Source organism: Oryx dammah, unplaced genomic scaffold (genome assembly GCF_014754425.2).
Source record: "Oryx dammah isolate SB20612 unplaced genomic scaffold, SCBI_Odam_1.1 HiC_scaffold_4, whole genome shotgun sequence".
NCBI classification, from domain to species: Eukaryota; Metazoa; Chordata; class Mammalia; order Artiodactyla; family Bovidae; genus Oryx; species Oryx dammah.
This window is the reverse complement of record NW_024070188.1, coordinates 9,568,131-9,712,309: the sequence shown is the minus strand read 5'-3', so window position 1 is coordinate 9,712,309 and position 144,179 is coordinate 9,568,131. Positions and strand designations below refer to the sequence as shown.

At 37.8% G+C, this 144,179-nt stretch overlaps 1 protein-coding gene across 3 annotated transcripts; it reads left to right on the top strand.

Moving 5' to 3' along the window:
- The first annotated feature begins 35,631 nt into the window (after positions 1–35,631).
- Positions 35,632–130,040, top strand: IBTK (inhibitor of Bruton tyrosine kinase). 3 transcript variants are annotated; one of them, XM_040239105.1, is made up of 29 exons: positions 35,633–35,819; positions 48,196–48,886; positions 55,244–55,340; positions 58,506–58,630; positions 62,575–62,685; positions 64,272–64,442; positions 66,210–66,327; positions 66,417–66,597; positions 68,686–68,809; positions 70,741–70,918; positions 73,696–73,873; positions 75,145–75,744; positions 76,698–76,784; positions 77,612–77,694; positions 77,776–77,813; positions 78,250–78,346; positions 86,763–86,864; positions 89,328–89,445; positions 92,216–92,276; positions 99,901–100,022; positions 101,633–101,745; positions 103,632–103,780; positions 105,901–106,064; positions 107,138–107,230; positions 107,784–107,927; positions 117,406–117,555; positions 127,441–127,512; positions 127,919–128,051; positions 128,770–130,040. In XM_040239105.1, exons 2-29 carry the CDS (start codon positions 48,380–48,382, stop codon positions 128,899–128,901), a joined length of 4,248 nt encoding a protein of 1,415 aa, XP_040095039.1. In that variant the 5' UTR covers positions 35,633–35,819; positions 48,196–48,379; the 3' UTR covers positions 128,902–130,040. The 3 variants fall into 3 exon arrangements, with proteins under 3 accessions (XP_040095041.1, XP_040095039.1, XP_040095040.1); XM_040239106.1 differs by having other exon boundaries at positions 73,699–73,873; positions 128,770–130,036; XM_040239107.1 differs by lacking the exon at positions 128,770–130,040 and having other exon boundaries at positions 35,632–35,819; positions 127,441–127,515; positions 127,917–128,001.
- The last annotated feature ends 14,139 nt before the right edge of the window (positions 130,041–144,179 follow it).

Genomic DNA, 144,179 nt, shown 5'->3' with positions numbered 1-144,179 from the left:
ATGTATGAGGTGGTATTTCATTGTAGTTTTGATTTGCATTTCTCTAATGATTAGTGATATTGAGCCTGTTTTATATGCTTGTTGGTCATTTGTGTATTATCTTTGTAAAAATGTCTCTTCGAGTCCTTTGCTTATTTTTAAAAAGTTATTTGTTGTTATTGTCATTGAGTTATAAGAGTTCTTTATATTAACTCCTTATTAGATGTATTATTTGCAAATATTTTCTCTCATTCCCTAGATTGCCTTTTTAACTGTATCCTTTGATGCACAGGAGTTTTAAAGTTTGATGTAGTCCCATTTGTCTGTTTTTTTTTTTTTTATTTTGTTGCTTGTGTTTTTGCTATCATATCCAAGAAATCATTGCCAAATACATTGTTAGGAAGACTTTCCCCTATGTTCCCAAATTCTTCTTGGGATTTTATAGTTTGGGGTAATACATTTATTTTTTTTTAATTTATTTGGCTGTCAGGTCTTAGTTGCAGCAGGCCAGACCTTGGTTGCATCACGCGGGATCTTTCATTACAGCACTCGGACTCTCTAGTTATGGCATGCGGGCTCAGTCGTTATAGCAGGTAGGATCTCTAGTTGTGGTACATGGGTTCAGCTGCCCTGACACATCCCTGATGTGGGATCTTAGTTCCCCGCCTAGGAATCGAACCTGCATCCCCTGTGTTGCAAGGCAGATTCTTAACCACTAGATCACCAGGGGAGTCCCCAGGGTATTACATTTAGGTCTTTAATCCATTTTGAATTTATTTTTGCATATGGTGTAAGATGATGCTTCAACACCGTTCTTTTGTATTTGGATATCCAGTTTTGCTGAAGAGACAGTTTCTCATCAAGGGTTCTTGATATCTTTGTCAAAGATCATTTGACCATATGCAAGGACTTATTCCTGCCCTGCAGTTCATTTTTTAATTCACTGAAGTGTCTATCATGATTATGTGACTTCTTTGTTCAGTTCAGTCACTCGGTCGTGTCTGACTCTCTGTGACCCCATGGACTGCAGCACACCAGGCTTCCCTGTCCATCACCAATTCCTGGAGCTTGCTCAAACTTATGTCCATTGAATCAGTGTTGCCATCCAACCATCTCATCTTCTGTCGCAGCCTTCTCCTCCTGCCTTCAATCTTGTAGACTTCTTTGTATAGAGACTAATAGATGCGTGGCCTTTTGTATCAGTCTACCCTGAGTATAAGTGCTCTACTATTTACTAAGTGTGTGATGCTAGACAATTTACCTTTCTGTGCCTCACTTCTTTATCTGTAAAATAGGGATAATGGTAGTACCTCCCTCAGGATGGGATTGTGAAAATTAAATAAAATAAAGCCTGTAAGAAAACGTCTGATACATAGAAACTACTCAATAAATCTTAGCTATTATTATCTCTTAAATTTGCTTCTCTCATAATTTTACCAGAACACATTCAACACAGTTATAGTTCCCCAAGGATCTTCAGGTCATAGCAATGCCCTCAATTCCAGATACCAATACTATTCATGCCTACTGTGCATTTTCACGATGCATCAACATCTGGGGGCTTTATTTTTTTGGCTCACTGTGTGGCATGTGGAATCTAGCTCCCCAACTGGGGATCAAACACATGCTCCCCCACAGTGGAAGTGTAGAGTCTTAACCAGTGGATAGCCAGGGAAGTCCCCTTCTTTCATTATTTTTTATTTTTTGATGTGCCACACAACATGTGGGATCTTAGTTCCCCAACCAAAGATCAAACCCACACCCCCCTGCATTGAAAGCATGGAGTCTTAACCATTGGACTACCAGGGAAGTCTCTATTTTTGTGTGTGTGTGTGTGAATTCCACAGGACCACTTTTCTTGCAGCCTTCTACCTGTCCCATACTTTCCCTGAATATAGGAAATAAAGAATGATCAATATTGGAAAAATATAAAAGAAGGTAAAGGTCTCCGTGGCTTCTTAAAGTTGGTGTTCAGTATGTATTGATCCATGTGCCTAAAATAGATCTGAAAAGGATCAGAGACTTTTCTTCCTATTCTGTGTCCACTGTGAAATGATGGAGGTGAGGTCCCAGGTGGGAGGGGTAGAGGGGAACCGAAGCCCTTTGGTACAGCTGAGCTAGAAATTGACAGGAAGCTGCCACAAAAATCTGCCTGGTTGTTGGAAAGCTGCACTGGCCACTTCCTTACCTCACTAATAACTGCAACGTGAATATGGAGGGAACACATTTAGGTTAAATGAATGTATTAACTGTGCTAGCAGCAAAACAAGTCAGAGCAAAGAGGAAAGTTGCATAAATCTAAGCAAAGGTGAGAGTTAACACTGGTTCCATCTCATGTGGTTTGGCACAGCTGGAGTTAATTGGGTCTCTCTACCTTCCGTTCTTTTCAGATTAGTTCTTTCTGTTAGAACCAATGTGCTTTCCATTATCTTTTGATCTCGTTCCCTTTCCATATTGAAGATCTCTGAAAATCCAGAGGTATAAATGTTGTTTATAAAAATTTTTCTTGTCCCAATATCAATGTAAATTAACCAGCTATGCCTTTGATATCACTGTCAGCTAATCTCAATATTACAAAACTCAGTTTTAATTAAATTGATAGCTATCTTTGATTTACATTATTTCATCCCAGAAGTCAAAGTGTCAAAAGTGGATATTAAACATTAAGAAAAAGTTTTTTTTCTTATTATACTTAATACAGTACGTATCAGTATGTTATTATCAAATATATTAGAAGGTTAATACTTTTTAAAATGGAAACGGAAATGGAAGCCCACTCCAGTATTCTTGCCTGGAAAATTCCATGGACAGGGGAGCCTGGCAGGCTACAGTCCATGGGGTTGCAAAGAGTCGGACATGACTGAGAATACAGGACAGGACTTTTTTTTACAACCTTGGAACATAATGATTGCATTGTCAGAGAAAACTTTCGTGGATATTTTAAAAGGCTCTAAATATAATTGAATATTGTTTTTGAAATGGGTAAAACTTCCAGATTATTCTAGAGACTAGCAAGGCAAGATGTTATCTTCACTTTTCAAAAGTTTTTCTTATAGTAATAAAGAACGTATATCCTTTATGAGAACTTTGAGAAAGTCATGTTGAATATCTCATCTAAAGGGAGCTTTGGAGCTGGTTGGTTCCACAAATTCTTTTTTTCTTTTTTTCAATATTTGTTTATTTATTTGGTTACACTGTGTCTTAGTTTTGGCATGCAAACTCTTAGTTGCAGTATGTGGGATCTAATTCCCTGACCAGGGATCGAACCTGTACTCACTGCCTTGGGAGTGTGGAGTCTTAGCCACTGGACCACCAGGGAAGTCCCCACAAATTCTTTTAGTCGTAATGTCTGTCCTTCTCAGCATGTCCTGTCCACCCCCATCCTTCATCACTAATATATACTGGAGGTAGTTTTTCAAACTCCTGCTTTCTTTGTCCACATCAAAAACCTCTGTCCCCAGATAAAAGCCGGTGAGATGAATGGAATATGAGACCAGCTTGGACTGTGCCTCTTGTGAACTCTGTGACTTTGGGCAATTACTTCCTCTCTCTGACCTTTCATTTCCTCCTTCATGGGATGATTCAAACTTCATGAAATTTGTTGTGAGGATTAAATAAAATAATACAGAGTGCTTACTAAGTCTGTGTTCTTATTATGAGCGTCTCCTCCTTAAATTCAGCACCTCTGATGTCTATGTCAGTCTGATGAAATGCTTGTGAATGAATTCCTCTGTATTTTCAACATTTTCTTTGGTTCCTTTATTGCTCACCTACTATGGGCCAGATACAATGATACCTTCTGGTGATCCATGGACGAATAAGAGACAGACAATTCAAGATGCCCGTAGAGCAATAAATTAGGAGTTTGGGATTAACATATATGTACTACTATGTATGAAATAGGTAAACAACAGGGATCTGTTGTACAGCACAGGGAACTATACTCAATATCTTGTAATAACCTATAATGGAAAAGAATCTGAAAAAGTATATATATATATATATACACACACACACATATACACACACACATATATATATACATATATACACATATATATACACACACACATATAACTGAATCACTTTGCTGTACACTTGAAATGAACACAAAATTATCAATTAACCGTACCTCAATTTTTAAAAAGTGCCCTGAGCCTCCCGGCTGGTGATAGCAGTAAAGAACTGCCTGCCAATGAAGGAGACATGAGATGTGTTTGATCTCTGGGTTGGGAAGATCTCTTGGAGGAGGGCATGGCAACACACTCCAGTATTCATGCCTGGAGAATCCCAGGGATAGAGGAACCTGGAGGGCTACAGTCCATAGGGTCTCAAAGAGTCAGACACGACTGAAGCAACTTAGCACACATACACACTTTCAGAGTAGTAGAGGAGACAAATAAATGCTATAAAAGCCCCAGAATGGAAAGCCAGAGGGTAAAAGAATTCATTTTAAAAGAGAAAATGCTTGAGCTGCACATAAAGGGGAGAGAATGGGCAGCTCAGGGTGTCTCCTTGGGCCTCTTCCTTATGAAGAGAGTGCTCAAGTTATCCAGGAGTTTCTGGGCTTCAGTTGAAACCCTGCCTTCTTCTGATGGCCCTTCTCTGAAAACCTTCTGTAAGGGCTTCCCTTCCAGGTGGCTCAGTGGTAAAGGGTCCGCCGGCCATGCAGAAGACCTGGGTTTGATCCCTGGGTTGGGAAGAACCCCTGGAGATGGGAATGGCAACCCACTCCAGTCTTCTTGCCTGGAGAGTCCCCTGGACAGAGGAGCCTGGTGGGCTACAGTCCATGGGGTCACAAAGAGTCAGACGTGACTGAGCATGAGCACTGCTATAGCAGGACTGCAGCACAGGAAGGATACGTTTCTCCCCTTCATGGGGAAATAAAGAAAGAAAACTGTTGTCATCTCTCCTGACATTCCTCCATTCGTTTAAGTGTGCAACAAACATCCGTGTCAGTGAAGTACTAGGCCCTGTGCTAGATGCCAGGGATTCAAAGAGACAAGAAACTCAGTCTAGAAAGTGAGGTTGTTACTCAGTCGTGTGCAGCTCTTTGCAATCCCATGGACTGTAGCTTCCCAGGCTCCTCCATCCATGGAATTTTCCAGGCAAGAGTACTGGAATGGCTTGCCATTTCCTTCTCCATGGGATCTTTCCAACCCAGGATTCGAACCTGGATCTCCCATGTTGTAGGCAGACGCTTTATCCTCTGAGCCAGAGAGAGAGATAAAATCAAAATGGTAGTCTGTTTATAAGAGCTCTATCGGAAGTTTACTCAGGGGGGTGGGGGGAGCAGTGCTGGGGTGACCAGTTTTCCTAGTTTAACTACTGTTGTCCCCATTTAGGCACTGAAACTCCTACATCCTAAGAAGCTGCTCAGGCCTGGACAAACTGGGACAACTGGTCAACCAACCTCCTAGCCACAGAATAGGGCCCCCTGATGCAGCCTGGGGTAGGGCTGGAAGCATCATCACGTTAGAATTTGATGATGAGCATAAACTTAAGGAAATACTAGATGAACGAGGACACAGGGAACATTTGTGAAGGGAATGAGTTTAGCACGTGGGAACCAGATGATGCTGAATTATGCTTAGGAAAATCCCGGCAATGTGGCCACAGTTCATGTGAAACCACCCCCAGTATGTTTATTAACCACAGAGTTTATTTTTTAAGCTGAATCTGAATAACTGATAGCAAAATCTAAGTTTCCTGATTTCTTTTTTCCTGTTGCTCCTGCCCTGTGAGTGCTAAGTCAGTTCAGTCCTATTCGACTCTTTGTGACCCCATGAACTGTAGCCATCCAGGCTTCTCTGTCCATGGGACTCTCCAAGCAAGAATACTGGAATGGTTTTCCATGCCCTCCTCCAGGGGTCTTCCTGACCCAGGGATCGAACCTTCATCTCCTACAGCTCCTGCCTCAGGCAGATGCTTCACCGCTGAGCCAGTGGGGGCAGAACTTCATAAATTCAACCCCCACTGTTTGTTCAGCCTTGTGCCTCTCTTTGCTTCCCTCATCCAATTTGTGTTCCCATAAAATGCAATGTTCACATCTCACTTCTCAGCAAAAATATGAGATGTGTTGAGTGAATTCACATTAATAATATTTTAGCTAACAACACTGCAAAGAACTCTACAGACCATTTACCAAGGAAACTAAATTATTTCAAATGCTTGTGTCAAAATAAATGAACCAAGGCTTTTCCAATGTAGCAGCCTAACATTTTATTGTGGGTATAATAAACACAGCTCCCCCCTCTCCAAAATTCAGCAATCCTTTATTAGGTTCTTTCTTCATTAGGGCGAATAAAACATGTCCTCCTATGGATTTTTCCATAACTTCTAGTGGTGGAATAGGGCATCTCTTTCCTAAAGTAATTTAGACTAACATGAAACTCTTTTCTAATAATAAAAAAGTGTCTTTAGAATAACTTAGAATTATTGCAAATGATAAGCAGAATTTATTAAGGTTATGAATCAAAGAGAAATGTTGTGTTGTTGTTGTCATTAAAGAAAAAAAAAACCTTTAGAGGTTAATCTTTTCCCCCATATTTTGGCTTAGCGATTGAGTTCGGGTTTTTTTTTTTTTTTTTTTTTTTTGTCCCCTCCTAATAAGTTCTCTTTGGTTCCAAGGTATTCCCAGCTGCTGAGAGTCACAAATTCTGCCTGAATAGCAGGGTGACCTTTTCAGAGAGCAGCCAGTGTTTGTAAGCTGAAGTACAAAGAAAACCAAGTTTACTGACTCTACGCTAGAGGAATAAGAACGCTCATTCAAACCAGCTCTCTATCACCCCCTACTCCCATCCCTACCTCTTCCTTCCTCTTCATCCTGCCTGACCTTACTGGACCAGTAGAGCGGCCAGCTCCAGGGATGCCATAATTCACTCAGGCTCTTTGATGTCTTTAAAATTCTGTCTGTTTCTTTCGGGCAAAGAAGCAGCATCTGGCACCCCCACTCTGTGGAATGCGGCTGTCTGCTCCTGGGAAGGGGGATCAAGAGGAAGCCATCCTGGATTAGGAAGGCAGGTGACCTGGGTTATGCCTGCCCACTGCCAGTCTAGTCTCCCAGGTTACTTTTGGTCTGTATCTGACCGGATGTCCTCAATTCCCCAGGCCTGAATACACTTAACCTTGCTTCTCCAAACTGCTTTGCATTCCTCACCCACCCCTAGATCCTCTCCATTCTCAGCTCCTAAAAAAAAAAAAAAAAGAAAGAAAGAAATCACAGACACTGCAGTTATCACACATCTTCTGACTGTTCATCACAGCTTTGCATGCTCCTTTCAAATTGTCTCTTCCTTTCTTCCCCTTCTTTTTAACCTCCCAGTTCTGCTTTTTGGCAAACAACCAAAGATTTCTCTGTGCGACTTAAAAGAAATATTACAAGACAAACCTTCTCTTGGTAGAGAGCAATGGAATGATTTGCATATATAATCTCTTCCTGTGTCTCCTGCTAGCTAGCATGGGCCTTTCCGTCTCCAATCCTCACGGTCTAACAAAAGAATAAATTACAGCACTACTGATGGAACATTACACTGACTGTCTTCTGAGGCACTGGGAGTTTTAATGGAAACCAAAGAGAAGTCAAGATTAGACAGTTTCTTGTAAATGTAGTTCTTTTTTCCTATATGCCCTCTCACGTATTATCAATTTTCTGACCTTCTTATTCAGTTTCCTAGCTGCCACATCTAAAGCTGCTTTTGAGCCAATCTCTCATCAATGGAACTGTACTTGCTGTTAGAGAATTAAAGTGTTGGCAAATTGGTTACAAGGTGTTTAGGCTTATAATTTAAAGATTTCGTTAAATTAATAAACGATAGCAATTTCAAGGACTGAATGGATTCCCTTAATATTTTGCTTCCTTCCGATTTCGTTGAGATGGTGGGAAAAGTGAAAATAAAGGTGTCTATGTAGTGCCATCTAGTGGCACAGATGTTTAAAAGGTCTGGAGAAGGAAATGGCAACCCACTCCAGTGTGCTTGCCTAGAGAATCCCGGGGAAGGGGGAGCCTGGTGGGCTGCCATCTATGGGGTCGCACAGAGTCGGACACTGGAGCGACTTAGCAGCAGCAGCAGCAGCCTGGAGGGCTACAGTCCACGGAGTGGCAAAGAGTCGGATACGACTGAGCAACTAACACACACTTTCATTGAGGGACTAAAAGTTTAAATGAACCTAGAAAACAATTGCTACTATTAGTATTGGGGTCTGATTTTTAGAGTCTCCAGGCTTGATTCTAGTTTTGTTTTACCTCCTTTGGGGATATCCAATCACGGGGGCCCTTTTTGGTGTCGTTGAGAAAGTTTTAATCGGCTTAGTGGAGAGCCAGAAAAACTCTGGAAATCCAGAGGAATTGGTGCTGCACTGCTGTTTTAACTTTAAACTTTCTTGCCACTCCACTTCTGATTGCAAAACAGGTTCTGCTGAGAAGAGAAAAATGTTAATAATCTTAAAAGCAGCAATGATCATCCCACTGAAAATACAAAGATGCTCTCCTCTTCCAACTCTTCTCACTTAAACCTATTGTTCTTAAATGCTAACTATGTGAATATGTACAAAGGTTTAATCAGTTATATTTATGAAAGAGATACGCTTTTACACAGACAAGACCAGAGTTTGAAAAGCTGGCCCCCACTAGCAAAGTTCAAAATCAATAAACAACCCCCCCACACACACACATATAGAAAGAAAGTAAAAATTAGAAAAAATGAAGCCAAATCAGCAACTATGATCTAATTTATTTGTGTTTCCAAGGATCTGCGTGCCCTTTTGAAGACTGATCTCGAATTTGGAATTGAGGTGGGCTTGGCTTTGTGGGCTTTGTGGGTTTCTTCCACTTCTAATTCTATCTTCTTCCAAGATAGAATTCTATCTTGACCCAAAGTACTTCTGGCTTTCTCAGAGGGCTCTCTGGTGCCTGCACTGAGAAGCTGATCAAATCTGCATGTGTCAGTCAACACGTGCTTCCTAGCTGCTGACAGGTTGGTCCCTACCATGCTGACCTCAGAGACCTCAGATGTGTTTCTCAGGCCCTCTTCCTGTTGTGCTTGCTTTCTTTCTGTCCTGACCTTATGGATAAACTGACAAGCACGAACGTAAACTGAAATATAAGACAAGCTGTGCAAGTCTAAAATGTTTTGAATAGGAGGTCCTTGAATGGATGACTCAGCCCTCATAGAATGTCTGCTGAGATACGTATCTGTTGAATCGCAGTCAAGATCCCTAATTTCCCCAAATATCCCATCATCGGGGCATTTCTTCTTAAAGAAGTTCGGTCTTCCTCTCATGGTTCCCTGACATTTACAAAAGGACATCTTTGGTCTTAATCTTTTCTTTTTTTATTAATTTATTTTTAATTGGAGGATAATTGCTTGACAATGTTGTGTTGGTTTCTGCCATACATCAACATGAATCAGCCAGAGTTTATACATAAGTCCCTTCTCTCTTGAACCTCCCTCCCACCTCCCACTTAATCTTTTCTTCATTGAGGCACTGTTAACTGTGAAAATGAATATGACGAAAATGAATGTTTCAGGATAGAGGCTTTTAGAACATGGATTTTACTATCATTTTGCCATGTTAATTAGAGGGTAACTAAATGAGGTACACCTGTCTAAAGCAGTTTTCAGTTAAAAAGGACTCAAAACCTCTGTTCTGAATTTTGGCTAAACTACTATAGAATTTGCCTTTTCAGAAACAGGATGCTGGGCTCTTGATCGCTGTGGTTTCAGAATCCCTCTACTCCCCTAATTCAAAGTTTCCCATTTTGTTGATGGCATTAGCAGCAGTCTCATAATTGCTAGTTAGAATTGACATGTGGTGAAGTTGAAGTGGTTGTTGGGCAAGTTGTTGTTAAAGAGTTTTAAATTAAATACCAGTTTGGTATCTGGTGTTCTTTGAAAGGGCCAACCTTCCACAGCAGGAATTTTAGTGGAAGAATGCCAAGCCATGCTCACTTTTTGTCTCCCTTCCAACTCCCTCCAGTGGTGCCAAGTTTATTATGGGTTAGAAACTGAGCAGGATCAAGGGCTTCATTTCTAAAATGTAATCATTTAATGTTCATATAATTTTATGAGGGCAGTTTAATTATTTCATAATTATATAACCAGAACATGGCAGGCAAAGTTGTGATGAATGCACTGTCTTACAACCCTAAATAGACCTCCCCATCCTCCGCCCCCCCCACCCCCACCTCAAATCACATACAGAGATTCAATTAAACTAATACTGATCTGTATTGGCATCTCTTTCTCTTCTCTCTGTGGGCATTAACTCAGAGTTTTCCTGGGCATATAGTAAGAAAAGCCTTCCTCCTATGTCCTTCTGGATTCTCTTAGTGCTTGAACTTTCTGGTAACCTATTAGACACTATTTTATGCTGCTCTTAAAAGTAGAATCATGAGGGACTTCCCGATGATCCAGTGGTTAAGACGCCACCTATCAATGCAGAGGGTGTGGGTTCAATCCCTGGTCAGGGAACTAGGATCTCATAGGCCGATGGGGCCAGCCCAAGGTCTGAAAAAAAAGTAAAATCATGAGACTCAGTAGTAAGATGCTCCTCTAGGAACCTCTCTCTCTCTCTGTCACCCTTCTCAAGAATATGTGACTAGAGGAGACATAGATGCTAAGCTGTGGGCTTCATGCCTTCCCTGTGAAGTAACTTTTTTCAGATCCCACTCATCATGGAAAGCTGTTTGGAACACAGTACTGGGGCTCTGATCTGTTTCTGGCACATAATTTTATTAATGAAAAAAAAAATAGCACCTAAAACAAATTCGTGCCTGCAATAGTAGAAGATATCTACTGAAGAGAGTGAGCTGGTTTAACCAGGAACTAGAGCCATTCTCATTACAATGAACTTAGGACTGGCAGCAACTGTAAGGCTGTTCCAGTTTCATAAAACTAGAAACAAGTTATGTTAGTTGCTCAGTCGTGTCTGACTGTTTGCAACCCCGTGGACTGTCGCTCACCAGGCTTCTCTGTCCATGGGATTCTCCACGCAAGAATACTTGAGTGGGTTGCCATGCCCTTCTCCAGGGGATCTTACCGACCCAGGGATCAAACCTGGATCTCCCACAAGGCAAGCAGATTCTTTACCATCTGAGCCACCAGGGATCAGTTCAGTTCAGTCACTCAGTTGTGTCTGACTCTGCAACCGCACGGAGTGCAGCATGCCAGGCCTCCCTGTCCATCACCAACTCCCAGAGTTTACTCAAACTCATGTCCGTTGAATCGATGATACCATCCAAACATCTCATCCTCTGTCACCCTCTTCTCCTCCTGCCTTCAATCTTTCCCAGCATCAGGGTCTTTTCAAATGAGTCAGTTCTTTGCATCAGGTGGCCAAAGTATTGGAGTTTCAGCTTCAGCATCAGTCCTTCCAGTGAATATTCAGGACTGATTTCCTTTAGGATGGACTGGTTGGATCTCTTTGCAGTCCCAGGACTCTCAAGAGTCTTCTCCAACACCACAGTTCAAAAGCATCAATTCTTCGGTGCTCAGCTTTCTTTATGGTCCAACTCTCACATCCATATATGACTACTGGAAAAACCATAGCTTTGATGAGATGGATCTTTGTCAGCAAAGCAATGTCTCTGCTTTTTAATACACTGTCTAGGTTGCTCATAACTTTTCTTCCAAGGAGTAAGCATCTTTTAATTTCTTAGCTGCAGTCACCATCTGCAGTGATTTTGGAGCCCAAGAAAATAAAGTCTCTCACTGTTTCCATTCCTTCCCCCATCTATTTCGCATGAAGTGCTGGGACCAGATGCCTTGATCTTAATTTTTTGAATATTGAGTTTTAAGCCAACTTTTTCACTCTCCTCTTTCACTTTCATCAAGAGGTTCTTTAGTTCTTCTTTGCTTTCTGCCATAAGGGTAGTGGCATCTGCATATCTGAGGTTATTGATATTTCTCTCCACAATATTGATTCCAGCTTGTGCTTCATCCAGCCCTGTGTTTCTCATGATGTACTCTGCATAGAAGTTAAATAATCAGGGTGACAGTATACAGCCTTGATGTACTCCTTTCCCAATTTGGAACCAGCCTGTTGTTCCATGTCCAGTTCTAACTATTGCTTCCTGACCTGCATACAGATTTCTCAGAAGGCACGTCAGGTGGTCTGGTATTCCCATCTCTTTCAGAATTTTCCACAGTTCGCTGTGATCCACACAGTCAAAGGCTTCAGCATAGTCAATAAAGCAGAAGCAGATGTTTTTCTGGGACTCTCTTGCTTTTTCGATGATCCAATGGATATTGGCAGTGATCTCTGGTTCCTCTGCCTTTTCTAAATCCAACTTGAACATCTGGAAGTTCACAGTTCATGTACTGTTGAAGCCTGGCTTGGAGAATTTTGAGCATTACTTTGCTAGCATGGTGTTTGCCTTTGGTGTTGCCTTTGCCTTTGGCATTGCCTTTCTTTGGAATTGGAATGAAAACTGACTTTTTCCAGTCCTGTGGCCACTGCTGAGTTTTCCAGATTTGCTGGCATATTGAGTGCAGCACTTTCACAGCATCATCTTTCAGGATTTGAAACAGCTCAACTGGAATTCCATCACCTCCACTAACTTTGTTTGTAGTGATGCTGCCTAAGACCCACTTGACTTCCAGGGATAGTAATGATTGACTTTTTATTTGTTCGTTTGTTTTTGGCTTTGGTGGGCCTTCATTCCTGTGCGTAGACTTTCTCTAGTTACAGTGAGCGGGGGCTACTCTAGCTGTGGCGTGAGGGCTTCCTATTATACCGGCTTCTCTTGTTGCAGAACACAGGCTCTAGAGCTCTCAGGCTCAGTAGTTGTGGTGCACGGGCTTAGCTGCCCAGCGGCACGTGGGATCTTCCTGGACCAGGAATCAAACCCATGTCCCCTGTGTTGGCTGGCAGGCAATCTTATCCAGTGGACCACCAAGGAAGTCCTATTAAGTATGTCTGTGATTCCAAAAATATATTTCTAGAATAGCTAGGTTTCTTATTAAAATTTCCTGGGTTTTACAGACATCACTCACCTAGAGCCAGACATCCTGGAATGTGAAGTGAAGTGGGCCTTAGAAAGTATCACTATGAACAAAGCTAGTGGAGGTGATGGAATTCCAGTGGAGCTATTTCAGGTCCTGAAAGATGATCATGATGTCAAAGTGCTGCCCTCAATACGCCAGTAAATCTGGAACACTCAGCAGTGGCCACAGGACTGGAAAAGGTCAGTTTTCATTCCAATCCCAAAGAAAGGCAATGCCAAAGAATGCTCAAACTGCCACACAATTGAACTCATCTCACACGCTAGTAAAGTAATGCTCAAAATTCTGCAAGCCAGGCTTCAGCAGTATGTGAACCATGATCTTCCAGATGTTTAAGTTGGATTTAGAAAAGGCAGAGGAACCAGAGATCAAATTGCCAACATCCGCTGGATAATGGAAAAAGCAAGAGAGTTCCAGAAAAACATCTATTTCTGCTTTATTGACTATGCCAAAGCCTTTGACTGTGTGAATCACAAGAAACTGTGGAAAATTCTGAAAGAGATGGGAATACCAGACCACCTGACCTGCCTCTTGAGAAACCTATATGCAGGTCAGGAAGCAACAGTTAGAACTGGACATGGAACAACAGACTGGTTCCAAATAGGAAAAGGAGTACGTCAAGGCTGTATATTGTCACCCTGCTTATTTAACTTCTATGCAGAGTACATCATGAGAAACGCTGGACTGGAAGAAGCACAGGCTGGAATCAGCATTGCCGGGAGATAGATCAATAACCTCAGATATGCAGATGACACCACCCTTACGGCAGAAAGTGAAGAAGAACTAAAAAGCCCCTTGATGAAAGTGAAAGAGGAGAGTGAAAAAGTTGGCTTAAAGCTCAACATTCAGAAAACGAAGATCATGGCATCTGGTCCCATCACTTCATGGGAAATAGATGGGGAAACAGTGGAAACAGTGTCAGACTTTATTCTTTTTGGGCTCCAAAATCACAGCAGATGGTGACTGCAGCCATGAAATTAAAGGACACTTACTCCTTGGAAGAAAAGTTATGACCAACCTAGATAGCATATTGAAAAGCAGAGACATTACTTTGCCAACAAAGGTCCGTCTAGTCAAGGCTATGGTTTTTCCTGTGGTCATGTATGGATGTGAGAGTTGGACTGCGAAGAAAGCTGAGCGCCGAAGAATTGATGCTTTTGAACTGTGGTGTTGGAGAAGACTCTTGAGAGTCCCATGGACTGCAAGGAGATCCAACCAGTCCATTCTAAAGAAGATCAGCCCTGGGTGTTCTTTGGAAGGACTGATGCTGAAGCTGAAACTCCAGTACTTTGGCCACCTCATGTGAAGAGTTGACTCATTGGAAAAGACTCTGATGCTGAGAGGGATTGGGGGCAGGAGGAAAAGGGGACGACAGAGGATGAGATGGCTGGATGGCCTCACCGACTCGATGGACGTGGGTTTGGGTGAACTCCGGGAGTTGGTGATGGACAGGGAGGCCTGGCGTGCTGAAATTCATGGGGTTGCAAAGAGTCGAATGCGACTGAGCGACTGAACTGAACTGATAGACATAATTAGGAAATAAAAAGACATTTCATCTTATGAGACAGCTTCCTACTTTGAGAGCTCTCAGGGACCCAAGACCCCATGTTATAATTCTCATCCACAGAGGGAATTTTATGCTTCAGGTCCTAAAGAGAGGGCTTCCCCGGTGGCTCATTGGTAAAGAATCCGCCTGCCAATGCAGGAGACGTGGATTTGATCCTTGCGTCAGGAAAATTCCCTGGAGAAGAAAATGGCAACTCACTCTAATATTCTTGCCTCGAAATCCTGTGAACAAAGGAACGTAGCGGGCCACAGTCCATGGGGTCGCAAAGAGACAGACGTGACTCAGCGATTAAAACTACAAGTAAAAGAAGGTGATGGATGGATAGGGCGGAACATAAACAGATATTTGTATCTTCACGGCACTAGTCTAGAACCTAGTGTCTATGGTTGTATTGTCTTAAGAGACCATTTAGCTATGTATTTTTTAAAAAGGGGGAGACAGGGTGATTCCTGTGTGTTGGGGACAGGAGTGAGGCAGATGTGTGGGCAGGAACTGAGAAGGAAGGACCGATATTATGGGCTCCACTGGGAAAGCCATCCAAGCCTGCGTTAGACATCAGTCTCTGCTGGAAGAGACCTCGGTGTGAGGCAGTATAAATGCTGCTGACAACCTGGGCCTGAGGACTTGGGCACCAGGAGTCTACATGAGGTGCCTACACTGACCCTATGTAATGCTGGGGAGTTAGACAGTCCGCAAATGGATCCACCTGTCTGGGAACAGGAGCTCTCTGAGGCCTTGCTATCTGTGTACAAATTACAGTGCTGTAAAATAGCTCATAGACACTGAAAGGCCCAGGGACCCAGTAATATGAGCCAATTCACCTAGTTTCCCATTGGTGTCACCCAGATCTTTTTGGTCCATTTCAACATCTTCCACAATTTTTTCCTACATTGGCAATCATGGAAATAGATTGTTTTCTGATGCTCCCCTGAAGCCTATTCATCCTTCAATTCGTTTACAAATAACTCAATTTAGAAGTTTATTCTGATCTTCTCAATTGATTGTAGCTCTCTCTTATATTAATAGCTCCACAATTCCCTTGTCTCTTTCTCCCTGTTTTTCTTAAATATATATATTTTTAATTTTTTTATTTGGCTACACCGGCTCTTAGCTGTGGTGCTCGGGATCTTTAGTGGCAGAATGTGAAATCTTAGTTGCGGCCTGTGGGCTCTCGTTCCCAGAGAAGGGATCAAACCCAGGACCCCCTGCATGAGTTGGGAGGTGGTGGAGTCTTAGCCACTGGACCACCAAGGAAGTCCTTCCCCTTTACGGCAATATTTCATTTTACCACCCGTAAATGAAAAAATTAAACCTTTGGAGTGTGGGCTTTATAATGATTTACATGAACAGAAGTCCTTCATGGTCATCCTTATGAGAAGATTTTACTATGATTTCCTCCAGTGAACTTAGAAGTTTAGAAAAGTTTTTCCATTAAAAAATGTGAATAAAAGTTTTTTTAAAGATTTTTAAGAATGCCTTTTATTTTTTGAAGTTCAGGTTAGATCCTAATCATCAGTTAATCATTTATGGATTGGTATTACCTCGAAATCATTTTTAGGTCATTCGGTATGTAAACAGAGTTTAAAACACTGCCTTCAAAACTAGAAACAATTGCACTGGGACCCAGAAGCAGTTGGCATCCTTGCATAAAAGACACTGGGTACCAATCATTTATTCACTAAAGGGGTCTAGAATCCCGGATTAAATTATTGACAGTTTTTATTTAATTAGCTTTTGATTCAGTACCTGTGTCTTTAATGACAAAGTTATTCCAGAAAAAGTTGAGCCCTGGAAAAGTTTTACCTAGCTGAGATTCCCCTCAAGGGAGGATGTGAGTCACACAGTACTTACACTGGCAAATAAAACCACAGTGCATGTCTGCTCCCTGCGGATTTTAATTTGCAGCAACAATAAGCTGCAAGTAATGGGCCTTAGGTTAAATGGTTGAATATAAAGTTCAAATCAGAATTAAAACATCTTGTCTTGAAAAAGATGAGGTAAATGTCAGAGGCCAAATGTTCTGAGAAGCCTTACAAAAATGACATGACCCCCCCTCGCCCCGCCCCCCGCCACCACCGCAATCTAGATAGGGGCTTCCCAGGTGGCTCAGTGGTAAGGAATTTGCCTGGCAATGCAGAAGACGCAGGTTCAATCCCCGGGTCAGTAAGATCCCCTGGAGAAGAAAATAGCAGCCCACTCCAGTATTTTTGCCTGGAAAATTCCACAGACAGAGGAGCCTGGTGGGCTACAGTCCATGGGGTTGGAAAGAGTGGGACACAACTGAGCGACTGAGCACCAGCACCTTCTAGATAACCTGGGTTTATCTCCCCCGACAGATATCTTCGTGTGAATTTTTCACTTGAATTAGTTCTTTCAATCCAGTTTGTACCTTGCACTCACAATCCCAGGGAAAAGGGACAGCAAATATGACCAGAAGAAAAAATTAAGTTGTCAAAGCATGAATTTGCCAATCGATTTCTCCCCTTGGAGGTATACTTGCATCTCCAATACAGTGCTCCCTGACTTTCTCCCTTTTAATTTATTCTTTCATGCTTATGTTGTTGTACTTATCCATTCATGTTTATTTAGTCATTCCTTCAACCAACACTCTTGCCTGGAAAATCCCATGGATGGAGGAGCCTGGGAGGCTACAGTCCATGGGGTCGCAAAGAGTTGGACAGGACTGAGCAACCTCACTTCACTTCACTTCACTTTGCTTCACTTCAACCAACAGATACCTGTTGTTGAATCTAGGTATAGAATAGAATCTAGGCTGTTTCTTAATGGAGATGCTATTGGCATTTTGGGAGAGAAAGATCTTTTTATTTATTTGGCTGCACTGGGTCTTTGTTATGGCACGCAGGATCTTTGGTCAGAGGATCTAGTTCCCTGACTAGGGATTGAACCTGGGCCCCTGCAGTAGGCACTTGGAGTCTTAACCACTGGACTGCCAGGGAAGTCCCTGGGGGAGATCTGAGATAATCCTTGTGCTGGATTGTCCCATAAACTGCAAAACATTTGTCATCTCTAGGCTCCATCCACAAAGCAGTTTGTTCTCACTCCCTGAGTATCCTAACCCCACTCCCCACTTCCATTTCCAAACATTGCAGAAGAACCTGGGTATGATGTCTCATGGGAGGGTATCAGGATGAATAAGACAAGGTCATGGTCCTCGAGAAATTGGCAACCTCATAGAAAAACAGATGAGTAAATACAGTACAGCATGACACGTGATATGAGAAAAGTAAACACAAACCAATGACTCCCAGAGGGATTCAAGAAGGCTTCTTAGAGGACAAAATGTTTGAGCCATGTCTTGAAACCAAAGAAAATGCTTGAGAACAAATAAAAATGAGCTAGATGAGGATTTCTAGGCATCACAAGAGGTCCAAAGATCATGCCAGAGTTCAGAAAAGTGCTTTGAAAGAGCTACAAGCAAATTCATCATGACTGGTGCATGGAATTGGAGTTGGAGAGGGCGTGACTAATAAGCTAGGAGGTGTGATTGCAAGGAGGGTGTCACAGGCTAAGCTCTAATACTTAGACTTTATCATGGAAGTGACATCATTAGATCTGAATTTCAGAAAGGTCACCCTGGAAAGGACTCTGGGATATAGATTAGAGGAAATAAGACTGGAAACAAGGAAAATCTCTGTCTTTTTTTTTGTTGTTGTTTGTTTTGAGGCTGCTGGAGTAATTCAGGAGAGAAACGAAGGGTACTTAATGGATTTCAGTGAATACATCAATGGATATAGTAAGGGCTGCCAACACCCTCCAGCCAAAGACCACCAGGTACATATGTTTAGTTGAACAAGTTGGTTTTATTACTCACTGCAAAGGAATGTGAATGCTCACCATGAGGAACCAAGGGGTGTTTGCATAAGAGCGTGTTAGAAGGAACCTATTTATTGGATTTGAGCTTTATTGGATTAATTGGGTAATTGCAGGGAGAGTGTAGGAAATGAGGGGTTTACTCACTACCAAAAAGTGAGGGCAATTCTATGCTCTGGGAATCTCAATAAATCATATCAGGAGGGCAGACTAGAGGGAAGATTGTAAGGAGGTAGCAGTCACTCTCATCAGCTGGAGGACAGTGATGATTGGTGTCTTGCGTATTGCAGGGACCTTACTTTTGTCTCAGTTTATTATGGTTTCCACTGTGTGAAGACTTCAAATGTTTGGCTGTGAAGGCAGATAAACAAGGTAATAGTTCAGTGGCATTAGCTGGGGTGAGTTTTGTTTGTTTTTTGAAGAAAGAATACTTGATCAATAAGCTGAGGAGAACTGCTCAGTAGAGAGTGAACTGTGAAGAGGGGAGAATAATGCAATAAGAATACAGCAGACATTAGAGATCACACATTTTCATTTGTGAATTACACATAATTGTTTAATTTCTTCTAGTAACATGCTTCAGGCAAGATAAAGGGCAGTGGAGGACACCTCCACTTCTTTAGTGTGTATTTCCCTCTTTCTAGTAGCTACTGATTTCTAGTTGGGATCCATGAGATTCTAGGGAAACTAATTCCCTTTCCAGCACCAATATGGGGACACAGAACAGAATTGAAGATTATCAGTTTATCTGAATTACCTGGCCAGAGTGACTGGCTCAGTAGTGGGCACACAACCTAGGACTTTTACCATGAATGCTGGGACACATATTTGTTTTTTCCCTGCTGGATACGATGGGAAAAAAAGATTATTTCAAAATTGTAGAACCTAAGGCTTCCAATGGCTTCCCAGGTGGCACAATAGTAAAGAATCTGCCTGCTGATGCAGGAGAAGCAAGAGACAGGGGTTTGATCCCTGGGCCAGGAAGATTCCCCAAGAGTAGGAAATGGCAACCCACCTCAGCATTCTTGCCAGGAGAATCCCATGGATAGAGGATCCTGGTGGGCTGCAGTTTGTGGAGTCACAAAGAATCGGACGTGACTGAACAACTGAACATGTACAAGTGGGATAAAATAGATCACATACCAAGGAGCAGGAACAAGCATGACGTCAGAATTCTCAGGAGCACTGCTGCACACCAGAAGGTGATGGAGCGGTGCCTGGCCCGAGAACAAAGCCAGCCCCAAGGAAGGCAACATGAAACGACAAAGAGAAGCTTGGTGTTGCTCACATCCCTTGAGCTCTAAGATGAAGCCACGTTGGAAGGCAGTTTTACCTGTGGTCTTCTCAGTTCAGATACCCTTCGTCATTTACACAAGTGTGTGTTCATCTTCCTGTTACTTGTTATCTTGTCTCCAGCATAACTAAGGTAAGGAGTGAAGAAGGCTGAGGTGTAGGGTGACCCAGGATTACCACTGAGTTTGACGCAGGTATGTGCCCCAAGAATTCAGGGAATTAAAAGTCATGGCAAGGGACTTCCTTGGTGGTCCATTGGTTGAGAATCTGACTTGCAATGCTGGGGATGCTGGTCGAAAGATCCCCAAGTGCTGCAGCTAAGACCCGACACAACCAAATAAATAAATACTAAAAAAAAAATTTGAGAATGAAAGAAATGGAGAACATTTTCTCAAATGAAAATAGTTAAGAAAGAATGATAAATGAATGTAGAATCCATAGGCTTAAAAATATCTGGTCTTCCTCCACTAAAATTTTCCTTTTCTCTGTCTTCTTAGGACCAAAGTCCATATTTCTCATGCTATTATCTAATTTAATTAAAGTCAAATAAAAACTATAAGTATTGCAGCATTAAATTTTGTGAGAATACAGAAGTCTACGTTCCTGTTTCTAGTCCTTGTGCTATATATAATAAGGGCGTTAACATACCCACAGGGGCTTCCCAGGTGGCCCTAGTGGTAAAGAACCCACCTGCCTCGGCAGGGGACATAAAAGGCACAGGTTCGATCCCTGGGTCAGGAGGATCTCCTGGAGGAGGTCATGGCAACCCACTCCAGTATTCTTGCCTGGGAAATCCCACAGACAGTGTAGCCTGGAAGTCTACAGTCCATGGGGTTGAAAAGAGTCAGATGTGACTGGAGCGACTAAGCAGGAAAACACACACACACACACACACACAAAACACTCCCCCATTCACTTATTCAACTCTTAAAAAGCAAGACAAGGCAAAACGCGAGAACGAGCTCAGGTGAATTTTACAGATCGTAAGTGCAATGGGATTTGAGAGGAAGTAGAAGGCAATCTGTGCAGTTCAGCTAATGTGGGGTGATTAGAGGAAATTCCCCAGGGCTCCCTTTTCTCTCACGTAATCCGTTAGCATGACAGGGGGCAGCAGGCTTAGTCTGTTTCTGATGTGATGGATGAGCAATCTTTTACTGGCTCTGTGACCTTGAGCAAGTCACTTAACCCCTTAGAGCATCATCTTTTTTTATTATAAACCTTTTGATTATAAGTCCCTACTTCTTTCTCAGGATTTATTGCTGAGAAGCAAAATCATAATCGGAGACAAAGGATGTTAAACTGGAAAACACCAAAGAAAAGTAGGCAATGATGATGATAATGAATGGAGGGCCTCAGCTGGTCTAGAGGTACCGTGACTACGATACTATTCACTATGTGTTGCTTTGTTTTTGTCTTTGGTCAAAAATCTAAGTATCTAATGGTGGCAGTTTCAGAAGACTTAAAAAGAACAAATCTGTGAAGAAGAAATTGCTATACAAGTTGTAACATGTACCTCTCTGTTATCTCCATTTGGGGGCAGGTCCACTGGGCAATGATGTAAATTTTTAGGAAGTGCTTATTCAGCTGCATTTTATCCACAAACCTAAAACTTAAACTAGGATCAGGAAACAGATGTATACTAACAATGACCTTTTCTGTTTGGGACCAAAGAAAGCTTCTATTCAAATGAAGTTGTTCACGTGGTTCTGCTCTTGTAAACTTCGTTAAGTTAATTTCTTTACGTTAAAGGCTGAGCAAATTAGGAGCAAATTGCCAACGCCAGCAAGGAGCCAAATCCACATACATATTGAAGGCAAAGCAGTCATAAGGGTTATAGGGGAAATGAGGTCCTTAAGATCCTGGCTGTCTTTCTCCTCCTTCTTTAACTTGCTGCTGCTGCTGCTAGGTTGTTTCAGTCGTGTCCAACTCTGTGCGACCCCAGAGACAGCAGCCCACCAGGCTCCCCCGTCCCTGGGATTCTCCAGGCAAGAACACTGGAGTGGGTTGCCATTTCCTTCTCCAATGCATGAAAGTGAAAAGAGAAAGTGAAGTTGCTCAGTCGTGTCCGACTTAGCGACCCCATGGACTGCAGCCTACCAGGCTCCTCCATCCATGGGATTTTCCAGGCAAGAGTACTGGAGTGGGGTGCCATTGCCTTCTCTGCCTTCTTTAACTTAGGCCAAGATAATTTCTCTGAGTCTTACTTCGTTTTTCTGAACTGTGTGTTTCAGTCTATTCTCTTGCTTTCTCCTCTAGTCCTATGCCGCTCTTCTTGTCCACTCCTGATCTGCTCACAGTAGAGGGCAATTGTGCAGCTGCCTTTAGTATCCCCCTGTCAGAGCCCTCACTTAACGTTGTGCGTAAAGGCAGTAAGGAGCTTCCCAGGTGGTGCTAGTGTTTAAGAATCCACCTGCCAATGCAACAGATGTGGGTTTGATCCCTGGGTCTGGAAGATCCCCTAGAGTAGGAAGTGGTAACCCACTCCAGTATTCTTGCCTGGAGAATCCCATGGACAGAGGAGCCTGGTGGGCTACAGTCCATGAGGTTGCAAAGAGTCAGACACAACTGAGCAGCTGAGCACAAAAGCAGGAAGTTTTCCGAGGCTTAGTCTTCCTTCCATCTGAGAACCAGGATGGGTCACTCAGGGGGTTTAGGGAGGGCCGTGCTGCATAGCGTGAGTGAGCTATAGAAGAAAAACCCACATTCTGGACATGGAAGACATGCCAGAATTCTGGTTTCTTTGGGATTTCAGAATAACAAAAAACCTCAGAAAGGGAGGGCCACCAACTATTACAAGTTCCAGTTCTCTCTGCTTCTAGAGGTAACCAAGCAGCTATACTCAAGCTCAAAACAAAGAAATTCTTGAGGGATATTGTGTAATCTTATTACATTCTAGCCTGATATCAATTTCTCAGTGGTTTCAGTGGGTAGAGATATGCTTTAGGCTTTGTTGATCACCCTTTTAAATCTCTCAGATAATTAAGATATGCAATTGAAACCCTCAGAATAAGAACCAGCCAGCATTCAAAGTGCAAACAACAGAGCCTGCATTGTCTAGTTTAAGCTTAAAAGGAATGTATTAAGATGTTGGGCAACTTATAATTTCTAAGAGAACCTTTATAATCGGGTTTATAGGCTACAGGGCCTGTAATAATTAGGCTACTGGGTTATCCAGTGAAGACTGTATCTCTCTTGCTTCTGGACAGAGGAAAGGAAGCTTGTTCTTTTGCACTGTCAACACTGAATATGCAACTCAAGTTCTAGGACCTTCACCCTAATTACCTTTGCAATCTGAATGCTTTTTCTTTTTAAACTTCATTTCCATTTCTTTACTTTTTAGAAAATATATTAATTTTTTATTTTGCAGTAATTATAGATTCCCAGGAAGCTGCAAAAATAGCTCAAGGAAGTTCCTTATACCTTTCACCCAGTCCCGCCTCCCCCCTGCAAATAATTACGTTTTATAGAACTATGCTGTGCTGTGCTTAGTCACTCAGTCATGTCTGACTCTATGACCCCATGGACTGTAGCCCACCAGGCTCCTCTGTCCATAGAGATCTCCAGGAAAGAACACTGGAGTGTGTTGCCATGCCCTCCTCCAGGGGATCTTCCTAACCCAGGGATTGAACCCATGTCTCTCTCATTGCAGGAGGATTCTTTACTAGCTGAGCTACCAGAAAAGCCCTTATATAACTATAGACCTGTGCACAGGTCTGTGCAAATGTATAGACTTTTCACCGTCTGAGCCAGCAGGGAAATCCAAGAATACTGGAGTGGGTAGCCTAACCCTTCTCCAGGGGATCTTCCTGACCCAGGAATTGAACCAGGGTCTCCTGCATTGCAGGTGGATTCTTTACTAGCTGAGCTACCAGGGAAGCCCTTATATAACTATAGCACAAACCAAATAAGGAAGCTCTCTTGGTACCATCCATGGCCCTTATTCAGATTTTATCACTTTTATGTGTGAATTCATTTATGTGTATGTGTGTGAATGTGTCTGTGTGTACCGGTCTGTGCAAATGTATAGATTTGTATAACCATCACCGGAAGCAAGGTACAAAACTGATCCATCACCATAGAAATTTTCTTTGTGCTATTCTTTCATAGTTATACCTACTTCTTCCTGTTGCTAACCCCTGGCAACTATTAATCTGTCTTCATCTCTATGTTTTCATCATTTCAAGAATGTTAAGTAGATGCAGTCATGTATGATATTTTAAGATTGACTTTTTTGCACTCTTTTCACTCAGCTTATTGCCATTCAGATCCATTTAGATTATTGTGTTAGTTAAGAATGAAAAGTTAGCTCCTTTCCATTGTTGAGTAGTATACCAAGGTATGGATATACCATAGCTTGGGATATACCATAGCTTATTGAATAATTCACCCATGGAAAGATATTGTGGTTGTTTCTGGTTTGGAACTTTTACAAATAAAGTTGCTTTGAATATTCACGTAGTTTTCCTGATCCACTTTTAAACCAAGATCTTCCTCACACTGACCCACTGACCCATTGGAGGTAGATCTGCTTGATAGAACCCAGCCCAGAGTTTGTGCCCAAGGTTCCTAACAGACATCCCTTATCATCATTAATCCCTATTGGTCATTTAGTACGATTAGTACAATTTCCAATATATACAAAGTATATGTAATTATATATATATGATTTTAACATATACAAACTAGAAACATATAGAGGTTTTAACATACACAATAATTATGTACATATACAATTTCTAACATACACAAAATAGACAGAAATGTAAAATAAATACCCATGGTCATCAATGAACTTCAACAATATCGTGATTCTGCCATGTCTTTCACTCATATCTCCACCTGCTCTCCCTACAAACACTTGATTGTTTTGAAACAAATCCCCAAGCTATAATTTTATCTGTGAATATTTCAATATGTATCTCCAAAAATGAAGAACTTTGAAAAAACATAACTGAAATGTCATTATTCCAATGTCATACTCTGGGTTCCTCCAGAAACTTGTAATATACCACAGACTTGAATGCAAATAGTCTGTTTGAGAGAAGGAGCCCCAGTAGGAAAAAGGAGGAAGTGTAATGAAAAAGGGAAGGCTGTAAGTTGAACATGGGTAGAAAGCTGCTCTGGTAAGCATTAACTCCTCAGCACCTGCAGCCAGCCAAGGGCTGGCCAAGATTTCAGCAGGCAGACAAAGCCCTCAGGGAAGAAACGCAGATGCTGACAGCAAAATTCTGGATAGCATGCACCTTACTAGTAAGGGTGAGTGACTATGGGGCCTGGGAACTTATCCTACACAGGCATAAAAACAGTTCACAAGTAACCAGCCAGCGTTCAGATTTCCCCTAGTGTCTCATCAGTTTTAGCATCTCACGTGTTCAAATTATGGTCCAAATCAAGTTCATACATTGTAATTGATTTATACAATTTGTTTGAAAATTCAAACTAACTTGTTTATTTAAAAGATTTCTTTGTTTTTGGCTGTGCCGGATCTCTGATGCTGCGTGCGGGCTTTCTCCAGTTGCAGTGAGCAGGGGCTCCTCTTCGTCGCGGTGCGTGGGCTTCTCACTGCGGGGGCTTCTCTTGCTGCAGAGGACACGCTCTCGGACACTCGGGCGTCACTGGTGCTTCCCATGGGCGCTAGAGCTCTGGCTCAGCAGTTGTGGTGCGTGAGTTTAGTTGCTCCGCAGCATGTGGGGTCTTCCCAAATCAGGATGGGACCTGTGTCCCCTGTGTTGCTAGGCAAACTCTTAACCACCTACACCACCAGGGAAGCCCCTGAGTTATACAATTTTTAAGTCAGTTTTCCTCTTTTTATTTTGAAAACTTTAAACATGCAACAAATTTGGAGGAGTTTTACTGTTAACTACAGTAAACATTTTTAATATACTTCCCTTATCACATATCATCATTCATCTTTTTCTCCAAATTATATTTCTTGATATGTAGTAAATAGCAGGCATTAATTTACACTTAAATATGTTGGCATAAAACACTGCTAAAGTTCATATTGTTTACTATTTTTTTTCCTCTTGAGGTAACTATTAAACAATGAAATGCACAAATTTTAAGTGCATATCTGTTGTCTTGACAATGCATACAGTTTTGTAATCCACACTCCTGTAAAGATACAAAATATTTTTTTTTTACCAACTTGGAAAGTTTTCTTGTACCCTTTCCCAGACAATATCTATCCCTAATTCCTCAAAGGCAGACCCCCTAACCTAAAGTTGTTTATAATGTTTTCTTATTTTTCTTTCTAATATCTGTAGGGTCTAGAATCATGACTTCACTTTCATTCCTGATACTGGTAATTGGGGTTCTTATTGAGAGACAATTACCCATGGGTCTCTGTTACCTGAAAACTAGGTTTACGTCTTGGTGGATATTGAGTCAAAAGACACAACCAAGCCAAAGAGTGGGAGAAAGAAGAATTTAGTACTTGCAGCAAGTAAGGAGAATACCAGGGATTTTCCCCAAAGCACTGTCTCCCTAAATAGCAAAATTGCCAAGGGTACATGTATATTCAATGAAGGGACTGGGATGGCATATTCATATTCCTGAAGGAGCTTGAGCAGAGGAGAATTTAGCATAGAACTGGGGCAGCAGTTAAGAGAGTCCAAGTTTGGTTGACTGAAGCAGTCAGGAGGATCAGAAAAGATCAGCCTTTGTCATTCCTTAGGTTCCAGTTGATCTGGTGGTTGAAGGCTGGAGGGAGCTTGAATTCTGCAGAGGAGCTCAAGAATGCCTCAGGCTGCTGCTGCTAAATCACTTCAGTGACTTTGCACAGTTTACAATCCCTCTACTCATTAGCCTGTGAAATTACCCAGCCTATAAAAATGTCCTGTATACTGTGCTTAGTCACTCAGTTGTGTCCAACACTTTGCAACCTCCTGTACTGTAGCCCACCAGGCTCCTCTGTTCATAGCAAGAATACTGGAGCGGATTGCCATGCCCTCTTCCAGGGGATCTTCCCAGCCCAGGGATCGAACCTGCATCTCTTATGTCTCCTGCATTGGCAGGAGGGTTCTTTACCAGCAGCGCCACCTAGGAAGCCCACCATGGTGGGCATGTCACTTAGCGTATGCTAATGTATTACAATGAGTACATATTGAGGTTCAAGGTCCATCGAGAGTCAGATCTTCCACTATCTTGGATCTAGTTGGTTCTAACTGGTTTTTACCATGTCCTGAGGCTTTGTCATTCTTTTGTTGTTGTTGTTGTTGTTGTCCTGGGTCTTCACTGCTGCCCACAGGTTTTCTCTAGTTGCAGCAAGCAGGGGCTACCGTCTAGCTGCAGTGCACAGCTTCACCTGGCTGTGGCTTCTCTTGTTGGGGAGCACAGGCTCTAGGAGCACGGGCTTCAGGAGCTGCAGCCTTGGGGCTCCAGAGATGGGCTCAGTAGTTGCGGCACACGAGCTTAGTTGCTCCGTGGCATGTGGAATCTTCTTGGACCAGGGATCAAACCCACGTCGCCTGCACTGGCAGCTGGATTCTTACCCACTGTACCGCCGGGAAGTTCACTGTCTCATTCTTTGAAAGGTTGTGCTCTGCTTCCTTCCCTCCCGTTTCAAAAGGAAGTGATGCAGACAGAAAGCTCATTCCATTTGCTGTGCCATGAACAACAAAGTCTTATCTCTGGCCCAAGAATCCCACTAAGTGTGCCAGCATCCCTGAAACTGGGATAAGCTAACTAGTTAGCTTTCCAAGGAGGGTATAATTTCAAGCCTTTGAAATTCCTGTCAGTTCTCAAATTTTACTTTTTTCTGGACAACTAACTCTAGGTAGGAGTTGGTCAATTTTGCTAATCTTTTCAAAGAGTAGTTTTCAGTTTGCTACTTTACTTTTTTCTCTGTTCAATTTAATTGAATTCTGATGTTATTATTATTTTCTTCCCTTTCCTCACTTTGAATTCATATTGCTTTTCTTTTTCTAGCTTCTAAATGTGGAACCATAGGTGACTGATTTTTTTTTTTAATTTTTAACTGGAGGATAATTGCTTTACATTGTTGTTGGGTTTTGCCATATAACGTGAATCAGCCATAAGTACACACATGTCCCCTCCCTCTTGAACCTCCGTCCCACTCCCCACCCCGTGGCACCCTATAGATTGTTAGAGAGCACCAGCTTGAGCTCCCTGGGTTCCACAGCAACTTCCCACTAGCTATCTGTTTCACACATGGAAATGCATATGTTTCAATGCTACTCTCTCAATTTGCCCCATCCTCTCCTTCCCCTGCTGTGTCCAGAAGTCTGTTCTCTAGGTGATTGATTTTTGGTTGCTCTTCTTTACTAACATAAGTATTAAAAGTTATAAATTTCTGTATATGAGCACTAGTTTAGCTGCATCATACAAATGATATGTTGTATTTTTATTTTTGTTGTTGCTGTTTAGTTACTAAGTTGTATCTGACTCTTTGCGATCCCATGGACTGTGGCCCACCAGTCTTCTCTGTCCATGGGATTCTCCAGGCAAGAATACTGGAGTGGGTTGCCATTTCCTTCTCCAGGGGATCTTTCCAACCCAGTGATCAAATCCAGGTCTCTTGCATTACAAGCAGATTCCTTTTTTATATGAGCTGAGTAATATTCTGCTCAGTATATATGTTCCACACTTCTTTATCCATTCATCTGTTGATGGACATCTAGGTTGCTTCCATGTCCTAGCTATTGTAAATAGTGCTGCTATGAACATTGCGGGTACATGTGTCTTTTTCAACTATAGTTTTCTCAGGGTATATGACCAGTAGTGGGATTTCTGGGTCATGTTGTAATTTTATAACTAGTTTTTTAAGGGATCTCCATACTGTTCCCCATGGTTGCTGTATCAATTTACATTCCTAAGAGAGTTCTCTTTTCTCCACATCCTCTTCAGTATTTATTGTTTGTAAATTTTTTGATGATGGCCATTCTGACTGGTGTGAGGTGATACCTCACTGTAGTTTTGATTTGCATTTCTCTAATAATTAGTGATATTGAGCATCTCTTTATCGCCTTATTGGCCATCTATATGTCTTCTTTGGAGAAATATCTGTTTAGGTCTTCTGCCCATTTTTTAATTGGGCTGTTTGTTTTTCTGATATTGAACCATATGAGCTACTTATATGTTTTGGAGATTAATCCTTTGTCAGTTGTTTCATTTGCAATTATTTTCTCCCATTTGGAAGAATCAATATTGTGAAAATGACTATACTACCCAAAGCAATCTATAGATTGAGCGCAATCCCTATCAAACTACCAATGGTATTTTTCATGGAATTAGAACAACAACAACAACAACAAAATCACAATTTGTATGGAAACAAACAAACAAAAAAAACCCTGAATAGCCAATGCAATCTTGACAAAGAAAACTGGAGCTGGAAGAATCAACCTTTCTGACTTAAGACTATACAACAAAGCTACAGTTATCAAGACAATATCAAGACACCAAGACACAAAAACAGAAATACAGACCAATCGAACAAGATATAAAGTCCAGCAATAAACCCAAAAACCTATGGGCACTGCATCTTTGACAAAGGAGGCAAGAATATACAATGGAGAGAAGACAGCCTCTTCAATAAGTGGTGCTGGAAAAACTGGACAGCTATGTGTAAAAGTATGAAACTAGAACACTTCCTAAGACCATACCCACTAATAAACACAAAATAGATTAAAGACTTAAATATAAGGCCCCAAACTACAAACCTCTCAGAGGAAAACATAGGCAGTACACTGTTTGACATCTATCACAGCAAGAGCTTCTTTGCCACCTCCTGGAGTAATGGAAATGAAAACAAAAATAAACAAGTGGGACCCATTGAAACTTAAAAGTTTTTGCACAGCAAAGAAAATGATAAACAAGATTGAACTGAATTTTTTTTTAACATTAAACTGATGGCCATAACTCATTCCTGAACAAAGCTGATCTAACACATGTATTTTCTGCTCAAAGCAACTTTACAGACTTCTTGGGCTTAGGAACACTTCAACACTCCATTTTGGGGGGGCACTTTAAAGAGCAGAATCATCCATAAAAAGCACAAGAATGCAAAAAACATGGCAATGTATAAAGACACCTGTTTGCATCTTGAGAGTTAAAACAGGAAGGCAGAACTTTGTCTCGTCTGATCCCATCTTGAACGTGCTGAGAACACCTGCAATAGGTGACTCAGAGTTTCCGCTGCCCTGCATCCCTGAATGTGTGTATCCCTGAATGACTGGGAAAGCTCTGAGTACTGATTTAGGGGTTACACATAAATTTTAGCTCACTGGTGCATTCACAAATACGGAATCTGTGAAAACTGAGAGTTGACTGTATTTCCTTCCTTCCTAAAATTTTGAGTTTCCGACTGGCAGCATTCCCATTGAAGATCTTTAGCATCTCTTGTGGGCCAGTTCTGATGACAGTTACTTCTCTTACTTTTTGTTTCTCTAAAAATATCTTCATTTGCCTTCATTACTGAGGGACAATGTCTGGGTTAACAGCTTTCTCTCTTCTGCTGTTTAAAGATACTGACCTACTGTCCTTTTCATAGGTGGTGCTGTGGTAAAGAAGCTGCCTGCCAATGCAGGAGACATGAGAGATGCTGGTTCGATCCCTGGGTTGGAAAGATCTCCTGGAGAAGGGAATGGTAACCCACTCCAGTATTCCTGCCTGGGAAATTCCATGGACAAAGGAGCTGGTCAGGCTACAGTCCATAGGGTCACAAAGAGTGGAACACAACTGAAGTGACTTAGGACACACACACATCATCTTCATGGTTTATGATGTGAAATCCATGGAGATTCAAGTCATTCTTCCTTTTATATAATACTACATCTTTCTCGGAGTGCTTTCTCTTCATCTTTGGTTTTCAGCTATTGGACTATGATGTTTCTGGGCATAGCTATCTTTGAATTTATTCTGCCTAGGTTCTGCTGAGCTTCTTTCGATTGTAAATGTATATTTCTCACAATGTTAGTTTTCCTTAAATATTTGATGATTCTTAGTTTTGTGCTCATCTGCGCACAAAAGAGATTAGAACAATATTGTTTGTGGAGGAGGCTATGTCTGTTGCGGGGAGGAATAGGACCTGTAGCCACACCTGAATACCTGTCTTGCTTTAGGGGTATGAGGAAGGGACGGGTCATGCTGCTGAACAGGAAGAGCTAGTAGCTAGTGTTGAGGTATAAGAGTTTCCTGATTACTCCAGGTTTCACCTTCCGCATGGCCACTGTCCTGTGTTTTAAACTGAAGGTCCTGTATTCTACCTGGAGGCAAATATCCCAGCTGTGTTCATTGAAGAGGGAGGCTAAAGAAGATTTCATTTAGCTTATCTGCTCCTGCTGTGATAGGCCAGTTAATCACTTTGTGGCTTAGTATGAATTCCTTTCTGCTCCTGACAGCCACCCTGGATGTGGAACACTTTCGGCCCTGCTGTTGTCTTTTGCAGCAGTCCTGTCTTGTTGTTTCGGGGCTGTTACTACTTTCTACTGTCCAATCCAGCCTCCTCTCCATCTTTCAGAGACTCCTCCTAAGTTCTGGACCATCAAGAGCCAATGTTCTTATTTTCCAATGCACTCATTTGTGAATTTTAAAATTCAATTTTAAAGATGCTTTTCCTGCCAGGTCTAGAGATTTGTGGCATGCAGTATGTGCCCAGCCTGACATTTTAAATCCAACCTGCTTTTCTTCTCCTCCTCCCCAATCGCCTCTCCTCTTCTTCCTCCTCCTCCCACTCCCTCTTCTTAAAGAAGCAGTTGTGATAATCTGATTTAATCACATAGTTAGGCAAAGAAGGAACACAAGCAAATCTAAGTTAGGGTGGGCTGAGAAATGAGCACTACAAATTCTCGTAGTAAAGGGGGAATAGAGTTTGTCCTGATTATAAAAGAATGCTAAGCTTGACAAATCCATTGATTTGATTTCTTACAATTTTTGTTGCCTCATGTAGGCTTTGAAATGGTCTTGAATTTCTCCAGTATTTGCCTTGAATTTTTGGGTTTATTGGTGAACTCTGCTTTCAAGCTTATATATTTCTAAAGTTATATTCAAACACTGCCATCTTGTGGGTCATTTCTTGGGTCTCCCAATCCCACCTCTCAAACTCGCTCATGCAAATATATTTATCCAGAAGATTTCAGGGATATCAAGCTTTGTTAGGCCCAGTAATGGCAGTACTGAGATATATATGAAATCATTAAACTTCATAAGGCCTTTATGAAGGAGGTACTGTTAAGCCAATCAGAGGTGAGGAAACTGAGGCCTAGAGTGGTTGTGTAATTTGCCTCAGGTCTCAAAGCTGGTAATAATAGAAGTAAATTTTTATATTCAGACAGTTTGCCTTTAGGACCTTTACTTATACTGCACCCACATGTAAAGCTAATAAATCTAAAACAACCCAGTGTGACGCAGTAATATGAATAAGCTAGAGAACGAGTAGAGAAGAGAGGATAACTGTTAGGAAAAGGCATCAGGGAAGGCATCACAGATTTGTGAGGAGGTTGCCTCCTCTAAGTGAGAATTAGAAGGATAATTTTCCCATGGGGAGGACGCAGCAGAGACCATAACCCCTGGATCTAATAGTATAGAAATGCCCTCAGTTCAGTTCAGTCGCTCCGTCATGTCCGACTGTTTGCAACCTCATGAACCGCAGCACACCAGGCCTCTCTGTCCATCACCAGCTCCCGGAGTTTACTCAAACTCATGTCCGTTGAGTCGGTGATGCCATCCAACCATCTCATCCTCTGTTGTCCCCTTCTCCTCCTGCCTTCAATCTTTCCCAGGATCAGGGTCTTTCAAATGAGTCAGCTCTTCACATCAGGTGGCCAAAGTATTGGAGTTTCAGCTTCAACATCAGTCCTTCCATTGAAGAGTTATCTAATTTTATCTGCCATTGTACCCTGTCTTCTTTTGGGAAACTAGTCATTCTGCTTCAATTATTTGTTGTTTAGTTGCTAAGTCATGTCTGGCTCTTTGCGACCCCCTGGACTGTAGCCAGCCCAGTTTTCTCTGTCCATGGAATTTCCCAGGCAGGAATACTGGAGTGTATTGTCATTTGCTTCTCCAGGGCCTCTTCCTGATTCAGGGACTGAACCCATGTCTCCTGCATTGGCAGGTGGATTCTTTACCACTGAGCCACTATAGAACTCTAATAAAGGCTGTCAGTCATGAAGCCCTTACGCTTCACCTAATCTGAGAGAATATCAGGGTACCTCAGGGGCCCTGAGTTTTTGTGCTTGAGGCAGAGGGCTCAGTGCTATCTTCCCTAGTGGCAAAGCCGAGGTGGGTGTCAGAAAGCTGCTTCGAGCCACGCGTTCTTACCTGGAAGGCAGTTTGGAGTGAAAGAAAATCAGGTCGGACAATAAAGTTCTCATCATCTGTAGGCCAGCTGCATTGCTATCTTCCAGTAGTGATAACCACTCTTGCAAAACTTGAGCAGGTCTGGGTTTTGGTTCATTGCAACCATACAAATTCTGATATTTTTTCTGTCACCAGCTGAAGTAGGGGGGAGTACTGTATTCCTTGTCTCTGTACAACTTCAATGGTAGCACAACACATTCTGATTATGAAGGATAGCACAATTAATTAACATGGGAAAAGTGGCATTTATGGAGTTTAGGGAATGGTGTGGTTCAAACATCTCTGCGATGCTCTGTCTTGGCCTAATTTCAAGCTCCATTCCTGATGCCAGGACTATTTTCCTACTTCTCTGCCTCTAAATCACTGTAATCTTCTAAAGCCATCCTTAGATTTCTTGCTTTAAGCCTAATTTTAAAAAATTGTTTGTTTTTTGGCCATACCATAAGGGTTCTGGGTTCTTAGTTCTCTCACTAGGAGTTGAAAAGCACAGAGAAAGCACAGAATCCTAACCACTGGACCACCAGGGAATTTCCTATGCCTACTTTGGAGATTCCAGTCAACTATTTTTCTAAACTTCCATTTTTTTTAACTTAATGAAGTAACTTTAATTATTGAAAATAAAAATGACAAATTCAAAATGATAGAAATTAAAAGTCACCAATAACCCACCACACAGATAATAGTTGCTACTGGTATAGCTCTCTCTCTTCTTTCTTCTCTGGGTCAGCACAAAGAGAATTTTTTTTTTAACGGCTAATTTTGATCTCTTCCTTCACTAACCTCACCTCCAATGTGTTTTTCATTTCATTTTCGTTTATTTGTACTATTTCCTAATCATTGCAGTATTCCATCCTGCAAACTACCAGTATGTCTTTGAAGACATCTAATCTTCCAGGGAAATGGGGAGCAATCTCACTTCCTTTGGCTTGCAGTGTCCTTTTTTTCCTGCTTCATCTTGTTATCATCTAGTCATTCTTCCAATCTTAGTTCAAGTGTCACTTCTTTGGAAGCTTCAATTTATCATAGTATTATTTGCAGTTTTTGTACAAGTTGCAAACAGTTCTTATGTGTGGGATTATCTGGGTCTATGTAAGTGTTTTGTTCACTAATTGGATCCCTATTGTTTACAAGTGCCTAACACTGGCTATTGTTAAAATAAATGGAATAATTGCAACAGAACTAGAATAATTCCACTGCTAAGGAAATACTTATTTATAAAAAGTAACATCTACCATTTAGGAAGGGTTATTGTGTTCCAGGCACTCTGCTAAGTGCAATATGTCTCTATATAATTACATTTTCACAATGGTAATTGCACTGTGGCTCCTATTTTACAAATGAGGAAATGGAGGCTTCCAAAAAGCCAATTAATTTGCTCAGAGACTGATAAAATATTTGATCTTTGGTCAGTGCATTTATTTACATTATTTTGCTTGCCGTTGCTAGCTTCTTTGTGCGTGAATATAAAAGTCATCAAACATAGCTTATTTTCAAAATCACTTCAATGTTTACATTATAAACTAGTATTTGTTATCTGTCAAAGAAGGGCACCTAGAACAAGGGGCAAAGAGACAAAACAGAGCTAGTTATTCTCTTCACTAACCAGCTGGGTGTCTTTAGGCTTCCACAAGGCAGGCTCCTGAATGAGTTCAGCTGAATGGACCGTCCCAAAGAAGACATTTAGTCCAACTCTGTCGTTTTACAGATGAGAGAGACTAAATGGCTTGTATAACTGACCACGTGGCGGAGCCGCACAGCTACCTCCTGACTTCGAGTGGTTTGTTCTGAGTCACCCAGCCCTCCCCGAACAAACATTGACCGGGCGCCTACAGTATTAGCCATTCCCAGGCAGGGTGTTTCTTCTTCGCTACCCTAGTGTCGATTATTGGCTGCTTGCTTTTCCTCCCTCATTTTTCACGCGACTGTTTTAAAAAACGGCCCTTCCGTGCGGAGTTAAAGGGGGGCAAAAAGGATAGAGCCAGCCTGGCGTCAGGCAGTGACTGGCGGGCGCCGGGTCGGCGGCTGGACCCGCACAGCCGTGATCTAAGTCGCTGACGCCTTCTGACCCAGAGAGTGACCCCCCCGCCCCCGGATCATCTGGGTGTGGGAGCGGCGATGCTGTCTCTCTGCTAGACCGCGCCCTGAGCTTTTCAGTGACCCCACTGGTAGGGCGTCGGGGAGGAAACTCAGGTGCCAGATGCCTACGCCTTTGGTTTCTGTTGCGTGGTGACCAAGGGATCCGTCCAGGTTCCCCAAGTTCAGTCTCTCCACCAGGGTTTATCGTGAACTGCCAAGTCTCCGGCTGTGGGGGCGAACAGGATTTCTCCTTGAGCGACAGCTGACGCGAGGCGGACATTTCCACTACCCCGCGCTGGTTTAAGAGTCCCCGACCGCGGCCTTCCCCCATCCCGCCGTCCCCCTCTGCACACCCCCACCCGCCAGCGCTGGCAGTCCCAAGGCCGGCGGGGTCAAGTTCCTTTAGGGCGCCAGGGTAAGGCCACAGTTTCGGTGCTGCCACGCGAGGCCTTCTGAGCAGACACTAGCCAATCCTCAAGAGGCATACACGAGCCCCAACCAATCAGCGCCCGTCTTATTCCTAGGTCCCGCCCGCACCGGCCTTTCCTCCGAGACCCACCTCCCACCCTGCTTCCAGGCGCCTGTAGACGCGGCTGTAGCTGCAGCCGCCTCCAGAGCTGACCCGGGCCTGGGGACCGGCCTCCACTGGCGCCCTTCGCTTTCTCCTGCTGCTTTCACTGAGGATGAGTCCCTGCGCTGCCGTGCGCCCACCCCGCGGAGACCACTGGCGTATTTTCATCTAGCGACTGGTGAGGGAGGCTTCGGCCGCGCCCGGCCGTACGGAGCCGGGCAGAGGCGACGGGACGGTGTGATCTTCCCGCAGGGTGCGGGGGACAGCGGGCAGGGGACTCCGCGGCGCCGAGGCCGCCGGGCTCCGCGCGAGGCGGCGCGAGGCCGGCGTGTGGCCCGAGTCCCAGCGGCCACCTCCCCGCCTCCTCCCCGAGCTCGTGAATGGTGTGTGCTGGCAGCGCGCTACGTTGCGGTTCTCCTGCCACGCCTTCCAGCGACGTCGCGCCGCTCGTTTCTGGTGGTTGTCTCCTGTCACTGTCCCTCGAGCGTGAATGTGAAGCCGTTCCTCGAGGCGCCCGTATCCCTCAGCCCCTTCGTCGCGTCACAGAAGTTTTGGTTCACTCTGGGGATGCTAACGGTGAAGTGCAGAGTGAATCGACTGTTCTGCGAAAGGGACCCGTTCTTTTCTTGGGGGATGGAGGAGACAGGATAGAGGCCTTCTGTTCTTGTATCATGTTGCGGATTTCTAAAAACAAAAGTAAAGTTTTAGTTCAGCAGCGAAATAAGTAACCCAGGATCTCCGTGATTCCGTATTTCCAGCGTAGGTAATAAAACGTAAAGGGTGTTCACCAGACAGGTCAGGAAGCAGAAATTGATGTGACACCTTTTTTTTTTCCCCCATGCATGGAAGGTAGGGGGTTTGAAAGTCGAAATTTATCAGAAATGATAAAAGAACCAGTGTTTCTATGCCCGTGATGTCCAAATTCATATCCTGCCATAGATCCTTGATCTTTTCACTGCCGCCCCCCCCCACCCCGCCCTTTTTTTAACTTTAAAATGTTTATTTATTTGGCTGCACTTGGTCTTAGTTGGGGCATCTGGGATCTAGCTCCCTGACCAGGGATGAAACCTGGACTCCCTGCACTGGGAGCCCAGCGTCCTAGCCCCTGGACCACCAGGGAAGTCCCTGCCCTTTCTAATTTGAATTCCTTGATTTTTATGGATTTTAGAAACTGATTCAGGGCAGAAAGAGCTGCTTTCTAAAAAGAATTATAGTATAGATCCTTGCAGAAAGTACAGATATTTAGTCAAAGCAGCTTATTTCAAGGAATTAAAAAAAATGGCTCTTCTATTATTTAAAAAATTTTTTGAAAAACTTGTGTCCACGGCTTTCAGTATGCTAATGTACATTATGCTTCAAGACCGTAAAGTTCAATAGACCATATTACATAAGGAGCTCAGTGTTACGTGGTTAATTTTTATAAATGATTTCAAAGTTAGCTTATTATTCTTTTTAATCTTTTGGTCGTGTCCTATGTCATGTGGGATCTTAGTTCCCCAACTAGGACCAGGGATAAAACCTGTACCCCTTGCAGTGGAGCACAGAATCTTAACCACTGGAGGGACCCATTATTGTCATTAATAGGTGGTAATTCTTTGCCACCTCCAGAGATGTGCTTGCCCCCTTAAACTTGGGGAATTGTTCAATTGTGAAACTGGGTTTTGTGCTAATACAATGTTGAATTTTTTCTCTTGTACCCAGAGAATAATTGAGAAAACATTAGAATGAAATACAGTATTGATAAAGGTAAATTATTTCCTAAAGTAGTAAGTCTTGATGTTTTAAAATTAGGTGAAATATTTTCAGGGCTTACAGAAGGAATTTAAAGTTTTAAATATTCTTTGATTATAAGTCACTATAATTTGTAGCTTTGTAACAGTTAACATAGATACAAGTCTTTAGGGAAGATATTTTGATTTTAGAGAGGTCTTCAAAAAAAACCTACTGGTTGAATACATATTATAATTTTGTGAGAAATATAAGTTGGTATGGCATTCCCTTCCCTCCCTTCAGGAACTTAAAATCTTTGTAGGCAAAGTCTCCACTCATAAGGCAGGTTGTTATCATTTTACAGATGAAGAAATTTGGATTAGGGAGATTAAGCTACTTGAACAGGGTTTTAGATGGTAGGAATCCAATTTTTTTTTTTTTTTCCAAGTGAAACATGTAATTATTAGGCAGAAAAGAGTTGTGCCCTCATGGTAGTTTGAATTACTTTTTAGGCCTTCCGGGTTTCATTTGGCCAGTCATTTTGATTTGCCTGCTTCTGAGTCTGTATTTAGTATAGCTTAGAAACTTCCCATGTGTGCCTGCTCATCTCTTAGCCAAGATGGATTCTAGTGCAGAGGCTTATGGGTAGTTGACATCACTTACTGTGAGGTGATGCCTTCTCCCTTTTTGACCTCTAAGGAGCCTTTCATGTGTAGACCGCAAGGTCTCCTTGACTTCAAGAATGAGGAATAAGCGGTCTTTTATTTCTTATCTGGGCAGGGCCCAGACTCTTCCATTGTCCTGCTTTTATGGAGTTTCTGTCCACAGGGGAGAAACTGTTCAGCTCAATTCAGTCTCTCAGTCGTGTCCGACTCTGCGACCCCATGAACCACAGCACGCCAGGCCTCCCTGTCCATCACCAACTCCCGGAGTTCACCCAAACCCATGTCCATTGAGTCGGTAATACCATCCAAACCATCTTATCCTTTGTTGTCCCCTTCTCCTCCTGCCCTCAATCTTTCTCAGCATCAGGGTCTTTTCAAATGAGTCAGCTCTTCGCATCAGGTGGCCAAAGTATTGGAGTTTCAGCTTCAGCATCAGTCCTTCCAAAGAACACCCAGGACTGATCTCCTTTAGGATAGACTGGTTGGATCTCCTTGCAATCCAAGGGACTCTCAAGAGTCTTCTCCAACACCAAAGTTCAAAAGCATCAATTCTTCGGCACTCAGCTTTCTTTATAGTCTAACTCTCATATCCATACATGACCACTGGAAAAACCATAGCCTTGACCAAATGGACCTTTATTGACAAGGTAATGTCTGCCCCAAAGCCCCGCTGAGAGATATGAACCCCAAGAATCTTTATTGGGAAGATGAAGGGCAAAGGTCTGTCTTCTCTAGCTTGTTTAGACTGACATGGAGCTCATACACTCTACCTAGTTGGGGTCACAGAGCTCTTGTTCTGTCTCACCAAGGAACCCAGGGTGACTACTGCTGTTATTTTGGCAGGATCTGTTCCGAGGAGTGGCTGGTATCTCTCCATCACCGTCATCTTGATATAAAACAGTTATAATTTGGAAGAGAAAAATTTAATAATCTAGATTGGAAAAGTCAGGGGCCAAATATCAATAAAAGAATATTTTGTAACCAGGGGCTCAAGCAGGAGTAAGAACCAGGTTACGTTTGGTAGCAGTTTTGATCCTGGTCTAGATAGAGTCAGAGCTTGGGTTACCCTGTCTGGAGAAATGGAGCTATTTGGCGTGGTCATACACATTTTCTTTGTCCTGTTAGCCCAGTATGATTGATGTAGGTGTCACAGACCCAGTTAGAAGTAGTTGGACAAGTGACAGTGTGAATGTTAATAGACAAAATCGGTCACATTTCTTTTCAGGAGAGTAAGTCAGAAACCCAGTCTGGCCCTGGTGCTTTGGGGAGACTTCTAGCCATTTGTCTCATTTTATCTAGGTAGGTTTTAACTCTTGATGTGGTATTAACATATGGATAACGAGTGCTATTGGTCTCTGCACATGTGTTTTCTCATCTTGTTAACATATGATTTAAAGCAAATTCATTGTCTAAAAATATAAGAGGAGGCCTTTAAAAAGTAAGGTCGTGGTCACCAGCTGCTAGCAGACATTGTTTTGAGACTGGTTGGTGGCATCCCAAGTTTGACACAGTTCAGAAAACTTAAGTTCTTACTAATACAAGGACTTGTTGAAACCACATCCTTAGTAGGAGCCCAATTCTTATGACTGCAAGTAAGGGCAATTCTTTTCTGCCACACTGTTCTAGTTCTTTGGAGAAGGCGATGGCACCCCACTCCAGTGCTCTTGCCTGGAAAATCCCACGGATGGAGGAGCCTGGTGGGCTGTAGCCCATGGGGTTGCTAAGAGTCGGACACGACTGAGCGACTTCACTTTCCCTTTTCACTTTCATGCATTGGAGAAGGAAATGGCAACCCACTCCAGTGTTCTTGCCTGGAGAATCCCAGGGACGGGGGAGCCTGGTGGGCTGCCGTCTATGGGGTTGCACAGAGTTGGACACGACTGAAGCGATTTAGCAGCAGCAGCAGCAGCATTCTAGTTCTTATTGAAGATTTCCTAACTGCATTTTGAAAGAGCAATTTGGGTAGAGAGAATAAGTAGAATTCACACTGTTTTCTATCTGTGTGATTTTACATCAATTTACATCAAGCTTTTACATCAATTTCCTCTTTGTAAAGTAAAGGTAATAATATATACAGGGCAATACAGGCTGGAAAGAGGATTAAGTTCATTTATGTAAAGCACTATGCTTGTCCATATGAAAGTTCAAAAGATGGTAGACATAACGTTTGTAAGCCATGGACAAGTTGGCAGCCTTGTAAAGGTTTGAGTAAAAACGTTCCAAGTAGAAGGGACTTTAATATAGTTACTCCATTTTCTGATCTATATATATCACTATGTTCCTTTTTCCTTCATAACATTTCTTGGGTACTTATATGTGCATGAATTGTCTCATTGATTTTTCAGAACAACTCAGGAGATAGTTATTCCCTTTTTACAGGAGAGAGTTGAAGCTTAGGCAATGGGTGATGTGCCCAGGGTAATTTATAATTTAATTAGTGGTGTATCTGAGTTACTAGCTCAGTGTTCTGAATTCACAGTCTGAACTTTATGTGCTATGTAATCGCCAAGTCTAACTGGCATCCTCTTTCTGAGGTCACAAGGCTATTAATGCATGAAATATATTGTTTCATTTTGGTCTTAAATATTTCAGAGACTAGCATGATCAGATTTGTGTTTTAGGAATATAACTGAACTTTTAACCAAGTGTATACATAGGATTATGAGCCATTGTTGAGGGCTCAACCTCTAGTGACTGGTACCGTTATAGTGAACCAGTCTTCAAGGTTAACAATTGCCTGTAGCTAGCTATACTCCTCCACTCAATTTCTCATCAACACTTCATCACATATAAAACAAATTTTCACCTTTAATTTCTGTTTGTTCTTTTTGTTTTAAGTTTGTTTCCTCTGATTTCTAAAGTATTTACCCTCTATTTTTCTTCTTGGCTGCCCAAGCCAGAAACCTAGAAGTTATCACCACGTCTAATCAACTCAGGGTCCTAAATATGTTTTTGATTGCTCACTTTCTTTATCCCTAAAGAAAGGCACGTAAGACTGTCTATAATCTAGTGCATCCAGTGTATATATATATATATATATAAGGCATTATGCATTTCTGTTTTCTGAATTTCTTGGAATTTTCAGAATGGACCAAGGTGATTTTAGTGCTTTTATATTTACTCTTACTTCTGCCTCAAATGCCCATTAAACCCAGGCCGACACGTGCTCATCTTAAGTCTTCGTTTATACATATCCTTTGGGAAATCTCTCTATCCCTCCTATTGACTCTACATTGCTATGAGTCACTTGTTATATCTTTACCATAGATTTTTAATCATGATTTTTTTTAGAACTTGCTTAAATTCATTCCCTTCTACTAAGCAGTTCATTCCCCCATACTAAACTGTGACCCGCTGATGGTAGACTGTGTACTAGATAATAAATCTTGTTCAGTCAATACAGTTGTTAAATGAGCTATATTTTCACTCAAGTATTATCGATGAATATTGAGAACAGAATATCAAGAGTAACAGTGAAAACTGTCAGTTGCTTAGTTGTGTCTAACTCTGCAATCGCAAGACTGTAGCCCTCCCTAGGCTCCTCTGTCCATGGGATTTCTTAGGCAAGAATACTGGAGTGTGTAGCCATTCCCTTCTCCAGGGGATCTTCCCAACCTAGGGATTGAACCCGGGTCTCCTGCATTGCAGGCAGATTCTTTACCATCTGAGCCACCAGGAAAGCCCTTAAGCTCTACGTATTTTTGTTTTTGCAGTATCTTGTGACCTGTAGATGCACTGAGGAGGCAGCATAGTGTTATAGAAATAGCTTGGACTTCCCTGGTGGCTCAGAGGTTAAAGCGTCTGCCTGCAGTGCGGGAGACCTGGGTTAACACTAGGCATTGGGCCAGGAGTTTAGGGGAAACATGAGGGCAGGGGACAGGTTTGAGGATTATGAGCACATAGGTTAAAGTGACAGGAAGAGATTGAAACTGTTTAAGCAGAGTATGAATTAGGAAAGGAAGACTCGGTGGAACACTGAGAGAAGCCCAGCATTTGAATGTCAGGGGAAGGGAAGATGCCTTTGGAAGAAGTGGTAGGAGAGAGAGCCTATGCGTAAATACTTCAGTGGTTCCCTGTCCTTTCAGTACTCCTTGGAGATGTGAATGTGGTGGTAATGATTCAACAGCAGGGACGTCAAGTAACATTATCCCCAAGTGATATTTGGCAATTTGTATGTCATTGGTAACCTTGGTATGTATGGTTTCCTTGGAGGAGAGTGCTCGGAAACCAGTGACAGAGATATTGCAAGACCAAACATGAGCTCTGGGATAAAAGCTGTCTTTTTGTTACTGAAGAAATGGTAGTAATAAAAACTACTATTTGTGGAATATACATTTGGTGGCAGATACCATGCTGAGCAGCTTCATTTATCATTATAGAAACTCTGTGAGGTGGGTGGCATTGTCTCTTTTCAGGTGAAGAAATGAAGGCTTGGAGAGATTATTGTACTTTGTAGTTACATAATTGGTAACAGCTGGCATTGCTATATTTGAATTCAAATATGTAGGATTGAGAGAAGTACTAGCTCTTAGTCATTTCCATATTTATGTCCATAGTACTCTGTATGTGCCTCTCGTTACATATTGTATAGTGTCACTTTTATTTAGATTTAATATTCTTTTTTCCCATTAAGTGCTTGAAGTATGTATCATAACAAATGAGGGAATTCTTTTCTCTTGTACCTTAATTATTGCATGTAGGGTTTGAGTGATTGATGTAAGTGGTTCTTTTTAGGTATTAGGAAGACACTGAAAACACAAAATTTTAGAGCCTCAAAGGAATTAAGTACTTGTGACTATTTTGCCACCTATCATGTTTTCCAGTTTAACATTTTAAACTACTTGAGGCTTTGGTACTTTGTTTTCATGTCTACTAACTGCCGAACACTGTGTTAGCTGGTTTACATGTAGTCTAGGGGAAACAGAACTGGAGCTAGAAAGAACTAGGAGTTCTCTAGTTCTGTGCTGTCATTTCCAAATGGGGAAATCATAATAGTTAGGAACCAATTAGGTTTAGAATTTCTGACTTAGTGTGGTTTGAAATGGGAGTGGAGGCGTGGAAAATATGGATTTAGAATGTTTATGTCTGCTGCACAGAAGTTTTTCCTGTACATACATGTAAACTCACTTATGTCCCTCTAAATAGTCATACAACTGTTTTTCCTCTGTCCTTCATATAAATACAGAAGTCTCTTGATATCAGTCGGGTATTGGTTCTAGGACCCCAGTGGTATACCAGAATCCACAGATGCTTAGGTCCTGTATGTAAAATGACTTAATATTTGCATACAAGTATACTTTGAATCGTCTTTTAGATTACTTCCAATATCTAAATACAATGCCAATGCTATGTAAATATGATTAAACCTTGAACAACATGGATTTGAAGTGCATACGTCGACTTATACTTGGATTTTTGTTAATAAATGTGTACTGCAGTACTACCAAGATCTGCCTTTGGTTGAAATTGCAGATATGGAACTGTGAATAGGAGGAACCTAGCATAGGGTGGCACCCCACTCCAGTACTCTTGCCTGGAAAATCCCATGGACGGAGGAGCCTGGTGGGCTGCAGTCCATGGGGTCGCTAAAGAGTTGGACATGACTGAGCGACTTCACTTTCACTTTTCACTTTCATGCATTGGAGAAGGAAATGGCAACCCACTCCAGTGTTCTTGCCTGGAGAATCCCAGGGACGGGGGAGCCTGGTGGGCTGCTATCTGTGGGGTTGCACAGAGTCGGACATGACTGAAACGACTTAGCAGCACCAGCATAGGGAAAGCTGGCTATGAGAGGGTCATTGTGTTGTTCAAGGGTCAACTGTAGTTGAAAATGCTATGTAAATATAGTTGGTCAGCGTGATGCAAAATTAAGCTTTTGTTTTTCGAACTTTGTGGAATTTTTAAATACTTTCAATCCAAGCTTGGTTCGATTAACAGATGTGAAACTTGCAGATATGAAGGGCTGACTACATATTTAAAATAAATTAAAATGAAAAAAGTATTTTTGGAACTTAATTTGATACCTTGGAAAAGGTAATTTATGTAGAATTTCTCCTATAAAAGCTTTAAAATCTAGGCATTATAGGTGGATTGACTACTCATTTAAAATCCAGAAGACAGAAATACTGAGAGGAGAAGATAATTAGGAGATGATAAATAAAAGGTGATGGAGAAATGCTTAATGTGAAGTAGTCCACTCTAGATATAAAATTTTTAGTATATTGGTGTTTAGTTTTGTAACAGTGAAGAAACTGAAGATAAGTAGTTTATCAAGTGGCTGCTGCTGCTGCTAAGTCACTTCAGTCGTGTCCGACTCTGTGCGACCCCACAGACGGCGGCCCACCAGGCTCCCCTGTCCCTGGGATTCTCCAGGGAAGAACACTGGAGTAGGTTGCCATTTCCTTCTCCATCAGGTGGTTGACAAATAATGTTTTGTTTCTCCAGATCTGAAAGGGCAAAGCAAGAAACATTAGCATATTCGAAAAAGACTAGAGGCTCATGTGTGATGGTTGAGTTTTCTTGACTTGCCTGTGGCCTCTCTAATCAACACATTAGCATTTCTGTGTGTTTTTAAGATGTATGTTTCTTTTAAAATGTGTACATGCACTTGTTAAAGCATTCAAAAGAGGTTTGTAGTAAAAAGTAAGTGTGCCTTGCATTTCTGTCTTCAGCCATGCGCTCTTCCCTGAAGCAACCACTATTAACCATTTTCTTGTATGTTCTTCTAAACATCTTTCATGTCTATTTAAGCATAAACATGTGCTTACATATACATTTTCTCATAAGTGGCATCACACATGCATCTAGTCTTAGAAGCATTTTACAATTTATCTTGCAGGCTATTTCATATTAGAAAATACGTAGCTGCCTTTTTTTTGATACATGAACAATCTTTTGCATGGACATACCATAACTATCTTAACTATGAAGATTTTTTTTCATGCATTGATGCAGTGACTGTTCTTGTACTTATGCTGTTTCACACATAGATATATTTTTACAGGATAAACTCTTAGTAAAATTGTTTGAGTCAGAAGGAATGTGCATTTTACATTTTGGCAAATATTACTGAATTGCTGTCTATAATAACTGTACTGGTGTACACTCACCAAGTACTGTTTCTCCACACTCTTGTCTATACATAGTGATATCAACCTTTTTGATCTTTGTCTTTCTGATAAAATTAGTGTCTCATTGTAGTTTTAATTTATATTTATTTTGAATGAGATGAGTTTCTTTTTAAAAATCCATTTAAATTCACCCCACCTCCCTTTTTGTGTGAGAAAGTTGGTCATATTCTTTGACTTTTATTCTGTTGGTCTCTTACTATTTTGTATAGATGATATATTAAAGGAAAAATTTTCTCCTTTTTTGTCTCTAAAGTTTTTTATGTATGTTTTAAACTGATGGAATTTATTGGAGTTTTATAACTTTTGGATTTTAAGTCACATTTAGAGAGACTTTTTGTGCTTTGAGATTATAAAAAAGAGTCTCTTTGGTTTTCATCTAGTATTTTTATGGTGTTATATCTTATGTTTGACCCATCTGGAATTTATATTGGTGTAAGGTATGAAATAAGTGTTTATAGACTTTTTCCCCCTAGACAGCTATCCAGTTGTTTTGATACTTGTTGTTTGGCATATTTTTAAAAATATTTATTTAGAACCAGCCCTGGGTTCTAGTTAGGGCACGGAGGATCTTTTTGTTGTGGCATGCAGGGTCTTTAGTTACAAGATCAAGTTTCTTGACCAGAGGTTAAACCTCAGCCCCTTGAATTGGGAGCATGGAGTTTTAGCCACTAGACCACCAGGAAAGTTCCAATACCTGATGTTTAATTAACATTTCCCTCTGTGATGAAGAACCTTCCAGGCAGAGAAAACAATGTTAGCACGGTGCCTGGCACTTAGTAAATACTAAATGGTAAGAGTGTTGGTTATTGTGGTGGTGGAGGTGCTGGTGATAATGATTATTTAATTTTTTTTTATTGGCTGCCCTGGGTCTTCATGGGTGCGCGAGGGCTTTCTCTAGTTGTGGCAAGTGGGGACTGCTCTTTAGGGCACGCGGGCCTCAATAGCTGTGGCTCCTGGACTCAGCTGTCTGCTGGAGGGCTTCGGAGTGCAGGCCCAGGAGCTGTGGCACACGGGCTTAGTTGCTTTGAGGCTTGTGGGATCTTCCTGGGGCAGGAGTTAAACCCATGTCCTGTGCGTTGGCAGGCAGGTTCTTACCCACTGGACCACCGAGGAAGCCTGATCATTCAGTTTTAAGGGGTAAAGTTTTCAAGTAGGATTCCTATAAAGACAGTAGATTTAAGTGTGTTTATAGCTTGTGGAGGTATAACTGGTTAGAGTGTAGAAATACAGGAGAGAAGTAATGAAGGTTCTGGAAGAAAAGAGTAACACACAGAAGTTAACCTTAAACGTGAGACTGGAAAAACGCTGAGAGGATGACTGATACAGATACAGAATACTACGGATGTGAAGGTGATGTCGATGCAAATAACCAGTGACCCATAGTCAGAATAAATGAGGGTTTTATTCCAACTCAACTGCAGACTGTAACCCAGGAAACAACATCTCAGTAACTTGGGAGGAGTCAGTATAAACATGATTTTTTTTTTTTTGCTGGGAAATACATACAGTCACGCGTACATGTTGGTAAAAGTACTGCTCATCACAAATGACAGATATCTCAAGTAAATGATGGTGGTGTTTTTCGCTGTGTGGGGAGGTGCGAGAATCTGGGTGTCTTACCTGTCGTGGAGCCTGTAGGTCCCCAGTGTAGAATGCCTCACCCTGTTTTTCCCAGCCTAAACTTTGCTCAGGACGTACGGTCAGTGTGTTACTGCAGTGGGTTGTGACTCAAGCTTTGTGTTACTGGATGGCGAGCCCCACTCTTCTTTAATGGTAAAAGCAGATGTCCAGTGTGTTTGACAGGCCATAAGACAGGCTGTTTTTAGTTAGCATAAATTTAAAGCCAAATCATGTATAAGCAAGAATGGCCTTTCCATATCTCAGTATGTGAAAATTTCTTCTACTAGTGAAAAGTTTTTTTTTTTACAACCTGGTTAATTTTTTTTTTTTTTTTTGGCAATCATAACAGAGCAGATAATGCAAAACTGTGGCCACCCAAAACACAATATCAAGATGACCTCAAAATTCATTTCTTTCAAAGTTACATATGAAGTAGGGACAGGTGACTGCAGTTTCACGGCTTGAAATCTCCTACAGCGCAGGAATGGCACACAGTAATGCCTCTCTCTTCCTTTCTGTCCTCTCTTCCCTTCCCTCATCTCTCTCACTCACACACACTCTCTCTCCTGTCGGATGACAAAATTTAAAAATATTGGTAACAACTTTGCCGTTCTTTATTCAAGGGAAAACAACCCATGGATTGCGGGGAGTTCAATTCTCACTAGCAGTGAGGCAGGCTTCCAGGGGATTTTGGGCAAGAGAGAGAGAATTTTGCAGAATGTTGGAAGAGGCAACTCTGAAACAGGGTGTGCTTGACTAGGAGGTTGGGGATTTCCTACTGAGGCGTGCAGGTCCTATTTTGTACTGGGAGGTGAGCGCACCAAAGCAGAGTTGGAGGATTGATTGTTGTTAGGTTTCCTGGACGGGTGTATCTGTAACTGTGGACTGACGTAGGCTTGGGTTTGTGATACATGCAGGGCCTGATTAAATGAATTAACTTCATCACTCCCCATATACATACCTACCCATAATGCCTGGATCCTGAGGTAAAGTCTGAGTGAAGTCAAAGAGTTTAGACATACCTCGGATGTGAGAGACCCTTCCAGTCATCTGTATGGTGATGTTGTAGAATCCAGGCAAACAAGCTGGAAGGTGGCTGCCAGGTGGATCCACTTCCTTTCCTCCCCAACTTTCTCAGTGGGGGTGGATGGAGCCACCTTTCAGACAGGCTTATAGTCAAGCAGAACTCACCTCCCTCATCAAAACTGGGAGAGGAGGCCGAGCTTTTGTCAGTGAAGCTCTTAACTTTGCCGCAAATTCCATATGGAGAGTATCACAGGGGAGGAGGAGCAACTAAAGTCAGAGCCTGTCATTGCTTGCTTTTGAAAGTAGGAATCAGAGGCACTACATAGGGGGATAATTGTATTGTAAAATACTTGAGTAAGAGAGAGATTCTGTATTTTTTACTTTGTTTCTCCTTCTCTTACAGGTCACCCTTGCAATTATGGATATTTAAAAGGATCACACAGTGTGGAGGGGGAGTTCCCCTCCTCACTCCCCCTTGGTGCTTGACTCCAGGAATAATTTATAAACTGTGGAAAGTTTTCTTTTTTAAAGAAAGAACTTGTATTTGATATAAACTTTATAGAGTTATTTATAATTTTTTGATTTAAATGCCAAAATACATTGTACAAATCTATATAGTTTTATACTATTGCCAGGAAGATTTAAATTATAACCCTAAGCAGGCCATTTATTCTCTATCAGTCTTTCTGAATAGCAGCTTTGTGGCCTGGCTTTTTCATTTTTTAAAATTATCTGACTATTCTGAAGAAGGAAGCTGCATAAAAACAATTAGGATGAATTCTTCCATCCCTGACTGCACATCAAAGTGTCGCTCCCTGACGCATGCTTCAGATGTCCTTTCTGTGGTAACGAAGGGGAGTGAAAACCAGATTAAGGCCTTTCTCTCCAGTCATTGTTACAACGCTGCAACCATCAAGGATGCCTTTGGCCGGAATGCCCTCCACCTGGTTGCCTCCTGTGGAAAAAAAGGAGTGTTAGATTGGCTTATTGAGAAAGGAGTGGATCCCCTGGTGAAAGACAAGGAGTCAGGATGGACAGCTTTGCATAGAAGCATTTTTTATGGACATATTGATTGTGTTTGGTCTCTACTGAAGGTAAGTGTCATCTGTTTGTTTAAAACCCTTTGGTCTGGCATGTGTTTTTCTTAATCTCCACGAAGAGATTGGTGTTCTTGTCATTGATAAGAACTTGATATCTTTTACTATTGTAACCATTTTTAGATTGTAAACTATTGGCCAATTTTGTGTTACATATTTAATATGTCTCCACTGACTTTCTCCACTCCGTGTTATTTTAAAGTAAATCCCAGACATTTTGTCACTTACACAGTACTATATATCTTTCAGTATTTTTAAGAAGTATGATTTCCTTTTCTAAAACTATATTATTAGCTGCTTTAAAAGGGTGCTAGTTATTGAAATCATATAACGACTCTGATTTGAGTAGTGTGTTCATTTCTTGTTTGGCTAGGGATTAAGTTTTTATTGTTATTTTGCTCAGTCACTGAGTTGTGTCCAACTCTTTGTGACCCCGTGGACTGCAGCACACCAGGCTTCTCTGTCCTTCAGTATCTCCTGGAGTTTGCTCAAATTCATGTCCATTGAGTCAGTGATGCTGTCTAACCATCTTGTTCCCTGCAGCCTCCTCCTCCTGCCCTCAGTCTTTCCCAGCCTCAGGGTCTTTTCCAGTGAGTTGGCTCTTCACTTGAGGTGGCCAAAGTATTGGGGCTTCAGCTTCAGGTCTTCCATTGGATAGTCAGGGTTGATTTCCTTTAGGATTGACTGGTTTGACCTCCTTGCTGTCCATAAACAGTATGAAAAGGCAAAGTTTTTATAGTTGTTTAAAAAATTAATAATCAGAATCAGTTTTGCATGCGTGCTAGGGCGCTTCAGTCATGTCCGACTCTTTGCAACCCTGTGGGCTGTAGCGTACCAGGCTCCTTTGCCCATGGAATTCTCCAGGCAAGAATACTGGAGCAGGTTGCCATTTCCTCCTCCAGGGAATCTTCCCAACCCAGGGACTGAACCCATGTCTCTGGCATCTCCTGCATTGGCAGGTAGGTTCTTTACCACTAGCACCACCTGGGAAGCCCCAAAAGTGTTAGTCGCTCAGTAGTGTCTGACTCTTTGCAATTCCATGGACTGTAGCCCACCAGGCTCCTCTGTCCGTGAGATTTCCCAGAATCAGTTTATTTTAAATTTCCCATGAAGTAGATTAAATCTAGGCTTGTTGAACTGGTTAGACAAATAATGTTTTGAGATATACCCCGGTATTGTTTCATTAATAAATGCAAGTTAAAAACTGTCAGAAATCATGAGTTTTAAATTTCACAGTTTGTTTTTGTACAGGCATTCAGTCGTGTTTGTGGAGGACCAGAGAAGAACAAAGCAGAACAAAGTTCCTGTCCTCAAGGAACTTGTGGTCACATTGTAAGACATTAAGGGGCTTATATGCTGGTTTTGACTTGACAACAGGTGTTTGCATAGTGGTCTTTCAGTCAGTTCAGTCACTCAGTAGTGTCCGACTCTTTGCGACCCCATGAATCGCAGCACGCCAGGCCTCCCTGTCCATCACCAACTCCCGGAGTTCACTGACTCACGTCCATCGAGTCCGTGATGCCATCCAGCCATCTCATCCTCTGTCGTCCCCTTCTCCTCCTGCCCCCAATCCCTCCCAGCATCAGAATCTTTTCCAATGAGTCAGCTCTTCGCATGAGGTGGCTAAAGTACTGGAGTTACAGCTTTAGCATCATTCCTTCCAAAGAAATCCCAGGGCTGATGTCCTTTAGGATGGACTGGTTGGATCTCCTTGCAGTCCAAGGGACTCTCAAGAGTCTTCTCCAACACCACAGTTCAAATGCATCAATTGTTCGGCGCTCAGCCTTCTTCACAGTCCAGCTCTCACATCCATATGTGACTACTGGAAAAACCATAGCCTTGACTAGACGGACCTTAGTCGGCAAAGTAATGTCTCTGCTTTGAATATGCTATCTAGGTTGGTCATAACTTTTCTTCCAAGGAGTAAGCGTCTTTTAATTTCATGGCTGCAGTCACCATCTGCAGTGATTTTGGAGCCCCAAAACATAAAGTCTGACACTGTTTCCACTGTTTCCCCATCTGTTTCCCATGAAGTGATGGGACCGGATGCCATGATCTTCGTTTTCTGAATGTTGAGCTTTAAGCCAACTTTTTCACTCTCCACTTTCACTTTCATCAAGAGACTTTTTAGTTCTTCTTCACTTTCTGCCATAAGGGTGGTGTCATCTGCATATCTGAGGTTATTGATATTTTTCCCGGCAATCTTGATTCTAGCTTGTGTTTCTTCCAGCCCAGAGTTTCTCATGATGTACTCTGCATATAAGTTAAATAAGCAGGTGACAATATACAGCCTTGACGTACTCCTTTTCCTATTTGGAACCAGTCTGTTGTTCCATGTCCAGTTCTAACTGTTGCTTCCTGACCTGCATACAGATTTCTCAAGAGGAAGGTCAGGTGGTCTGGTATTCCCATTTCTTGAAGAATCTTCCACAGTTCGCTGTGATCCACACAGTCAAACGCTTTGGCATAGTCAATAAAGCAGAAATAGATGTTTTTCTGGAACTCTGTTGCTTTTTCCATTATCCAGCGGATGTTGGCAATTTGATCTCTGGTTCCCCTGCCTTTTCTAAAACCAGCTTGAACATCTGGAAGTTCACAATTCACATATTGCTGAAGCCTGGCTTGGAGAATTTTGAGCATTACTATACTAGCGTGTGAGATGAGTGCAATTGTGTGGTAGTTTGAGCACTCTTTGGCATTGCCTTTCTTTGGGATTGGAATGAAAACTGACCTTTTCCAGTCCTGTGGCCACTACTGAGTTTTCCAGATTTACTGGCATATTGAGTGCAACACTTTCACAGCATCATCTTTCAGGATTTGAAACAGCTCAACTGGAATTCCATCACCTCCACTAGCTTTGTTCGTAGTGATGCTTTCTAAGGCCCACTTGACTTCACAGTCCAGGATGTCTGGCTCTGTATGAGTGATTACACCGTCGTGATTATCTGGGTCATGGTCTTTAGGTAGTAACATTTACTGATCAGAATGATTTTCAGTATATATTAATAGCAAAATATCCTTTTTGGAGCTAAACTCTCTAGGTCTGCCACTTACCAAGTCATCTTGGATTAGTTACTGAATCTTGAACCTCAGTTTCAACTATAAAAGAAAGGATAATGATAGTACCGTCCTCATTTTTTTTTCCCCAGGGAATTTCAGTGAAGAAAAACTTCGTAAGTATTAATAGTATTGTTAATTCCTGTCATATCTAAAGCCGCTGGGTATCAGTTTAATTCCCTTGTTATAACCTCTTATAGGAAGAGTTGGCTTAGTAAGTGCTACAGCATCCGTCAGCTCTGCTTTGCCCTCTCCCTGTAGTTTCTGCTGGAAACTGGGTGACCGCTGACCCTTTCAAGCCTGAGAACGTCCTTTGGCTTTCTGCTGTCCTAGGGTTTGCCATTCCGGTGTGAGGATTTGGGTCTTCAGTTTGAAATAGGTTCTGGTATGAATTTTGGACCTTCCCTCCCTTTGGCTTGCATTTACCTTTAGAAATCCTCAGTCATTCTTGCTGCCTTGGCCAGGAGAGGCCAGGACATTGTGCCTTGGGCCACCTTGCTCTTGGTTTGACTGTCTGATTTTCATCAAGCGTCCTTCTGATCAGTGATAGACATCCAACATGGATGCTTCCCACTGATAAAATATCCCATAGAAATGTCTTTCTTCCACTGAGTACTCCCATGTTGCTGTAATCCATCTGCATTTTTTAGTCCAGATTTCTTTCTTTTCCCCTTTTAACTCTTTAATTGGAAGGGCTGCAATGATAGAGGTGTTTGTTGTCAATTTCGCTTCTGCTGACAACTCTAGCATTTAAGGTGTTATGGATGACCAGGAAGAGCCTATACAGAAAAACACATTTTAAATGAATTACATTTGGTAAAAACTTTATAGTATGAAATTTTAAAATTAAGTGCTAAAATTGTACAATAAAAATACACCCATGCTGTCAGTTCCCAGTTGCCAAAGATGAAAACCCTCAGCAGAAACTTCTTATGGAAGAACTAGCTGAATCATAAGAGTGCGTGGACTAAATGATAACCTATTGGTAAAGTATTTGGAACAGAAATTTTTCTTTAGTGCCTAATGTGTATTAGGCAGTGATCTCAGTGCTAGAGATATTGTAATGAAAAAAAAAAGAATCCTTTTTTGCTTGTTTTTTTTGTTATGCTTAGATGCTATTTGGTAAGCTGGTGAATTTATCTCCTCTTTGGGGAATGTGTAAAGAGTTGATCTTTAAATAAATGAGATACACTACAAACTGGTCCTCTACCTTTAGAGTTTAAAGTGAGCATATTAAAAAGTATCAGACCACCATATATAGGGAACTCCAAAGGCAAAAAAAAGTTCCTAGTCCTTTATGCATTTGGGGCTACTTAAGAAGATGCAAATAGGGTCCAGTAAAGTTTAGGATGAATTTATAAAAATGGTAAAGTAAAATCCGCAGGGATCTAAGTTTCTGGGATCCTGTTTGTCAGATTCATAACTTGGAACACTGCCCTGGAATCAGCCCTTTTTACGCTTATAAAGGTCAAAATCAGGTCTTTCTATGTGGATTTATTATATCTAACTTAGAAAATAGGCAACACACATTTTTAAATTTATTAAGATCTTATTAAAAGACCACTTCTGAATTTTGTTTTCTTTGTCAGCTCACTACCTTGAGTAATTTTTGTTCATTGACAATCCTTGTGAAATCAGATGTTACTGTCTAGAACACAATGAAGTTAGAATTGGTATTGCTGTTTAGTTGCTAAGTCTTGTGTGTCTCTTTTGCAATGCCATGGACTGGGTTTCCCTGGTGGCTCCATGGTAAAGAATTAATTTTAGTTTATTAAAATTCATTGTTACAAGATAAGAGGAGAGTCTCTTTGTTAAGTAACCCAAAACAGTTTTCTGACATATTATGGTTAAAGTTTAAAAATTTCATGGTTCCATCTCAACCTATAACTCCAGTGTGTGAGGATAGGCAGTGATCACTCACATCAGTTAAAAAAATAGTTGTTGAGGGCTTCCCTGTGTTAAGTGGTTAAGAATCCACCTGCCAGTGCAGAGGTCATGGGTATGATCCCTGCTCTGAGAATATCCCATGTGCCACGGAGCGACTAAGCCATGCATCACTACTACTGAGCCTGCGAGCCACAACTGCTAAGGCCATGCACCTAGAGCCCCTGCTGGGCAGCAGGAGAAGCACGTGCACCGTGACAGAGAGTAGCCTCTGCTCCCTGCAGCTAGAGAAAGCCTGAGCATAGCAACGAAGCCCTAGCACAGCCAAAAATAAGTAATAAGTCTTAACAAAAAGAAACTAGATTAAAAAATAATTGTTGAATGCCTTATTAAACTGTCAACAAATACTGTTATTTTTGAAAAGGAGTACCTTTTTGTATTTAAAAAGCTGTAATGTAAAAGTAATATGAATTGAACATTGTACTTTCTCCTTTCCTCCCATTATATTTTAAAAGACAGTAAGTATGTACTAAGGATCGGGTATACTAACTGCCTTAAATAAATGGGATGCAAAATGTTCTATTTCATGTTTAATTTCTGGAGATATAAAACTATAGATTAAAATTCATTCATAAAACACACAAATGCACAGTCTCACATTTATTTATGGCCACACCACACATCTTATGGAATCTTAGTTCCCCAACCAGGGATTGAACCTGTGCCCTCAGCAGTGACTCTGAAGACACAGTCTAACTGTAAGTGATGAGACAATGCCCTGAAATTGCACGTAGAAAATTTTAAGTGGAAAGATATAAATCACACAAATAGAAATAAAAAATATGATTGTCTTCATACCAGTAGTAGATATGACAGAATTTAAGTCAAAAAGATGGAGCATAGGTGATCACATTATATACAGTAAATCTGAAAAAATAAACATACAAAAAGTAAAAACGATTGTTTGCCATTGTGTTGAAATCTTTACACCCCTTATCTGGATGTGGAATTTGCTTTTTTAAATACCAAAAAAACCCACAAAACTGTGAAGTACATACACACGCTCTCAGAGTTAGGGCCTCTAGGTAACTGACCTGCGTGGCCATGGAAAACTTTCATATCTAGTTCATTTAGACTTTTGTTTCATTTTGGTTTTAAATGTTGCTTCTTTACATTTTATGGTTCTTCTTTATTCTACCAAGAATTGGATATTTGACTTCTCTTAGTTTTCTTCTGTGTGAGAAATAAATGTTTATGAGCATAGGAGGTAATTGTTATTAGGTGTTTATTTTTAATGTTCTTTATAGTTTGATCATCTGACTTGATAAATATAAATGTTACTGATTATAGATAAGTAATTAAAAATATATGCATGTATGTCTGTATCTATACGCATATTTTTTCCTTTTTTAGCATGGTGTTAATCTGTATATTCAAGATAAAGAAGGCTTGTCAGCTTTGGATCTTGTAATGAAGGATAGACCAACTCATGTAGTATTCAAAAATACTGGTAAGAAAACTCCATAAATATATTCCATTAAAGTAAAGTTTAGAAAATTTTAAAGAAATTTTATTGTTATAAAAATACCTGAGAAAATTTGTGTGTGGATATCTGCAAAGACTTTTACTCTAATATATATAGGTTGATAACTTTGATTTTCTTTCAGAACACTTAGGTTTATTTTATACTTTTTAATTTCAATCTACATTTATGTGTATAAGAGTAAAAACACAGTCTTGAAGAAAGTAGGGAAAACCACTAGGTCATTCAGGTATCACCTAAATCAAACCCCTTATAATTACACAGTGGAAGTGACAAATAGATTCAAGGAATTAGATCTGACAGACAGAGTGCCTGAAAAACTGTAGACAGAGGTTTGTAACATTGTACAAGAGGCGGTGATCAAAAGCATTCCCAAGAAAAAGAAATGTAAAAAGGCAAAATGGCTGTCTGAGGAGGCTTTACAAATAGCTGAGAAAAGAAGAGAAGCAGAAGTCAAAGGAGAAAAGGAAAGATATACCCATCTGAATGCAGAGTTACAAGGGATAGCAAGGAGAGATAGGAAAGCCTTCCTCAGTGATCAGTGCAAGGATATAGAGGAAAACAACAGAATGGGAAAGACTAGAGATCTCTTCAAGAAAATTAGAGATACCAAGGGAACATTTCATGCAAAGATGGTCACAATAAAGGACAGAAATTGTACGGCCTTAACAGAAGCAGAAGATATTAAGAAGAGGTGGCAAGAATATGCAAATGAACTATACAAAAAGATCTTCATGACCCAGATAATCATGATGGTATGATCACTCACCTAGAGCTAGACATCTTGGAATGCAGAGTCAAGTGGGCCTTAGGAAGCATCACTACACACAAAGCCTAGTGGAGGTGATGGTATTCCAGCTGAGCTACTTCAAATTTTAAAAGATGATGCTGTTAAACTGCACTCAAGCAAATTTGGAAAACTCAGCGGTGGCCACAGGTCAGTTTTCATTGCAGTCCCAAAGAAAGGCAATGCCAAAGAATGTGCAAACTACCACACAGTTGCAGTCATCTAACATGCTAGCAAAGTCATGCTCAAAATTCTCCAAGCTAGACTTCAACAGTATGTGAACTTTCAGATGTTCAAGCTGAATTTAGAAAAGGAAGAGGAACCAGAGATCAAATTACCAACATCCATTGGATCATAGAAAAGGCAAGACAATTCCAGAAGAACATCTACTTCTGTTTCATTGACTACGCTAAATCTTTTGGCTATGTGAATGACAACAAACTGGAAAATTCTGAAAGAGATCGGAATACCAGACCATGTTACCTTCCTCCTGAGAAATCTGTATGCAGGTCAAGAAGCAACAGTAAGAGCTGTACATGGAACAGTGAACTGGTTCCAAATTGGGAAAGGAGTATATCAAGGCTGTATAGTGTCACCTTGCTTATTTAACTTCTGTGCAGAGTACATCATATGAAATACCAGGCTGGATGAAGCACAAGTTGGAATCAAGATTGAAGAGAGAAATATCAATAACCTCAGATACGCAGATGACACCACCCTTAGGGCAGAAAGTGAAGAACTAAGGAGCCTCTTGATGAAAGTGAAAGAGGAGAGTGCAAAAGTTGGCTTAAAACTCAACATTCACAAAGCTAAGATCATGACATCCGGTCCCATCACTTCATGGCAAAAAAATGGGGAAACAGTGGAAACAGTGACAGACTTTTATTTTCTTGGGATCCTGCAGATGGATCACTGCAGATGGTGACTGCAGCCATGAAATGAAAAGACGCTTGCTCCTTGGAAGAAAAGCTATGACCAACCTAGACAGTGTATTAAAAAGCAGAGACATTACTTTGCCAGCAAAGGTCCGTCTAGTCAGTGCTATGGTTTTTCCAATAGTCATGTTTGGATGTGAGAGTTGGACTACAAAGAAAGCTGAGTGCCGAAGAATTGATGCTTTTGAACTGTGATGTTGGAGAAGACCCTTGAGAGTCCCTTGGACTGCTAGGAGATCAAACCTGTCCATCCTAAAGGAAATCAGTCCTGAACATTCATTGAAAGGACTGATGTTGAAACTGAAGTTCCAGAACTTTGGCTTCCTGATGCGAGGAGCTGACTGACTCATTAGAAAAGACTTTGCTGCTGGCAAAGATTGAAGGCATGAGGAGAAGGGGACGACAGGATGAGATGGTTGGATGGCGTCACTGACTCAATGGACATGAGTTTGAGCAAGCTCCAGGAGATGGAGAAGGACAGGGAAGCCTGGTGGGCTGTGGTCCATGGGGTCACAAAGAAGTCGGTCATGATTGTGACTGAACAACAAATAAAGGCAGCTGGAATTGTAGCTACTGTAAAGTGATTGATGTGCATTGAGAAAGGACAGCATTTAAGGTCAAAGGGAAAGGAAGTGGTTCTTCTGTCCACGTGTTCGTTCTTGTAGTGGCACTTATCTTTTCAATTTTTGTGCCCTGTGAGCTTTGTGAATATAAATTGATCAAAAAGAAGAGATGTAAATAGGGACACTAGTTAATTTGCATTTTAACTAATGAGCAATCTAGGTAAGGACATATTCTTCATTTTATTTCTGTCTTGGACACTATATTGCAAGTTATAGTTATTATTCCATTCAAGAACTTGATAAGCATTCCAAAATAAAAATGAAGATTTATATCATAATTAGCTGTGATTTTTATCCCATTTTCATTTTTGTTGTCCTAATTCCTAGTGTAATTTTCCATCTATCAAGGGCAAACTATTCGAAAATAATCATTACGTAATAATAGAAACTGATACCATGTGCTTCATTTAGAACCTGTATATATGAACCATTTTAATGACATTCTACATTTAAATAGTTATGTGTAGTATTTTCCTGAACATGGCAGGTGGTATTTTACTCATTTGGCAGTTAAATCTTAGCTGCTAAAAAACAAGGGTTCAACATGTTAAATTGCTTTCGTTGAGACAGGCCTGTGCTGATTTGGATCTTCTGATTTCTGTTTCTAGAGTGTTATACTAAATTAATAAATGGATAATATAAAAGAAAATTTTGGTAGTATCTTTCTAAATACGGTAGTTTGCTTTTGGTAAAGAGTCATATTTGAAGTAATTGATTAGTTCACTGTGTAATTAAACAACACTGATACTTATTTAAAATGTGATAGAAAAACTAATTTTCATTTTAGATCCTACAGATGTCTACACTTGGGGAGATAATACAAATTTCACCCTGGGTCATGGAAGCCAGAATAGCAAACATCATCCAGAGTTGGTGGATCTGTTCTCCAGGAGTGGCATTTATATCAAGCAGGTATTTCACTAATTCTTTTAAGATTTTGTTAGTCTTAATCATAGTTAGACTGTGTAAAGTATCATAAAACTATGAGATGTTTGTGCAGTATTCTTGCGTGGAGAATTCCATGGACAGAGGTGCCTGGTGGGCTACAGTCCACGGGGTCACAAAGAGTCGGACATGACTGAGTGACTAACACATTCACGTTTGTATAAGGGGCATTAGAAGTTAGAAGGCGCTGTACAGGTAGTAGTTTTTTAAAAGTAGAACTTCTGTTGGGTTTTCTAGCTTTTTTTTCCATTTAGAGTTCTTCCAATTGTTTCTCAAGTGAATTTGTTGTTGAAACTCAATTTGTTGTTAGATTTAGGTAAGTGAACCTGAGTTGTTAAATATAAGTAACTGTAAAATTTTAATTGATAATTGTAAAGGTTTTGCCTTTGTCCTTATACCATAATTCTGGTTATCTCCCTCTTCAGTGGGTTTTGGTGCTATTGACCTACCCATCTTTTTCTATAATGTTCTGTATTTGTGTGTCTCTGTGTATATAACACACGTCTAGCCTCAGCGTTTCTGCCTCTTGAGCTTCATTTCAGTTGCACTCTGGCTAGTCTTCAAAGTTTTTAAGTTTAACTGAAGTGTTAATTTTGCCACTCCTAAACAACCTCTACTTAATAATTTTTAAAGCTATAAATCTCATTTTCTAAATCCGAAAATTACACTCAGAGTGTCTGCTGAGTCCTTTTCTTCGTTTTTTCCCCCTGATGTAATCACAACTGTCATCCCCTTTTAGTCCCCCAATTATTGGATGATAAATTATACAGCCACCATATTCAGAGCCCCAGGGACGGGGGAGCCTGGCGGGCTGCCGTCTCTGGGGTCACACAGAGTCGGACACGACTGAAGTGACTTGGCAGCAGCAGCAGGACACTGTTTTTCACACCAGAAGTCACTAATGTATCACGATTAGCAATTTAAAAAACGTAATAGAGTTAAACCCAGGAGAATATTAAAATTTGAGAGGGCAAGAATAGGAGCCCACATGAGAATAAAGAGTGACGAAAGTATTAGAGAGTAGAGTGGTGTCCTGAAAGCTTAGAAAGGCACCTGTTTTCCTTTTCTGACTTGGTACAAGATACAGTCAATTGGGTGAGGGGAGGTTTTTTCAGGAGCAGAGATTTTTATGCAAATGTGAAGGAGCAATGGAGGTTATCAGGGGTAATGGGGCTGTCTACATAACCAGGCACTCAGTAAATAGTGCCAAATACCGCTTTCCCTCCTCTCAAACCTATCCATAGTGTTTGTATTTCAACCCTTATTTTGTGGTTAAAAAAAAAAATCCTTTACATCCTTAATTTCTTCACAAAGTACTCAGTGTCCTTGTCTTAACTGAAGTGAGCTGTGTCTTTGTGTCTATTGTTTCATCCTTTAACCCTACCAAGTGGAGTATGCTCAATTCCTCAGATCAGGTGTCCTGATTCTGGCTAGCCATCTGTTAATACAAAGACTGGGAAGGAATTGAGGATGCTGAAAGGACTTGGGACAGACCAGAGTCTGAAGCCTGGGGTCAGCGTCTCTAGAGAATGTGAGGGAAACTTAGAGCAGGGCTAGCTGTTCTTTCTCAGCTACTTGAAAGCTTTTGGTAGCTATTGTGGCTCAGTCACAGCGCACACTTCCTCTCCCCGCCTCCTCAGTCCCACTCTCTTCTCCCCCGCCTCTCTGTTTTAAAGTGAATTGGGACAAGTCCTCAGAATTCACCTGTCAGCAGCCACGAACGATTGGTCAGAGCTGAGGCATTTAGAGAGACCCTGTTTTCCTTTTCTGACTCGGTACAAGATACAGTCAGATTTGGTGAGGTAAAATTTTTCAGGAGCAGAGATTTTTACACAAATGTGAAGGAGTCATGGAGGCATCAGGAAATGGGCTGGCTGACTGTACCTTCTGATTCTAAGATACATAGAAGAATATAGAAGAATTGAGCATATTCCACTTGGTGCTATAGAAGAATTGAGTATATTCCATTTGGTGGGGTTGAGGATGAAACAGTGTAATGAAAACAAAGCTATATTTCAGTTAAGACAAGGACACTTAAGTATTTTGTGAAGAAATTAAGGATGTAAAGGATTTTTTTGTTTTAACCAAAAAATAAGGGTTGAAACACAAACACTATGGATAGATTTGAGAGGAAAGTAGTGTAAATTAGTAAGAAAAAAGGAAACAAGTGTTTGGCACTATTTACTGAGTGCCTGGTTATGTAGACAGCTCCATTACTCACTGAAAAACAGCTGATTCTGTCGTACCAGATGAATTGACTGCCGTGGGACAGAGATTATTGTTATTAGCATAATGTATTCCTGATAATTAAGATGAAAATCCATGATCAGTTGCCTCTTTAAAAAATTCAGAGGTTTTAAAGTTGAAGGTCTTATACTCTGGCGTTGGTTGGTTGATGTTGTTGTTAGTTATTAAGCCGTGTCTGACTCTTTTGAGACCCTGTCGACCATAGCCCGCCAGGTTCCTTTCTGTCCATAGGATTTGCCATACAAGAATATTGGAGTGGGTTGCCATTTCCTTCTCCCGGGGCACTTTCTTACCCAGGGACTGAACCCTGCATCGGCAGGCAGATTCTTTGCCACTGAGCCACCGAGGAAGCCGAAGTTGGAAATTACAGAGGTGCTCTAATGTTGAATATAGGGTTGAACAAAATGTATTATTTCTAGTTTCATAAAATAATATTTCTTTTACAGATTTTAACTTTGTATTACAAATTTGAATACAGTTTTTAATTTTATTTTTAGACTTTCTAGATGTTTGTGGTACAGCTAAGTAAATGACTTTTTTTCTTTAATCAAAGACCCAGAGTCTTTGATAAACTTTCTTCTGTAAAAAACAAGTTCTATAAAAAAGTATTTACAGAACTTGCCAAGTGGTTAAGGATATGTGTAAATAGCACTTGCAGTTCAGCTTATAATATTCTTATAAACAATTCCAGGATTTTTAAATTTCTTAATCCTTTTTTAATGTCCTAAGTTAGAAATATTTATGAATAGCATAAGAAATACAAGTGTAAATTTTTTAAAGATGAAAGGATTTTTAAATAGTATTTAGGTAAAATGAGTGTACTGATGATGCCTTGAAAAAAGCTTGAAAATCAGTATAAATTATTTAAAGCCTTGTAATGATACAATGCTGAAGCTGAAACTCTAGTACTTTGGCCACCTCATGCAAAGAGTGGACTCATTGGAAAAGACTCGACTCATTGGAAAAGACTCTGATGCTGGGAGGGATTGGGGGCAGGAGGAGAAGGGGACGACAGAGGATGAGATGGCTGGATGGCATCACTGACTCGATGGACGTGAGTCTGAGTGAACTCCGGGAGTTGGTGATGGACAGGGAGGCCTGGCGTGCTGCGATTCATGGGGTTGCAAAGAGTCGGACACGACTGAGCGACTGAACTGAACTGAACTGAAACATTTCAGAGATATAAAAAGGACATACTGTTTACCCACCACTCCCTCTGTATAGGTGATATTGAAAAAATATTCTTACAGCATTTCTAGTATTTTCTTTAGTAGTATATCACTATTTGGTAATCTTTATGCTTCATATTTAATTCTGTTCACTTCTTGTTGTGTGGGATTTTATGAAATTGGAAAACAATTGGTTACTTTTTGTATTTTCCTTTGTTTAGTCTCTTCTGGGTTACACGTGCTTAATTCCTTCTAAATGTATTTTTTTCCCATCTGTCGGTGTTTTTAGACATAGTTTTAAAGTAGACCAGTATATATTTTAAATTTTTATTTCAGAAAATTTTAAACATGTATGAAGTAGAGAGAATAGTATAATGAATTCTGATGTACCCATTATCTAGCTTAAACAATTAGTAATATTCTATTATTTCTTTTTATAAAATAAAGGGTATTTTATTCAGAGACATTTAATAATATTCTCTTGTTTTCCTGTAGGTGGTGCTTTGTAAATTTCACTCAGTGTTTCTGTCTCAGAAAGGGCAGGTTTACACCTGTGGTCATGGTCCTGGAGGACGATTAGGCCATGGAGATGAACAGACATGCTTGGTAATTGCAATGATAACTTTGGTAAAATTTGATAGATTGGAAGCTTCACTTAACTAAATTTTTTTTTTTTAACTCACTGAAAGGAGAAAATAGTATACCAACTGATAATTGATTTTAAAAGATCAGTTACTTTTCTGGCATATTGTGTTTAAAATAAAGATTTAAATATGCAAAATTCTAAAGCATCAAAAATTTTTTTCTTATAGCAAGTATTGAGTCAGGAGATACAGTATATAAAAATAAGCTTTAAAATATTTCCATAGTTGAAATTTTAAAAGGAGTTTACTAATTGTAAAACACTTTTCCTGTTGTAGTCCAGGATTTATTCATTTTTAACTTCTCATTAAGGTATTTGTGGTCTAAAAATTGAACCAATATTTTCACAAAAATTACATAATCACAAAATTGAGTCAGCTAATTGGGAAAACCTAATAATCATTACATTCAGGAAAATACCTCACTAGTTTATTTTTAATTTTTTTTTTTTTGAGGGGACTGTTGGCATATTCATCTATTAAGAGGTCTTTAAAAAGGGGAGAGAGAGCTATGATAATTGCTTCTATTATTTGAATGGTATATTATGTGCTAGGCATTGTTTATGCTTTCCATTTAGTATTGTTACCTTGATTTAAGCCTTAAACAGCCTTGTGAAGTTATAGCCTTATTATCCGCATTTTATACATAATGACAATAGTAATAATAGTACTCATTTATCAGTTGTTTACTCTGAGCCAGAGATGGTTGTTTTGCGCTTACCAACTCATTTACTCCTTATATTGATCTTATTATCATCCAAAATACTATTATTATTTTGCGTTGAGATGAAAATGAGAGAAGTTAAGAGATTTTTTTGAGATCAGATAGCTGGTAAATGCGGAGAAGGCAATGGCACCCCACTCCAGTACTCTTGCCCAGAAAATCCCATGGGCGGAGGAGCCTGGTGGGCTGCAGTCCATGGGGTCGCTAAGAGTCGGACATGACTGAGCGACTTCACTTTCATGCATTGGAGAAGGAAATGGCAACCCACTCCAGTGTTCTCGCTTGGAGAATCCCAGGGATGGGGGAGCCTGCTGGGCTGCCGCCTATGGGGGTCGCACAGAGTCGGACATGACTGAAGCGATTTCGCAGTAGCAGCAGCAGCTGGTAAATGGCTGGATTAAGAATTTGAACCCAGAACAGATGACTTTAAAGGAATAAAATATTGTTTGGTATTCATTGAAGGGCTGTGTTGATTCCTGTATTTTTATTTATTGCTTCACTCCACCAGTGAATACTTTGGTTAAAGAGCGCCCTTTGTTCAGACCAAACAAATTTGCACTTGGCGTATGATATATGATAAGGGCTCAAAATCATTTATCGAATCCAATTGTTTTATTAAAATGTTTTACTGGGATTTTGTGTTTTATTTATAAAGCAATGTCTGTGTCCTATTAAATTCATCCCCCTCCTTGTTGAATTGTAGTTTGCCTATGAATGATACAGCCATATAGCAGTCATGTCATTTGGGATGTAATATCCTCAGATTCTATTTGTATATTTTATATAAATGGTTAATGTAATATACTAAAGTTAATTTTATTTTGTAGGTCCCTAGGCTTGTGGAAGGACTGAGTGGTCATAATTGTTCTCAAGTAGCAGCTGCTAAGGATCACACTGTTGTATTAACTGAAGATGGATGTGTTTATACATTTGGTCTGAATATTTTTCATCAATTAGGACTCATTCCTCCGCCTTCCAGTTGTAATGTACCCAGACAGGTAAACCTCTTTTGTAAACAATAATGTGACCATTGCCATAAAACCCACATGGACAAAAAGATAGAAGGTGTTGATAAGAGCAACTTATTTTACCTATAGTCAATGGTGTGTGTTTCTTCAATGGTATATAGTTTATTTTTCACAGGAGGAATTGAGCATAGTACAAATTAAAATTTGCTTGGAGTGAGAAGGAAAGAAAGCACTTGGGATATTAGGCAGCAAACTGCCTTTGATTCAACTTACAAGTGGTCACAAGCAGTGGGGGATCCAGATATTTGGGGTTTGAAGCTTAATTTTGAGGCTCTCCTTAAAAAAAAACAAAACAAATCTTTTATAAGTAGAAAAGAGGCCATGCAGATGAGGTCCCCAGAAACTTACGCTTCTTGGCTTCATGGTCAGCCTGTGTCTGCACAGAAGTCTCACCTGGCAAGTCTGTTTGTGGGAACGCAAGCCGGAAGGCCACTGCTCCGCGTTCCGTTGTCCCTTCTTCTCTTGTGCCACTGCCACCAGAAGGTGGCCTTCCCTCACCTTCAGGGACCTAGCACACAGGCCAGGCCTGGTGCTTTAAATTAATCTATCACTAGAGTCATCTACTCAGAAGGAAACGGCAGCCCACTCCAGGACTCTTGCCTGGAGAATCCCCTGGACAGAGGGGCCTGGTGGGCTGCTGTCCACAGGGTTGCACAGAGTCCGACACGACTGAAGCGACTTAGCATGCATGCATGCATTGGAGAAGGAAATGGCAACCCACTCCAGTACTCTTGCCTGGAGAATCCCAGGGACGGGGGAGCCTGGTGGGCTGCTGTCTATGGGGTCTCATGGAGTCGGACACGACTGAAGCGACTTAGCAGCAGCAGCAGAATCATCTATAACACATGTGTTTTCAACTCATAAAATTTTGCATTTCTGGTATTAAAATTCTTCACTGATTTAATTCTCTGGATTTAAAATGATTATTAGATATACATTTTTTTTTATTAATAAAGCTTTAAAATCCAATGCTCTTGCATTCTGGATGGCTAGTGAATCAATAGTAATTACTCCAAGATAATTAGAGGTAGTTTCTGATCTGTGGTACTTCTTAGAAGCCATTTTCCTCAACCAACTGTGGAATTTGTAGATATTTAATCATATTGTAGACTTCTTTAGGAATGGTAGCTTTTACTCACATTTTCATTCTCTGTGTGGCTATCTTGGAGCTCCGCCTTGTTACAGACATAGCCAGTGTTCTTAAGTGAGGGCAGATTTGTGCCCCAGAGTCATTTGCCAGGGTCTAGAGACAGTTTTAGTTGTTACAACTTGGGGTAGGGGTGGGGTTAGTGGTATTGACATCTGGTGGACGGAGGCCAAGGATGCTGCTGAACCTTCTATGACACAGTCCCCCACAACAATCATCTGATTCAAACTGTCGGCAGTGTTACTGTTGAGAGACTCATGATATATCAAATGTAAAAGTACCATGTTTTCTAATAAGAACCAGAATGCCTGTTGTTTATATTGCTTGTTAACAAAAGTTTAATGATTTGGTTTGTATAAAGTTTTTTATATGTTAAAACTGCTGACTTAAGGTGGCTGCATCAAAATGTCTTATGTTCTGAGAGGAGTTGAAGTCAGTATTAGTGCTGAGATCTATTGGTGATGACTGCCGTTAGCCCTTGAAGGAGTTACTGGCAGCAAGTATGCCCTGTATTTGCTACCCTGGTCTGCTGGCTCTTTTGCAAAATTCATAATAATAATAAACTGAAGCCTTACTTGTCTTTTGAATAGATGCAGGCAAAGTATCTGAAAGGAAGGACAATCATTGGAGTAGCAGCTGGCAGGTTTCATACCGTGCTGTGGACTAGAGAAGCTGTTTACACTATGGGACTAAATGGTGGACAACTGGGTAAGAAATCCAGGATGACAATATCTGAACAATAAATTGTGTTCTTAAAATGGATATTTTGTGATTTGTTTGTTTATGTAATTTTGTAGGTTATTTACTAGATCCCAATGGGGAAAAGTGTGTAACTGCTCCTCGTCAAGTCTCTGCCCTTCATCATAAGGACATCACTCTGTCTTTGGTTGCTGCTAGTGATGGGGCTACTGTCTGTGTCACCACAAAGGGGGACATTTACTTACTTGCAGACTATCAGTGCAAGAAGCTGGCTTCTAAGTATGTATTTTCTGTGAAAGAAACCTTAATAATACCTTAACAATTCAACTCTTCCAGCAAATATCTGAGTTTCAGCTTTATGTTATTCTCTGAAGTGTCAAGATGATAATCTTTTGGCAAATGTTCAGTAAATATATGTAAAGGTTCTTTGTAGGATTGTAAAGAGTATTTCTGAATTAAGATAACATATGGTTAAATATGACCCGTAAGTTTCCCTTTTTTATGCTTCAGGTGCACAGAACTAGATTAATCATAATTCTTGGTTTGTGACACAATCATCTTTGGTTCATGTATAGCCTTTATACATTACGCATTTATTTAAAAACATTGTTAATCATATTCTGCACCCTCTATTCAGTCCAAGTATTTATACCTAATTGGTATATTTTCATATAGCCAGTTTTTATCTGATAATAACATAGTCAGTTCAGTCGCTCAGTCATGTCCAACTCTTTGCTACCCCATGAATCGGAGCACGCCAGGCCTCCTTGTCCATCACCAGCTCCTGGAGTTCACTCAGACTCACATCCATCGAGTTAGTGATGCCATCTAGCCATCTCATCCTCTGTCGTCATAGTAGCATGTGGTAAACAAGTAGTTGGCTGTCTAATCAAAAAGTCAGTTAAAGCAGCGAATTATAAAACTTAAGGTTTAAGTATGGATGAGTCAGCTGGAGTTCTGTCTTTTGTGCATAAACCATATTTGTAATGTGTTATCTGTTACTTCATTTTGAATTACCTTAGGAGCAAGTGCTTAAAAACTATTATGAAGTAAGTTAAGGGCAGAATCCTGTATTTTTCATACATTTTCAGTATTTAATATAGTTGGTTAATCTATATCTGATTTGACAGTAATTTTTTGCTTGTCGTATTTGCTGCATCATTTTAAAGTATTATGCTTTTATAGAAAGTGTTCTCAGACTACTATTTTGTTGGTTTACATATTTCATTATAAGTATAGTAACAAATACAAGTAGAGAAATCGATCTTTGAACAGATACAGTAGCTCAGTTAGTGGGAGTAGGCATGTGTAGGAATTCTAGAGAGTAGCCATCCAACTTTAAAAGTAATCAGGGATTTGAACTGAAATGCAACAGAATGTGCTTTTGCTAGTGTCAGTGAGATGGTAACTTCATGAACAGATACCATTATGAACAGAAGATGTCAACTGTTAATATACACAACTTATCTTCTGTGTGTAACAGTTGGAAAGTTACCAATTGTCATATTTCAGTTATAAAAATATGAAAATGTGATCAAACATGTTTCTTAGAACTGAGTTATGTAGGTTTCTTTCTGAGCATGAGATGATGTATGGAATGTAAGAATTTGTTGTTGCTTTGCATTTATAAAATTTACCCTGACAACATTAAGTTACATAAATATGTTACATCCAAGTTTTGCCTAAGAAAATTCTTTTGTTACAGCATAGTAATTTTGAAAATAAAAACATTAAAAAATATTATAAATTTTTTATTTTTATTTTTTAAATAAAATATAAAAATATAAGTTAAAATGTTAAAATAAAATATTTTTAAACATTTAAAAATACCTGAAAGAGAGGGCAGTCATTGGAGTAGTAGCAGGCAGATTTCACACAGTGCCATAGGCATCACATGTGTAGATATGATGAAATGTGTAATTAATTGACTAGTGGATGGGTTATTAGCAATACTAAGTATTTTTATAGTAGCTGTATCTAAAGTTGTCCATATTTGAAATAAGGATTTCTGTTTTGTTTTGAAAGGATTTCTGTTTTGTTTAAATTTTTTCTATTAAGAATGCAGATAATATATAGGAGCTTTTTCGCCTTACCAGTTACTTAATCTGGGGAGAATGCGTATGTTAGCACATGGGGTTTTAGGTACTATCATGTATATCTGAGTAGGTAGAAACTTGCCATAGAAAGAAATGGTCATTGTGTAGGGGAAACTCATAAAAGTAGGGACTAAGGATACCAATGGTCAAATCACCTTACTTTATCTTTCACAGCAATCACCCTAAATTATTGTTTGACTAATAATTTATTTAAAATTGAGCTGGTATATTATAGCAAACATATTAATCTAGAATTTTTTTTTTCATTCAGACAACTAAACTTGAAAAAGGTTCTTGTTTCTGGGGGGCATATGGAATACAAAGTTGATCCTGAACATTTGAAAGAAAATGGGGGTCAAAAAATTTGCATTCTTGCAATGGATGGAGCTGGAAGGGTGAGTATATATTTATGAAAAGCTTAGTAATCTTGTTCTCAGTTGACAGCTGTAGAGGACCTGATAATGTAAAACTGTGTTGCTATGATAGTGGATTCCTACTGACTTTTGCTTCCCTACTTGTTTTTGTCCCTACTTGTTTTTGATGTCCAATACTAATTGGTTTGAAATACTAATTGGTATTTCAAAGAAAGTATGACATTTCATGTTGCATAATACTGCGTTGTTAAACTGTAGTTTAAAATTTCATTTATTGTGTTTAAAATAGAAGTAAGGGATTTGATGAGTTATTTGATATATACACTAAGTATTCAAAAATGATATTAAATTATATAGATATGAGGTATATAACTGCTCTTTTAAAAAAGTAAAAAACTAAGCTGGCAATATTAAAAATACATAATCAGAAATTTTCTCTCAAATTTGATCTTAAACAAATGTACACAAAATATTATATATACAGAGATTATAACTGTCATATAGAAAATATAATGTATTTCTGGATCGCTATATAAAGAATCTCTGAGACTTCCCTGGCAGTCTAGTGGTAAAGACTCAACACTCCCAGTGCTGGGAGTATAGGTTTGATCCCTGGTCAGGGAACTAAGATCCTGCATGCCACCTGTTGCAGCCAAAAAAAACATCCTCTCTTGTTTCTTTTAAGTAAATAGAGTTGTAATTTTCATTTCTTTGATAAAATTGTCAATTAAAAATATGAATTATACATTAGAAACACTGAATAAGTTTTACACTGTGACTGGAAAAACAGATTGGTATCTGCTTTTTGTTTATAAAATAAAAACATACAATAAGTGTATTGAGGTTTTATAAATTGCTATAAAAATTGACATTTTAGAAACTGAAGAATTAATCATAAAACTCCACCTACTGGTACATTATAGGCATACATCTTCTGTGATTGATCATTTTATTTGAGGGAACTATCTTTAAGAATTAGAGATCTAATTTGTACTAAAAGAAGGAAGCAGAGGCATAGAATTACATTTAAAAAGTTGAATATTAAAAACATTTGACTTTGGGATATAATTCATGTACATAAATAGATATCTAGCTTGTTTATACATGTGGACACTTACTTCCTGTAAAATTAATAACTTTAAAAATGACAAGACAAGTTCTGATGATAACAGCTGATCAGTACAGTCTATATTTTGTGTACATAACTTGAGTGACCTTGGCAGATACCATTCTGTGCTTTAAGATTCTTAATTATGAGGAGATTGAGCTTTTCAAGATCAGTAGTATTAATTTTTCAAATGAAATCGTGCTTGGAATGCCTGTCTATGATGTAGATGAAAAAAAGGCTTGCTGCTCTAGATAGACTGGAAAGCCCAGCACCTGGTCTCTTGTCATTTTCAGTCCTTGAGCAACAGCCCCTTGGCCATTTCTCGGGAGCGCTAAGGCTGGCAGAACCGCGTGGAAGCACCTGAAGTCTATGATGACTGTTCTGTCTCTGAGATTTTGTTTTACTTGAGTTATGCAGACATCTTTTTTATTCCCCTCAAGAGTAAAGTTTGGATTTTTGCAGGGTGGTTTTCATTCTTCTTGTAAATATTACTCTTAAGTCTGACATTCAAGTTTGGGCATTAAGAATTTGGTTTTCTTTAGCATATTGTATGTTAAACATTGTATGCTAAACATTGTAGCATATGTTTGCTCCAAATGAGTAACACTGAACATTACTTCTTAAGAGAAGTGTCTTTGAAGCATTTTTAATGCTTCATGTTTGCTTGATGTATTTTCTGAAAGATACACCATCATGGCTTTTATATATTTTTTTACTATGGAAAAATGAACATTGAAACATACTGAGAGCTCTTAGTTTTTGAGATAAGATCTGTTGATTTCATTTTTTGGTTGTTCAGCTGCTATATTGTTTTCTATTCCACTGTAATTTGGTTTTATCTTAGGTATTTTGCTGGAGATCTGTCAACAGTTCTATGAAGCAGTGTCGATGGGCCTATCCACGCCAAGTCTTCATTTCTGATATTGCTTTAAGTAGAAATGAAATTCTTTTTGTCACACGAGATGGAGAGGGATTTAGAGGGAAGTGGTTTGAAGAAAAAAGAAAGAGTTCTGAAAAGAAAGGTTAGTTCATATATGTAAATGGCATGTAAAAGTACCTTCTAGCTAATGTTTAATTTTGTACTTACTTATTATTAGGTTTAACTGACAAATGTTACTAGATTTTACCTCTATCTCTCTTCTTTTGATTTTGGTTTGTCTGTGTGCAGGTAAACAAAGGGAATTCAATCCACTGAAATCCTAAATTCTCAACCTTCTATCTGTCAGTATGCCCTGAAATCGTGGTGCATTCCCATCAGTAACAGAGTATTGCTAATCTCTAGCCTTGGCTCTAGGCACAGAGCAGTATAAAATTAAAAACAAAAAACTTTGCAGGTGGATTTGAACAATCTTCCAAATTCCCTTTTGTCCCCCTCTCCCCAAATTGAGAATTGAGTGGCTTATGCTTTGAGGTGTTTTGGGGTTTTTTTGTTTTGTTTTTTGAATATATAAAATGAAACTTTTATAAGGTAGTTTAGGATTTAGAGGAAGATTACAGGAAGAATAAGGTTTTTATATTCATTGAGAATTTTAAAAAGTACAGGTTGCTTTATTAAATAATTACTGAATAATTAGAGGCAAGTTTTATTCATTCCTTGATGAATATAAAGGAAAACTTTAAGATGCTAGCATGGAAAATAGGAGTTATTCATTACATTATATAGTTCATTTTTGATTTTCTGACTATGAATTTACAAACTTGCGGATTGCTTAACATTGTTTTTTTTTAACTCTAGTAGCAGCGTTTTTCTTTCATCCATAGGTAGTAATCTGTTGCTTTTTTTTTTTTTCTTCCAGAAAATCTAGAATTCATTGACCTCTTCACATCTCATTCCTTCCACCCTAGCCCAAGTCACATCAAATGGTCACTGCAAAAAACATTTCCTTTTTTCATCTCTTGTTTCTCTTTATTTATTCTCTTACCGGAGTGAGCTTTTAAGATCTGATCCCAATATACCTGTGTTTAAAAACTTTTTGATGGTTCCCTCACTTCTTGAACACGGCCTACAAGGCTCCTGCCCTGACCCTTGTCTGCATCTCTGAATTCCTCTTGAGTTCTCTCCCTCTCGTTACCACTCTCCAGACACTCTGACCTTCAGGTATTCAGTCTTGTCCAGTTGTGGTTAGTCCCAGGGCCTTTTCTGACTTTCACATCTCAGCTTAATTTATGCTTCATCAGAGATGTTTTCACCAATTATTTAAGCTTGGTTACCCTGCTTAACTTTTAATGTTCTCTTTGTATTTTTATCTTGTAGCTTAGTTTTACTTGTTTTTATGTATTTATCTTTGTGATTAGTTTTTCTAATGTTGGTCTCCTATCTTATTATAAGATGGCAAGGACCATGATACAGTCATTATATCCTCACAGTGAAATCAAGGTTAATTTGTAATCATTAGCATTCAGCATATTTCCTTCCCTCATTAAGTCATCTATTGAATGAACAAATCAGTTATTATATGCTAAAAGATAGATAAAGAACATTTATAATTACTCAGGAAATTATACACATATTCTTCAAAATTATAAAGCCACAAAGGAATGATTTTTGGATAGTTTATTGATTTGTAGTATTTTATTTCTTTATAGATTATACAAGTCTATAAACATTTAAGGTATATTTACTATGTGCTGGATATAGGGCTAGGTTTTAATGATACAAAAATATGTAAGATGGGCCCCTGTTCTCAGACAGCCATGAGTTTGCAGGGGCAATAGATACATTTATAAATATTTGCAGTTCATGGAGACAGATACTAGTTTACACATAATAAGTTTTTTAAGAACATGGAAATTGGAATAACTGAGTGTCAGGAAGATTAGTAAATCCCTGTGAGTAAAAGAGAGTGAATTTGAGAGTAACCAGAGGCATTTTGGCTTGTGTTGGAGTCCTTAGAATTGTGTCTTCGTCATAATTAGTGGTCTAAAACTGAATTCACGTTCTCATGCTTATGTGTCTGCTTTTAAGTGTTTTTTAAGTAAATGGCTATCTTTCACACCCCATTTTCCCTCACCCTCTACGGCCGATTGGTCACCAAGTTTTGTCACTTCCATCTCAAATATTTTTGAAATCTCCGCTTTCTCTAGTTTCATTGCTACAACCTCAGTCTTACAGTGTTCATTCTTTTTCTGGACTCTTAGTTTTGTCAGTGATCTCTTTGTCTTTATTTACTTTAAACATTTTTCATACTACAGGTAGAAACATTTGCCTGCATGCACATGCCATATTTTTCTTTCATATCCTTGATCTGACGTGTGCTGAGAAACTCGTTTGTTTAGCATCTGTCTTCTTGGCTTGATTGTACACTCCATGATTGTAGAGGCGTGCTATCTTGTTCACCACAGTATTACTAGGGCTGCACTGAAAAGCACTATATCACCGTAGCACATGTGGCCATTCAGATATGTGCTGAATAAATGGAAGGAAGGGGGAGAAGAAGGGAGGAAGCAAATGACATTTTTAATGGAAGCTGAGGAATTTTTAAAGGTAGTATAAACATTGTATTTGCCTTTTAGACAACTTTGGTTGCAGTGTGGAGGACAAAATCATGAGTAATTGAAAAAGAAAATTTAAAAAAAATCATGAATAATTGAGAATTGACCCACCAAAATTTCTTCTATCAGACAAATAATATATAGGGTGTAAATTATGTTGAAGAGAGAGATGTAGTTCTTCAAAAAGACTTAACACAGACAAAAGATTTCCCTATTCTCCTAATTGTTTTTCTATTCCATTTACTCCTAAATCGTTTTAAGTTTCAATAAAGCCTTGATTAATGAAAGTTTATTTTTTTCTTTTTAGCAGAGATTTTATCAAACCTTCATAATTCCTCACCAGATGTGTCTTGTGTCTCTGATATAAATAGTGTATATGAAAGAATTCGACTTGAGAAACTTACTTTTGCCCATAGAGCTGTTAGTGTCAGCACAGATCCAAGTGGATGCAACTTTGCAGTCTTGCAGTCAGATCCTAAAACAAGGTAAATGTACACTTGTTTATATTAAATTTCATTTTTAGAAGGAACAGTCATTGGGTTTTCTTCTGTTTTCAATAGTTCCTGGTACAAGTTTAATTGAATAGCTGTTGTCAAGTCTTGTAGAGACTTCAGACATATAATCCTGTTACTAGGTTAAAAGGTAGAATTTGTTATATTGGAAATTATGAGTGTTTGTTTTAGCTTGTAAATGGATATTTATTGAAAATATTGAAGGTAATATGTACACATGCACAGAATTTATTGATGTCTTTGGTACTTTGTGATGTCCTGTAGGTTCTCAGATTTTGAGAAATATAAATATTTGTTACATAGTTTACAAAAATTTCTGACCATTGAGTACAGTGGGAAATGATAAAAGAGGTAGTGTAGAGTCATCTGGAGAGCATTGTGAATCTCAGTGCAAATCTTCTGTCACATTAGTACAGAGATGACAGGTTTAAGATAAATATCAAGGGTCTTACTGAAGAGGGTAAAAAGTCCTAGAGACAGGATTATTATTCCTCCTGGTTTGCCCAGGTCTGTCCCATCTTGAGCACTGAAAGTGTCCTCTCCTGGGAAACTGCTCAGTCACAGGCAGACCAGGGGAGTTGGTCATCCTACCGAGAAGAGTGAAATATAGATTGGGAAGGTATGATTGCATGCTTACAGTACTGAAAGAACCAGGGGTATGGACTGAGGTATGTGTGTATATTTATCTTTATTTCCTTGAGTTTCTAACTTATTCTGAGATCTGGGACCTGAAGTATTTATTTGCTGTTCTGTATATATTCTCCACTTGTGACATGAAAGAATATAAAACAGGAAAAGGTTGAACACTGTACTGAACTCTTTTTGAATGTTTTTAGTAATACTTTAAAAAATACATTTAAAACATTTCTGCAAAAGTCATTCCAATTTATGTTCTAGTGTTTCCCTATAGAAACAGAAAACTCTCCTTTCAAAGGAAAACTTAATTCTTATCATGTTAGTTTAGGGGAAACACATATAAAGGAATAGAAAATATTTAAAGGGTTATCTAAAATTATTTATTCTTTTGGAAATGTCTTATTCTTATTGGAATAAGATGCAGTATTCTTATTGGAAATGTCAAATGCAATATTGTTATTGGAAATGTCAAGTGAAAGATTTTCTAAGTTTAATAAGTAAAAAAGAAATTATACTTAAGGAGAATTGCCTAGGGATGCTCTTGGTTTTTTGTGTTTTCTTTTGTTTCATTATTTTGAAAGTGAAAATAATTTTTGTTTCATTTCTAGCCTTTATGAAATTCCAACCGTGTCCTCCTCATCCTTTTTTGAGGAGTTTGGCAAGCTGTTGAGGGAAACGGATGAAATGGACAACATCCATGATGTGACATTTCAAGTTGGCAGTAGACTCTTCCCTGCACATAAATATATTTTGGCAGTGCGTTCTGACTTTTTCCAGAAATTGTTTCTTTCGGATGGTACCGCATTAGATTTCACAGATGTTTACCGGAAAGATGAAGATTCTGCAGGCTGCCATCTCTTTGTGGTAGAGAAGGTTCATCCTGACCTGTTTGAATACCTTTTGCAATTTATATACACAGATACTTGTGACTTTTTAACTCATGGCTTCAAACCAAGACTAAATTTAAACAGAAAACCAGAAGGATATCCAGGCACTCCAAATTGTCATTCGAATAAAATGAGTTCCCATGAAGATAATCAGAAGTCAGCATTTGAAGTTTACAAAAGTAATCAAGCTCATACAATTAGTGAAAAGCAGAAGAGTAAATCCAAATCTTCCAAAAAAGTAAAAAGTGTTGGGGAAGATGATCCTGTAAAATTGTTGCAAAATGTTGCAAAGAAATTTGGTTTCAGTAATTTAAGTAGTAGGTATGACTCCTCCTTAGTATCTATTCATGTACCTCATTATGTCTTCCTTTTAGAAATTCTGCTGGTGTTTTGTTTTTGTTCCCCTGCTCAACTTTACTTCGCTTTGTTCCTGCTGCTGATCTTGGTCCTTCTTTTCCCCTCCCCAGCCTCCTCCATCCCCTCCTCATCTTCCTTCTCTTTTCTCTTTCCCTCACTTTCCCTTTCTCTCTCCTTTTCTCTCCCCCTCCCCTTTCTGTTTGGATCTGTTTCTTTCTTTTCAGGGACCTGTTTCTCTATTTTCTGCTAAAGCTATCTCTAGGATTCCCTGGATTAAAACATTAAAGGATAGGAAGGCTGTTTGTGGATTTGAACTCTCAAGGTGTCTCTGTAACAGGGATCTGGAGTGGCAGGCAGTGTGGTATTCTGGAAAGAGTACTGTCTTTTGAGTTAGACCTATATGTACCTCTTAGCTCCACTGTAACTAGCTAGGGCAAATTTCTTACTTCTTGAACCTCAGTTTCTCAGTAGATAAAATGAGATGGATAATATTTACCTTATGTTATCGGTGTAGTTTGGTCATAAAGCATGTGTACACTGCCTGACAATATTTGTCATCTTAACAAACCAGATTTTTTGGAATTCTCTATTTTTAAGGTATTTATGTTGCCTGTGGCAGTATAACCTTAGTTGTGGGGCAGGAGCCAAGGGAAGAGAGTTTATCATGTTTTCTAATTGAAACCATGAAGCATTTTGTGTCGTAGCTTTCACTTGTTTTTTTGTCAGTAATGATTCTAAATATTAAGTAAAATGAAGGAGACTGTATGACTTCTTTATCACAGAGTAGGGGTTTGCTGAGATACTCTTCTAGGTGACACAGATTATATAATCATGTTTAGATGTGGGCTCATTTGTTGGATTTTTGTTATTTTGGTAGGAGAATATAGTCACCAATTGTTACTTTTTATTCTTGATAGGTTAGATGGAGTCAGATATGAAAATGAAGAAATTAGTATCATTGCCAAGAAAACTGGTAGTAAACCAAAGCTAAATCAGAAAAAATGGTAAGTTAGGAAATGAAGATAAACTTTTCATCTCTAGATTTTGGGGACCTAACTGGAAATAGAGCTCTCTTTGTTTACACATGTATGCAGCAAAATGTGTATGTGGATACCCTCTTACCTTTATTAATCTTTTTCATGTCTGGAAATGTTGGAGAATTGTTGAGGCAAATGGATAAAATGTTAACTGCTCAGTAAGATATAGAGTTCATTTTTTTTTCCTGATTACTCTTTAATGAAGAATTTTTAAAAATTTCCCTAAATTTTGTATTTTTTTTATAAATAGGTAATGATGTTAACCCAGAAACCAAAATAATTATGCCTCTTCTCTTCATCATTATGAAGATTATTTCCTTTAGTATAATTTTTTTCCATAATAAATATATTATTCTAAATATGTTTATTATTAAAGTTTTTATTTTTAGGTATTTGTCTCTTGTAGGTAGAAAATTTTAGAGAAAAACCTGGTTGTATATAGACTGTGCTTAGCATTGGAATAGGTTGTACAAATAAGTGAATTAATGATCTTTGACTGTGATGCTGCTGAGTGTCATATTAATCAGCACCTGGGCTGTATTGAAAAAGGAAAATTAGAAGGAAGACTTTCTTGAATATTTATCTGTACACAGTTCCTTTTACAAATACTATATTTGTTGTAAAGCCTTATTTTTTTCCATAAAGTGGAAGGAGATAAAATATTTTATTTGTATGTATTCCCTCAAGTTGTTTGTTATATGCCACCTTTAATTAGGTGCCATATTAAAAAAAAATCAAAAGTTAAGACAAATCCTAAAATTGCTTTTGCTTCAGTTAAACTTCTTTTTTTCCAGTTCATTTTTATGTGATGTGACCATGAAATCAGTGGATGGAAAGGAATTTCCTTGTCATAAATGCGTTCTTTGTGCTAGACTTGGTAGGTTTACTTTTTGTTGGTTGCAGATTTATTTGTTTTGGTATTGATTCCTATTCTTGATTGAATTTTTTTTTCTTTCAGAATATTTTCATAGTATGCTGAGTAGCTCATGGATTGAGGTAAGATTTAAGTAGAAACCACATGGGCTGCTAATTATGCTTTATATTTTTAGGAAATTATATACTAAAGAAAATTTTTAATATTTTTAACTCAGTTTTTCTTTTGTATTGACTTTATTTGTGCTTAAACTGGCTGGAAAATAGCAATGTATTGAAATTAAAGTTGTTGCAAAATAATTACTTAAATGAATTCTCCATTATTATTTGGAGTTATATTTGGAATACCAGTTTGTTTCTTTTTTCTCAGATTTTCTTGATTCTTTTTCATGTTACAAGGCATTTTAAAATTAAATGTATCTCATTTTAGCTTTGTGTTTTAACATTATATTCTTTTGCATTTGATGTGATTCCTGTTAAAAGTTTTTCATACTGATCACCTCAATCAGATTGTAGTGTTATTTTGTAGTTGAAAATTAATTGTTTTACTTTTATTTAGGCTTCCAGTTGTGCAGCTCTGGAAATGCCAATACATTCTGACATACTGAAAGTTATTTTGGACTACCTCTATACTGATGAAGCTGTTGTGATAAAAGGTATTAATAAAAGTTAGGACATTTTACATATTTAACATACAGTTTAAAAATGAAAAAATTACACAAATCTTATTTTCTGCTTTAATTGAATTAATCAACAGAGGCTTAAATTTAGAATAAGCTATACAGATGATTACTAACAGTGAAGGAATGGAATAGAAAATTTTGATTACCTGTGTGGAAATGAACTCTATAAGAATTATTAATAGTGGTTGAGATTAGATTTAACGTTTTCATACCCAGCTACTTACATGATTGAGATGAAAAACTGACAACAAGAGTGTAGTCTTGATAGATAGTCTACAAAAGTTCTTTCTTGTCTGTTTTTCCCCTCATATGAATGTGTCTGAAGTAAAATAAATAGACTAATAATTGAACTGAAATTTATAAAGAGGATGCATTTATATATTTTGTCAGGAACACACCCATGTTTTATTTACCAGGTGTCTTTAGTCATAGGAGTGATACACTGTGTGTTCTGTTTTCTATTTATACCACATTTTCTTAATCAGTTTGTTGATGGACATTTAGGTATTTCTGTACTTTAACGATTGTGAATAATTTTGCAATGAACATGGGAATGCAGATGTATCTTCAAAATCCAGATTTTAGTTCCTTTAGCTAAATACTCAAGATTGGGATTACTATATTGTATAATAATTCTAGTTTTAATTTTTTGAGGAACCGCCATACTCTTTGCATAGTGGCTTTACCAGTTTACATTCCTCTCAACAGAGCACAAGAGTAACCTTTTCTCCACATCTTCACTTGTTATCTTTTTTTTTTTTATAATAGCCTCCCTAACAGGTATAAGGTGACATGTCCTTGTGGTTTTGATTTGCATTTCTCTGATAAACATTGAGCACCTTTTCATTTACCTGTTGGCCATTTGTATGTCTTCTGTGGACAAATGTCTTAAGATCTTTTGCCCATTAAAAATAAAGTTTTTATTTTACATTGGACCATTATTGATTTATAATGTTGTATTAGTGTCAGGTACACAGCAAACTGAATCAATCATGCATATACATGCATCCTTTTTTCAAATTCTTTTCCCATTTAGGTTATTACAGAATATTGAGCAAGATTAGTAGGTCCTTGTTGGTTATCTATTTTGAATATAGTAGTATGTATATGTCAATCCCAAACTCCCAATTTATCCTTCACCCCAGTCTTTCCCCTTTGGTAACCAGAAGTTTGTCTTCTAAGTCTGTGGTTTTTATTTTGGCTATTGAATTTATATGAGTTCCTTATATATTTTAGACATTAATCTCTCATGCTTTGCAATTATTTTCTCCCATTCCAAGGTTGCCTTTTCTGTTGACTCTTTGGTGTGATTTTTGGTTTCATGGAACACTACTTGTTTATTTTTGCTTTTGTTACCTGTGGTTTTGGTGTCACATCTAAAAAATCATTGCCAAGGCCAGTGTCTAGGAGCTTTTCCTGTTTCTTCTTCTAGGAGTTTTTGGTTTCAGGTCTTAGATTTAAACCTTTAATCCATTTTGAGTTGATTTTTGTCCAGTTTCATTATTTTGCATGTGGATATTAGTTTTTCTCATATCCTTAACTGAAGAGACTGTCTTTCCCTGTTCTGTATTCTTGACATTCTTGTCAGAGGTTAATTGGCTGTATACATGAAGGTTTATTTCGGGCCTGTTTTGTCTCATTGGTCTGCGTGTCTCTTTTTATGCCAGGGTGTTCCTGTATTGCTTCCTCTAGCTTTGTAATAGGACTTTGAAATCAGAAAATATGACAACTCCAGTTTTGTTGAACTTTTTCAATATTGCTTTGGCCATTTATGGTCTTCTGTGGTTACATGTGAATTTTAGGATTACTTTTTCTGTTTCTATGAAAGGTACCATTGGAACTTTTATAGGATTTCATTGAATATGTAGATTGTTTTGGGTAGAATGGGCATTTTAACAATATCATTTCTTCTAGCCCATGAACATGAAATATCTTTCCATTTATTTGTATATTCTTTAATTTGTTTTTTCAATGTTTTGTAGTTTTCAGTATGCAGATCTTTCATTTCCTTGGTTAAATTTATTCCTGAGTCTTTTATTCTTTTTGATGTGATTGTAAAGTGGATTGATTTCTTAATTTCTCTTTCTGTTAGCTCAATGTTAGTGTATAGAAATGCAACAGGTTTTTGTATATTGATTTTTTTACCCTGCAACTTTACTCATTTATTATTTCTAATAGTAATAGATGCCACCAAAATACTATTAGAAATAATAAATGAATAAATTCACAGGGTTAAAAACAAATATACAAAAAATGTTGCATTTCTAACTTGTTGACAGTTTTTATTATGAATGTATGTTGACTTGCAAAGAATCAGACATGAATGAGCAACTGAACTGACGCTGAATTTTGTCATGTGCATTTTCTGCAACTGTTGAGATGATCATGTGATTTTTAACCTCTATTCTGTTAATCTTGTGTGTCATCTTTATTGATTTGCACATTTTGAACTATCCGTACATCACAGGTATAAATCCCACTTGATCATGGTGTATGGTCCTTTTAATGTGCTGTTTAATTATGTTTATTGGTACTTTATTGAGGGTTTTTATATACACACTCATCAGGGATATTGTTCTGTAATTTTCTTGTAGTTAACTTGTCTGTCTTTGGTAGCAGGATAAGGTTGGCCTCATAAAGTGAGTTTGCAAGTGTTCCCCCCTCTCTTTGGTTTTTGGGATTAGTTTAAGAAGGATTTGTGTTAATTTTTCTTTAAATATTTGGTAGAATTCACTGATGAAGCATTCTGTTTTGGAACTTTTTGATTGCTGATTCATTCTCCTTATTCTGTTATTAGTCTGTTCAGATTTTCTATTTTATTATTCAGTTTTGGTATGTTTCATGTTTCTAGGAACTGATGCATTTCTTCTAGGTTGTCCAGTTCATTAGCATATAGTTATCCATAATAGTCTCTTATGATCCTTTATATTTCTGTGATATCGTTGGTAATGTTTCCTCTTTCATTTGCAATTTTGAATTTTGTTTTTCTTAGTCTACTTAAAGGTGTGTTAATTTTCTCTTTTCAAATAAACAACTCTTTGTTGGTCTTTTCTCTTGCTTTTCTAGTGTCTGAGTCATTGGTTTCTGCTCTGTCTTCAGTATTTCCTTCCTTCTGCCAAGTTTGGGCTTTGTTCTTCTTTTTATTGTTCTTTATTGTGTAAAAACCTTCAAAGGTGGTTCTTTTGAGATCTTTTTTTTTTAGGGCATTTATCAATATAATCATCTTTCTTAGAAATTCTTTTGTCCTTTAAATTTTGATATGTTGTGTTTCTCATTTTCCTTTGACTCAAGGTATTTTCTTTGCTTTCTCTTTCTTCTTTGACTTCCTGATTATTCAACACCATTTGTGAATTTTCCAGTTTTTTTCCTATTTTTCTAATTTTATGCCCTTGTAGTTGGAGATGATACTTAATATGATTACAGTCTTAAATTGTTGTTTTGTCAGTCTGCACATGGTCTCTCCTGCAGGGTGTTGTGTGTACATTTGAGAAGAATGTCTGTTTTGCTGCTGTTGGATGGAGTGTTATATATATGTCTGTTAGGGTGATTTGGTCTATAGTGTTGGTCATATCCGCTGTTTCTTTATTAATTTTGTCTGGGTTATTTATTCATGTTGAATATGGAGTATTGAAGTCCTCTATTATTTTAAAAATGTTTATTATTTATTTTTGGCTGTGCTGGGTCTTTGTTGCTGCACATGGGCTTTCTGTAGTTGTGGTGAGTGGGGGTACTCTAGTTGCAGGGCGTGGGCTCCTCATTACAGTGGTTCCTCTGGTTGCAGAGCACAGGCTCTCAGAGCATGGGCTCAGCAGTTGTGCCTTGTGGGCTCTAGAGTGCAGGCTCAGTAGTTCTGGTACATGGGCTTAGCTGCCCTGCAGCATATGGGACCTTACCAGACCAAGGATCAAACCTGTGTTCCGTGCACTGGGAGGCATATTCTTAACCACTGGACCACCAGGGATGCCCAAAGTCCTTTCTTTTATTGTATTCATGTCCATTTCTGCCTTCAGCTTTTAATATTTACTTTATATAGGACTTCCCTGGTGGCTCAGACAGTAAAGCATCTGTCTACAATGCAGGGGACCCGGGTTCAATCTCTGGGTGGGGAATATCCCCTGGAGAAGGAAATGGCAATCCACTCCAGTACTATTGCCTGGAAAATCCCATGGACTAGAGGAACCTGGTAGGCTACAGTCCATGGGGTCACAAAGAGTCGGACACGACTGAGTGACTTCACTTTATATAGGTGCTCCAATGTATCTAATGTAGCTTTTTCTTTGTTGTTACAGTGAGGCTTACATGTAATGCAATCATGGAACTGGAAGTGTTAGTGGCTCAGTCATGTGTGACTTTCCGACTCCATGGACTGTAGCCCACCAGGCTCCTCTGTCCATGGGATTCTCCAGGCAAGAATACTGGAGTGGGTTGCCATTCCCTTCTCCAGATCTTCCCAACCCAGGGATCAAACCCAGGTCTTCTGCATTGCAGGCAGATTCTTTATCCTATGAGTCACCAGGGAAGCCCTAATGTAATTATAACAATCACACTTTTTTCTGTATTTCTTTTAATTGATGTATGGTTGATTTACAATATTAATTTCAGGCGTACAGCATTGTGGCTCAATATTTTTATTGATTATGCTTCATGTAAAGTTATTAAAAAAAACAATGTCTTTATTTTTCTGTACTATACAATATATCCTGTTGCCTTCTCATTTTATACATAGTAGTTTTTAACTCTTAATCCCATAACCTTATCTTGCCCCACCCCTTTTCCCTCTCCCCAGTGGTAACTACTACTGCTTTGTTCTCTTTATCTGTTTTTGTCTTTTTTATATGCATTTGTGTTTAAATTTAAATTCCATGATTCCACATACAAGTGATAACATGAAGTATTTGTCTCTCTGACTTATTTCATTAAGCATCTGAGAAGGCAATAGCAACCCACTCCAGTACTCTTGCCTGACAAATCCCATGGACGGAGGAGCCTGGTAGGCTACAGTCCATGGGGTCACTAGAGTCGGACATGACTGAGCGACTTCACTTTCACTTTTCACTTTCATGCATTGAAGAAGGAAATGTCAACCCACTCCAGTGTTCTTGCCTGGAGAATCCCGGGGACACTAGTGAGCCTGGTGGGCTGCCGTCTATGGGGTCGCACAGAGTCGGGCGCGACTGAAAAGACTTAGCAGCAGCAGCAGCATTAAACATAATACCCTCTAGGTTCATTATTGAAAATGGCAGAATTTCATTCTTTTTTATGGCCAAGTAGTATTACACTGTATGTCACACACAGATACGTGTATATATACATAAATGTAAACACCACATCTCCTTTATCCATTCATTGGTTGATGGTTTTTTGGGTTGTTCCCTTTCTTGGAAGGGGGGCCGACAGAGGATGGAATGGATGGATGGCATCACCAACTCAGTGGACATGAGCTTGATCAGACTGTGGGAGATGGTGAAGTGCAGGAAAGCCTGGTGTGCTGCAATGCCTGGGATTGCAAAGAGTTAGGCATGACTTAGTGACTGAACTACACCTATCTTGGCTGTCATTTACTGCTTAATTTTGCATTCACATTTTCTTCACTCTTAGTTTTCCCCCCCTCTGATATTATTTCTTTTTTTCCAGATTACCACTGACTTTATTTTTATATACCACTAAAGCATTTATTTGTTTAATTATTGGAATATACTTGATTTACAATGTTGTGTTAGTTTGAATCAGTTATACGTATACATGTATCCACCTTTTTTAGATTCTTTTCCCATGTAGGCCATTACAGAGTATGGAGTAAAGTTCCCTGTATTAATAGGAGGTCCTTATTAGTTATCCATTTTATATGTGTGTGTATATATCAATTCCTATCTTCCAGTTCCATTATTTCTTCAAATGTTATGTCCTTTCTTATTTGCTTTTGTGAGTCCCCTGTGTATCTTTTTATAGTATTCCATAAATCCCTTATACTCAGTTTGTTTTTATTCTTTTTTTTTTCTGTTCTTTGTATTGGATCATCTCAGTTAACCTATAGTTTTTGTCTTTATTGATAATCTTCATTTCTTGAGATGTTATTCTCATACTTCCTTTTAAATTTTTAGATGCAATTTTTAAAATTTGTTTTTGGACATATTTAAAATAATTGATTTAAACTCTTTATAATAGTTCAGGATCTTGGCATTCTTAGGAACATTATATTGACTTTTTTTTTTCTTTTATTGCTTATAGGCCACACTTGACATTTCTCTTTTCATCTTTCATAGTTGCTGGATCTTAGTTCCTGACCAGGGCTTGGCAGTGCAATTGCACTAACCACTGAGTCATCAGGGAATTCCCATAATGTAGCAACTCTTGAAATCAGATTCTCTTTCTTCTCCAGGGGTTATTTATTTTATTTATTTATTTTTCCTGTTTATTTAGTGACTTTTTGAAGCTAATTCTGTCAGATTGATATTCTTTGTCATATGTGACCACTGAGGTCTCTGCTTATTCAGATAATAGACAGAATTTTCCTTAAATGTCTAAACCAGTAAATTTCCCAGCCTATGCCTAGAAGTTCTTTGTCTGTGTTGTGGCATGGCTTCAACTCTTAGGCAGGCAGCCTACAATTCTGCCTTAGCTTTTATTTCCTGCTTTTGCAGAATCTGAAGCTCAGCCAGAGGTAAGAGTTTGGGGCCTTCCGAAGTGTTTTCTGGGCAGGTCCACAGTCCTCCACGTTTGTATGGCCTTCTAGATTCACAGGAACATGTTAAAACTTTTCAAAGCCCCTTATGGACACTTGTATTAGTCAGCTTTTGTTACCATGCTATAACAAAATAACAGACTGAAATTTATTATTCATAGTTCTGGAGGCTAGAAGTCTCAGACCAAGGTCTGGCAGGGTTCTCTTCCTGTCTTATACACAGGTTATGTGTATAACCTTGCTGTTATGTCCTTACTTGTTGTGTTGTATAACAAGCCTCTTGTTATGTCCTTACTTGGGTTTTCCTCAGCGCTTGTGTGTGAGTGTGTATGGAGAAAGAGTGAGAGAGCACACACACATGGAACAGCTTGTTGGGGAAATATGGATAGATCTCACATAGGAAGAGACTAATCTTGTCAGATCAGGGCCCTACCCTTATGACTGCACCATGTGAATTTTCAGGGGACACAAACATTCTGTTTTAATAGCATCTTTTCCCTGAGCTATTCTTTTTAAGTTTTGACCTGCCTCTTGTTTGCTCTGCCCCTTATCCTCGTCTTGGACAGCTTCATTGTTAAACAATTGCTGTTTGTTTTTAATAAATACCCTTTTCTGAGGCTGTTCACACTGGGTAAGCTTTGAGGCAGGTCAAATAAACCCCTACTAGTGGGGTCTCCAGGAAACTGCCCTATCGGTTAAATAATAACAGTTATTTGATAATGTTGCCCCACAACTATTCTGCCACCTCCAATGTCTACCTGCTTATTTGAGCCCATGATTGCAGGAGTGATGGCTTTCAGGACTCCTGTTGAGAATGGAGGAGAGGAGGATCCAAGTAGGAGGAGCCAGGGTGTCCCAAAGCTCACTGTTCTTAGCAGGATTCAGCCAGGTTTTTGGAGTCAGTGCTCCCTGATTATTGTGAGCCTTCGGCTAATTTCTAGAATTCTGAAAGAGTTGATTTTTGATCATTTTTTTGTAATAATTCTCATTGCTTTGGTAGAAGAGAAGAATTTTTGAAGTAGTCCTTAATCTGACGTTTACAGTGACTTCACCTCTCATTTAATGTTTTTTCTACTTTAATTTTTTTCTTTTTAACCATTTTTTTCTTCCTGTGGTGGTGGTTTTTTTTTTTTTTCCTATTTATATTGCTATTCTGGCAGTGACTCGGGGGCATTGCTTAAGGTCATTAATAGTATAGTGGACCAAGGTTATGTTAAATTAAGGAAATTCTCTATAGTTTACAAGTACTCTTAGATGACCAGATCTGTTTTAAATAAACCTAAGAGCTTTATTCACCTCTGCCATCCCTCGCTGTATGTGTGTGTGTGTGTATGTTTTAACATATACCTGTATATTATCTTTGATGATGAGAATTGACTTTCCCCCCTATTAGTTTGTGTAACAATAACTGGAGATTTTAAATAAGGCAGGCATTCTAGCCCTTTAGGACGAAAAGAGATCTACTCAAGTTGCCCATTTTATGATAGTAATGTAAACCAGGGCATTTTTTTTTTTTAACAGTTTTCTACCTATGAGATAGAAATATTTTGATGTTATTACTGTTTATGATACTTACAATTTCAACATTTAGAAACTAATCATCTTAACTCTCTTTTGAAGTGTTTTGTAGTATCTTAATTACTTGGACTTTTTCCCTAGGTATAATGTTTACAGAATGGTATGAGTGACACTTTTTTTTTCTTCCAGAATCTCAAAATGTGGATTTTGTTTGTAGTGTTCTTGTGGTGGCTGATCAGCTTCTCATATCTCGATTGAAAGAAATTTGTGAAGTAGCATTAACTGAAAAACGTGAGTAATTTTGAATTAGAATCATAGTGTTTTCACAGGTTGATTCGGGATTTATGGTATTTTATTGACTTTATGATGCAGTTTAAGTAAAATGCCTGTTTTTATATCATGAAAAATGTCAAGACAATTAAAATTATTTCTTGTCATCATTTGTAAGCACATCCTTATTTCAGAGATGTTAATATGTGAATACATGTAAGTCTTATAATTGAAATATGTTAATTTTTTTGAAATATCATAAAACTTGAATAATAAAGATGGCATGAAATTATTTTGCAATCTGAAGGGTGAGAGTTTGAAAGTGGAAATTCTTTGCACTTGCCCTGGTCTGTAAGTCTATACTTAACTACCCTGTTATTTGCTGGAATTTTTCTTTTTTCTTTTTTTTGAGCCACGTTGTGCAGCTTATGGGATCTTATTTCCCCATCAGGGATGAACTTCTGTCCTTGGCTGTGCAAGTACTGAATCCAAAGCCCATGGACTGCCAGAGAATTGTATTTGTTGGAATTTTTATGTAACTATCCCATCAGTGTATTTGATCAAAAGTATCTTTTTCTGGAGCTCTTAATTCTCTCTCTGCTTATTATTTCAGTTATTTGCAGGACTGTCATCCTAACACTGAACTTTGAAAACCAAAGTTATTTTTTTATTATTTTGTGCCTTACATCCAAATTGCAGCTGTCAAAACCAATCAGCCTCTTACCCGTGGTAACCACATCCCCCCCTTTTTGCTCTCACTGTCGCTGTGCTAGCTGGGATCACTGTTACTCGACCCTTCTGTGTAGTGTCATGGCAGTCTCTGAAGTCCTCTTTCTCCCTCTGACTTCTCTTTCTTTAATCTTCCTATAGGATGTGGTTAGTTCTTCTGTTCATATGTTTTTAATTGCTTCCTCTGAGATAATGGTTAAATTTCCTTAGTCTGATACAAAAGTCTCTTGGCTTTCTAAGCTTATCCTTGTTCTCCTTCTTTGACTCTTAAGGAAGTGTGAAAAGATTTCCTGTTAGATTTTTCTGATTTGTACTTGCTAATAGTTTATCTTAGCTCAGGTATCTTATTTACTCACTTGAGCTCTGCGGAGTATCTTCTTCTTGGTTATCAAAAAGAGAGCAACAGCTATGATCTTCAAAGCTAGAAAAAGGAAATACAATTGTTCCTCAGTGTCACAAGGGATTGACTCTAGGAGCCTCTGCAGATACCAAAATCTGTGGATGCTCAGGTCCCTCATATAAAATAGTATAGTATTAATACAGTGAATACAGCTGGTCCTCTGTGTGTGGAACTTGCTGGTATGGAGGACCAGCTCTGTATTAAAGGATACAACATGCAGTAGGTATAAAATATACTAATTGAGGATATTTTCAGTTGTTCAGTCAACTTGCCTGGCATCCTTTGGATATTTTTTCTTGGCTCCTGCTGCACAATTGCTGCTATTAATGAATTTCTTGATCATCTTAGAATCTAGCAAGAGAAGGATTCAACAGAACTTTGGTGTCTGTTTATTGGGCAGTCCTTGAAACCAGCTGAACAACTCTATAAAGTTTTTAAATGATTCATTTTTATTTCTGTGAAATGGGAGACTTTGGGTTCATCATTAGTTGAGACTTTGGGTCAGTCCAGAGTGAGGCAGAGATCATTATTGTCTGCATATAACTTTTGATTGAATTACAAGAGAGAAAGAGAAAGGAAATGAAGGAAGCCACGTGTAGAAAATAGTTGTGTTTCTCTGTTGTCTGGGGCTCAGAGTAAATAAAAGGGGATTTCGGAAACCAAGTTACATGTTAGGTAAGCAGAATCTTCTTGGACTGTCTCCAGTAAAACACACTTCGTATATGCAGTTACAAGAATCATAACAAAATCTAGCATCTTTTGTGCAGTATGCCAGATTGTACACTGGCATGAATGATAATATAGTAATATTTAAATGTACTTATTTTCTAAATATATAGTATGTGTTTATATATGTAAATATTTTCATGTAAAGTCTGATAGTTGATTTAACATAAATATATTTTATAGAATGATTCCTTCACTTTCTCTTAGTCATAGTATATCATTTTAGTTTTATAGAAGAGGAAATAACTATTCTGTGATATGTAAATGAAAAGGATTGTTGTTTATCAGTGAAGGTTAAAAATATTCCAGAAAATTTAGGTGGAAGATTGTTGATTCTTACGTGTTTGCTTTTAGATGACACTGTAATGCACCTTTTCTATTTTCTTTTGCTTAAAATTTTGTGTGTGTTTATTTTTCCTCATAACGAATCATTTAAAATTACTTTGGCATATCAGGTTGGAAAATAAATTCTATATTTGCCCTAGTATAACATTTTTTTGGCAGGACAGTACTTTCAGTTTTCCTTCTTCTAAATGTTCAAACCTGACAAGTTAAGAAATAAGTATATTTCATTTGCTATAGTTAAAATGCCTTTCATCTTGTTTTATAGATCTTTTCTTCCTTTGTAGTTACCCTTAAGAATGCTGCTATGCTACTGGAATTTGCAGCAATGTATAATGCTGAACAATTGAAACTCTCTTGTTTACAGTTTATTGGACTGAATATGGCAGCTTTACTTGAAGCAAGGTAGGTTGAGTATTATATACAGACTGTTGCAAAAGCACTTATATATATATATATAATAGCAAATATGTTAGTAATTTGAAACTAAATAACAATAAATCCTAACTTTGTAGAAAAAGTGAAAATGTAAGACATTTAATCATTTCATCAGTATTTGGATGCATAATATATGCCAGCCATTGCTACAATACTACAGTGAACAAATGGACAGTATCCTTGCCCTCAGTGTTATAGGAGCTTACATTCTGGTTGGAAGGTTATGGGACAATATTATCACAAGTATATTTGTATATATATTCATATCTCTCTGCTTGTTTAGGCTAATTTGTAATTATGTAGTTGTTACCTGGCTTTTGGAAACTATCAGTAATACTAATTAAGTCAGCATTTAATTACTTCACATATATTTATGCATATAATTTGTTACTGGTTGATTTCTGTTTTCTCTTTGTATTTATTTTCTTTTAAGATGTTCCCTATAATACATATTGATTCTTTGGTCAAACTTAATGTGCAGCAGATGGCCTGAAAAATTTAGTTGGTCTGGTTTACTGCGAGGTGGTACATGTGTTCAGGTTTTGATGGTAATGGAATATTCATTATGAGAAATGACATCTGTTACATGAAAAAATAAGTTAAATATTATATCCTATGTTATAAGCTAATATTTCACGTTATTGATGTTTACCTGGATGAAAAGAATTTGATAGATGCTAATGATTTAGGAGTCATGAACATTTTAGAATTAGAGGAATCTGAAGAAATTTAACCTCATTGTTTTCAACTATTTTAGCAGTAGAATTTTTTAATGAAATAAATTTACAGATTCATTTTTTAGTGTAAGGTCAAGATTTTATTACATTTATTCACTATAAAGTCAGTGATAAGATGAATACAGAAATTTTTGGTGAATACAGAAATTTCATATTAGAGCTTTTGGTGTCAGTTGCATTTTTAAAGTCAGTCTCCAATATAATTCTGTATTTTGTTTTAATTGTAATAATAGATAACACTTATTGCCATAATAATAGTTATTAATAATAACTAATAATAGTAATATAATAGTAGTTACATAATATTAGTGATAATAATACTACCAAGTGCCAGGCAGCATTCTAGAGGTGTTGTATGAATTCTCATAATTTTCATGAAAACCTTATAAAGTAGATTTTTATTTCCTCATATGAGGATGAAAAAAACCCATGAAACTTCTTTTGCAAATAATCAAGAAAAACCTTGATTTATATAATTAGAAGTAGTAACAGTTGTTCGATAAGTAACTTTTCAAAGTCAGGATGATTTTTAATAAAACTAATTTCAAAACATGTTTGAAATAAAAGTTTTCTACATTTTTATAAAGATGAATCATTAAGAGATTCTTAATCATTGACATTTAGGGTTCTATTTAGAAGAAATTCTTATGGCTGTTTAATCTTTGTTACTTGGTGAAAAATGCTTTCTAAATACAAATTAATAGTATGGGATGTTAGACAATGTCATTAAAAATGCCTCTGGTATTTTAGTGGCAGAACAAAGGTTTCAGAATAAATTCATTTATTTTTGCTGACATTAGTAATTCTCACCATAGCAATTTTTCTCATTATCACCAAATTGAGCTCGTTTAATATGTGAGATAAGAATCAACCACAGTGTGAAATGAACACCATATCTAAAATATGATGTTGGAAAATGATGTGTCACACTGTTTTTCGGTTACTACGTTGTGTCCAGTTTGCCAGCTGAAGTATTAAGGGTGGCACATGTGCTGTGTTGAATAGTTTTACATAAGTAGACTTGCATAAGTTTCATTAAAATAAAGATTTGTTTGTATAAATGTAAACATTTCTAGTCAAATATGTGTTTTTCAGAAGTGTAAATAAATATGCAAATATATGTTAAGAAAGGAGAGCTGCATCCAAATTGACGTAGCATCACAAGTTAATTATCTTCAAATGCTAAAAAAACTGGAATGGTACAGATTTGGATATGCTTGTTCCATATTGTTGTTTAGTTGCTAAGTCATGTCTGACTCTGCGATCCCATGGACTGCAGCCCACCAGGCTCCTCTGTCCATGGGATTCTCTAGTTAGGAATACTGGAGTGTGTTGCCATTTCCTTCTCCATGTTTTCATGTTGTAAAAATGTTTGAAGTATACTTTAGAATGAAAACTGATTTAAAATTTTACTGATGCCTCAAAGTATCAGTAAAATTCCTTGTAATCTCTTTGAATTCAGTTGAACTAGTCCAAATGTCATTTTATACATGAAGATCTTAAAAGAGATAAATGAGTTGCTCAAGGTCATTTAGATGATTAGGAACAGTGATAATTCTAGGTAGAATTCAGGTACCTGATAGGCCATTGTTCTAGCAATATAATACTCTTTTGTAGGATTATAATTAATTATACTAACTATAATTATATATTACATATGATTATAATATATAATTATATATTATTATATTATTACTCTTCAAGGATTTTAATTTGTAGAAAATGAAAGTTGAAAATTTATACTTTATTATGATAGAAAATATTTCTCTATTATTTCTAAGAGTTGCTTGAGTTTTATTCAGTATGTTTGTCTAATATGTTTGCTGTATATTAGAAATATATAATCACACATACTTCCGAAAAGAGTTTGTTGCTGCTGACATATTAAAAGAAATAATTGTTACTTATTCAACAATATAAAATGTCTCTATATATTTGAAAATCTTACCAGGTATTAAATTACTTGAGTCTTAAGATAGAATTTTATAATTTATTTTTAGATCTCTTGATGTTTTAAGTGATGGTGTTTTGAAGGACCTTTCTGTGTTTTACCGGAAAATGGTAAGGTTTATATTTTTGTTCAGTTACAGTATCAAGTAAAGCAGTATATTTGGCCCAGCTTCTCAGTAGAACAAATTCCTAATGAATTCTGATTCATTATGATCTTTTAAAAATGATGACATAAGACTTAGGTACCCACTGTACAGGTAAACATGATAATCAAAATTAAAGATGTTCAATGATAAAATTAATTTCTATTTAAATTCCTTTATAAATGGAATTTATGGAAAGCTTCAGAGTTTTTTGCTATTTTTTATTTAGCAAAGATCCAGAAATTATAAAAACATGGGCTTTTAATGATTTTATTTATTTTTATTGAGGTGACGTTGATTTATAATACTGTGTAAGTTTCCTGTGTACAGCATTATATTTCTGTTTCTGTATACCCTACAGGTTGCTTCCAACCAAAAATTTAACTTCTGTCTGTCAGTGTATGGTTGATCCCTTTTACCTGTTTCACCACCTGCTTTTCCCTCTCATAATCACTGTTCTCTTCTCTGTACAAAGGGCATTTGGGGGTTTAGTTTGTTCATTTGTTTTGTTTTTGTTTGTTTATTAGTGTTTCATATTCCATCTGTGAGTGAAACCATACAATATTTGTCTATCTCCATCTGACTTACTTCACTTAGCATAATACCCTCAGGGTCTATCTATGTTGTTGCAGATGGCAAGAGTTCATCTTTTTTCATGGTTGAGTAGTATTCCAGTATTCCATTTTGTGTGTGTGTGTGTGTGTGTGTGTGTGTGGGTGGGTGGGTGGGTGTGTGTGTGGGTGGGTGTATTTATATATGCACATGCATATAACACAGGTTCTTTATCTATTCATCCCTTGATGGGTACATGCATTGCTTCCATATCTTGGCTATTGTAAATAATGCTGCAGTGAATATAGGGGAGCATATATCTTTACTAATACGTGTTTTTGTATTCTTTGGATGAATACCCAGAAGTGGAGTACCTGGCTATAATATGGTTCAACACAGTTCAGTTCAGTTCAGTCACTCAGTCAGGCCCAACTCTCTGCAACCCCATGAACCACAGCACACCAGGCCTCTGTCCATCATCAACTCCCAGACTCCACCCAAACCCATGTCCATCAAGTAGGTGATGCCATCCAGCCATCTCATCCTCTGTTGTCCCCTTTTCCTCCTACCCTCAATCTTTCCCAGCATCAGGGTCTTTCCAAATGAGTCAGCTCTTTGCATCAGGTGGCCAAAGTGTTGGAGTTTCAGCTTCAGCATCAGTCCCCCCAGTGAACACCCAGGACTGATCTTTAGGATGGACTGGTTGGATCTCCTTGGAGTCCAAGGGACTCTCAAGAGTCTTCAGCACCACAGTTCAGAAGCATCAATTCTTCAGTGCTCAGCTTTCTTTATAGTCCAGCTCTTGATTCCATACATGACCACTGGAAAAACCATAGCCTTGACTGGACAAACCTTTGTTGGCAAAGTAATATCTCTGCTTTTGAATATGCTGTCTAGGTTGGTCATAACTTTCCTTCCAAGGAGTAAATGTCTTTGAATTTCATGGCTGCAGTCACCATCTGCAGTGATTTTGGAGCCCAGAAAAATAAAGTCAGCCACTGTTTCCATTGTTTCCCCATCTATCTGCCATGAAGTGATGGGACTGGATGCCATGATCTTCGTTTTCTGAATGTTGAGCTTTAAGCCAACTTTTTCACTCTCCTCTTTCACTTTCATCAAGAGGCTTTTTAGTTCCTCTTCACTTTCTGCCATAAGGGTGGTTTCATCTGCATATCTGAGGTTATTGATATTTGTCCCGGCAATCTTGATTCCAGCTTGTGCTTCATCCAGCCCAGCGTTTCTCATGATGTACTCTGCATAGAAGTTAAATAAGCAGGGTGACAATATACAGCCTTGACGTACTCCTTTTCCTATTTGGAACCAGTTTGTTGTTCATGTCCAGTTATGGTCATCTGTTCTTAATTTTTTTAGGAATCTCCATCCTTCTTCTCTAGTGACTATACCACTTTAGAGTCTCATTAACAGTGTGTGAGGGTTCCCTTTTCTCCACATCCTTGCCAGCACATGATATTGTGTTGTCATTTTGACCCTAGCTTTCTGATAGGTATACAGTGATATCTCAGTGTGGTCTTGATTTGCATTTCCCTAAGAATCAGTGATGCTGAACATCTTTCCATATGCTTGTTGGCCATCTATGTCTTCTTTGGAAACATATGTATTCAACTCCTGTTTATTTTTTAATCAGGTAGTTTTTTTGTTGTTAAATATATCATTGAATTCATATATATGAGTTGTTTTTTGATACATCATTTGCAAATATCTCTTCCCATTTGGTAGGTTGTCTTTTCATTTTATTGATTATTTCCTTTGCTCTGTAGAAACTAGTTTGATGTAATTCACTTTGTTTATGTTTTTGTTTTCCTTGACTGAGAAAACATATCTAAAAAGATACTGGGAGACTCATATGACAGTGCATGCCACCTCTGTTTTCTTTTTTAGAACTCTTATCGTTTCAGGTCTTACACTAAAGCCTTTAATCCACTGTGAATTAATTTTTGTCTGTGGTATGATAGTGGTCTAGTTTAATTTGTTTTGCATGTGGCTGTCCAGTTTTCCTAGCACTATTTATTGGAGATTGTCCTTTCTCCATTGTATATTTGCTCCTTTGTTGTAAATTAATAGTCCATATATGCAAGTGTTTATTTATCTTTGTACTATTTTTCTGCCAATACCATGTGGTTTTGATTACTGTGGGTTTGTAATATAGTTTGAAATCAGGGTGCATGATACCTCCAGCTTTGTTCATTTTAATCAGTGTTGCTTTGACTATTCAGCATCTATTTTGGTTCCATATAAATTTTAGAATTTTTTGTGAAAAATATTCTTGAGATTTTGATAGGGATTTTATTGAGTTGGACTGCTTTAGGTAATATGGTAATTTTTCCATTTCATGAGACTGGAAAATCTTTCTGTTTATTTATATTCTCTTGAATTTCTTCTGACAGTGTCTTAGAGTTTTCAACGTATAGATCTTTCACCTTCCTGTTTAAATCTTTTCTTAGGTGTTTTATTCTTTTTGTTGTGATTGTAAATGTGATTGTTTTCTTAATTTCTTTTTCTGATAGCTAATTCTTAGTGTATAGAAATGCAACAGATTTTTGTATGTTGATTTTGCATCCTTTGCTTTGCTGTATTTATTTGTTATTTCTAACAGATTTTTGGTGGAATGTGTAGAGTATCTATGTATGTGTAAAATCATGTCATCTGCAAATAGTGACAGTTTTACTTCTTTCTTTCCAATTTGGATGTCTTATTTTTTCTTGCCTAATTGCTCTGGCTAGCACTTCTAATACTATGTTGAGTAAGAGTGGTGAGAGTCAGCATCCTTGTCTTATTCCTGATGTTAGAGGATAGCTTTTAATACTTTGCCATTAGGTATATTAGTTGTGGATTTTTCATATATTATAACCACTTTATTGAGAATTTTTATCCTAAATGGGTGTTGAATTTTGTCAGATGCTTTTTCTGCATCTATTGAGAAGATCTCATGATTTTTATGCTTTATTTTATTAATGTGGTATATCACATTGATTGATTTGAGGATGTTAACCATTCTTATATCCCTGGTATAAATCCCACTTGATCATGCTGTATAATTCTTTTGATGTATCATTCAATTCAGGTTGCTAATATTTTGTTGAGGATTTTTGTATCTGTTCAGCAGAGATAAGGGCATGTGATTTTCTTTCTCTTTGTTGTCTTTGTCTGGTTTTGGTATCAGGGTGATATTGGCCTTATAAAAGGAGTTAGGAAGCATTCCCTCCTTTTCAGTTCATTGAAAGAGTTTTAGGTTAGGTATTAAATCTTTGAATATTTTGTAGAATTCACCTGTGAAGCAGTCTGGTCCTGGATCTAAGTTTTTTAGGTGCGTTTGTATTACTGTCTTAACGGCTGTACTCATGATTTATCAATTCAGATTTTCTGTCTCTTCATGATTCAGTCTTGGAATGTTTTATGATTCTAAGAATTTGTCCATTTCTTCTTGCTTTTCCAATTTTTGTATTCTTATATTCTTTTACATTTCTTGGTATCATTTTTTCTTTTATTTATCAGGCCTTCTCTTTTTTCTTTGTTTAGCTAATGATTTGTCAATTTTGTTATCTTTTCAAAGAATCAACTCTTACTTTACCTTTTCTACTGTCCTTTCTTATATTTATATTTCCTTCTTTCTAGAAGGTCTTATTTCCTTTGGTCTTTTTTTTTTTTAATGTATTTGTTTATTTTTTATTTTACTTTACAATTCTGTATTGGTTTTGCCATACATTGACATGTCTTCATTTGTTCTTTTTCTAGTACCTCTAGGTGTAAGTTTTTCTTGTTTCTTGAGGTAAGCCTTTATTGCTACAAACCCTTAGTACTGCTTTTGCTGTTTATAGATTTTGCTATATCATATTTCCATTTGTCTTCAGGTAGAATTTTGTTTTTCCTTTGATTTCTTCAGTAAGCCAATTGTTTTGCAGCATGTTGTTTTCTTACATATTTGTAATTTTTCTATTGTTCTTGTTCTTGATTTCTAATTTCTTATACCATTGTAATCAGAAAAGATATTTGATAGGATTTTGGGTTTCTTAAATCTGTTCAGACTTTTGTGTCCCAACATGCAGCTTATCCTTGATTACTTTTCATGCGCATTTGAAAAGAATGTATATTCTGTACATTTGGATGGAATGTTCTGTTCAAATCTGATCTGTCAAATACATTGGGTCTGATGTTTCAGTTAAGGCCACTGTTTCCTTGTAGACTTTCCTTCTAGATTGATCTGTCTGTTGATGTGTATGTGAAAATTGCTCAGACGTGTCTGGCTCTTTGTGACCCCATGGACTATACAGTCCATGAAATTCTCCAGGCCAGAATAACTGGAGTGGGTAGCCTTTCCCTTCTCCAGGAGATCTTCCCCACCCAGGGAGCGAACCCTAGGTCTCCCACATTGCAGGCAGATTCTCTACCAGCTGAGCCACAGGGGAGCCCATCTCTTGATGTAAGTGGGTGGTAAATGCTCCCTACAATTATTTGTCGCTGTCATTTCTCTCCTTTTGGGTTGGTTAATAGTTGTTTTATATATTTTATAGTTCTTAGGTTAGGCACACATACATTAGTAACTTCAATGTCTTCTTGATGAGTTGTCCTCTTTATAACTGTATACTGACCATTTTTTGTCTGTTACATTTTTCGGCGTGAAGTTTGTTCTGTCTGGTATGAGGGTGGCTATACCTGCTTCCTTTTTGCTGCCATTGCTTGGAGTATAATACTCCATCTCTTTACTTCGAGCTTGTGTTTGTCCTTACAGCTGAGGTGTGTCTGCTGGAGGTAGCATATAGTTGAATCTTATTTTTTGGTTCATTCACCTAGTCTCTGTCCTCTGATTCATGAAGACACCCTAAACCCATTACATTTAAGGTGATTATTGATAGATGAGGCCTTAGTCCTGAAATTTTATGTTTTGCTTTTTGGTTGCTTGACATCTCTGTTGTTTCTTTTTCCTTGTGTTATTGTCATTCTGGTGTGGAGGTTTCTTTGGTCTTTTTCTCAGTGTTTTCTTTTTTTATGTTTCATCTCTCTGCTCTGTAACGTAAAGTTTTGTGGTTGTCCTGAGCTTTGTAAAAAACGTCTCATAGAAAAAGTCTTTTTTCTGCTGATAGTATGTTACCTTGCTTACCTGTTTAGTTTTTCTCATCCTCGTTTTTGTTTTTGCTTTCTCAAATTATCCCTTTTTATGTTGTGAGTTTGCTACCAAACAGCAATGGCTTATAGTTTTTTTCTTTCTTTCTCCATTTAACCTTTATGCTCTACAGTTTCCTGGTTCTATTTATCATCTTGCTCAAAGTTTTATTTACTTCTGTCTCTGTTACAGTACTGCTTTCAACATGTCTTGTTATGCAGGTCTAATGTTGATGAACTCCCTCAGCTTGTTTATTGGAGAAAACCTTATCTCTCTGTCATATTTAAACGATATCTTTCCCAGATAGAATTCTTGGCTCATAGTGATTGATCTTTTAGTATTTTGAGACTGTCATTTCACTCCCTCGTCGCCTGTAGAGTTTCTGCTGAGACATCTGTTGATAGCCTAGTGGAGGTTCCTTTATAGGCCACCGTCCTTTTTACACTGCCTGCCTTTAAAAATCTTTACTCTTAACAATTTTATCATTTATTAGCTGTCTTGGAGAAGGTCATTTTGTATGAGGTAATTTGGTGTTCTAATTTCATGTGCTTGTTTATCCAGTTCCTTCCCCAGATTTGGGACTTTCTCAGCTGTTATTTCTTTAATTAAACGTTCTGCTGCCTTCTCCCTCTCTTCTCCTTTTGGGTTATTGATTACTTTAGTGTCGCCCTTCTAAAAGAGATAGGTCTTGAGGAATTTCCTCATTTTTTAATATTTTCTTTCTCCTATTTCTTATACTTGTATAATTTTAAGATTTCTGTCTTTGAGCTTGCTAATTCTTTCTTCCATATATTAACTCTACTTCTATTTCTTTCTAATGCATTCTTATGTCATTTGTTGGATTCCTCAGTTCCAGTGTTTGTTTGGTTCTCTTTTTAGAGTTTCTGTCTTTTTGGGTAAAGTATTTCTTCTGTTCATTAATTTTATTCCTGAGCTCATTAAACCACCTTTCTGACTTTTCTTGTAGCTCTTTGAGTTAGCAGCTATTTTGAATTATCTTTCAGTTATATTGAAACACTCTGTGATTCAGTTTGGTTTCTGGAGAATTGTTTTCTTTTTTGTGATATCGTTTTATTGTGGTTGTATATAGTGCTTGATGAATTATTCCTCTGCAGGTGCATTTGAAGTTAACGATAGGTTGGAAGTTAGAGTCCTTACATTTGTTTTCCAGTAGGTGGCATTATAACACTAGGTTTTGGTTTCTTCCCTGAGTTGCATCCGATTACATTTTCTAGTTGGCACTTTGCAGCTCCCACTGGCTCTGTGAGAAGGGTGCCTCAGTGCCATCACTATTCCTTCTGTGCCTCCCTGATCCTTACTGCCTTTCTTCAGCCAGAGCTGCTATCATCACTGGGATGTTGGGCCCCTCCCCAGTGTCTGGGATTCTTTGTGACGATCTCCTCTGCATAGGGGGAGGAGCATAAGAGTGGCAGGAGGCACAGTTTCACAGGCATCTTGACCATGTTTGCTGTCGTATAATGTTTCTGGGCTCCACCACAGTGGGAGGTGGGGGTTGAGAGCTGGGTTCCGGGGCCCACTGCCGCTGCTACCCAGTAACCTGTGGTTGTGAGCACCACCACTCCTTTCAGGAGGCTAGAGATGTGTGTACCACCTTGCCTGCTGCTTCTCAGTTCCCTGAAGCTGTGGACTCAACTGCCGTGGTTAGAGGCCCAGGATCACAGGCACAGACTCCACTCTTAGTGGTTCTGCCTCCTTCCTCTGTGTGTTCCAACCTACACCTTTAGATGTACAGATGTGTGGAAATCTCTGGTGTCCTAGTGTGTTGGACAGAAGCACCTTTCTTGAGCTCTGACTGTTTTACTGGTTGTAGATTGAAGGGGTGAGAGAAAGGTAGGTGATGTCATTCCTCTACACATTTTGTAGAAGTTATAAGAAAAAAGTAACATCTTTTTTCTTACAGATTCCAGCAATGGAGAGAAGAGTCATTACACCATATCAAGATGGACCAGATATTAGCTATTTGGATGTAGAAGATGGAGATATCTTTTTGAAAGAAGAAGTAAATATGGAACAGAATTACTCGTAAGCTTTAGATTTGGATTTTTTTTTCTGTTTCTTTTCTCCTTCCCCCATTTCCAATCTTGGACACTGTTGGCACTTTTGTATTGACACTGAAAGAAAATTTTTTTAATTTTTACAAAATTAACATAGAAAATAGGTATTTATGTTCATTCTTAGCCTTGATATGAATGCATAATTAGTATTTGCAGATATAACAAAATTAAGCATAAGCATAAAAGGAATATAGCCTTCCAGTTTAATATGTTGGGTTGAATAAGTGCAATTATCTTCAGTACCTTTCCAAACCCTGTAGAGAGCATAGTAAAGAAATGAAAAGGGCATATTGTGCTAGAGTAGAGAGAATGGGAAAGGAGTAAATGGCAGTCAGGAGATGTTAATGTTTTGGAAGTTGGAAAGTGGTTGTTGAGCAATAATGACTTAGAACAGAAAAGACTGAAACAGAATTCTTGACAGGCTTAAGAAGTAGAGGCACTGTGTTTATGAAGACCAGTGTACATGGTTGGATTTCAAAAAGAACATTGTTTGAGAATTATTCAAAAAGCATTGATCTATTCCTGAACCAAATAAGTGCCTCTCCTCCCTTGATAGAAGAGAAAAGGTGTGCCTTCTGGGGAGGGTGAACCAACGGGATTCATCAGCCATTCCTCTAGATCCCTCAGTATAGAGAACCCTACCAGTTCAAGAGACATGACCTATAGTGCCTGGCATTTGGGAGTCCTCCAATAAAATATCCCAGCTTGTACATAATCTCCCTGTTGACTGTTTGACAAGTCAGATTTAGAATTTCCAGTCTGTGTTTCAGGCTAGTTTATCAGCTGGTTATAGAATTACTTTCCCCTTACTTGGTAAATGACCTGTTAAAATTCTGGGATGTTCAAGTAATTTACTACATATGAGTGTATATATCTGTAAGTGTATAATAATCAACTATGTTGCTCTCTGAAAAGTTCTTCTTGGTTCCAGGAATTTTTTTTAACCTCTTTTCTGGAGTTTGATGGTAGCTGTTGGGATACTTGATATTTATAAATATCTGACTTGGATGTATTATGTGTTACCACATTAAAAGTTATCATAAAATTAACATTGACTTAAGTATATTATCCTTTACAAAATAATAGTATTCATAGCTGACCTATGTTAACTGGGGATAAATTATATAATGAGATTTATTATTTTTAGATGCAGTATCTTTACTTGTAGTCCTCATAGATAGTGTTATTTTCCCTTTTCTGGTTAATAATGCTTAATTCAAAGAATTAAGCAGCCCCTGAAATGCTTTAAAAATTATCACCAAATATTTCTAGTTCCAGATCATAGATTATAATAGTTTGTATGTGAACATGTACAGTGTTTTACTTCTCAAAGTATTTTCATATATACCAGCTTGTTTCTGACTTTCACGGAAATACTAGAGTGACAGTGTGATAGGATCACATTGAAGTTTAGTGGAACTCTGGGCCACGTAGATAAATGGGACTCCAGAGCATGTATATTCTTCTGTGTTTTCTGTTTGATGAAGATGCTGTATTCCATTGCTCAAAATTTCATTGATCTGTTTTACCTCTAACTTAACTTTTTTAAAATGACTTTTATGTTTGCTTCCTTCCTAGGGAAAGTATGGTCAAGAAGACGAAAACAAAAGCGAAAAAGAAACCACGTAAACGGTCAGATAGTTCTGGAGGTTATAATCTTTCAGATATTATTCAGAGTCCGCCATCTACAGGTGAGTGGAACCTATTTGAGGGTGTATTTTCTGATCTAATCTTTCAAGACTCTATTCCTTATCTAATTCATTTAACATGTGTTGAATACTATTACATGCCATCTGCTGGGTCTACAGAAACATATAATCCTTGTCTCAGGGAGGCCACAGAAAATGGTGTGTATTGTGGTTAAGTACTCTGATACCTGCTCTGTGAGCACAAGAGAGGCATGCAAAGCAGTCTGAGAAGATCTGTTAGAGGACACATCTGTTAGAGGAGAGTGATAGCTGAGCTGGCTCTTGCAGAGTAAAGAGAGGTTAGTTAAGAAGAAGAGGCAGGTTGACATGGTAAGAGAATAGGGCAGTGTTTCAAGCCTAGAAAGATTGCACATATCTTATGCATACAGTTCAGCTTGGCTCAGCCATATCAGATCTCTGCAGATAGGAGATAGGTTGGAGAGGGTCAGACTTTGGAAGACATTAATTAATAATACTATCTAGTGTTACAGTCTACACTCAATTTTCCCTACTTGTCCAAAAATGTTTTTATAGCTTTTTTGTTTTAATGTAAAAGAAAATCTAATGTCTTACTAAGATTGACCTTGCCTTTGCTTATTAATGTTTTTGTAGTGTTTTTAAACTAGAGTAGCACCTCCTCACAGCATTTTGTTCTGTTTTCAGAAGTTGAGGCCAGTGGTGGTATAGACTACCCTATATTGTAGATTCATCTGATTAGATCTAAATTAAGCTACCTAAATTTTAAGTTTCTTTAGATAAAAATTTGAAGTGTAAACAAATAATGACACTACAATATGGCTTCAAGGAATAGTAGGTGTATCTATAGCAGTAAGACAAACTGGTGCAATTCCTATCCACAGTATTTTCTTTCATAGTCAGTCAGCTTTATACAAACAACTTAAGTACAAATGAGGTATTTGACGTGTTTGATAAATAATGTGAAGAATAATTGTTTTAGGTAATATAAAAGATATTTTAAAAGATAGCTAATATAAAGGTATTTCTCATTTACTACATATCTTGATTCCTATTTTAGGACCTTTTCAAGCTTAAAATTCTGTGATTTTTCATTCTCTATGTTACATGAATTACCTCACATCCTTAGAAGGAAGCATAGGTACATTGATGGGAAGATATTTAAATGGATAGACAATCATGGAACTAGTGATTTTCCAAATACCTAAAGGTTATGGAAAAAGCAGACATTTGGTTTGTTTTAAACGATGTTATTGTTAGCACATGTGTTAGAGTTATAGCATTTCAGAGTTGGAAGAGACATTAGTAATGAACTAATTTATGCCCCTTCCTTTGAACTTGAAGCAAGGTCAGAAAACTTTTACGTGATTTCAGGTAGTAACAGAAGTAGAATTTTTTTTCTTGATTTCCCTTTGGTATTCTTCCTGCTATACTACTCTTTCTGTGGCCAAAGCAAATAATGATTAAAAGGTTAAATTTAATGGCCAAAAAAAAAAACCTATTCTTGAAGAAATTTTGAGTTTGAGGCTAATTTCATCAAGGATAGTTGTGTGAATGCTTAATATTTATGTTGATCCTTAAAATTAGAAGACATTATTTATTAGATTAATTTATATTTGACTTTTGGGAACATTCCACTAGTAAATATACTCTTTCTTATAAAAAGAATAGTGTTTACTTATTTTTATCTTCCTTTTTTATCTTTATGGGGGAAAATATTCTGAGTCACTTCTTAAATTAGATACCAAATAACAATCTTTCTTATAATTGATATGTAATTGAAATGAATAAAACTTGTTTTAAAACCTCCATTTCAGTTTTTTTACTTCATTAAATTACTTGGTTCTTTAAATGTAATTCATGTATGTTTAATGTATATGTGTTTACATATTTAAAAACTTTTTACCTTTTAGGATTGTTAAAGTCTGGTAAGACCAATTCTGTGGAGTCTCTTCCAGAACTGTTGACATCGGACTCTGAAGGAAGCTATGCAGGAGTGGGTAGTCCTAGAGATTTGCAGTCTCCTGACTTCACAACAGGATTTCATTCAGATAAGTCTGAGGTTCGTCTTTGTTTTTTAATGCACTGTTTTGTTCAAGTTCTAATCTAGAGACAGTTTAGTCTTTCATTGCTTTTGCTCTAAAGTGAAAGTCGCTCAGTTGTGTCTGACTCTGCGACTCCATGGACTATATAGTCCATGGAATTCTGCAGGCCAGAATACTGGAGTGGGTAACTGTTCCCTTCTCCAGAAGATCTTCCAACCCAGGGATTGAACCCATATCTCCCGCATTGCAGGCAGATTCTTTACCAGCTGAGCCACCGGGGAAGCCCAAGAATACTGGAATGGGTAACCTATCCCTTCTCCAGAGGATCTTCCTGACCCAGGAATTGAACTGGGGTCTCCTGCATTGCTGGCAGATTCTTTACCAGTTGAGCTACTAAGAACCTAGCTTTTTTTACTGGGCTTTTTTACAAGTATTTTACTCTAAAACACTCCTCTAACTGATTTATTATATATATATATATATATATATATATAAAATTAGTGACATAATACCTGTAGTATTAATTTTCTCAAACTTGCCTAATGTTTTCCTCTTAATGACAGTGTTGAGCTCTTTATGATGTTATATTTCTAATTTTTCTATGTTAAATATAATATTGATATAAAGTATAACAATACTGTATAGGCAGTTGAAATATATGTGTATGTGTAGTTGCTCAGTCGTGTCTGACTCTTTGCAACCCCATAGACTGTAGCCCACCAGGCTCCTTTGTTCATGGAATTTTCCAGGTAAGAATACTGGAGTGGGTTGCCATTTACTACTCCAGAGATCTTCCTGATGCAGGAATTGAACCCATGTCTCTTGTGTCTCCTGCATTGGCAGGCAGATTCCTTATCAGTAGCACCACCTATATTCATGGCTGGATTACTTGAAATTTATTTTGTGGAATGTCAGTTAACACCAGCTAAAAACTAAGGAAAATGATTTTGAAAATGAGCTGAATTGCAAAATCTGTTTAGTATCTTTTCTCCATGGTATTTGAGAACAATGCAATCTGAAATAGAGTCACTCAGTCGTGTCTGACTCTTTGCAACCCCATGGACTACAAAGTCCATGGAATTCTCCAGGCCAGAATACTGGAGTGGGTAGCCTTTCCCTCCTCCAGGAGATTTTCCCAACCCAGGCATCGAACCCAGGTCTCCCGCATTGCAGATGGATTCTTTACCAGCTGAGCCACAAGGGAAGGCCTAGAACTAGAGTTCTTCTAGTCTAGCATAATTGACACCAAGCTGCTGAATTCCTAGTCTGGTCAACTCTGGGGAGGCCATAGTTTAGACATCTCTTAACATTTTATTCCATAGTTGTTAATCTGTATGGAATTAAAACATCTAACTTACCAGATATTTTTTTCTAACCTCTGTGCACTCACAAAACAGAATATCTAGAAATTTGTGAGACCTCAGAAAATGTACCTTTTATTAAGAGTCTTCTAGGCCTCAAGCATTGATACAAACCAAATTTTTATTAAATTTTTTTATGTAGAGTAGAAGTTCGGGGGCAATTCATATTACACTAAGGTTGGTCTGGAAGACAGTTGAGGTTTAAATGAAGGTTGAAGTGCCTTTCTAGCAGTAGTAGAAGAATCTATCCTGGCAGTGGAAATAACTATTTCAATAACTTCCTTGACCTCTTTTAATAGCAATAGTTTTAGCATCCCTTTTGAAGTGACAATATTGTTTAGCTTTCATTTTATTCAGAGTCCTTTAAGTAGTAAACTGTGTGACATTTATACAAAACTTTAAGTTTTTTTTCATCTTCAAATCATGGACATTAATTTTGGTTACTGCTTCATATCTTATTTGAACCACTTATATTTATTAACATTTTTCTTTAATGCTCATGTAAATAGGAATTTAATATGCAGATTTATTTCCCTAAAAATTATTCCCAAAGCTTCCAGTAATTAGGTTATAGCCACTGAAGATTTGAAAACTGATCAAGATACTAACCTATAGAAGAAGTGAATTAAAAGTGCTAGATGATTATTGTCATAAAATTTTATTCTTTAATATAGTTTAACCAGTATTTACTGAGTACCAACTGTGTGTAAACTACTGTGCTAGGGGTGCCTGTTATTACTCAATTAAATTTTTTTTTTTTTTTTTTTTACCTCTAGGGGAAAATTAAATCATATGTTAATGGTACACCTCCTGCATATTTTAGGGAAGATTTAAAACCATGGGAAAAATCACCAGTACTTAAAATAACTGCTCCACAGCCCATTCCCAGTAACAGAATTGATACTACAAGCTCTTCCAGTTGGGTTTCTGGCTCTTTCAGGTAGGATTTTTATTTTGTTCTGTACTGTACTTGTCAGCAAAATATCATTCATTTTTAGTAAAATTTTAATGGAGTACATTTAAAAACATTAATATAAATTTCTAATATAGAGAAAATTATCTAACTGCATACGAATTAGCAGCTAAAGTGCATACAAATTACTAATCAGCTAAAATAGGCTTTTTTTCCAGACAAAATATAGTTGCCTTTGTGGTGTCATTAATGAATACTAGTAAATCCTCTGTAGCAAATACATACATGCACACAGTGCCTTGATACCACCATTTTTTTTCTAATGAATAGTGTATATTAGTAAAAACACCCACTCAGGAAGACCATTTTGTCTTTTATAGGCTTACTTTATCTTTTCTTTAGCACATTAAAGGGTATTTAAGATCTCATAAAATGTGTTGTTATTCACAGTTATTGTCAAAAGATACTCATTTAATGTTATACTGTAGTTTTAACTTACCTATATATTCTATCCATAATTTTCTTTTATTTAGAAAATCCAGTTTTTAAAACTGAAGGAGTAAATATAATTAAAATACAGTATTCTTTCAAAATGCTTATTGAGGTTGTTCTTCATCTTTATTACCTAGTATGGTTTCTTATAGGCTTAAAACTGTTAATTGCCTTACTAGTTATACTATCATCTGGAACATTTGTGTAAATATTTTGAAATATGCTCTATTGCACAGTTGGAATAAAGATTATGATGTCCTGGTTTATGATGGTTCATGATCTAAAGATAGTCAGAAAGTAGTTACAAATATTTTTGCCTAAGTAAACATACTTGTGGGAACACTTGGAAGCATCTTCTAATCATTAATGTTAGATTGCTTTATTAAACATGTATCACTTAACATTTGACTTTAGATACATTTTAATTATTACTTATGTATGTATATATAAAAGTAGATTTCATTTATCCTATTTGAAGTTGACCACAGCTGACAAAATGGACCTAAATTGTCCTCTCATTAATGATGTTATATATAATTTACATTTTCAGTAATATTTGGGTATAAAGTAATGAATGGATTGTAAAGTGACTTTTATATGTCTTTTAGTCCTGTCAGCCCTCCTGTTATGGATCTCAGAACCATCATGCAAATTGAAGAAAGTAGACAAAAATGTGGAACTACACCAAAGACAAATTTGGGGTTGGTTACAAAATCATAAAAAGGAAAGAACATGTTGTATTATAGTTTTGCCCTAAAGAATTAGAAAGACCTACTGGATCTTTCCTATTATTTTTCTGCATTTGATGTTAAAGTTAGTTCTAAGCTCTTTTCTAAATAGGTAATTTAGCCTCCATAACATTATTTCTTAAGTATGTGCTAAAGATTGAGTTGGGTTGATAGTCTAGCTCTCGTGGAATACAATATTATATGCCAGGAATTGGCCTCTAAAATAATCAGTATAGGCTATTTCTGATACAAGTGTGATGCACGCTATTACAAGGGCTCATTGCAGCTATTACTTTATCCTTGGTAGTATAAACTGATTATATATATATACACACACACACATATATATATGGTCACTGTTGAAACGTGTGGTCATGTTGATCTAGTAATAGTAAAATTTCAACAAATAAACACAAAGCAATATAGTTACCTGTATTCTTAACCAGAAATTTCTAGCAAAAGTAGTTTTTATGGAATTAAACTTTCTCAGAAGCAGTAAAACTGATTGGTTTAATTTAATTTCTAGAAAAATGATTTCTCATGGAGTTAAACTTTCTCAGAAGCAACGAAAAATGATTGCAATGACTACCAAAGATAATAATTCAGGAATGAATAACATGGAAACAGCTTTAAGTGCTCCTTCAAAAAGCCCCAAGCCAGCGAATGCATGGTATGCTCTAATTTTTATTAAAATAAGCTTTGTACATTAGCTTTTAAGGTGGTTCTTGGCTTTGGTTTTTGTGTTTTTTTTTCCCCTCCTGTTTTTTCAAATATTTTGTTCCCCCTTTGCTTTTATGTTTTGAATCAGACCTTGGGAAATGCTTTATTTTTTTGTTTGTTTTGACAAGTATATCATGATTTTCAAATTTTTTTATATGTGTAGATAAAATTTCTTCTTGGTATTTTAATGTTTATTGCTAAAGTAATTTGAGAGCATTATTTTTTCATTGTTTTATAAAAATAATATATATCATGGAGAAGTCTGATAAATCTCTCCTAGCACCCTAATTTCTTTGCACAGTCCCTGTATGTATCGTGTTATCATAGCTTGTCATTGTCACTTTTAAGCAGGGCTATTTACTTAACAATATGTTATATAGTTTTCTCCATTAGAATTTAACCATAAATGCAGCATTAATAGGAATCATTTCCAAAGAGTTCAGATGGCAATTTTGAGATATATAAAATAGATTGTACTTCCTGCTTCCCTTACATCCTCCTTTTTTGGTAACTAATATCATGATAGACTTTAAAAAATTTTATTTATTTTTGGCTGCACTGGGTCCTCATCGGTATGCTTGGGTGTTCTCTGGTTGTGGCGTGTGGGCTCAGTAGTTGTGGTGCTTGGGCCCAGCTGCTCTGTGGCATGTGGAATCTTCCTGGACCAGGGATTGAATCTATGTCCCCTGGATTGGTAGCCTCCATACTACCAGGGAAGTCCACTAATAGAATATGTGGAAACCAATTTTAGAGGAAAAATACATGGAAATACGAAGGGCAGGAAAAAACCCTGTTGCTGTCCCAAGCATAGAAGAGAGTACTAGAGTTACCCTTAATTGGGGAGGAGGGGGCATGGGGAGGTCCTTTCATTGCTTCTAATGCCACTTTTTTACTATTTGTAAGAAGGAATATTTTTTCCCAATTAAAATGCAAATTATTTTGAAGAGAGTGGCAACTCATTTTATTTTGATTGTCATCGGGAAGACTAAATTTCAGAACCACTAGTAAATGTAAAACTTGATCGCAGAAAAAAGAAGACATGAGAAAACCCAAGTGAAAAAGAAAAGAGTAAAACTCGAGGGAATGGGTTTAGTAGAATGTTTCAATTCATTGGTATTTGTTGTGTAGCTTCTACATGCAAGGCACTTTCTAGTTTCTGATAAGGCAATATACAAAAGTAATTTGATCACTGCCTCTGGTAGGTTTATGGAGTAGCTGTTAAAATAAAGTTAATGTTTTTCCTAAACAAAAGTATGGAAAAGACCAAAAAAAAAAAACTTCTTAAATTAGTTTTCAAGATACTAAACATTGCAATTTGAGCCAGTTAACTAAGCACATGAGGAAGCTTTCTGCTGTCATGTCAGTCATATCTGATTCTGCCACCCCATGGACCAAAGCCCACCAGGCTCCTCTGGCCGTGGGATTCTCCAGGCAAGAATACTGGAGTGGGTTGCCATTCTCTTTGCAGGGGATCTTCCCAACCCAGGGATGAAACCTGTGTCTCTTATGTTTCCTGCATTGGCAGGCGGGTTCTTTACCACTAGTGCCACCTAGGAAGCCCGAGGAAGCTTTGGGCTTAGTAAATACAATTTCAGCCATGCCATCAACCAGTTTCCTTATTAAAAAACAATAAGTAAATGAACAGAAGGAACAAAACAATGATCACTCAAGTTGGGAAATCCAACTAATAGACTTAATCCAACTCTTGTTTTAGAATTTATTTCAAACACCAGAGTTTATTCCAACCCCAATAAAGAAATTCTCTTTTGACTGGTTAAGGTTCACAACAGAACCATCGTATGATTTAGTTCCTTTTTTATGCTTTTATTTTTCCCTGGAATAACTAATTCCCTTACTGGGAAACATCCCAGATTACTTATGACTTTTTTTTTTTAATTGGAAACATTTTCATTTACAACTCTTGAGTTCTCTGGTCTGAACTAGGCCTTTTTCGGGCATGCTTAATACCATGATCTTGAGACTACTCTTAATTGTCATCCTAGGGATTTCCTTTGCTTCCTTCCAGTGTTTGATCCCCAGTTTCTTAGAGGCTGTGTATTTTGATTTCTTGGCTTACTCTTTGATTTGAGGTAGCAAACTCCACATCAAAACTGGTAGTTTTCTGATAAAGAGTGTATAGGATGTACATTTTTGGAGCTCTTACAACTTTGAAAATGTTTTTATTCTCACCACCTTTGACTGATAGATGGGAACAGAATTCTGAGTTGGAAATCATTTGTAGAGTTCCTTTTTCTTATTTCTGTTGGGAAGTCTAATGCCATTCCAATTCCTAACTCTTAATATGTTACCAGTTTCTTTCCCCGCTTCCCCCTTTTTATCTTTGGTGTTCTTAAATTTCATAGTGAAGTGCCTTGATGTGGGTTCTTTTTTGATACATTATACTGGCTACTTGGTGGGCTCTTATTAATTGTGAAAACAGCAATCCAAGTCTAGGAACAACTTGTATACTATTTGATACTTTCTTCCTATTTTCTCTAGAAATCATATTAGGAAAAAAAAGGAATAGATTTGTTTTTCTGAGGATATCTCTTGTAAATGTTGGTCTAAATAAAGTTGGTAGAATTTAAAATTTGCTCAGCTTTGAAAAAAGTAGAAAATTAATATGAAATTAGCATTTTAATTTGATTTGATTTACAGATTGTATATATGGAATATATTCATTGCTATAGTGATTTTTTTCAACTACTTCTCAAAGGGACATCTTCATCTCCTGATGAATCATCTAATGTGATTTTTCTTAATTATTAAAGGATGTTTTTATTCTTTTTTTATCTTAGTAACGGGCTTCTCTGGTAACTCAGCAGTAAAGAATCCACCTCCAATATAGGAGGTGTGGTTTTTGACCCCTGGGTTGGGAAAATCCCCTGGAGGAGGAAATTGCAACCCACTCCCGTATTCTTGCCTGGGAGATCCCAAGAACAGAGGAGCTTGGCAGGCTACATACAGTCCATAGGGTTGTAAAAGAGTCAGACACAACTTAGCAACTAAACAACAACTTCTTAATAATAAGTTTAATGTGCAATTCATTAGCAAATCACAAATTACCCCTTTAAGTCTACTGCTTGTGGTAGGGAATTTACTTAGTTTGTTCACCCATTCATTCATCTAGTCTGTATGACGACTTCCAGTATGTAACAGTACTCCTGCTGCATGCAGTTAGGTATGACAGTGTTAAATGTGAAAAATAACTGGTTTTTGCATTACAATGAAATTCTAACCAGTTGACTTTTAAATCTGTTTTGAAAACACCAAGTGTATATGGGAGTTGATCACTTTTCATTATCCTTTATTTTACTTGGAGAAATAAAACTACATTTCTCACCAGCCATCTTGAGTGGAAGAATGCATGATCTTTGTGGCCTGGCTGTATGAATGTAACTTCTTCCAAATTCCATTTTGAGCTAACCTATAAACTAAGTTCAGTTGCTTAACTTTTTAGCTAGAAATTTTGCTCATTAAAAGCACAATTTTTAGAGCTTCCTTAGTTTAGAAAAAAAATGTTGATTAATTTTTTATGTGGCTACAAATGTCTACAAATGCTTCTTAAGTTTCTCTGGCTGCTAAAATGGAAAAGAGCCAGAGCCTTTGAGTTAGGAAAGTAAAATTGTGCAAAATCAGACATCAGACACTGTTTCAAATTATGGCATCATCAGTGGAAAGAATAATAGAATTCATTTAAAGAAGTCTGCATAAGACATTTTATAAGTAACCACTATGCATGATTAATAAATGTGAATATAAGATATCTTGTAAGTAAGCATTGTTACCTACATTTATTCTTAAGGAGATGTTATCAAAAAATAGCTATGAAAGAAATAATTTTTCTTAGGGTGTACACTATTTACCACATCTAGAAGTTTGCAAATTACCACTAAGGTGAATCTGGCATCTTGTGGTTTTTATATAGATGATTGTGAAGTTTCTGTATCTAGAGACATGAATTACTTACAAAAGACATTCATCAGATTTTTTTGGCAGAGTATTTGCCAACAGTGTTTCTAGTGACTAATAATACAAAGTACTTTATAGCATAGTTGTGTTGTTTGCCAGTAGAAACTTTCAGGTATGTGTATTTTGGAGAGGAAAAGAGAGTTGGTAAGGAAATGGGGTGTGGTTCTTTGTGTTTAAATTTTTAATGTTCTGCTGATGTATGTGCTTTGAAGAAAATTTTGTGATAAAGTCAAAGTCAGGTAAATTCCTTTTGAAGAAATATCTTTAATGTGAATGCCTTGGTAGATCATATTTCTGATAAATCTGTAAAGAAAGTCTCTCTCAGATGATTTAAGAATTTTGCATAGGATGAATGACTTTCTGTGAACATAGTAGTATAGTGATTAAGCCTGGTAATCAGGAGTCAGCCTTGCCTGAACTTTAAAATGTGGATCTATTGCCTAGTAGCAGTGTGAATTCAGATTAAATGTTTAATCTGACTTTCCAGTCTTTCTCTGTCAGATCAATTATTTAATCTTTCTCTGTTTTCTTGTTCATAAATAGGCTAAAAACAGGACCTATTTCACAAGGGTATTGTGAAGAGTAAACAGAGTTAATGAAACACATTTAGAACAGCACCTTAAGCATTGTATAATATAAATACTAACCATTAGTTTATAAATAAAATGTAACTTTATTTGTAATATGTTCACGTGATTGATTTCTTTAGCATGTATTGAGTTATTAGTGAGTTTTTTCCTTAGAAAAACCTTATGTGAGGCAGTTGTATTTAATTATTGAGCAGGTAGAAATTTGATAGAAGGTTTCAGCTGATTTTATTATGAATAGATGCTTAATTAGCTCATAATAACAAAACTAAGTGTAAATCATCATTTTCCTTCCATCTTTGGCACTTTATAAGGAGTATTATTTTGATTCTTATTGAAGCCAGTGTTAGACTAGATGGCCAAGCATGAATTTTGTGATCATTGAGAACTGGGTTTGGATCCCAGTTCTGCTTATCTCTGGTGATCTGAGGGTCATTCAAACACCTCAGCTTTGGTTGTGCTCTTTTAAATTTAGGATGTGATGAAAATATGTAAAGGATTATTGTTGTAAAGATTAAATGAAATGATGCATATAAAAGTGTTTTGGTGGTTAGGCCAGAATCAGATATATATTAGTTATCAGATATATATTAGTTATTCAGATAAGAATGTTTCATGCAAAGATGAGCATAATAAAGGACAGATATGGTATGGGCCTAAGAGAAGCAGAAGATACAAGAAGAGGTGGCAAGAATACACAGAGGAACGATAGAAAAAAGATCTTCATGACCCAGATAACCACGATGGTGTGATCACTCACCTAGAGCCAGACATCCTGGAATGCGAAGTCAAGTGGGCCTTAGGAAGCATCACTGAACAAAGCTAGTGGAGGTGATGGAATTCCAGTTCAGCTATTTCAAATCCTAATAGATGACGCTGTGAAAGTGTTGCACTCAATATGCCAGGAAATTTGGAAAATTCAGCAGTGGCTACAGTACTGGAAAAGTTCAGTTTTCATTCCAATCCCAAAGAAAGGCAACGCCAAAGAATGTTCAAACTACTACATAATTGCAGCCATTTCACATGCTAGCAAAGAATTTTGTTCTCCAAGCCAGGCTTCAAAAGTACGAGAACCATGAACTTCCAGATGTTCAAGATGAATTTAGAAAAGGCAGAGGAACCAGAGATCAAATTGCCAACATCTGTTGGATCATCAAAAAAGCAAGAGTTCCAGAAAAACATCTACTCCTGCTTTATTGACTATGCCAAAGCCTTTGTGTAGATCACAACAAACTGTGGAAAATTCTGAAAGAGATGGGAATACCAGACCACCTGACGTGCCTCCTGAGAAATCTGTACACAGGTCAAGAAGCAACATTTAGAACCGGACATGGAACAACAGACTGGTTCCAAATTGGGAAAGGAGTATGTCAAGGCTGTATATTGTCACCCTGCTTATTTAACTTATATGCAGAGTACATCATGCGAAATGCCAGGCTGGATGAAGCACAAGCTGGAATCAAGATTGCCGGGAGAAATATCAATAACCTCAGATATGCAGATGACACCACCCTTATGGCAGAAAGTGAAGAGGAATGGAAGAGCCTCTTGAAAGTGAAAGAGGAGAGTGAAAAACCTGGCTTAAAACTCAACATTCAGAAAACTAAAATCATGGCATCTGGTCCCATCACTTCATGGGGAAACAATGGAAACAGAGACTTGATTTTCTTGGGCTCCAAAATCACTGCAGGTGGTCACTGCAGCCGTGAAATTAAAAGATGCTTGCTCCTTGGAAGAAAAGCTATGACCAACTGAGACAGCATATTAAAAAGCAGAGACATTACTTTGCCGACTCAGATCTGTCTAGTCAGAGCTATGGTTTTTCCAGTGGTCATGTATGGATGTGAGAGTTGGAGTTCATAAAGAAAGCTGAGTGCTGAAGAATTGATGCTTTTGAAGTGTGGTGTTGGAGAAGACTCTTGAGTCCCTTGGACAGCAAGGAGATCCAGCCAGTCCATCCTAAAGGAAATCAGTCTTGAATATTCATTGGAAAGACTGATGCTGAAGCTGAAGCCCCAATACTTTGGCCACCTGATTTGAAGAACTGACTCATTTGAAAATACCCTGATGCTGGGAAGGACTTATGGCAGGAGGAGAAGGGAACGACAGAGGATGAGATGGTTGGATGATATCACTGACTCAATAAACATGAGTTTGAGTAAGCTCCAGTAGTTGGTGATGGACAGGGAAGCCTGGAGTGCTACAGTCCATGGGGTCGCAGAGTCGGACATGGACTGAGTGACTGAACTGAGTCCCTGAATTCAGATAAGATAATAGGATTTTAGAAGGCTTTGCTTATCTTTTATGGGGAACCCCAAATAGTTTATGAATTTAATCTGGTGTGGATTTTATGGTTTCTTCAAAGTATGAATTTAGTTTTGGGAGGAATTAACTGGTTAGCATTTGTATGCACTTTGTTTTCTGAGGAAATAAAATAGGTGAAATTAATATCTGACTAGGAAATTTTTTATATTGTTATTTATAATATTGACTTATTAAGGATTCTGAAAATGATGCTTAGGATTAATAGTGAAAAAGTTACATTTCTGGATTTTTTTCTAAGTCAGACTTTAGGAAGGAAAGATACTATGCCTGTTAATTGACTGTATTTCTTCATATCAGAATTTGTGTTCTCATTGTCTTTTTTTTTTTAAGCAAACTTTGTTAAATGCCATGAAAATGTGGATAGTAACAGACTTAATAGCATTTCTTTGTATCAGGTACTGTTAAATATTTTACCATAAGTTAACATTGAATCCACATAGCAACCTTTATAAGCAAGGAGATGGTATTAGTATCTCCATGTCTTTGACTAAGGTTACAAACATTTTTTGTTTTGATGTAGATGTTTCCTTAGTTTATTTCCTCATGCAGATATCTAGTTGTTCCAACAGAACTTACTGAAAAGATTGTCCTTGCTCTATTTTATCACTTGGCAGTTTCGGTAGAACTGTTGACCATGTATGTGTGGGTCTAATTCTGGACTCTACTCAGCTCCATATGACTTACATGTGTGTGTTTATGCCCATATAGACTGACTTGTTGATGATAACTTTTTATAAATATTAAAATCAGATAGTGCAATTTCTCTGATTTTGTTTTTTATTCAGAATTATTTTTTCTATTTTTAATTTCGACCACATTTATATAAATCTTAGATTTGGCTTGTCCAAAAAAAAAAGTCATTTGTCAGATGTATGTTTTACAGATATTTTTATTTTCTTAATGATATCTTCTAATGAGCAGAAGTTTTTGATTTGGTTAACTCTGATTTATCATTCCTTGATTTGATGCTCATTGCCGGTTATGTCCAAAGAAACCTTTGCTTGCCACCAAGTCATGAAGATAATCTGTTTTCTTTTGGGACATTTAGCTTTTACGTTAAGTCTGTAATTCAATTTTCTTCCAGGACACTTAGCTTTTACATTAGGTCTGTAATTCATCTTGAAATAATTTGAGGGGTATGGTGTGAAATAAAGGTCTTTTTATTTTCTTCTATAAAAAACACTTTTCCCACTTGTTTGCTTTAGCAATTCCATTATTGAAAGTAAAGTAACTATCACATGAGGGTCTGTTTCTGAGTTCTCTAATTTGTTCCATTGATCTGTTAATAATTATGTCAATACCATACTGTCTTGATTACAGTAACTTGTTTTATCTTTTTCCAGTTTTGTATTTCTTTTTTAAGATAGCATTGGCTAATCTAGGTTTTGTATTCTCATATAAATTTTAGAATCAATTTGTTAGTTTCTACAATAAAAAGCTGGTGGGATTAATTCAGTTTTTTAGATACAGGTTTATATAGATATTCTATTTTATTTTTTGTTATCTTTGAGTAAGGTATGTACATTTCTTATAAATTTCTTATAAATTTGTTTGCATAGTTAAAATATTTCTTTATTGTCTTTTGAAATTGTTATCTTGTATTATCTATTGCTTTGTAACCAATTACCTTAAACAGTAGCTTAAAACAACCAGTGTTTATGGTCCTTTGGGTCAGGAATCCATTATGGTTTAGCTTGGTTAATGCTTTTTTTAATGTAATTAAGTGGGGGGACCTCCCCCCACCCCCCCATCACATTAAAGATGTCTCTCTTTTGACTTTCATTTCTGGTAAATAAGCCAGGTGTTTTCATACTTTGTTGGGTTTCTGTGGCTGCTTTAAAGATTTCTTTTGTAATCTCCGGTTTTTAGCAGTTTGCCCACTATGTGTATAAGTATGTTCTTTTTTACGTTTTTCTTCTTTGGGGTTGGCTAAAATTCTTGAGTCTTTCACATTATGGATTTTACCAGATTTGGAGATGGCCATTGTTTCTTTGGATTATTTTTATCTGCCCTATCTCCTATCCTTCTGGGTGTCCAGTTACATTTAATATTACCATAAGTCACCATGGCTGACTTAAATCAATAAAACTGTCTTAATCAGAAGAAAAGATTAAAAACATTTATCTTCAAGTTTAGACTTTTCCAATCTTGCTGTTTCACCCCTCCATTAAATTTTGTTGTTGAATATTAAAGTCTTTGAATTTCTGTTTTCTTCTTTTTCATAGACACTTTTCCTCTGCTGAGCTTACTTATTTATTCTAACCATATTTTTTGTTGTTACCTGAGGCATAGTTATAATGCTGTTTTTAAAAGCATTGCTAATTTCAATATCTGGGCTATCACCCATGATCTCCATTGATTGTTTTTTCTTATCCCAGTTTTTGAATAGTCTGTAATTGACAGCAAAAATCCAACATCACTTTGAAAACTGTAATTATATCACTAAAATTTTTGGTATATATTCACTTCATTGTCCCTTTGTCACTTCCAGCAACAGCCTTTTAAGAAAAATATTTTTCCATGATCTTTGTTGTCTTTCTACAGGGCATCTTCTCAACATTCAGTTTCATCCAAGTCATTCCGGGATTTCTCAGTAGAAGAAAAGAAATCTGTTATTGGCCAGAGCTCAGGAGATCATGTCAAAAAAGTTTGTTTTAAAGGGATTGAAAGTTCCCAGTCTCCAAAAGTTGTAAGGTAATAAACCTTTTCCTACCTTGAAATGTTTATAGTGGTTCTATGTTCTGAAATAATCTTTAAAAATTTATAAGGCAGGTTTTTATACATTCTTTTTACATTCAAAATTAACGTGTTTATTTTTAAGATATATTTTGATAGTTGGCTTACAGTAAACTATCTACATTTAAAGTATACAGTTTGAAGTTTGGCATATATATACCTTCGTGAAACCACTCTCAGCAGCTCTCCGGGCTGGTGGCTGTTACCCACCACTCTCAGAAGTTTCCCCATGCCCCTTTGCAGCCCTTCCCCATCCTGTCTTCCTGCAGCTCTAACCTGGTTCTGTCATTATGGATTAACTTTCATAGTCTGTTGTTTTATTATATTAGTAGAATCATTCAGCACATGCTTTTTAAAAAATCTCTTTCACTTAGCATACATTTTGAGATGCATCCAAGGTTTTTTCAGCCTGTTTAGGTATTTCCATCTTTTTCTCTAGCTGTTTGTGATACTGGTTGTCAAAGTCCAATGTATTTTGAAAAGATGTTTCATATTATAAATGCCTACATGAAAACCTAAACATAGATTAAAAGTGGTATTTTTAAAAAGTTTCCCCACCATGATTAAATTCTCTTCTAATTATTGTTCAAAAGGGAACAAACATTCTTAGGGCATTAGATAGGTCAAAGTTGGAAGGAAAAACTGTTTCAAGTAGGTTGACTAAATGGAGTTTTCTTTTTTCCCATATTTCTGCTAATATGACATCTCCTATATATTATACTCCCTAGAATGTTTTAGACAAAATAAAAATGTAATTAAAAATATTAGTTGTGACCAGATGAATAATTTTGTTTTTCATAATGATTAAGCAGTTTTTCACTGTCAGATCCCCACCCCCTCTTCTTTTTAAAAATCAAATCTTTCGTCCAATTATAACATATCAAACAGGTAATATAAACTTCTCTGCTGGAGCGAAGAGAGGAGTCTAGAACCATACTACTTTACTGTCACCTTCCCTGTCCTTTGAGCAGCTCCTGAGGAGTGTCAGAGTCTTCGAACAACACTGCAAAGTGCAGGTTTAGATGAACTGTTTAAACATAGTTTTGTTGTTTTTGTAACTAGTTTTCTTGTTACAGATATGTATATTTATGACTGTAGTTTTTGAGCCTTTTACTTATAGTACAGAAAACCAGATTAGAAAGGATCTAAAGAAGTCGTGATCTGTCTCTGACTTTTCAGATATTTTTGGCAGTGTAATGTTATTTTAAAACAAAAATCTTAAATCGAACTCTAATGTGTAAAACAGATACACCTTTAAATGTATACCTATGATTAAGGGAGAATATTAAAGCTATTGTGATAGGCTCATAAATACAAATTGGGTGTGATGTAAGATGTCTTAATATTAACAAATATTAGCTGATGTATATCAGACATTATAGTAGATTAGTATGGTGAACAAAATTAACATAGCCCCTGCTCATACAGAAGAGAAGACCAACCTTACACAAAAGTGACAACACATTATGAAGAGGAAGTTTATCAGCCTCGATACCTCAGTTTATTTCTCATGTTTTAATTGTATAGTATTTATTTTCACTGTTGTTTGGTTCCTAAAGCATGTCTGACTCTTTTTTATTTTTTATGGCTGAGTAACTGCTTTTATTTTTTTTTTAATATAAATTTATTTATTTTAACTGGAGGTTAATTGCTTTACAATATTGTATTGGTTTTGCCATACATCAGCATGAATCCACCACAGGTATACACGTGTTCCCCATCCTGAACCCCCCTCCCACCTCCCTCCCCATACCATCCCTCTGGGTCGTCCCAGTGCACAAGCCCCGAGCATCCTGTATCCTGCATCGAACCTGGACTGGTGATTCATTTCATATATGATATTATACATGTTTCAATGCCATTCTCCCAAATCATCCCACCCTCTCCCTCTCCCACAGAGTCCAAAAAACTGTTCTATACATCTGTGTCTCTTTTGCTGTCTCGAGACTCTTGCAACCCCATGGACTGTATGTAGTCTGCCAGGCTCCTCTGTCCATGGGATTTTCCAGGCAAGAATACTGGAATGGATTGCCATGCTCTCCTTCAGAGGATCTTCCCGACCCAGGGATTGAATCCACGTCTCTTGCATTGGCAGGCAGATTCTTTACCGCTGAGCCACCAGGGAAGCCCATTTATTTCAGTTGGGATCTTCTAAATAAGTCCTTATGGGCTTCCCTGGTGGCTCAGCGGTAAAGAATCTGCCTGCCAATGCGGGAGACATTAGAGACGCGGGTTCGATTTATACCTGTACTTGTATCTTAACTCAGTTCTACTAATGAAGGCTTAAATTATTAACTGTCTTTTTCTTATGGATGTTCAGTGTTTTCCTTTTAAGTAGATTCTTCCCATTTGGTTTTGAATATGCACAGGTGTCTCACATGTGGAGTGGCAGGGGTTGGGGTTCGGCGAGGGAAGTCAATTCCTCACTCAGCCTCCTCACTTTCTTCTAGAATTGTCCTGTTGTTCCCAATTCCCTGCTTCCTTCACAGCCAGATTTCTCAAAAGAGCTGTTATTGCCCACTTCTTTTTATTCTGGCTTCCAATCCCACAACTAAACTGAAACAGTTCAGGCTAAATTTGGAAGTAGCCTCCATATTGCCAACACCGTGGGCTTTTTATATGACTCATCATCCTTGAAGTTCACGTATAGGTTGTCTTTTCATTTCGCTTATGTTCTGTGTTGTTTCGTGAGTTTCACTGTTCAGTTATCAGCTACACATGAAAGACTCACATTGCCTGTCCGCCATCTGTCATCTGTGCTTCAGACTTAGGTCTCCATCTGCCTTCACTGATACTGCCATCCTATTTTAATGTTCAGAAATACCTTAAACTTTTATGTCACAAACCAAATTGAACATTTTCCTCATAGCCTTCTCGTAAAAGCAAACATACAGGCAAAACACAAACCCAGCCTATTCTTGGTTTCCTCAGCAAATGTCATTCGCAAGCTTTACATGACTGTCTTCCTCAGCAGCATCCAGTCTGTCAGGACATGCCAGTTATGTCTCTTCAGTATTATACCCATTTGTGTATTAGACTATCTCTACTGCCGCCAACCCCATTTAGACTACTTTAATCTTTTACCTGGGCCGTCGGAGTGAGACTGCTAACAAGTCTTGCCATAGCCTGTTATCCTTCTCTATAGCATATTTGTCTAGTGTTTGTGTATTTTTAAATGCAAATCTTACCTCGTAGGATAAAAGCTAGAAATCTTACATGCCTTCAAGGCTTGATACAGTCTAGCTCCTGTCAACCTCCTTAGCTTTTAACATGATCTCTGTATTTTAGCCTTGACCTTGTAGTTTCTCAAATGCCAGTTACTTCCCACTTAACTGCCTTTTGACTTGTTGACTTGCTGCTTCCAGTCTCTGTTCAGTCAAATTCTTTGAAGAAGCCTGACTTCTCTTACTGGGTCAGTTTCCTGTTACATGCCTTCATAGCTCTTCTCACTTATCACATTTAGCACAGTTTGAGTAATACCCCTTTGTCTGTGGTTTTCCTTTACATGGTTTTGGTTACTTGCTGTGAGCTGTAGTGTGAAAATATTAAATGGAAAATTTCAGAAATAAACAATATTTTTAGTTTTAAATTCTGCATTGTTCTGAGTAGCGTGATGAAATCTCTCCCTATCCTGACCATTTTACCTGATTCATTTTACCATTTTACCTAGGGCATGAATTGTCCCTTTGTCCAGTGTACCCTGCCCATTAGTCATTTAGTAGCCGTCTCAGTTATCAGATCAGTTGTTAGGGTTTCACGATGCTTATGTTCAAGTAATCTTTACTTAATAACAGCCCCAAAGCCCCAACAAGTCACAGGAGTAGTGATGTTGACAATGCAAATATGCCAAAGAGAAGCCATTTAAATGAAAGCTTCAAGTGAAAAAAAAAAAAAAAAGTGGAAAGTTCTCAAGCTAATGAGAGGGGGAAAAAATAATTGTATCTTTAGGGTGCTAAGATTATGTTATAAATGAATCTTCTACCCATGAAATTATAAAGAAGGAAAAATTCATGCTAGTTTTGCTATCATACTTTAGAACATAGAAGTAAAAGGCATTATGTTTCTATAAGATATTTTGAAAGAGCCAGAGACCACATTCACATAATTTTTATTACACTATATTGTTATATAATTGTTCTCTTATTGTTGTAAGTTTCTTACTTTGCCTAATTCAGAAATTAAACTTTACCGTAGGTATGTATGTATAGGGAAAAACAATAGTGTGCATAAGGTTCAGTACCATCCGCAGTTTCAGGCATCCACTAGGGCACTAGGAATGTATTCCTATGGATAACATGGGAACTATTGTAAACTTACTGTTGGTGTGATTCTTTGTTAACTGTTTTTGAATTGTTGTTTAGTTGCTAAGTCATGTCCGACTCTTTTGTGACTCCATGGATTGTAGCCCACCGGGCTCCTGTGTCCATGGGATTTCCCAGGCAAGAATACTGGAGTGGGTTGCCATTTCCTCTTCCAGGGGATCTTCCTGAGCCAGGGATGGAACTGTGTCTTATGTTTCCTGTATTGGCAGGTGGATTCTTTATGAACTACCAGGGAAGCCCAGTGTTTTCAAATACTAGTCTTTTTTAATGTCTGTGGTCAGCTGTATGTTCAGTGAGAGCAAGGAAGATTGACCTTTACTTGTCACTGATTAGAATGTTTCCTACAGTGAGCATCTGGCGAATGAGGGGAAGAATAAATGAAACAAAACTATAGCTCTTATTTCAAGTAGTATTTGTTTTTAATGTAATGAGCTATATTGTTTGCCTTGGATGTATAAATGTCAAGGTGTGAATGTTAAGATTGTTTTGTAACATTTTTACATTTTAAGTATTGAATGTTATTTTAAACATTTTCTAATTTTCTGTTTATCTTTTAAAATATTAAGGATGTGTGGTTTCATAGTTGATCGCTAGGGTGTGCTATAACATCAGGCTATTAGTTGCAAAAAGTAGTGTGTGATGTTATAGTGCTTTAGACGTTTTAGTTAGAGGAGTGTATGATATAGTATCTTGCTATCCATAGCTTGGGTGTTTGGCAAGTGGAAGTTAATGTTTTAAATAGTATTTTGTCTTCTGGTCACTGAGAAAGAAAACAGCTTTGATTTCATTTTTAATTTCATCATAGAAAATATTTACTATAAGAGAGCTGTATTTAAGGAAATAATAAAATATAACAGATAAAGTAGAATATTTATTAATTCACCAGATTATGGGACACTTGATATACGTATTCTGCTGGCATCTCTTGGGTGTATATATAAAAGTATCATACACAGACCCAGCCTGAAATATGTTTGAAATCTGGCTGGTAAGTCTAAATATGCATACATGGAAGTTAACTGACAGAACAAAAATACAGTGTAATATAACAGTGTTAAAGAAGTCACACAGCAATATATGACTATATGCTGTATGAGTGGTTCAGAGAAGGGAAAATCACCATGGGCTAGAGCTGTCCAGAAAAACTTCGTTGAAGAGAAAAAGTTTGAACATTAGTTCATAAATACTTTTCCTGTTCAATCTCAAATTGAACTTTTGATCTCAATTAACTTTTGATCATTATATTTATGGCTATATATTTAAATGATTATTTATATTAACGTAATAGAATGATCAAACGGCCATATATCTATGGGATTTTCAAAAGAAGAGAGGAGAAAGGGCGGGCAGTATAAACAGAGGAAATAGTGGGAATTAGCACAAGAAGACAGGAATACTTTAGGGACTCAGTGGCAGGGATGGAGGGCTCATCTCAGGACATTCCACAAATAATACATTCTTGTCTTAACTGTAGAAAATGTGATCATCCCCCACCCTCAGGGTAGGGAGCTAATAAAAGAATGGCAAAGTTACTTACTGATGTGAAAAGAGAGGTTTATGCACTTTTTGTTTATTGTTACTTCCGTGTTCTTTTTCATTTTAATGTGTTTTCCTTCATTTTCCTTTCACTTAAATACCCCCTTATGTGCTTCTAGGCAGAAAATGTGATCTTGCATTTCTACTTAGTAAGGAAAACTACATGTGAGATAAAATCATTATATCAGCTCTAATTTTATATAAAATCTTTGTAATTGTGATAATACAAAGTTATTTTTAATAATTGTCAACCATGTGAGCAAAAAGTAAGTTTTTCTCTTGAAGTCTAAATTTGGCAAGATTAATGTTCTTCACTTTGAACAAAAATCTTTGAAAGATTTTAGCCAGCCCTTTTATGTTGCTTTTATTTCCAGAAGGCTAAATTTTATAAGATTATCTGTTGGGATGTCTGTTCTATGCTACAAATACCTGAGGCTTAATAATGCGGTTATTTATTATTGGAAAGCTTATACTCTCTTTGTATTTGTTTAGTCATAGCTCTATTTAGCAATTTTACTTCATTCTAAGATAAAATTTTGATAAAGATGTTTGAGTAAATTTATAATTAATGACGTTATCCATTGGAAAATCATTAATGAAAACAATTCTAACATCTTACAAAACAGATTTGAGTTGGGTATAATTCTTACAGCAGTCCACTGTGAACTTTTCTGAAGTGAGAACAGTAATGCCTATCATATGGGTTTGTTACAAGGATTATATCAGGTAATTCACATGATAGTACTTTATAAATTATATAATGTTAAGTAAGTTCTGATTGCTTGGCTTTAACAAGACCTATACAAGATACTTTAGTCCTTATATTCAGTTCTGTTCACAGAGAGAAAAGGTGATATTTGAACCAGTCCTTAAAGAATTAGAAGATCCTTGTAATGGACTGTGCTACAGTGTATGGAAAATACTCTGCATTTTGAGTGAAAAATCCTGGATTTGAGTTCTGTCTTTACCATTTACCCAGCTTGATAATCAGGCAAATTATTGAATATTCTTTGAGTATTTTTAATAGTTTCCTAATCAATATAATAGGAACAATAAGTACTTTCTTCAGAGTATTAGAAAGATTAAGTGAGATAATGTATATGAAAATAGACTCAGTAAATTTGTTTGCCCACACACACATCAGGTTTAAACATTTTAATTCTTAGTGCATTTGTACTCTGACCCTCCTGTTTCATTTTAACTTTATTTCCCTCTTAATCTCTTAACCCAGTCATTCAGTTCATTGAAGAAAACAACCTATCTTTACTTAAGCCAACAGTCTTAAACTACTCCCTGTATTTGTACAATCAAGCCTCATCTCGGTGCCACTCTCCTCAGCTTTAACGTCATTTCCTCAGTGAAGCCCATAGTGTATACACCCTTCTCCATATTATATAATTTCTCCCGTGAGTCCATAGTACTTGGTACATATTGATATAAATATCAATTATCTACTCTCCATTGCTTTATCATTACTTAAATACCTTTAAAAAAATGTTTTACCAGAGTGAAGAGAACTGGGTTATAACCTGATTTTCAGTACCATAGTACTGACATATACCCAATAAATGTGCATAAATGAATCAGAAAGTCAGTATTTTAGGCCCCATTTATTCTTAATCTGTTTGACTTCCTGTTGTAAAGCCCATCTAGACCTAAATGTACTTATTGCTGAAAGAGGGCAATCAATTAATCTAAGTAATTTCTAGGTATCTTTCTAAGCATAAAATTCCACAACTAGGGCTCTCTCAGAGTTCCTTTGTTCATTTTTCTCCTTACAGGAATGCTTCGTACCTCCCTCATTCTATACCCTTTTTATTGTCTTCTCTGTGAGGCCTTCTCAGATGACCAAATCTATTTGGTTGTTTTAGTCTTTACAGTCAGTAGACCTTTAAGTTTGTTTTCTTAAATTCTTCTCTGTTATGTCATTTTATATCTTGGTTCATCATCTAGTTTGTGAGTTCTTAGTGTGTTTTAAATTTCTATTCTATCAGCCACATGTGAATCAGTGAAGTTAGAACACACCCTCTCACCATATACAAAAATACACAAAAATAAACTCAAAATGACTTAAAGACTTGAACATAAGACATTTTACCATAAAACTCCTAGAAGAGAACTTAGGCAAGACATTCTCTGACATAAACATACCAATGTTTTCTTAGGTCAGTCTCCCAAAGCAGTAGAAATAAAAATAAACCTCGTGCACAGCAAAGGAAACCATAAACAAACTGAAAAGATCACCTATGAAATGGGAGAAAATATTTTGCAAACTATGCAACTGACAAGGGCTTAATTTCCAAAATATATAAACAACTCATAAAACTCAACAAGATAAAAATGGGCAAGACATACAAACGGCCAGTAGGCACACAAAAGGATGCTCAATACTGCTAATTATTAGAGAACTACAAATAAAAACTATAATGAGGTGCCACCTCATACCAGCCAGAATGGGCGTCATTAAAAGGTCTACAAATAACAAATGCTGGAGAGAGTGTGGAATAAGGGAAATCCTCCTACAGTTTTGGTGGGAGTGTAAGTTGGTGTGGCCACTGTATTGAGGTTCCTCAGCAAACTGAAAGTAGAATTACCACAGCAACCCCACTCCTGGGCATATATCTGAACAAAACTGTAATTCAAAAAAAATACATGCCGCCCCTATGCTCCTAGCAGCACTATTCACAACAGCCGAGACATGGAAGCAACCTAAATGTCCATCACAGGGGAAAGGGTAAAGAAGATGAGGTACATAGATGCAACCAAATTCTACTCGGCCATAAAAAAGAAGGAAATAATGCCATTTGCGGCAACATGGATGGACCTAGAGACTATCATAAAGTAAATCAGACAGAGGAGAAATATCATGTGGTATCACTTATATGTGGAATCTAAACTGTGACAGAAACAAACCTATCCACGAAACAGAAACAGACTCGCAGACATAGAGCACAAACTTGTGGTTCCCAAGGAGAAGAGGGGTGGGGGAAGGATGGTGTGGGAGGTTGGGGTTAGCAAGTGTAAGCTATTACTTATAAAATGGATAAACAAGAGCCTGCTGTATAGCACAGAAAACTGTATTCAGTGTCCAATGGAAAACAATGTTTTTAAAAAGCGAAATGTATAGATATGTATAACTGAATCAGTTTGCTGAACAGCAGTAAGCAGTAATTAACATTGCATGTCATCTGTACTTGAATAAAACAAATTTCTGTCCTGTCTATAATCTCTGGGGTATCAAAGCATTTTCTGTATTTTTGTTGCTCACAGTATTTATACTATCTATTATAGTCACTCACAGACTTTGGCTGCTGACTATCATGTTTTTATATGTTTTGAAGCTTTGTGCTAATCTGTCACTTTTATTCATAAAATGTTATTAATGTAAAACATTCTTCATAGAGTTGTCTATTTCCTAATGTTTGGTTTTTTATAATAAATTGGCTATATGAATGTTATTAGAAACAGACCTGTTTTGGGGAGTGTAGTTGATTTAGTGTTGTGTTAGTTCAGGTATACAGCAAAGTGAATCAGTTGTACATATACCCACTCTTTTAGATTCTTTTCCCATATAGGTCATTACAAAGTATTGAGTAAAGCTCCTTGTGCTACACAGTAAGTCCTTCGTGGTTATCTCTTTTATATACAGTAGTGTAGATATCAGTCCCAATCTCCCAGTTTGTCCCTCGCCCACCCATTTACCCCTGCTAACCATGAAGTCTGTTTTCTACATCTGCGACTCTGTTTCTGAAGAACAGACCCCATATCTTGTAAGATCTTCCCCCATGGTATTTTATACACAGAATTTTATAATTATCTAGAGATTTTTGTTGTTTTATTTACAATTTCAAAGGTAAGTCTGACTTCATAAATTAATCTGTCTCAAGTCAGAGCCTTGCAATTCCTCCCCTGTATTTCTATTAATAAGCAGTTTTACTCATGTTACTAAAAGTTTTAACCTCAAGTTTTGGCATTTGTTTTGCAGATGTTCTACTCATGGTTCCCCAGGACGAGAAGGCAACCACATTTCAGATGTACCACTTCCGGACAGTCCCAAGTAGGTTAATCGATCAGCTTTGGGACCTCAGAGCTAGACTTGGTTTGGCACTGGGAGAGCACACTAAGAATTGAGAACAGTATCAAATAGAAATGTGTTATCTGAATACTCTCTGCTCTACAATCTGAGTCATTTTCAGTTATATTGCTTTGCTCTATTCCACTTTTTGGTTTTTCCAAACCTTACAGCACTGATTCAGATAAAACATCAGTTCTCCTTGTTTTCTTTCTCACCTTGTCATTCTGTTAAGTTTGAATGCAGAAGCTTCCAGGTCCCCTTATGTTACAGGTCACAAGGAGACAGTGCCACATTGGTAAAGAGTATTTCAGGGGAGATTTTATGTGCAAAAATTTGGCAAGAATTTTGCAAAAATTTGACTGAAAGCTCTTTGTTCCTATTCTCTCAGTCCCTGGCTGTCTTCTTCACTGACTGCTCCTTCTGTGGCAGCGCCAGTCACTTTTGCATCTATCGTAGAAGAAGAGCTACAGCAGGAAGCAGCTCTTATCAGAAGCCGAGAGAAACCCTTGGCTTTGATTCAAGTAAGTAACATACCTTTTTGGGTTTAATTCAGGGTAAGAACTAGATACTGTATTTCATTCTTAGGTCTTAAGAAAATTCTGTTTGCTTTGCAGAGGTGCATTATTTAGCACATTAAAATGTAAATGCAGTGTAAAACAAAACTGAAGCATTCGGCAAGTATTAATTGAAGGTATTTAGGATAATACATTTAGAATTAAATTATGTAAAGCTAATATTTTTAGCACTGGTGATGCTTTGGACTGTTTTAGTTTTTGAAAGTGACCAGTAGAGAACTGGCCTTACCTAGCTCTCCACCTGGCTTCTGTATCAGTCAGAGTTCGTAGGTTGTAAGCCACAGACACCCAGCCAGGCTAACTTAAGGAGAACAGAGCTTATTTGAGAGACACTAAGATTCCATAGACTTAGCTGAAAACCAGAGAGCTAGGCTTAGGAAACTGACAAGATTCATCGTTGTCCTAAAGAGCTCAAAGAGCTAGATGACCCGTACAATAACAGGAAGTATCTCACAGGATGGGAGATTGCAATGAGTGGATTCCATCAGCTATCTTCAGTTTCTTTTTCCTTCTGCTCAAGATTAAAATCAAGGAAAAGGTGGGTATCAGATTATTCTAGCTCAGGCCTCAGCCCTTCTTGCAGGATACCTGTTGTGCTGTATTGCAGGCATAGAAAGTGGTAATTCAAAGAGTAAACCAAGTTTTCTTCTCTTCCTCCTTTCAGATTGAGGAGCGTGCAATACAGGATTTATTGGTTTTTTATGAAGCATTTGGCAACCCTGATGAGTTTGTCATTGTTGAAAGGACACCACAGGGACCACTGGCAGTACCTATGTGGAATAAGCATGGATGCTAGTTCACCATGGAGTTGAGATACAAGTTTCATAAATTGTGATTGTTACAAGTAAATGCTGTGGAAAAAGAGTTCATACAAATTTAGTAACTGATCATTCTGGATAGAATATGAAAGGATATAATTTCTTTACTGAATTTTAAGTATATAATGTTTGTATAATTGAAAAACAAATTCTTCAGAATTGTGATTTTAGTAACTTTTATGTAAAAATGTGTGAGAGGAAAAACTAGCTTAAGTTTAAGTAGAACTATTTCTTCTGAATAGTCTTAAAAGGAAAAAATGAGTGATTGAAGTATAAAATATAAGAGTGATGGATTAAAAATAACTTTCATTTGGGATAAATAATTTAGAAGAGTTTTGCCTTTTTTTTTTTTTAGTGTGACATTGATGAGCTTCAAGTAGGAGCATCAGCCATTACTTCTGATCTGTTAATGGTCAAAATTTTCTGTTTGCTATAGTAGTTTTATGTCTCCTTTCTTGTGTCTTTTTTCATCAGGCTTTGGGTTCTAGCCTGATTTTTAAAGCTTGAGCTGTTTGAATGCCATGTTATTTCAGTTTGAACACCACATTCTCCATTTTACATTAATCTGTGGAGTATTGTGGAAAGGAAATAAAACTATTTGGAGCAGCTTAGTCTAAGATAAAATTAGGAGTCATTGTGGGGATTGTTTTTTGATAGGGAGAGGAGACCTTATAAAAAGCCTAATTGTGTAAGACTCAGTTCCTAAAGGTGTTAAAGTTTTCTAAAATAAATGCTTAATTATACATATAAGAATTGAATAGTGTGGAAGAAGTTTGGCTTATAGTTACCTTTGCAATGTTACATAATCAGATTTTCTGAGCCTGGATTATATGAACAGACAGAAGCATTGTTTTCTTTACAGTGTGCTGTTCGGATTGTTTTTGAGTGGTTAAACTTTTAAAACAACAAATGTTAAATCTGCTCCGGCGCCTAGACAAATTGCAGAGGTTAATGTTTCTGGGAAATAATAAGCCTCGGGGAACATACAGGCAAATCATTGCTGTAATTAGGTTGATGAAATATGGCTGAAATTAACAACACTTGAGCTTTTTAGCTCCGCCCAAAGCAACAAACTTGTAAGCAAATGTGCAATAAAAAATAATCTTGATCCATTTCACTGTTGATGTGTGTTTGATATCTTGTACTCTACTGACATCTATTATAGGAGGAATTACCAGTGATTCTTCCTAATATCATGTATTGTAGCCACTACTCGAAAGGGCAGTTTTCCTGAAATGCATCTGTGAAAATTTTATTTTATATACGTTTGAGTAAATTGAGAAAAAACAACTTTTGTAATGTGTTATTGATGTTGCTGTAAAGAGATTTTCTGAAATAATTTTACTGCATTTGAACCTCTGATTCTTCCATGCATTGTGGCATCTTTAAAGATTCCATAAAGTGATGCTTTTCCTGGTGCACTTCATGCTGCCTGGGAAGCACCCTAAGAGCCTTTAGTGGCTGGGATATGAAGGAGGGGCAGGGGCTGACCAAGTCTGTGGAGTTTTAGGTCTTTACCAACCTCATTGAGGGTAATTGCACTTTATGACCTATTTTATATAGTAGAGTATTATATAAAACTTCATTTGGCGGGAGTGGAAAGAGTTCTTTTGCTATTGAAATGAAAGGTAAGCACTGCTATAAACTGATTCGTAAATGATTGCATGAAAGCAGCCTGATACATTGTGACCAAAAAGCCTAGGGAAGTAACGGGTTTTTCCCCCTAACATTATTCAGCCTACAATAATTAATTCATCTTTACTCTTATGAATTGGAGAAAGTCTTAAAACTCCAGAAGTGAGCAATTTAAGGGATCGGTGGGATGAAGAGGTTTTTAAGATTGATGACAACACTTGTTGGAGAACTCCTTAGCCTGGAAAGGTGTTGACTGGATAGAGAACTGCTGGGGATAGAAGTGTCAGAGCAGTATATGCTTAAAATTTGCAAAATCAAGAAGTCTACACGTTAGATAAAGTCATATTTTTGGACAAAATACTAGGATTTAGGACTTATTGTAAAGAGGAATAACAGTAGATAACAGTCAATTGAGAAAGGTATTGCTACTTAATAGCTAACATCTGGGTTTGTTCTGTAACTCTTCTGGAAGCTGGGGTGTATGTTTTAGTTCATGAGAAGGGGATTGATAGCCGATCCATATAATTTTAGATTTGAAGAAGCCTAATAGATCTACCCTGTATATCTTTTTATTGTATAAATTAAAAGAATGTGAACTCTAGAAAAAATGAATAATGAGAATTCTGTCTTTTCAGTCTGGTCCACCTACAGCTACACCAGACTGCCTCTTTCTATAGTAATTTAGCCAGGACTAAGAACATATTAAAAGACACTTAGTAAAAATAATCTGGAAGCTTCCAGAATTATCAATTTAAAAGCTACTTTCAGAAGAAGCTACCACAACCTTTCACCAAGGAACTGGGGACAAGTGATCTAAGATATTCATGGTAATGTTTATGTATATCTTTTGCTTGAAAATGACCATCAAACTATATCTTATACCCTATACATAGTTCATTTTCTTACATGCTGTTACTTGGCAAAGCTGAATTCTTCAGTTTTGCCTTTCCCAAACTTTCTGATCTTTTTTATTTCCTTCTCTCTTAATCTGTCATTCTCCTAAGTCAAAAACTTTTGAATTCTTTGTCTTTTTCACCATTTTGCCCCTACATTTACTGTCCAACTCCTATCAGTTCTGTCTCTGCAATATCTTTCATCTAATATTTTTCACTTCATTCTTATCAGTACTACTCTGTTGTATGTCCTTAAGTCTTCCTGTAAGTTCTGAAACCTTTTGGTGTCAGGATCCCTTTATAATGATTAAATTTTTTGAGGACCCCAAACAACGTTCACTTACATTGATTACATACCTGTCATATAAAATGTATTGCAAGTTACAACAGACTGTAAAATTTTAATTCATTAAAAAATCATAAACCTATGCATGCTAACATAAATAACATTTCTAATGAAAATGTAACTGTTTTACAAAAACAAAATTACGCCAGTGAGCTTGTTTTATATTTTCATACGTAAAAATATGTAACTCAGTATTTCATGTTTAGGTCTTTACCACCTGGTTTAATAGAGGACCCCTAGACTCTCATATTTATTTCCACATTTAATCTGGTATGAAAACAAAAGTCATATAATGTCTGGAAACTTGAAAGATTGAGATTGAAAAAGGCAAATAACATGAATAGTTTTGACCTCGCCAACTCCTGAAAGGTTGAGAAAGTGGTCCAGTTAACTGCCAGAGTCCCTTAACTGCCACCCTATTCTCTTTCTCCTGGTCCAAGACATTCAGCTCTTTAACTTTCAAAATAATACCCCCAAAAGCATATTTTCCTGCTCTGAAAACTTGCTACTCCCTCTATACTCTGCTCAACATGGGCTTCCAGTGTTTTTTTTTTTTTTTTTTAAATCTATATGTATATATAGTGGTAGAGCCAAACCTGGCCTGGTGTTTCTTCCAGACAGGCTTAAAGTTTTTCCATGCATATTTCTACCTAAATTTTTCTTTCTCTTCACCTATTGAAATTCTACCCATCCATGATAAATGCAACCCCAGTTCTATTTTTCTTATAAAGTTTTTGTTTTTTCCTTCTCATACCACCTCAAAAAGTAAAATAAAATAGAGGAGCATACATGGATCAATTATGTTCCCATTTCCTCTGAACACTTTATACCTTTTAGGGAATTTGTCATATTCTGCCATTTTTGTTTTTCTGTTAGTCCTTTTACTGTTACTTACAGTTTGAACGCATAGAAATAGGCACTCTTTTCATTCTTGTGTGTATTTAAATCATTAAACTTGAACCATTACACAGACAAAAGTGCACAAGAGAAAAATATTTAGTTCAGTGATTTACCAAGAAATGGACCATTAACAGCCCCTTGGAAAAGGGGTGCTGGATTTGATTTGCGAGTATTTCATGGAGGATTTTTGTTTCTATAATTCATGATATTGGTCTGTGGTTTTCTTTTGCTTTTTTCTACCTTTAGAATTAGTGTAATGATGGCCTCATAGATTGTTTTAAGTAGTCCTTTTTTCTGTGTCCTGGAATTTGGATATGGATTTTATGGAAAGGTTTTAAATTATTAATTCAGTTTCTTTCTCTTTACATGTTACACACCTATTGACATTTTCTATATCTTGAGTCAGTTTCAATAATTTGTATGTTTAGGAATTTTTCTAATTCATCTAAATCGTCTAGTTTGTTGGCATAAAGTTGTTGATAGCATTTACTTCTTATCCTTTTAATTTATGTAAAGTTGGTGGTGAGGTCCCCACTTTCATTCTTGATTTTGGTAGTCTGTTTTTCTTTTTTTCCTTGATCATATTAATCTTATTGTTTTGTTCAAAGAACCAACCTTGTGGTTCCTTTGGATCTTTCCCTGTTGTGCCTGCATCATCCTTGGTTTCAATCCTGATCTTTATTATTTCCCTTTTTCTGCTTGCTTTAGGCTTAATTTGTTGTTCTTTTTCTAGATGTTTAAGCTTAGATTATTGATTTAAGGTCTTTCTTCTTTCTAAAACATAGGCATTTAAAGCTATAAATTTGCCAGTAAACACTGCTCTAGCTGCATTCCATAATTTTTTATATGCTGTGTTTTCATTTTCATTCAGTTCAAAATATTTTCTGATTTCTTCTTGATTTCATTTTTGAACCAAGGATTATTTAAAGTATATTGTTCAATTTCAAAATATTTGGGAATTTCCCCCCAATATCCTTTTATTGTTGATTTCTAATTTAATTGTTAAATTTGGATCTTGTATTGTTTCAGTCTTTTAAATTTATTGAGACCTGTCTTACCATCTAACATATGTATGATCTATCCTGGAGAAAGTTCCATTGTATTCATGAGAAGAGTATGACTAAATTGATATCAACCTCTTATGAAATGATAGCTTCAGGACTCTGTATAATTCTTACATTGAGAACATAAATTTGTTGCCTAAGTAAAGGACAAGAATATGCTGAAGAACAAAAGGGGTGGATGATTCTAGATGTATTCTATTCGTACCTCAGACACATTCTCTGTTCTCCGCTCTACTATGTCTTAATAAGGTTAAACTCTAGGATTTTACCAGCCAGGATTAGGCAACCTTTGGTTTGTGGTTATATTAGCCAGTGGAACACCAGCAAAATACTGGCATATTGACAGGAAGAAAAGTTTTTTCTTCCCCTGCCCTTTACCTCCATGGTATTGCTATGGGCCGTATGTCTCTCAGGCAGGTCACAGCTCCTCAGGTAGCTCACTCTCCACACAGCATTTTCCCTCCAGATTTGGTTTCCCTTCCCCCATTCCCTTCTAGGACTGGCAGAAGATCTTCCATTGTTTCCAGCCCAGGTGACTGCTAGTATCCATTGGGACCACACTTTTATAGAGAGTCCTTCAATAGTTTCCCAAGTTGAGAGTGCTGTTTCTTGCTAGGACTCTTAACTAATTCAGAGATGATCCAAGTAATGGAGAAAAGTAACAGAATGTAGAGGTTTTGATTCCAGGATATCATTTAGAAACTTGGCAGTGAATAGATAGATGCATGAGACACAGAAATAATGGTTAGATAGGGCACTTGTTTTGTGTTTTAAAAAATGGAAGTCTCTGCATCCAGACAACAGGAGGTGGGAAGTCAGTGCTTATAGAGTGTGCTGGGAAAAGAGGACATAATTGCAGAATGGGGATGAAGATGGAAGCAGCAGTACAAAGTAAAACTTGTGGGAGAGGAGAGAAGTGCTATCTGTTTCTCCTAAACTGCAGGGAAGAAACTAGATAATCTCTAATCAGTGGTTCTCAGATTGTCTTCACATCAGCAACATCAGCATCACTGGGAATTTAAGAGAAATTCAAAGTATCGGGCTCCACTCGAATTCTATGGAATCCAAAATGTGTGGAGTGAATCCCCACATCAGTGCTTCAGCAAGGCCTCCAGGTGAATCTGATGTGTGCCATGTTACTTCAACAGTAAAACCAAGCAAAGATGCCACAATAAGAGGAAGCTACAGGCCAATATCCCTGATGAACATAAAGACAAAAATCCTTGACAAAACATGAAACTGAATTCAGAAATACATGAAGAGGATCATTCACTATGATGAGGTGGAATTTATTTCAGGGATGCAAGGATGATTCAACGTCTAATCAATGTGATCTACCACAAAGTGAAGAATAAAAATCATCATCTCAGTAGATGCAGAAAGAGCATTTCATAATCCAACATTCATTTGTGATGACTCAACAAAATGGGTTTAGAGGAAAAGTACTATATGAGAAGCTCACAGCCAGTGTCATACCTCAACAGTGAAAGGCTAAAAGCTTTTCCTCTAAGATCAGGAACAAAACAAAGATGCCAATTTTCACTACTTGTATTTAACAGAGTTTTGGAAGCCCTAGAGCAATTAGGCTAAATAAATAAAAGGCACTGAAATTGGAAAGGAAAAAGTAAAATTTCACTGTTAGCAGATAACATGATATTATTTACAGAAAACACTAAAGACTCCACCGAAAAGCTGTTAGAATAAATGAATTTAGTATACTTGCAGTGTAAGAAATCAACATATAAAAGTCTGTTGTGCTTCTACACATTAATAAAGAACTGTCAGAGAAATTAAGGAAATCCCATTTATAGTTGCACCAAGAGGAATTAAATACTTCAGGATAAATATAACCAAGGAGGTGAAATGCCTGTTAAAACTAAAATATTGATGAAAGAAATTGAAGAAGACAAGTGAAAAAATATTTTGTGCACATGAATTGGAAGAATTATTGTTAAAATGTTCACATTACTCAAAGTATCTACAGATTCAATGCAATCCCTATCAAAATTTCCGTGGCACTTTTCACAAAAATAGAACCTAAAATTTCAATGGAACCACAAAGAACTCAAATAGCTAAAGCAATATTAAGCTGGTGGCACCACACTTCTGATTTTAAAGCTGTAGTAATCAAAAGTAGATACATAGGTCAACGGAACAAAATAGAAACCTACACACATATGGCCAATTAATTTACGACAAAGGAACCAAAATCATTCAGTAAAAGGTGTTGGGAAAACTGGACAGCATATACATGAGAATGAAATGACTACTGTCATATAAAAAATGACTGGATTAGATTTAAATGAAATGTGAAATGATAAAATTGGGGGGAAAAAAAGGTGGTAGGTGGTCTTGGTGATGGTCTTTTAGATTTGTCACCAGGAGCAGGGGTAGTGGAAGCAAAAACAAAGAAGTGGGACTACATCACACTAAAAAGCTGCACAGAGAAACCAACAAAATCAAAAGGCAACCTACTAAATTGGAGAAGATATTTTCAACTTACATATCTGATAAGGGAATAATAGCCAAAATGTATAAAGAACAAATGTACGAAGAACATACTACTCAGTAGCAACACGAAGACACAAACATTAAAAAATAGGCAGAGTACCTGAACAGACGCTTTTTCAAAAAATACTTAACAGATGGCCATGAACAGGTCTCAACACTATTAATCATCAGGGAAATGTAAATCAAGATCATAATGAGACATCACCCTACACCTGTTAGAATGGCGATTATCAAGTAAACATTTTGGCAAGAATGTGGAGATGGAACCCTTGTGAGCTGTTGGCATGAGAGAAACTGGTGCAGCCACTGTGGAAAACAGTGTGGAAGCTCCTCAAAAAATCTAAGAAGTTACCATACGATCCAGTAACTCTGCTTCCGGGTATTTACCTGAAGAAAATGAAAATACGCAGCCTTATTTACAATAGTGAAAGTAAGGAAATAAACTAAGTGTCCACTGATGGATAAAGAAACTGTGATACACACACATACACACACACAGTGGAATATTCAGTCATAAAAATGAAGGAAATCTTGCCATTTGCAACAACATGGATAAACCATGAGGGCATTATGTTAAGTGAAATAAGTCAGATGGGAAAGGCATATACTGTTATATGTAATTTAGAAAAACACGAAAAAAACCTGAGCTCAGAGAACAGATTGGTGATTGCCAGAGGTAGGAGGTGAGGGTTGGGCAAAAGGGGTGAAGGAATCCAAAGGGTACTAATTTCCAGTTATAAAAAAAATAAGTCATGGTGTGTCATGTATAGCACTGTACAAAACTTTTGTGACTAGGTATGGTGACAGATGTTAATTAAGTTCATCTGCCGTAATCATTTCACAGTCTATGTGAATACTGAGTCATTCGGTTGTACACCTGAAACTAATGTTTATGTCAGTTATACCTCAATAAAAAGTTTCCTAGTGCCATTATTCTTTGTTTAGAAAATAAAAAATAAATGGCTCAGGCTAAGGCTGTGTGGAAAAAATTATAGGGCTGAACTCAATTTCAAATATTCAAGATAGACCATGACTTCTTAAGTAATCAGATACTCTGTTTTACAGTCTCCCTTCACCCATGTTTTATATGTGTTTATGTGCATATAGAAATAAAGATCTAGAGGGAAACAATAGAATGGAAAGACTGGAGATCTCTTCAAGAAAATTTGAGATATCAAGGAAACAATTCATGCAGAGATGGGCACAATAAAGAACAAAAATGGTAAGGACCTAACAGAAGCAGAAAAGATTAAGAAGAGGTAGCAAGAATATACAGAAGAACTGTACAAAAAAAGGTCTCAGTGACCTGGATAACCATGATGGTGTGGCCACTCTCCTAGAGGCAGACCTCCTGGAGTGTGACGTCAAGTGGGCCTTAGAAAGCATTGCTACAAAGCTAGTGATGAAATTCCAGCTGAGCTATTTCAAATCCTAGAAGGTGATGCTGTAGAAGTGCTGCACTTAATATGACAGATTTGGAAAACAGGGGCCAAAGGATTAGAAAAGCTCACCTTTCATTCCAAGGAAGGATAATGCCAAAGAATGTTCAAACCACCATACAGTTGTGCTCATTTCATATCCTAGCAAGGTAATACTCAAAATCCTTCATGTTAGGCTTCAGCAATACACGAACCAAGAATTTCCAGATGTATATATAAACTGGGTTTAGAAAAGGCAGAGGAACAAGAGATCAAATTGTCAACATTCATTAGATAATAGAGAAAGCGAGGGAATTCCAGAACAAACATCTGCCTCACTGACTATGCTAAAGCCTTTGACTGTGTGGATCCCAAGAAACTGTAGAAAATTCTTAAAGAGATGGGAATACCAGACCACCTTACCTGTCTCCTGTGAAACCTGTATGCAGGTTAAGAAGCAACAGTTAGAACCACACATGGAACAATGGACTGGTTCAAAACTGGGAAAGGAGTACAATAAGGCTGTATATTGTCACGCTGGTTATTTAATTTTTATGCAGAGTATATCATGTGAAATGCCAGGCTGGATGAATCACAAGCTGGAATCAAGATTGCTGGGAGAAATAACAACCTCAGATATTAGAGTGGTAACTAATGGCAGAAAGTGAAGAACTAAAGAACCTCTTGATGAGGGTGAAAGGAGAATGAAAAGCTGGCTTAAACTCAACATTCAAAAAACTATGGCAAAAAGAAGGGGAGGAAGTAGGAAGAGTGACGGGTTTTATTTCCTTGGGCTCCAAAATCACCGTGAACAGTGACTGTGGCCATGAAATTAAAAGACGCGTGCTCCTTGGAAGGAAAGCTATGACCAACCCAGACAGCATATTAAAAAGCAGAGACATTACTTTGCCAACAAAGGTACATCTAGTCAAAGCCACGGTTTTTCCAGTAGTCATCTAGGGAGGTGAGAGTTGGACCATAAAGAAGGCTGAGTGCAGAAAAATCGATGCTTTCAAATTGTAGTGCTGGAGAAGACTCTTGAGAGTCCCTTGGACAGCAAGATCAAACCAGTCAGTCCTAAAGGAAATCAACCCTGAATATTCATTGGAAGGACTGGTGATGAAGCTGAAGCTCCAGTACTTTGGGTCACCTGATGCAAAGAGCTGACTCACTGGAAAAGACCCTGATGCTGGGAAAGATTGAGGGCAGGAGGAGAAGGGGATGACCGAGGATGAGATGGTTAGATGGCATCACCAACTCAATGGACATGAGTCTGAGCAACCTCTGGGAGATAGTGAAGGACAGAGAAGCCTGGTGTGTTGCAGTCCATGGGGTTGCAAAGAGTCGAATACGACATAAGGACTGAACAACAAATGTCCGTGGAAGCTTTTTAGATTCTGTGTGTGCAGATGCCCAGTGATCCCATGGACTGCAGCCTTCCAGGCTCTTCTGTCTATGGAATTTTCCAGGCAAGAATACTGGAGTGGGTTGCCATCCATTTCGTACTCTAGGGGATCTTCCCAACCCAGGGATCAAACCCATGTCCCAAGAGTGCCTGCTTTGGCAGGCAGATTCTTTATCACTGTGCCTCCTGGGAAGTCCTTAGATCCCATACGTAGTATAATTATCTTTAAATTTGAAGTTAATTTGTATAGATAATGAAGAAGTGGATATATTTTAAATGGTTGTTAATATCAACTTATAATGCAAATGATTTTCCAAATGCTTAAAATTTTTCTTTAGCTACAGAGCTTAATGTAGTATTTTTGTATTTGAAGCTCCTAAAAAATAAAATCCTGTAAACATAGTCCTTTTAAAATAGATGGTATTTGAAATAGATGGCAAATATATTGTCCCTTTTAAAAGATTAAGCCAGGAACTTCCCTGGTGGTTCTGTGGCTAAAAATCCTCCTGCACTGGGTTCAATCCCTGGTCTGGGAGGATTCCACATGCTGTGAGGCAGCTAAGCCGGTGTACCACAACAAGAGAAGCTATCGCAATGAGAAGCCTGCGCTCTGCAGTTGGAGAGTAGCCCCTGCTCACCACAACTAGAGGAAGTGCCCTTGCAGCAACAAAGACCTGGCACAGCCACAAATAAAACTAGTTTTTAAAGATTCAGCTAAAAATATTAAAAGAATCTATAATCATTTCATCTCTACATGAGATGATGGAAAAAAAAAGGTGCTGTAAACTTTTACTTACAGCAATTTTGTAGGCATGATTTAGTGTGTACTAGAATTTCTAGTTTTAGGATAGAGAAAAGACATCTTCCCCTATCTCTTGAAAATCATCTCTAAAGGCTAAGAAAAGCAAGAAGCAAACACAGTTCCTTTTTTAATCAAATCAGGAGATATCTCTAAGACTGCTTCACAGGGTAGGAAGACAGAATGAGTGTGGGTCCATCAAACTTGTAGTAGAATGGCCTCCACTTTTATTAGTTGATTATAACTCCATAAAGCCCCTGTTCTTTTAAGTATTTTCTTCTTTTTTAGTTGGTTTTGATTTGAGCTCTTCTGGGTCCAAGGTATCTAACCTGAGTTTTTAAAAAATTTCCCCCAAAGAGTAGACTTGGTCATCCAGTTTGATAAGTTTCAGTAATTGTGGGTCAGTCAATAGAACTGACTTGTAATAAACATCAGTATGCTGCGTGCTCATGGCCCAAGCCATCTCAATATCAGGCTGACCCCAAAACAGCATCTCGCTGGCTCATCACCAGTTCTACTAACCGCTGCCATGTTGCAACCCACAAAGCACAGCCTCACTTTCTCTGGAGAGATGGCGTGTGTGTGTGTGTTCTTTCCCCAGTGGACTGGAAAGGGCCAGAACTAACTTACCTTGCAAAAATAAGTACCGAGATCTACTATTTTAGCACAGTGTCTATAGCTAACAGTATGATTATATACTGAAAACACGCAGATCGTGTATTCTCAGAGACACAGGCAAAATACTATTAAAGGGGGTGGGAGGAGACTGGGCATGATGGGGGATTTGTCAGTGACCTTGATGGTGGAGGAGAAGGCACTGGCAGCCCACTCCAGTACTCCTGCCTGGAGAATCCCATGGACAGAGGAGCCTGGTAGGCTGCAGTCCATGAGGTCGCTAAGAGTCGGACACGACTGAGCAACTTCACTTTGACTTTTCACTTTCATGCATTGAAGGAAATGGCACCCACTCCAGTGTTCTTGCCTGGAGAATCCCAGGGACGGGGGAGCCTGGTGGGCTGCCGTCTCTAGGGTCGCACAGAGTCGGACACGACTGAAGCGACTTAGCAGCAGCAGCAGCAGCAGCATGATGGTGGTGGTGTTTTGATGGTATGTTCTCATTTCCAAACTCATCAAGTTGTATAAATATGTACAGCTTTTTCTGTGTCAATCATACCTCAATAAAGTGGTTTTAAAAATAAGTGGAAGTAAAAAAGGAGGAACAGGAGAGCGGAAAGTGATGCCTCTGAGCTGGGGTCGGGAGCCACTCTTGGCACTCATCTTTTTAGCAGGGTTTGACTTCTAAGCTCTGCAAGTGTAAGTTAGTGATGAAATTTAAAGATTGTAAAGTTAACTATAAACTCAAAAATGTAGTAAGTAGATAGGTGGCTTTATAGAAAAGAGAACCAGACTTGATTTTTGCTCAGGATAAATACTGATCTACCCTGTGTTTAATCTTAAAATCTGAAACTGTGTAAAGCAAGTGCCCTGAACTTGGTTAGCAGGAAAGTTCGAAATATTAAGCCAAGTTTCCTCCATAAAATAAGCCCCAGTTTCAGAAGACATACAAGTATAAGACATCTGTCTTCACTCTATGTTATTAGATACTGTATTAGCTATGTTAAGGCAAAAAATCTGTGGTGGAGTGTAACAAACATTTATTTATATATATAAAAATCTTATTCTTAATCCTGAATATAGTTTATTTTTCTTAATTTATTTTTAATTGGAGAATAATTGCTTTACAATATTGCATTGGCTTCTGCCACACAACAACATGAATCAGCCATGAGGATAACTATGTCCCCTCCCTCTTGAACCTCTCCCCCAACACCCCACCCCATCCCATCCCACCCCTCGGTTGTCACATGGTACCACACTGAGCTCCCTGGGTTATATAGCAGCTTCACATTGGCTGTTTTACATACGGTAATGTGTATGTTTCAATGCTCTGAGTACACTTCAGACTTGTTAAAGTAAAACTAAATTTTGAATCCTATTATGATGTATTATTCAAAAAACGAAGATCATGGCATCCGGTCCCATCACTTCATGGGAATTAGATGGGGAAACAGTGGAAACAGTGTCAGACTTTATTTTTGGAGGCTCCAAAATCACTGCGGATGGTGACTGCAGCCATGAAATTAAAAGACGCTTACTCCTTGGAAGAAGTTATGACCAACCTAGATAGCATACTGAAAAGCGGAGACATTACTTTGCCAACAAAGGCCCGTCTAGTTAAGGCTATGGTTTTTCCTGTGGTCATGTATGGATGTGAGAGTTGGACTGTGAAGAAGGCTGAGCGCCGAAGAATTGATGCTTTTGAACTGTGGTGTTGGAGAAGACTCTTGAGAGTCCCTTGGACTGCAAGGAGATCCAACCAGTCCATTCTAAAGGAGATCAGCCCTGGTGTTCACTGGTAAGACTGATGTTGAAGCTGAAACTCCAATACTTTGGCCACCTGATGCGAACAGCTGACTCATTGGAAAAGACCCTGAAGCTGGAAGGGATTGTGGGCAGGAGGAGAAGGGGACGGCAGAGGATGAGATGGCTGGATGGCATCACCGACTCGACGGACATGGGTTTGGGTGAACTCCGGGAGTTGGTGATGGACAGGGAGGCCTGCCTGGTGTGCTGCGATTCATGGGGTCGCAAAGAGTTGGACACGACTGAGTGACTGAACTGAACTGATGATGTATTAATTATATGAAGAGAGGTAAATTGTGGATTCTGTTAAGTTACTAATATATGCCACACAGTTATAGTAGCAGAGAAGTAGATTTGAACAAACTCTTTTCTAATAAGCGTATTAATTGCTGGGTCTTCCTATAGGGACTATCTGGGTCAGTAAAGAAAATAAATCCAAAGCAGAAAGTTAAAAAAGAAAGTTAAAATTTATGAGTGCTTCAAGTTGATTTCTATTAAGGTTGAGCAGTTTTAAAATGGGTTTTAAATTTCATGTTTGATTTGAGACCCAGATTCTTCTTTGGGATTGCTCTTTTAAGAAATTGTGAATCCTAAAAGTATTCAAAAATTAGAAGCTTTTTATAGGTTACTGGGATAGTAACCAAAAGTCCAAATTTCATGTTTTGATATAATTAAAAGTCTCTACATGAGGCACTATCTTTCATATTCATAGTAACAGATGGCACATTCGTTTTAGAATTTTCAAGTTGTGAATTGTATCACAACTATTAGCTTAAGAACTGGAAAGGGTAACTTTTTAGGTTTTTCTTTAGGCATTCTGTATGAAAACAGTAGGTGAGTAAATGTTTAAACAGAATTACATAAAGTGCATTTATTTTATTTTCTTTTTATTGTGAGCCAAGTAGCTTTAAAAATTCAGAAAGCAAAAACAAAGTTCTGTTTTTGTTTTATAAACCTAGCCATAAACTTCAAATCAAGCTAAATTTTGCTATACTCCAGTATTTAGCTTATTGTAATAACCCAATTTAAAGTTCTGGGAAACAATGTATCCTAGAATATTATAAAATTATGTTTTGTATACCTTAGGATGAAGAGGAAGTAATCTATATCCTCAGTGGAAAAAATCATTTATTAAAAAGATAGAAAATAAGAGCATCTTAAGATCAATTCATAAATAATTTATGCCTAATATTAGTAATTGTCCTAGTTTAGAACCTTTCAAAGTATGCTCTAGGTAGAAATTACAGACAGTACTATTAAAAATAAACACAGTATTCATTACTGTAACTCAGCCCTGAACTTCTTGCATAATATTTTGAGGAAATAAATCTTATTTTCCTTTAATTTTTAGAGAAAACAATTTCCTAGCTATTACATCTCTAAAGTGCTGTTTGTTACCTATGTCACTGGCTTCAATTTGTGATTCAAACATTTGAAAAATAATTTTCAAACAAATTACTAATCGCACTTGTCAATAAAAATAGAAAAACACTCAAGTTTTATAACTCTAGTATTCCTTTTATCTCCAATGCCAATGAAATGGAAATAACATTCAGCTGGAGCGAAAAGATGAATTTTCCTTTACCTTCTAAGAATACCATGGAAAAGTGACCAGTCTGGGTTTGCTCTTTACTCTGATGCTATGACCATAAAATAGAATATTTGACTCATTTTGCATCCTTAGAAATGGAAAACTTTTAGAGGCAAAGAGGCATTTAGTATGATTTCATATTTTATGTATGTCCACAACTATATCTAAAGCCATCAGCATCACACTCGCCACCAAACATCTGTTTAAAGAGCTACTCCCGTATGTGCTGTGCACGTAGTCGCTCAGTCACGTCCAGCTCTCTGCAGTCCC

Coding starts and splice junctions, on each gene's coding strand:
- IBTK (XM_040239105.1), top strand. CDS start 48,380: ATGCCAAAATACATTGTACAAATCTATATAGTTTTATACTATTGCCAG. Junction 70,919..73,695: donor AAAGAGTTCTGAAAAGAAAG/GTTAGTTCATAT, acceptor TTTTCTTTTTAG/CAGAGATTTTATCAAACCTT. Junction 127,513..127,918: donor CCACTTCCGGACAGTCCCAA/GTAGGTTAATCG, acceptor CTATTCTCTCAG/TCCCTGGCTGTCTTCTTCAC.